Source organism: Bubalus kerabau, chromosome 13, assembly GCF_029407905.1.
Source record: "Bubalus kerabau isolate K-KA32 ecotype Philippines breed swamp buffalo chromosome 13, PCC_UOA_SB_1v2, whole genome shotgun sequence".
Classification (NCBI taxonomy): domain Eukaryota; kingdom Metazoa; phylum Chordata; class Mammalia; order Artiodactyla; family Bovidae; genus Bubalus; species Bubalus kerabau.
In genome coordinates, this window is record NC_073636.1 from 60039488 (window position 1) to 60140521 (window position 101034).

Consider the following 101034-nt stretch of genomic DNA (forward strand, 5'->3'; position numbering starts at 1 on the left):
CTAAAATGTGCCCCCACAAGCGGATGGTTCAACAGACTCAGCAGTAGACAGGCATGAATTGTTGGCATATGACACCACCTGGATGTATCTGAAGGGCTGTAAGGAGTGAAAGAGGCCAACCTCAAGGGTAACACACTGTGTGATTTCATTCGCATAACATTGTCGTAGAGATGGAAACGGATTGGTGGTTGCCAGGGGTCAGGGGAGGTGGGGAAGGCTGTTGACAGTCTCTGCCAGGATAGTGTAGTTGGGGGAGGGTGGGTCCAGGCTTCCACACCAGGGACAGAACAACACAGAACTCTCCCCACACACTGTTGCAACATCTGTCTTCTGGTTCTATGATTGTTCTCAAGTTGCATAAGATGCAACCACTGGGGAATCCAGGTGAGGGGTCTAAGAAGATACTCTGTTACCTTTGCAACTTCCTGTGACTCTACAATTATTTCAAATTAAATGCTAAATAACGTGATTATGGTCAAACAAACATGTCAGGGCAGGGGGAGGTTTGGTCCCTGGGCCAATAGTTTGTAACTTCTAGTTTCAAGGAGCAGGACAGTCCTATTCTTGATCCCCTGCCATTATTCCTTTGGTCCCATTCCCCTAGTTCAGAAGCCAGGGACTAGGTCAGAGGGAGTGTGGACTTGTCCTCCAAGGCATTGGGAACAACAATGGTGTTCAGCAATTGGGAACAGAAAGATTGGGGGTGTGTGTGTGTGTGTGTGTGTGTGTTACTGATTTTCTACTGCTGTGTCATAAACTATCACAAACTTGGTGGCTTCAAGCAACACACATTTATTCTCCTACAGTTTCTGTGGACCGAGAGTCTGTTCTGGTGGGTGGGCTCTTCTGTGAGGGTCTCACACGACAGGGGTCCCCTTTGACACGGGGGGCTCTTCCAGACCATGTCCTTGCAGCTGTGTGACTGAGACTCTGGGCTTCTTTTCTAGCTGTTGACTGGGGACTGTTCTCAGATCCTAGAGGATGCTCTCACATCTCTGCCTCATGACCCACCACCTCTGGCAGTGGTCTTTTCAGGCCGCCAGGAGAGGGTCTTGGCTACGAATTCTGCCAACCCTCCAAGTGAATCTCCTCTGACAGACACAGGAGGTGTAGATGACTACAACCATCTAGTGGCTTCGAGCTGCTGAGTCACTGCAGACTGCAGAAACCCTGGGGTTTCAGGGGACACTCAAACAGCAGAGGTAAGCGGCTTTGTGGGGCTCTCACTTCTTGATCTGTATCTATTACATTTTTGTATGAAAATAATGCATGAAATAGACTGGAGCGAGGAAAACACTATTTTCTAGGCAACACCGGGGTCTGCAAAGCTTTGTGTTAGTCAAGGCAAAGACTCAGGACACTCTTTTATGGAAACTGTTAAATCCACTTGTACAGCAGATTTTGTTCTAATTATATCCCAGATCAACTTCCTATAAGAAATTTTGATGTTTTGCTCTTTCATAGGATTCCCATCATTAGCTGGGACAAAACAATACAAAAATGATACGAAATTACATTTTTGCTTATCAGACAAAGAGGGGATGTTTCTGAAGGTTATTGAATATATCAGATCCCAGTGAACATAATTTCTGTTTGTTAACATATAAATTAGGACTTTCCTGGTGGCTTGGATGGTAAAGAATCTGCCTGCAAAGCAGAAGACCCAGGTTTGATCCCTGGGTCAGGAAGATCGCCTGGTGAAGGGAAAGGCAATCCACTCCAGTATTCTTGCCTGGAGGATTCCATGGACAGAGCAGCCTGGCGGGCTCTAGTCCATGGGGTCACAAAGAGTTGGACACGACTGAGGGAGATTAGCATAAACTAGGATCAACAAAATTTTCCTGTGAAGAGCTAGTTAGTAAATATTTTCAGCTCTGTGGGTCATAATGGTTTCTGTGCAGTAATTCAACTCTACCACAGAGCACAAAAGTCACCAGAGGCAACATGTAAATGATAGTGTGGCTCTGTTTCAATAAAAATTTATCTACAGTCACTGAAATTCGAGTTTCATGTAACTTTCATATCATGAAATATGATTCATCAGTTGATATTTTTTCAACCATTTAAAAATATAAAATCCATTATTGGACTTCCCCGATGGTCCAAGTGGTTAATACTCCACGCTTCTACTGTGGGTGGAATGGGTTCTATCCCTGATCAGGGAACTAAGGCCTTGCCTGCCACATGGCGTGGCCAAAAATATTAAAATTAAAAATTAAAAAACCACTGTTAGTTCCAGGGCTGTTCAAAAACAGGCAGAAGCTGATTTGACCTGTGAGTCGTGATTTGGCAACCTTTCGATTATCTCCATTCTAATCTAAAATATGCCCCATGTTGACATCACAGGTTAAAACCAAAGTCTTTTTTCCTTATCTGCATTTCTTTAGAATGTGCTGGAAAAATAACTTTTGCTTGAAAACACCCAGAAAGAGTACAGGAGGCACCGAGGAGACATCTCAACTCCTTCCAGTTTTTTTTTTTTTTCTTTTTTTAAAATATTCTGAAAGCTGAAATTGAGACAAAAAGCAAAGGGTTCAGGGACCACTTTTCAAAGATAGGGTGACAATGATGAGAGGGGAAGAGGTGGGAGGTCTAACCTGAGGTCTCAGACACTGTGTGGGACTGCTCTTGAAGATGCTGCTCGAACCATGAGGATTAACTCTTTTTAGCCAGATGGAAGGCAATGGAGGTTCAAGCACACTTAAATTAGGTGTGAAGTGGAAATAAGGGAACCTCCAGAGCGGATGTCTCTGCCTAGGCCTGCATCTGCTCGTCCTAAAACTATCAGGGTGGCCTTTATAAGGCTTCATGAGATAATAGAACAGCCCAGAGAAAGTGTAGTTTCCATTAGCCATACAAACATGCCGAAATACATATTTTATTTTTATTATTTGTTTTTTTTGGCACACTGCAAGGCATGTGGGATCTTAGTTCCCCAACCAGGGATCAAAACCTCGTCCCCTGCTATGGAAGCCTGGAGTCTTAAACACTGGGCTGGCTGCCAGAGAAGTTCCCCAAATATCCATACTTTAAACAAGCATTATAAAGAACATTCAGCAGACATAAGAGACGTAGGTTTGATCTCTGTTGGGAAGATCCTCTGGAGGAGGCTTGGCAACCCACTCCAGTATTCTCGTCTGGGAAATCCCAGACAGAGTGGTCCACGGGGTCACAAAGGGCTGGAAATGACTGAAGCGACTTAGCACTCACAAAGAATGCTAACCCTGACTGCTTTGGAAGCTCCTGATTAGCTTGTCTATATCCAAATGACGTTAGAAATGTGGCTTGAGTCTCCATTTTTCTTAATCCACTTAGATACATGTAACTGTCAGTTTTGTGTAGAAAAAGTCAATATGTTAGACCCACAAGATAGAATGAATAAGTTTCTGAAGGTAAGAAAATGAAGTGAGGGACTTCCCTCGTGGTCCAGTGGCTAAGATTACACACTCCCAGTGCAGGGAGCCCAGGTCAGGGAACTGGATCCCACAGGTCGCAACTATGACCAGGAGCAGCTAAATACATAAACATAAAAAAAAAAAAGTGAAGTGAATCCACCATCCTCCGGGCACACACACCTCCTAACTCAATCATTTTATAATTTTAAACCTATAATTAAAGTTGTCCTTTGTAATGTAGTAAATTAGAGAAAAAATGGTTCTGCCCTTTCCAAAAATAGCTACTATAAAGATAAGTTATTACAGAAATAATATTAGCATCTTATCCCCAAATCTCCCAAGCCTTATTCTACAAAGGTCATGGCCCAGTGGCCAAGCTTGTCCCTGTCCTCATGCTTCTCACCACCCTCAGCTCTGGAGGAGGTAAGCAACACAGAAACAGTAACTGCAATGGCTTCTGGCCTCACGTTTTTTTTTTCCAGTTTAAAGAAAAAATGAGAAAGGAAAAAGGTCACAAATTCGAGAACTGCTTTTCTTCACAACAGTTTTATAGTTTGGATACAGTTTGTCAGTACCCAACTTCTCCTCTGCTACTTGGACACACAAACCCACTCAATCGACAGAGTCTTCTTCGCCCCAAATCTCATATATTGTAACTTTATGCTGTGGATCTGCATTCCCTAAGTTCTGAAGCCTGAAGTGACTGCTGGTTGCCATGTTGACTTTCAGATTCCGCACCCTGGACACAAATTCCACAAGGTCCATCTCGAGCTGGGTTAAGGTACTGAATGCAAAGTTTTTGTTGGGTGAAGCGTTTTTCCTTCCTGGAGGGCGAAATGTACAGCCCCGAAGGGTGGGAGGAGTCTGCACCTGTCAAGAAAGTTATTCAGGGTGAATGATACCATTGACATTGCTGGTTTGTGTTGACAGAGTTCTAAGAGAGTTGGGCTCACCTGAGAGAAGTTGGCTCCAGCATTGATCTAGTCAAAGGACTGGCAAATGGCCAAATATGGCCTGCCAGCTGTTTTTGTTAATAAAGTTTTATTGGAACAGCCAGGCTCATTCATTTGCCGATAGTCTATGACTGCTTTCATGCTCAAAGGGCAGAGTTGAGTCCTTGCAACAGAGACTGAATGGGCTACAAAGCTGAAAATATCGACTATGTGGCCTTTTGCAGAAAGGTTTGCCAATCCCCTGCTCCCATCAGTTTGGACACAGTATCCTGGAGCATTGCGTCTGCTGAAGAGGGAACAAGCCACCATATTTCTCTTCCCATCCCCTTCTCAGAGCTCTTCAGCCACTTCATGGACAGGCTGTTACTTCTTTACACCTCTGACCCTTTATGACAGATCTTTTCCTCTACTTGGATTAATGATACCACTTCCATTCAGTTCAGCCTGAATCATTCAGATGTCAGGGAAATGAAAAATCAGGGGCAGTGAATCTGGCTCTGTAAATAATTTTGACCTGAAACATGCCAAGTTCTTGAATCTATCCTCATTTGAAAAAAAAAAACAAAACTGATTTAACAGGATAAACTTTGAGCCAAGATTTTAGTTGCCTAATAAACAAAAGGTGGCCTTCATCTATATGAGTCCCAGCCTCTGTGAGTTCAGGTCTAGTTTTCCCTAAGGATATGTGGGGAAATGAATTAACCAGCACACTCAGGACTGGGAATAGATACTCCATATTCAAATTTGTTATACCTAACAGCCTTGCCTGTAATATGAGAGCATCTGTTTCTCTTGAGTCTGAGTTTTCTGAGATGGAATCAATGTGGATTAACAAAAGGAGCCACCCTTACCTTATTCTTTTCACCATCTCCTCGAAACTTCAGTATCATGTACAGCACAACAATAAAAGTGAGCCAGAGCCACTTGCTCCCAAGCCTGCTTTGGGTATGCTCTGGTAGATTCTGCCGAATTCGAAAGTGCCCTCCGCAAGGCACCTTCCCCTGGGTTTCTTTGGGTTTCTCTCTCAGAGAAGAAAACATAAAGGCATAGCCGCAGGAGAGACACAGAGGCAAGAACAAGCACCATTTCAGAGACTGCATGGTGAGCAGAGATGGCATGGGACGTGGCTGACAGTGGGCTGGTGTGCCCTTGCACCTGGAGACAGGGGACCAGGCAGGGCTGATCTCTGGTGATGTCACAGAGGCCCCCCCAGCCAGAACCTGCTCTGGCCATTGTGATGACTTCAGGGCAGAGGATAAAGAGGCTTGAGGGGGTCGCCTGGGAGTAGGATTTAAAGGGAAATGGCATCATTTCCAGCAAGCAGTCAAAAAAGTGGTGGGGAGTGACAGAATGCCATCTCCTTGCCAGTGTATGCTTTCTAAGCCTGGTGCTCTACTGGGAGGGCGGGTCCATCTCCTATTTTTATTTTTGCATTTGTTGAATCCAGACACTGTGGTGAGCAGAGCAGACTCAAGGCATGTGCCCCCGTGGAGCAGAAAGCCGAATGGGAAAGAAAGATATTAAACCAGAGGCTGCAAACTAGGAGCTCCTGCTGTGTTTTGTGTGGCCTACACTGTTCTGAAAAATTATTGTATTCAGTCGCTAAGTCGTGTCTGACTCTTTGTGACCCCATGGACTGTAGCTTGCCAGGCTCTTACTGCAGTGGGTTGCCATTTCCTCCTCCAGGGGATCTTCCCAACCCAGGGATCAAACCAAGTCTCCTGCATCTCTTGCTTTGGCTCGGGTACTTAAATGGGGGTGGGGGAGCTCCATTTACAAAGGTCAGATTTCTGATTTCCTTGAAAAGTATGGAAGATCTGATAACACAGGGCCCCTCTCTGCTGGAGCCAGGTAGGAAACCGCCCCTCCGGTGGCTATGTTCTACTGTCCCCACCACTTCCTATCACCTAATATCCACACTTGCTGACATCATCTGAGTGTATAACGCCTGGCTTAATTAAGAGTATCATTTATTTCATTAAAATTGTGATAAGGGAATTAGGAAAGACCTCTTTTGATTTTACTATTTATAAATTGAAGACAAATCAACATTTGAGCATTAGTTTTACATGACCAGTTATCAAATGGTCACAGTATGAAGTATGCAGTTGTTCATTAGCAAACTGTTTTGAGTTTTAGACTAATAAGTACTAATAGGGGAGATGAAAACTGAAGAAAAATGCCAATTTGAAGTTTGTGAATAGGCAATGGCACCCCACTCCAGTACTCTTGCCTGGAAAATCCCATGGATGGAGGAGCCTAGTGGGCTGCAGTCCATGGGGTCGCTAAGAGTCAGACACGACTGAGCGACTTCACTTTCACTTTTCACTTTCATGCATTGGAGAAGGAAATGGCAACCCACTCCAGTGTTCTTGCCTGGAGAATCCCAGGGACGGGGGAGCCTGGTGGGCTGCTGTCTATGGGGTTGCTCAGAATTGGACACAACTGAAGCGACTTAGCAGCAGCAGAAGCAGCAACAGCCTTAAAAAAATCTCCATTCTTTTAGGTGATTTTTTTTTCCTGTAAGTTCTCTGGAAAAACAATGGAGATTGGACATCTCGATTTCAAATGTAAATGAAAACTAATTTTTATTTTAATATTTAACTGTTATTGAAAAAAGTGAAAACGTTAGTTTCTCAGTCATGTCTGACTCTTTGTGATCCCATGAGCTGTGGCCCATCAGGCTCCTCTGTCTATGGGATTCTCCAGGCAAGAATCCTGGAGTGGGTAGCCATTCCTTTCTCCAGGGGATCTTCCAGATCCAGGGACTGAACTGTTATTACTGTGAAAAAACAAACTGTGATGAGGGAACTTCCCTGGTGGTCCAGTGGTTAAGACTCCAATGCAGGGGACACAGGTTCGACCCCTGATTGGGGAATGAAGATGCCGCAGGCTGAACAGCATGGCCAAAAAAACTGTTGTAAGAAATGAAAGCTTTAAGAGTGCTAGGGGGTAGCTGGAGGTTAGTTCAGGCAGGCAGGTTTTCCTGAAGAAGACATCCGGGCAGAGTGTGAGGGATGATCAGTTGGCTGGATGAAGTGGGGGAGAGGCTGATATCCAGGCAGGTGTGGGGACGGTGAGGTGACAGGGGTGCCGCGGACAGAAGCCGCTGCCAGGAACACAACCAGGCCCACAGGCCACTGCGTTCAAAACCACCAGCTTCTGAAAGTGACACAAAACAAAAAAAATCCCAATTAGCGGAACACAGGGCTTGCACCTGTTCCGCTGAGTCATCTGATTCACACTTATTCCTCAGAAAGACGACTTCTGCTGCTACAACCCAGGGTCCACGGTGTGTCTGCACTCAGCCTCTGACTGTGTTGAGCCCAGGGAACTTCTGTGAGAGGATGTGAAATCAGAAGGGGAGACAGAGGAGAGTCGGACGTACCACACAGGCTGACGTGGGGATCACACTCCCCCTAGCTTCAGGGGCTGGGGGCTCCCGGGTAGAGAGCTTACAGGAGTGTGAGACCCCAGGGTTGATCAGAAATAGGCATGGTGATCGTAACTAGATGTATCTGCATATAAATGTACATAAACGGTAATTTTCACGTTTCTTCTGGAAAAAGTCTGCAACAAAAATTCACTGATCTTGATATAATCTGATGAAAATGCATCTATATTCACGTATCCTGGGGTCCAACTCCCCAGACTGCTAAGGCAGAGGACAGGGTGTCAGAGCTGCCTGGCTCCGGCTCTCCAGCCCGTTCCCCTCCCCAACCCCAGGCTGCTCCCTCCTGCTTCCAACTTCCTCTCCCAGATCCTCTGTCTGCTTTAAAAAAAATTGTATTTTCCTCAAGTATAGTTGATTTATAGTGTTGTTTCCTCTGCCTGCTTTTTAATGGAACTCCATGCCCTGGATCCCCTATAAAGAACCGTCTCAGTAATATGCCCCTGTCTCCAGAAGGCAGGGCTCACAATCTTGAGGCTCCTGCCTTTAGAACAGAGTTTCATTAATTATTGACTTTAACACACTTTATGCATGAGACATACCAATTTTATGTCCAGTTTTCCTTTTCATAATCTGCTGAGAGAGAACGTGGAATTGACGTGACGTCACAGAATTACTGTCACGAACAATGCAATGGCTCCAAGTTTCTCACTCAAATATTAGTGGAAGAAGGAAAACACAGAGATGAGAGAAAAAGCAGACTTTAGACTTAATTTTTGTACCAAATCATCAGGTGCGCAACTAAATCTCCTTTCTCATTACAGCGATGGAGCAAGGAAACCCCCTAAGTCCCCTGCTCTGGTGCAAAACGCTCCCTCCCACAGCCCCGCAGGCAGAACATACTTGAAACTCAACTCGTCCTTTCTCAAGTTCAGTCTCACTTGGCTTATTTAATTAATTAACCATTGGCAGCAAAACCATGAAAATGTTAGTCAAAATGAGCTGACCACACACCCAGGAGGAACCTGGAGTCTTTAATTATTTTGAGCATAAATATGCAGCCAACATGCTCTTAGGGCCGCGGGAAGGTCCAAGTGCACAGAGGGTGGAGGTGAGTGGGACAGGGTGATGGGCGAGGCCAGCGGGGTCACAGAGTCCCCACTGTGCCTTCCTACTCGAAGGCACCGTGCCTGGCTCCAGCTTTAAGGGGACGAGCAAGTGCACAGGCCCCAGCTGAGGCCACACCGCTGGCCTCAGAAGCAGTAGGATGTGTGGGTGACCCAGTGGGCCGACTCCTCCTTGGAGCGCTTGGCGGAGCTGTGGGTGGTGAAGAGAGACTTGTAAGCTTCTGACTCTTCGCTGTCAGCAATGGACCTCTTAGCGGCTTTTCCAGAAGTGATCCCGTGTGCTGCTGGAAAAACGAGAAGCTTTGAACTCTGAGGCTGGGGCTGCAGACCATTCCAACCATCACATTCTCGAGAGGCCACCAAGCCCAGGAATTTCCCTCCTCCTTTCTGGGGAGGAATGCTGAAATACAGTATCTCAATCACCAAACCCAAAAACCAAACGAAGCTACTATATGTAAATCTGTCATTTAAAATCACCTTAATCACTACTTGCACTGGCCCCAGCTTCAGAGATTGACGTACATGAGACCCTGAGGCCAGGTAGCTGGTATGTGGAGGGGTTTCTGGAACCCGTGAACACTAGATGACTCACTCCTTACCTCATCCATCTGTCCTTCTCTTCTTTGTGAAATAAATACTAGTGTCTCTAAATTCTGGACTAGCCACCAAATGGCTCCTGGTTGGGAGGCCAGAGGAGGGAGGCTGGCTCCAGTGCACAGAGAACCCAGCCTTAAAACGGGGAACGACCGAGTCAGGTCTTTGGTCTCTGCACCCCGTTCGCCTGGCCCTACGAGCAGGCTCCACAGGAAAACTGGACAACGGCATGTGTGAACACCCCCTTCAATCCTGACAGGTCTTCTGCTCCAAGGTGAATCAACCGTTTCTTAGTCACCCCCCAAGAGAGCTCAGGGAACCCCAAGAGAGACACGATCAGGATAAGCTAGAGTCTCCAGAGTCACCCCAACAAACAGTGACATGACCACGCGGGTCTCCAGCTGTCTGAGTGGCCCACAGTCATCTCAACTGGACCCACCTGCACTTTTGGGAGCCGAGTTGGTCTTCTTCTCTCGAGTGTCAAGGCTGGTTTCTTCGGGCTTCCCTGTTTTCATTTTTGATGGTCCTGGGGTTTCTGTGAAAAAACAAAGCAAAACAAAACCAAAGCAGGAACTTCTTTAGGAAAACAGGCCTAGGGTCTTATTTTTGCTAAACAAGGACTTCTTTTTAGCATCTTACCTTCACTGACTTCTGATTTTGAGACAGACTCTGCCGCCTTAGGTTTCTTTGTTTTCTGTAAAAAGAAAGGGAGAGAGGACACGTGCTCCAATTCACTGATTTTTAGCGTCTGTGTGGCCGCCACTGGCCTGGGAGTCCAACTTGAGGCCGACACAGTCACCTAGGGCAGGGCTCCCTCTGAAGGCGCCTCTGACCCTCAACCCTGCACCCTGGTCCTGCCTAGGTGTTTCTGGTTGCACACTTATGCCTCACGCAATACACATCTAGAGGGATCTGCTCAGCTGTACAGTTATATTCCAAAACCACATCCTCAGACAATTTCAATGAGGAGGACAAGTTTCGGTGAGAACAGTCCATTTTAATAGTGACCACCACACACATAAAAGCAGTTAGCTGGATAATAACATAAAATCCAGACAGGATAACTATGGACTGAATCCTAACCTTTTCAGGAAGACCTCTTCAAAGTGGTCAAAATGTTCTGACATTTGTGTATTTAACTGTAAGGACTTGAGGCCTGTACTAAAGAACACTTTAGCCAATTCTCAACTGTGGATTACTTCTGTTAGAATTCTGTTGCTCATAATAAAGTTAAGCTGGTCAGCAAAAAGTTAAGAAATGAAACTTCTAAAAACCACACAGCTGGGCTTCCCTGATGGCTCAGTAGTAAAGAACCCACCTAACAATGCGAGAGACACAAGTTCGATCCCTGAACTGAGAAGATCCCACAAGCCGAGGAGCAACTAAGCCCGTGCTGCTATTCAACTAGTGAAGCTCGCATACCCTAGAGGCCATGCTCTGCAACAAGAGAAGCCACCACAATGAGAAGCCCATGCATCACAACTAGAGAAAGCCCACGCAGCAATGAAGACCCAGTGCAGCCATAAATAAATAAACATTAAGAGAAAAAGAATATTAAAAACCACACAGCTGATTCAATCATAGGATAAACAGGACTCTTGACTGAGGAAATTTACTCTAATCATGACATTTCCTTCAGTATGCAAAAGGTGGCGCTACAGATACACAGCCTAACCCTTTCAGGAGGCTCCCATATCTAGAAAACATCCCACCTCTAGAAAACATCAGAGACCCTGCTCAGGCAGTGGCCTCTTGGTCTTGTAATATATATATATGCCATGTGATTTGTAACATCTGTACAAAACACAATGTCCTGTTCATTTCACACAGGCAAGACATGAATTCAACTCTGAGGGTAACACATCGTGGTTCAAAAATAATACAGAAAACTGACTTCTAAGCCCTCCACTCACAGCTAAAGTTATGATGTTTGAAAAGCACGGGCAATGGGGCATTAGAAAGGAAATGCTATGTCCTATTCCTAGCTGTGGGTATATTTGGGAAATATTTTGGTTTCCCAGCAGCCGTCTCTAAGAGGCATTCCCAGAAGCTCCAGGGAGGACCCTGCGGAGACAGGCAGGTTAGCTCCGCTGGGCTTTCAACAACTTGGCGGAAGCCTGGGACACAGGAGACAACTGAGGTAAGAGGGCTATGACCACACCACCATCTCTACTAAAGCTTCCTTCAAAACACAATCTCCCCTTCCGTGCTTTTTAAAAACTGGACTTCATTGGTAGCAGTAATCAAGGACAAGCAGATCCTTTTTGGTAAATGTCCTCTGTCAAAAACATCTCAAACTTTTTCTTTTTTTGCTCATTTGATAATGAGAGCACAGCTATTTAGAAAACCAACTTAAAATGAACGCATTTATAGATTTAATTGCTCCTAAGCCTAAAGTCACCCCTTTAAAACACAGAGTTGCTCTTTATCCTCATGAATGTTGTAGTAACCCGTACAAGACCACTTCGAGGAACACTTCAATTGGCATTTGATCACATAAGCTGGGCACAATTTCCTGTACTACAGAATAATTCACACAAATTATTTATTTTCTACCTAAGTGAGACAATAAGAGAAGAAAACCCAAATTGTTTAGCTCTTTCTGAGAATTCTGGACACGTAATACCAACACCACATTCTCAAGCATCAGGCTTTTAAAGCCCCATGAACATGAATTACATATTATTTGAGAGTGATACAGTCCTGCACTTTCCTCTATTATGATTTTTAAAAAAGAATAACCCGAAAAATCTTTAATTATGACATCACTGGTAGATGTACTCCAACTGCATAAAAACAGGCAGGCTATTTTTTCTTCCCCACAATTTTATGTCCTCAATTTTCTAGTATTTTAGGCATTCTTTTGCCTTAGTTCTGAAGACATGAAGTTTCTCCCACATTTAAACTAAACCTAACTTTTTTTTTTAAGAATGTAAAAAGACCATAGCTATCACCTTAAGTACTCAAGAAATAACAAAATTCACTGCTGGATACAGAATCGATGGCATATTGAACACATTTCTTAGCTGATCAATTGTTTTGACCCTGGGGCACAAAACAAAGCCTGCACCCCGACACCCCAACCCAGAGCGTTGCCTGCAGTTGATGCTCACTGAGGCGCCACTCAAAACAGGTGGGCGGGAAGAGAGACCAAGCCACGGCTTCCGTGGTGGGAAGGCTATTCTCTGCTCTCCTGCCTGTGCTCTTCCCCTGCGGGTGGGCCAACCACTCCTCCCTCCACACTGAAGAGGAAGCTGAGTGCAGAGCAGACCATGGAGCCCAAGCTCCGAAGAACCTTCTAGAGCCCAGGTTCTTCTAGGTCATAAAAGCCACCTCCATCACTGCAAACCCTGAGGGCGCTGCCAGCAGTGTGGTTGTGAGGTTGCAACAGGCTCCCGAGCAGGGGCCATAGCTAGGCAGGACCTACTTTTGCCCAGACTCAGAGGCTGAGGGCAAAGCCCAGGACGCGGTACCTTCCCCAGCTTGGCTCGCAGCCGCCTCTCCTCCATCCTGCTCTTCAGCACTTCCACGTCTTCCTTGGTGCCATTGAGCACAATGACGTCATCCTCCTGGAAGGCAGCCCCACACTGGAGAGGAGAGAGGAGAGAGGAGACAGGTCCCGTGAGCATGCAGACAGCAGCGACCCCAGGTCCTGGCTCTCAGCCCTGCCACTGGGCCTCCTGTTGTTTTCCCACCTGCACCTTGGCTTGATCAGCTGTGGAGGTCCCGCCTTGCTTGGGGAAGTTTCCGGGCATGGTTAGTCCAACAGGCCTGCCTACAAGACTGGCCTTGGCTGGTGTCTGGGAATGTACATTTCTGGAGGGTTCTTCCCATTTCCAAACTGTGCTGGGCTTCTGCTTACAGTCCCCACCCCTGCCACTGGACCCAACCTCTGGGTGCACAGACCTGAGCACAGGGTGGGCATTTAGGAGATGCCTGTTAAGGACTCACCAGCGGTACTTACTGAGCACCTACTGCTGCCTCATCTCATGATGACAGACTTAATATGAGCCCATGAGGCTCACACACAGCTGAGCCAAGGCTAGAAGGGAAGAGACCAGGGGATCTCACATTCCAGACTGAGGTCTGTGACCTTGACCTCAGAGTAGCACCTCCTGGGGGATCCCTGGGACCCACCTTCAGTTTCCTTTCAGGAGTTCTGGGGTGGGACCTGGGAATTCACATTTCTAATGTGTTCTCAGGTCCTGCAGGTGCTGCCTGTGGGGGAACCAGGCGTTGAGAACCACGGTTCTAGAGTTTAGATAGTTGGTGATTGGGGCAAATGGGCTGAATTCTAGCAGGACGGGGGAGGGACCATTCCAGAGACACAGCTGCGTCTCAGCTCTGTCCTGGGCTGCAGTGGCCACTGTCATCCCCACAGGGACCTGCGTTTTCAGCTGTTCCCCGGGGAGCCCGCGCTGCTGAGGACAGGGTGTGGGCCAGGGGCATGGAGGACCTCTTCCTGTGGGCTCTCCAGAGTCCCTCTGCCTAGACCCTGGCCTCAGTTACTGCCTCTGTTAAAGGGAATAAACTGAACTCCCAGCAAGGGTAACACTGAAGGGACTAGAATGCCGAGTTGGGCACCAAGCACTTGACAATTCTCAGCTACTGTTGCAGCTGTGCATTTTCTTGGAGCAGAGCTTCCGGTATCAGCACAGGTGGAGCTCTAAGACACAGCCCTCTGCACCATGCTCTAACCAGCTTCCCTAGGCAGAAGCACTGCCTACCCTGAGTTCCTCATCCATGGCTTCAACCAACTTCTGACTAAAAATACTGGGAAAAAAATTTTTTTCATAAAGTTCCAGAAAGCAACACTTGAATACTATTTAAATAGTTACCACGCTTCTGTGCAGGGCAGTAACTATTTACACAGACCCGCAACTATTAACATAACATTTACACCGTATTTACAAAGCATTTACATTCTATTAGTAGGAGTGTTAGTTGCTCAGTCGTGCCCTACTCTTTGCGACCCCATGGACTGCAGCCCACCAGGCTGCTCTGTCCATGGGATTTTCCAGGCAAGGATACTGGAGTGGGTTGCCATTTCCTTCTCCAGGGGATATCTTACCCAGGAAGATCATTAGGTGTTATTATTATTCTTAGGTACATTCTATTAGGTATTTTATTAAGTAACCTGAAGATGACTTGGAGAATATGGGAAGATGGATGTTGGTCACATGCAACTACTACACCATGCTATATAAGGGACTTCAGCCTCTTCGGATTCTGGTATTGGGGGCGGGGTGGGGGGGGGAGACTCCTGGACCAACCCCAAGCCCCCAGCCCAATAAGGAGGGCTGACAGTCACATGGCTGTGTTCTCCCTACTGGGAGGTGCGCGCCTGCATGGGGGGAGAAGGCAGAAGAAAGCCTCACAGGATTCCTCTAGACTGCCTGAGTCTCCATCCCTCACCATGAGGGCTACACACCCCTGCTGGATCAGTGGACAAAGCTGGGCCATGAGGACAGCTGTAGGGCACGTCCGGTGGGTCCTACTAGTCCACTCTGCCCGGAACAGTAAGAGACCAACTGTGCCCAGAATCTCTTTGACAGAGAACATTCTCAGCACAAGACTGTTGCAAGTTCTGTTCTCAGAAGCTGCCAAAGCTTTCCCAGCACCTCCCAACTCTCCTCAGCCACTGCCTTAGCTGGGTTATTTACTGTGGTTCTGGGTCCAAAAAGCATAGCTCCAGGTCAAAGCAAGCTCATGTTCGGGTAAGTTTTCTCAACTGAAAAGACATTCCTTTGACCCACCAAGCCCAAGGCTGGTGCCGTAGAGATAGTTCTGTGCCCCTGGAGAACAGTGAGGCTGGCAGGCCAGGGGAAGGGAAGAGCCCCTCTGCAGGGGGAGAGTCCCTCTAACCCAGAAGCCCCGGGTTGTGGGAGATTTGGGCAGAGCCTTCCCCTGGAGGTGTCCTCCTTGGAGAGACAATGGGAGAGAATCTGCAGGAACAGAATCAGGTGGTAGATAAGGCCCAGTGGGGCTTGGGGCCGGGTTCTGGCGTCAGTAACCCTCCTGAGTGCACAACCGTGAGGCAGAGGTGTGGCAGCTGCTCGCCCTGCTCCTTCACAGCCGCGTCGTCCTCCTCTGGGGGCTTTCTGTGCCTCCTTCCACCTTCCGCCATGCCCTGCTGCCCTGGCCTGATCACGTCAGCAGCCTCAGCCTCCTCCCCTGCACATGACTGCTTAGTTGCCTGTCTATAATGGTGGGCTCTGCCCTGCCTGCTGCTGTGGTATGCTGCCCCCAAAGTTGTACTCTTACAACTGATTTAGCTGCTAACACCACCAAGTCAGGAACTGCTCACATTAAAACTCGCGGTAACTTGCTCTCGGTCTCCAAAATTTAAAAGACCCACTAATATCAAACTCACTCTTCCCTCAAGGCCTCAACTGCCTGGACTTGACCTGGCAGCCCTTGGAGAAGGCACCTGGCTCTCCCACCAGCCACAGGCCTGTCACCTGACCTCACTAGGCTTCTGCAGGACTCCAGGGCCCTGGGTGGAGCAAACCATCCCTGGAGGTGAGTGAAACCAGGGCAGGAATCAGGCTTCTGCCATGATGCCAGCCTCAGACTGGGGCTCTTCTCTGTGGACTAAAGGGTAGGAATCACTTTAGAAAGGGGGGGGGGTGGTGGTGGCGCTGCTGTAAAGACCCCAAAGGGACTGATCCTCTCTCTGCCTATAAAATTAACATGCACACAAAGCAGAAAACACCATATTTCCCTGTGAATGCATTTTTCTATGTGTGCCATTACCATGCACTTGAAATCGTATATTCATTTTCAGTTTTGCTTCATCACTTGGACCTTAGATGTCCAAAAAAATGGAGGGGGGGAATAGCTAAATAAATCATAATACATTCCTAAAAAGGAAGCATATATATAGCTATTTTAAAGAGAGTTTTTGACAACATACAAAATGCTTATTATATGTTAAAAGGAAAAGTAGGCTGGAAGTTATATATTCATATGATCTCTGGATGTTAATTTCTTTTTAAATATTGGGAAAAAAAGGCCAGTAGTAAAGTCCTGAAGGAGACAGAATTAAGAGTAATATGCCTCTCTATCTGTATTTTTACATATGAGACAAATGGAGTAGTGGTTTCTCAATTTTTGTTCTTGCAAACAATAACTGTGATGAAGAACTGATTACATGCATCTCTGACCCAGAAATTTCACTTCTGAGACTTGGTTATTCTGTCATAGAACCCTGTCAGTTTCCTGCATTCATGGCTTATAATATTAATAAATGAATGCATGCCTGTATGTGTGTATGACCTTTTAAAACAGGGCTTCCCTCCGTCACACCGTAAGCTCCAAATGAGAAGGTTCTATCTTTCTTGGTTGTAGCCAAGTCTTAAGCCCAGGGTCCTGCACACAGTGGACGCTCAGTAAATAACTGCTGACTACATGAATGAGAACATAACCTAAAGAAACATTTCAAACCAGGATGAAAGGGAGGGAAATTTTAAAGCCAAATAGCTCCCCTAAAAGTCCGCATGAACCTTACACTCCCTAAAACATGTGAGAATGCCCATCACATCACATAAAGGCAGGGGTTAAAAAAAAAAAAAAAAAAACTTACGGTAATCTAAAAAGGAAAAGATTGCTCCTCTTGGGCTTTAAGAAATACAAAAGTACCCCACTGTATTCATAGCACATATAAATTCTGTTATTTATGTTTATGCTGTTTTCTTAGGACTTTCATTTAAAAAATTTTAGCTGAATCAATCTGTAATGGCAACCCACTCCAGTACTCTTGCCTGGAGAATCCCATGGATAGAGGAGCCTGGTAGGCTACAGTCCTTGGGGTCGCAAAGAGTTGAACATGACTGAGAGACTTCATTTTCACTTTCAATCTGTATAAGAAGCTGATACATTAAACCTATCTTTCATCCACTTATTACAACAGCTCCTCCAACATGTTTGATTTTTATTCTGTATTTTCCTCAGAGCTGTGGGGGTGTAAAGTGCATGCAAGCAACTCTCATCATTTTCTCAGCTGTTTTCTTCCACTGTTTTTTTCCCCCAGGTTAAGGATGTGAGATCCAGGTGAAATCCAGCACCAAACCTCTTCCCCCAGGGACGGACCTGCCAGGCCAGTTCAGCAGCACCCACGGGACATTTAAGACAAGCTCTCAGGGTCCTGGGGGGCAGCACTGCAGGAACACTTGACGAGCTGGCAGGGTGGCCTTTCCTTTCTTGGTAAAATTAGTCTCTCAACTCAGGGAATCCGAACACCTCCATACAAACCTACACAGGGTCTCCCCACTGAAAGGCTGCATAGATCTGTTTTTATATAAAAAGCTTGCATGTTACATGCACAGCAATGCTGCAGCCCCTTAAGATCAGACAGAGCAGGTTCTCTATGCCCCATTAAGAAACCTTAAGCAACATCTGTTCTGCAAAAGAGCAACAGGTATCTCGAGTGATCGCAGGTGAAGAAAAGCTGGACTCATCTGACTTAACAAAGAGCTCAAGTGTCTGGACACCCACGAGGGTGAGAGTCTCTGCGGGCTCTGAGTCACGTCTCTTGGCTTCACTATCCCCGGCAGACACACGTAGGGTAAACCTAAAAAGCGGACCAGCAAGCGGAGGACCTTTTAAGCCAGAAAAGGGAAGACTGTTAAGAGGAGAAGTACCCATCAGAGAAGAGTAACAAAAGGGGGGAGCCACTACTCGTGGACAGAGACTCCACCTCCGCCTGGTGCACAGGCTAGCCGGTGGCCACGGGAAGATGGGGCAGGGCCAGGACTCTGCCTGTGTCTCCGAAGTCAGGCCTCTAGAGAGCCATGCTGAGGCACTCGACTGCTCCAATGCTACGTAGGAAGCAATTTTTAAGTGACTTTTATTTACTCCCTGAATGAAAAAGGCTCAATAATCAATTCTGGCCTCCTTCTTTTAAAAACATTTAAGAAATCTGACCCAGGACTGCCAGGATTTCACCCAGCTTTTAAAATGCGAGAAGCACCCCGTGCTGCCCTTCTCCTGGGCCAGGTGTTTGTTTTGTAAAGGGAGCCAGCCCTGAAGAAACACTCAGGTTCTGTTTTTCAACCCATGGGTCAGAATTGACAAGAATAAAATCCTCCAGGGATGAAAGGGTAACAAAACCTGCCAAGAGACTCTGGTTCATGTGACTTCAGCAGGAGCCGCAGCAAGAGAAGCAACTGAAGGAGAAGAAAAGCCAGGCAGGGTGCAGACACGCCAGGACCTCCAACCCATGCGAGGAGCATCTCTCGGTAAGTGCTTCGTGAATGCCACAGGCGGAGCAGGGACTGTTACTACTAATAAAATGAAATTTAAGTTTTTCTGTGTCTCCTCCATACCTTTAAACTAGAACTATTGGAATATCAGTAATATTTTAAAATTCAGAAGTACTGCGCATCTTTTCCTCTCAAAAAACTGCCCTCATTTTTTCATTTAAGCCAAGAAAATTTAAAGTGGAATGTTTTTAAGAATGAGACCAATTTTATTTTCAAATTTTAAATGCTGCCATTTATTGATTCCTCATGTGGGAAATAACTAAGTCAGCCTCAAGGCCATGTCCACACTCTCAGTTCTCAATCTGCACCAATAAGAAGAACGTTGTATTTGCTGTGGTTGTTCTGAGTGGATATCCTGAAATGCAGTTTCCCTCTTCATATCAAAGTGGCTGAAGAAACAAATACTCATTTTAGGAATTAGCATGTTGTGATTAAGACATCTATTTTACTAGATAGCTAGATGGTCTGAGTTCAAAATTAGTCTAATATGTTAAAGCTCAAATAGTTCAAGAAAAAAACCATTAACTTGTAGGATGCTCTGGACATCATTCTGAGCCTAGAGATGACAGAAAAACACACAAAATTTTCATCGCTGCAGCTACAGTGCCTTTTTTAGGACAAACACACAGTAAATGGAGAGAGAGCCGACATTCATGGTCTGAAGGTCTCACTACTCCAGGGGACTGGTGGGAATTAAGCACCCCTATCCGACTTAAGCATCGAGCACCCTCCCAGGCCAGGCTCAGGAGGAAACACTCATCCATCCACTCCCACACCCCTGGGTCCCTGGGCCTTAAGAGACAGGTTCTATCATATACCCCCACCCGCAGTCCAGAAGATAAAGACTACATTGTTTAATCCCTGTTAAATTGACATTAACCAGCTAACATTAATGCTCTAAAACAGAAGTATACTAGGGTATATGGCAAAATACCACAAGTTCATCTTTAAAGATGCCCATGATCTATTTACTAACAGGGATAACCTTTAAATAAGTGTAAGTTTCAGCAAAATAATTAATTTATACAGGATGTTGCCAACCTGCCCTTTAAAGCCTATACAACAACTTAAATCTCATCATAATAAAATTCAAAACGACTGCCCCGAAGTGTTCCAGTGGCAATACCTGGTACCAAACCCACATTACTGGCTTTGTTTTGGGCTGTTTAAGGCTTGTTAGTGGGGTGGGAGAGGAGGACTACAGAAGGACAGAGAAGAAAGGAAAAAAGAAGGAAAATATACTCACTGGCTCTCAGTTAGGATAGTAAGGAATTGTGAAATAACTTCTTGGAAATATTTTATGCTTGGACAAAAAACATAAAAGGTTAAATTATTCCATTCTGAGAACTAGAATTAGAAATCATGTGTGATTGCTAATACCACAAAAAGGAAAAAATCTTAACACCATCCTTAACCATAGCCTTGGTAATTACTTCTATTGAAGGATATTCTACAAAATCTCTTAGATGTCATGTCTTCAGTCAACTGACTGTAAAATCTTCAAAACATTATTCATTGTCTGGAAGCTATTTAATTCTACTGTACACTATATATATTTTATTATTATTATTTTTTGGCCATTCCCCTACCAGGGACAGAACCCATGCCCCACCGACCCCCTGCCCTTCAGTGGAAGCACAGAGTCTAAACCACTGGACCACCAGGAAAGTTCCATTATATATATTTTAATGATGTTTTTGCCATGCTCAGTTGCTAAGTCGTGTCTGACTCTGCGACCACATGGACTGTAGCCTGCCAGGCCCCTCTGTCCATGGGGTTTTCCAGGCAAAAATACTGGAGCAGGTTACCATTTCCCACTCCAGGGGATCTTCCCAATCCAGGGATGGAACTCGAGTCTCCTGTGGCTCCTGCATTGGCAGGTGATGCTTTACCACTGCTCCACCTGTGAAGCCTTATTTTAATGGAAAAAAAAAAAAAAAAAAAAAAGGTCTGAACAAAGAACTATATCTGCTCCTGCTCCATGAAACACAATGATAACTGCCGCTCTTTCTAAAGCCTTTAAAATACACAGTTTAAATAAAACTTTTTGTGGAAGAAAAAAAAGGCTCAAAAATAAAAGACTGTACTTTTTTTTAATGGGATCCCCTCACTTGAAAAATATTGCTTATATTTCTTGGAAATTAGTGATTAAAAATCACGTTTAACAATTATAGTTTCATGATGACTACAAAAGCTGATTGCACATTACAGAAACAAAACAACAAAAAATCACCAAGAAGAGAGGCTGGAAATGCCTGCAAAGCTGAAAACGGTGTTCATTTACGACTTCAAAAGAAAAAATTGCCAGGCCCTAAACAGTTGATCCCTGTAGGAATTTTCACGTTATCCACCTCGTGGAGGTTAAACCAACAGCAACAACTATTTACATTCAACAGCAGTAGGGTCTCCAAAGGCTTCATTCATTTCAAGGCTGTCCTTGAAAGGCTTGTGTTGAAACAATGAAAATAAAGTTGGTGGCCCTTCCCACAACGTGACATTCTAGCACTCCCCAGCTTCTAAATTTCAAAGTGAACCTGAGCTAAAAGGAAGACTGGGCAACTGTGAACCATGCACCACAGAACAAGAGGTGGAAAGGCAGCTGATTAACCCTGACCACGCTCCACTGACCGTCTCTTTATAAGGGAGGGAAGGGACTTAGCCCATGTATTGCCCTGAAGGACAACAGGTTACACATGGGACTCATCTTCATTTAATTATCACAAACCACTGAAAATACCCAATCCTCTGGGCGCTGCATGAGGTGGAGTCTGTCAGTGAAGTGGGGCTAACATTTCTGTGATGAGGCCAGCTGGTTTTACTTTGACCATAAGCTTAAAAACATCAACCAAGACAACAAACTGAAAAATACTCCAAACCCCCTTCCCATGCTAAAACTAAATGCAGGAGAAAATGTAATAAACTATGGTACATGGTTTACATTTAACCAAAATTCTTAACAGAGAAGCATTTCTTTTCATTTCAGAAAGGTATTTCCTTCCAACTGGATTTCTGTTTTCATGATAAAGGTTGTGTCTATTTTAGAGACCAGATACGAAATGTGTTAATGATGACTCTGTACTTTATAAAAAAAAGTCTTTAAAATTATGCCATAATGTTTTCTGTTTGGGACCATCAACAAACCTTTACTGAACCAGAGTAAAATGTAACCTGGTGTATATGGGCAGCAGCTGCTTTTTATTTTTGAAGCATGATGTGTAAAAAGAAAACTGTATACATTTTAAAAATCCACAACCCTCAACCAGCATTTATAGTTTTTCCTTGCTCACAGTTTTAAAAGCACAGAGATAACTCAAAAATGTTGCCTCATCCATACTTTCAAATGGCATTTGCAATAATGATGCAGAAAGGTAAGGGGCTAATGTGAAATTTGAGATTAACACTGGTCAAAAGTAATTGGGTTTTTAAAAACAGGAAGGAGGAATAGGCAATGATGACTTTTTTTTTTTACAGAAACTTAGAAATAAGACTCATAAATAAGGAAAAAAATTACTAACAATAAAGACATTTTCCCTGATCAATTTTCTTCCCTAAATTCCCAAGGATGGTATTTGCATGCTAATAATAATTAATTAAAACACCTATTCATGCATCTCTATAGAGTTGAAGAGAGGCAACTAAATTATTATCAAATAATCTTATTAAAAATATCTTGTTTTTAATCACTGAAGCCTTCTCTAAAAAAATTAAAATACATTTCAGTAAGTCGAATTATGTGATCACAAAATTTCTCTTGATTTGTTGTTCCTTTTATTGAAAAGATATATCCTCATAACATGATACAGAATAACAGCCTAAGAAATTCTGGATAATGCAAACCAGGACAGGATCTATGTCCAAAATAAATATTTGAGATTTTTTTTTTCTGCCAAGATAAAGGCAATAACACATGAAAATATATTCAACATCATCAATCACTGGGGAAATGCATAGTAAAACCACAATGAATTACCATTACCAATTAAAAAAATTCTAAATTGACTACACCCTGTGTTGGTGAGGCTGTGGAGTAAACGGAACGCTCATACTTTGCTGGTGGGGATAGAAAATGGCACACTCACTTTGGAAAACAACCTGGCAATTTCTTAAGAAGTTAAACACCCATATGTGAGCCAGCTAGTTCACTCTTAGGTACTTACCTCAGGGATACAAAAACACAGGTCTACACAAAGACTTACGCACAAATGCTTACAGCGCCTTGTAGTACCCTAAAATGGAAACAACTTCAGTCCTTCAACAGATGAGCAAACAGACTGTGCCACATCCATTTGATGGAATACTGCTCAGCAGTAAAAAGGGAAAATGGTGATAAATGCAATGATGTGGGTCAAATCTTAAAAGCATTATCCTAAGTGAAAAAAAAATCCAGGCAAAAAAATACACACGTATAACTCCATTTATATAAAACTGCAGAATATGCCAACACATCTATAGTGACAAAAGCACATTAAGAGATTATCTAGAGACAAGGATGGAAGGAGGATAGAGTAAAAGCGGCCCAAGAAAACTCTTATGGGGTAAAAGAAATGCTTAACGTGACTGTGGTGTGGGTTTCACAAGCACTTTCACAACACCCTAAATTCTGTCTGTTGTTCCTTTAGGAAGCTGAGAGGAGAACATTTCAAACCATGGTAATAAGAAGGCATCTGGAGCTCAAAGCATGAGCCAGCTGCGAGCCACAAAGCCTGGTCTTCTCGTGTGCACAGCCGTTTGCATCTTCATTTTTATTTATTTAAGGAATCTGACTCCTGAGGAAGCAGAGGAGGAACCCACCCACCCAGCCGTGGTGGAATGCGGCTTCTATCCAGATGAACTGTGCTCGGCTTTGTTTGAAGGGAAAGAGGCGGCTCCCCAGATTGCAAAGTTCTGTAGAAACCCTCATGGATCTGAAATACTTGCTCATTTACACAGACCAGGAAATTGCTCCAGGATTTCCCAGGAGTTGCATTTCATAACCAGACCCCTGTCTGCAGAGGAAGGCAGCTTCTCTTTGGCATATATTGTAACTATTCATAAGGAGCTGGCTATGTTTGTGCAGCTACTCAGGGCTGTTTATGTGCCTCAGAATGTTTACTGTATTCATGTGGATGAAAAGGCCCCAAAGAAGTATAAGACTGCAGTGCAATCCCTGGTTAACTGTTTTGAGAACATTTTTATTTCATCAAAGAGAGAGAAAATGGCTTACACTGGCTTTAGAAGACTACAGGCAGATATTAACTGTATGAGAGATCTAGTGCATTCCAAATTTCAATGGAACTATGTCATTAATCTCTGTGGACAGGACTTTCCAATCAAAACCAACAAAGAAATCATACACTACATCAGAAGCAAATGGAAAGATAAAAACATCACTCCCGGAGTAATCCAGCCACCAAGCATTAAATCTAAGACAAGTCAGAGTCATCTTGAATTCAGCCCTGAAGGAGACATCTACGTGTCTCCAAATGCAGGATTTAAGGTTGAGCCACCCCATAACTTGACCATTTATTTTGGAAGTGCTTACTATGTACTAACGAGGAAGTTTGTGGAGTTTGTGCTGACTGACATCCGCGCAAAAGACATGCTCCAGTGGTCCCAAGACATCCACGGCCCAGAGCGACACTACTGGGTGACTCTGAACCGACTGAAAGGTAAAAACAATCCAGCAGAGGGGTGTCTGTGCAGGCCAGCGGCAACAGCAGACGTGTACCCTTAAAGATTCTATTTCAGCTCTTTGACTTGGCAAACAGCTCTACATATTCTGTAGGACCTCCCACTTGGGTGGTTGTTGGCAGGGGTTGGGGTGCAGGGTGTCTCTGCTTTTAGGGGTCTGGGCTTTGCCAGGCTCACTGCTTTGTTCCCTCTCCAGAAGGAAGTGCCAGCATTCTGCATCTCCCCAAACAGAGCCCTTTGAAAATTCTGAGCACAGATCACTGGAAAGGTCTTCCTTTCTTCATTTACTTATTAGATACTGCTGAATACCTACGCGTACTATACATCATGCTGCTGCTGCTGCTGCTAAGTCGCTTCAGTAGTGTCCGACTCTGCGCAACCCCATAGACGGCAGCCCACCAGGCTCCCCCGTCCCTGGGATTCTCTAGGCAAGAACACTGGAGTGGGTTGCCATTTCCTTCTCCAGTGTATGAAAGTGAAAAGTGAAAGGGAAGTCGCTCAGTTGTATCCGACTCTTCGAGACCCCATGGGCTGCAGCCTACCAGGCTCCTCCATCCATGGGATTTTCCAGGCAAGAGTACTGGAGTGGGGTGCCATCGCCTTCTCCATATATCATGCTAGGGGCTCTTTAAGAATGGAAAATATTAAAACTAGCCATTGTGTGTGGGTAGGTAGGTTTTCTGAGAGGCAGAGGGAAATATGATGCTTTCCTTTAAATGGGGCTTGTTTGCTCTTTACATAAAGTTGACTGGCTCCAATTGGGGACGGGCCTTCAAGCTTGAATAGCTAAGTGAATAGGTCCAGGAAGACAGTGCAAACAATGAGTCCAGAAGAAATGAGTTAGGACCTTTTTAACCACTGAAAATCCTTTCAAATTACCCCAGAGAGCTGTCCTTTGTGCAGACAAGGGCACACATTCTGAGTGAGGTGGGGCTTTCTTTCCACCTGCTCCCTGTGTACCTGCCTGTCTTCTCCCTTAGACGCTCCGGGCTCCACCCCAAACGCTGGCTGGGAAGGAAACATTCGAGCTGTTAAATGGAGAAATAAGGAGGGAACAGTTCACGAAGGCTGTAAAGGTAAAAACAAAACCCAAGGGAGCTCCCTGGTGGCCTAATGGGTTAGGACTCCAGGCTTTCAACTGCTGGGGCCCGGGTTCCATCCCTGGTCTGGAAACAGATCCCGCAAGCCAACCAGCTCAGGAAAACACAAAATAAAAACAAAAACAAAACAAAACACACGCCACAGGATGCCTTCAAATTTTAAAAAAATTGTACAACTGCTGCCTCAGTAACAGTAGGAAAAGGCTAATGGTCATATATGAGATGATCCAATTAGCATGCTGTCAATTTTTTAAAAAACTTCTAACTACTCTCCAGACAGAAAAGTACACAAATTCTAAGAATCTGAGTCAATAAATTTTCACAAAGAGAACACACAACAGGACTGCAACTTCCAAAGTTTTCAGATAAAAATATATCAGCTATCTGGCTTTCCCCCTACTTGCTCCTAGAATTCAAACCCAAACATTTATTTAAAATCAGCTCTCTGCCTCCCTGGGTCTATTAGAACAAAACGACTGAATAACACAAGTCTGTGCTCCTTCGTGGGATCAGCCAGCGATACCCAACACTTCCAACACAGTTCCTGCTGAAAAAAGGTTTCTTTCCTTTGCCCTCAGGAGGCTCTCCGGAACTGTGAATTCTTTTGCCCCTTTGACTGGTGTCCCAGAGGTTTTAGTTACTGGGACAAAACACAGAAGCCAGATAGTGGGTGGAGGAGAGAGCAGTGTCTCTGTTCTGTGAACAGTCTGGAAGAGAATTAGCAGGCTGCAGGGAGGTTCTCAGGCTCATCAGTTTGGGGAGATCACCTCCGGGTTGAAGAGCCAGAACCCGGCTCCTGGGGAGCGATTCAAGCCTACTCTCCTGGGCTGGCTCTCCCTGCCCACCCAGACCTGCGATGTGAAGATGGCAGAGAGGGGCAGACAGTCTCAGGGAGGAAATGATGGGTGACGATTCACAACGTGACACAGACGGGGTCCAGTAGAAAGATGGCAAGTTCTCTGGTGCACACACGGAAGGGAAAACAGAGCATGCATGACCTCTGTGGCCCGCAGCTCGTGGTGGACAGAGAACTCGCGGAGACTGCAGCAAATCCCTGCCTGAGTCAGTTCTTCACATCAGGGGGCCTGAGTGTTGCAGCTCATGACGAGCTAAAATTCTAAAGAATTCACCTACAGCAGCCATTAAAGACTTCACAAATCACTAACCAAACGAATAGAAGCTTCCCTTCCATCACAAGTTCAAAGTTGAAAATAAAAGCCCCTTTCAAAGCACTTGTGGAAATCATGTTTAATCTGAACTTGCAAGAAGCAGAAAGGCTTGAGAGATGACCTTAGAAGTGGCACTTGTCCACGCAGATGTACACTGACAACAAAACAAAGGCAGCTAAGTTTCTGTGTTCTCTTTGCAGGCCACTACGTCCAGGACACCTGTGTGTATGGACCAGGAGACTTGCCATGGATCATTCAATCACCTTCTCTGTTTGCCAACCAATTTGACTCGACCGAGCCTCTTGTGGTCTCCTGCCTGGAGCGGTGGCACAGGCTCAGAGTTCTCAGGCAGGCAGAGGGCCCTGTGGAGGCACACTGGCATTTCCAACGGGAGAGCCATTTTAATACGGAACTGAACCGCTGAGTCGAAAGTTATAGAGACTGCTTGCTTGCTTATTGGTATCATTCTGTTTTCTTGACTTGAAATCAGAGAACATTCAACCAAAAAAGAATGGAAAAATAATTCCTTGACAGAAGTTCGTCATAAAATGAATTTAGAAACTTGCTACTGACAAAGACTCTGCTGTTGGTGATAAGCCACTTTCACAGTTTAGAGAAAGAAATCACAAGAGAAAAAATAATTCAAAGTTCCACTGGTGACTAGATAAGTGACATGGAGGCCTGACTGCCTCACTAAACAGTTAATGGAAATCAAGATTCTCCAAGCACTTAGATCCAGGCTCAAGTTAGAGTAAGAATGTATCTTGTCTTAAAGATACTATTGTGTATGAGATTCTAATAAAGAACAAACTCCCACTGAGCTTCTAGCAGTCCTCCAGTTTGGCTAGAAACAATGTAACTCTGTTCTAGAAATCCTAGAAAAACAAGGAAGAGTCTAATTCCTTTGGGTAAAAGGAAATTATGGAGTTGAAACATAACTTATTACAAAGGCTGCCCCCAAGTTTCTGTGGGCTTGCAGCTGCGATGATGGGATGGTCTGTATCTAAGCTGCCTATACCAGTCACAACCACAGGGAGCGCTGGGCATCTGAAATGTGGTTGGAGTGATTGATCAAGTGAACATTAACTTTAAAAACTTTAATTAATTAAAATTTAAAAAGTCACATGTAGCTGGTGGTTACAGAACAGCACAGGTCAAAGGTGTGGATGGTCTTACTTCTCTCTACTCAAAGATCCAAGTCTTTCAAAAATCCACAAATCTCTGTTGTTTTGTCGAGGACTTTTTATATACTCTTTGAAAAAGAGCCCACGGCATCATACAGGGCTGCTGCTGCTGCTAAGTCGCCTCAGTCGTGTCCGACTCTGTGCGACCCCATAGACGGCAGCCCACCAGGCTTCCCCATCCCTGGGATTCTCTAGGCAAGAATACTGGAGTGGGTTAGAAACATACAACTGTTAAACAGCACAACTTAAAACAACTAAAATAAGGGAAAAGTAGGAACCACAGGACAGGACACTAAAGAAATAAACATATAATTCAAGGATAAAGCATACCCTTTAGTGAACTGACACTTCTCAAACGCAGAAACTAAATGAGATTCCACTTAAGTCAATGCAAATAGCCCTTGAAAAGCATGGAACTACACAGAAGGAAAAGAGTCTCTGAAAGCCGAGTCTGCAAATCAAACTTGAGCTAACCATAGCACATTGAATTTCCATTGAAACAAATATTTCTTCACCAAAGATACGTGATTCCAGGGAAAGTGCACAACAGAAGGTTAAGACCATCAGAGAACGTGAGCGCCCCAGCCAGCCTGCTTACAGGCAGACACGGAGTTGATGGTCATGGTCTGAGTGGTTGTTCAGAAAGCTCAGGTTCACCACAATCTTGTCCCCTACATTTTATAACAACTCTTTGCAAGTAAGTGCAAACCCCAGTACACTTTTTAAATTAAATAAAATAAAAAATAAAAGAAGCTTACATTGTTTCAAGTTACTTACAAGATAAGCTTCCCTTCATTTCAATGTCAATTCATAGAACACAAATTCACACAACTGCCCTCAAAAACCTCAAATCCTGCAACAAACCATTTCTGTAACAGCGAGATAAAAAATAAGAATAATAAGATAAAGATAGGGACTTCCCTGGTGGTCCAGCAGGCTAAGACTCTGCCCTCTCAATGCAGGGGGCCTGGGTTCTATCCCTGGTGAGGGAACTGGATCCTGCATGCTGCATTAAGACCTGGTGCAGCCACATAAATAAATAAAAAACAACTTAAAGGTACAGAGGAATGAAGGGGGCTTCCCTGGTGGCTCAGTTGGTAAAGAATCCCCCTGCAGTGCAGAAGACCTGGGTTCCATTCCTGAGTTGGGAAGATACCCTAGAGAAGGAAACAGCAAGCCACTCCAGTATTCTTGCCTGGGAAATCCCATGGACAGACGATCCTGGAGGGCTACAGTCCTTGAGGTTGCACGAGTTGGACACGACTAAGCAACTAAACCACCACCACAGTGGAATGAAGCAGCGTGAGATTTGGGGAAGCACAAGCTGGGTGTTAGTGGGGCATCAGGGCACCTCCCAGGAGGCCAAGACAAAGCCACAGCCTCCATGGATATGAGAACCAGTGGGAAGCTGCCGCGCTCTCTACCCTGAGCCAGCCTCTAACTGTGTTTATTCGTCATGTAAAAAAACAAAATCAAATCACATGTAAAACAAAGTCTGAACAATATTTCTAAGGATTGTATCTTAAAGGTGAGACAAATAGGGATCTTGAGATAATTTCTCTAAGTTTCTGGGAACAAAATCTGCTTGTGAATATGTAGAGTCTACTGTTCAATTTTCCTATTGTATTTTCCTTACATGTAAAAATTTAAAGCTGCCAGTGCTGTATGCTATATGATTTCCTAAGGCTTACTATTCACCAAGACCATGAAGATGGCAGAAAGGAAACAACTGGAGGAGGCTGGGCCCGAGAAGCAGAATTCACCACTCGCTTTTGAAGTGCCTCCTTCTTTATTTTCTCCCCTTTCCACTCTGCTCACTCCATGATAAAAATAAAACAAAACAAAAAACCAGTGTATAAGTGTAAATTTTTGTTTCACTTCTGACGTTAAAACATCCACACCCTGTGCTCCGTTGTCACAAAGCCTAACTAAATAAAGCCAGGTCAGCAAGCCAAATGCTACTGCCCACACTTGTATTGATTAGTGCTTTCCAACTGTGATGCTGGAGAAGACTCTTGAGAGTCCTTTGGACAGCAAGGAGATCAAACCAGTCAATCCTAAAGGAAATCAACCTGGAATACTCATTGCAAGGACTGATGCTGAAGATGAAGATCCAATACTTTGGCCACCTGATGCAAAGAGCCGACTCACTGGACAAGACCTTGATGTTGGGAAAGACTGAGGGCAGGAGAAGAGGTTAACAGAGGATGAGATGGTTAGATGGCATCATCGACTCAATGGATATGAGTTTGAGCAAACTCTGGGAGATAGTGAAGGACAGGGAAGCCTGGTGTGCTGCACTCCATGAGGTGGCAAAGAGTCAGACATGACTGAGCGAAGGAACACCATCACCACCACCTTTAACATCCAGGTCAGCTTCTCAAGCTTACCTGTGCATACAAATACCCTGGGAGGCTCTTGTTAAAATGAAGTTTTCAATTCCGCTGGTCTGAGGAGGGGCCTGGGAGTCTGTGTTTCTTAAAAAACAAAAGCAAAACCCTCCCAGGTGATGCCAGTATTCGTGGGACCATGGCTCATGTTTTGAGTAACAAGCACACCATTTATTTTGCAACCCGTGGTTACTCCAATGTGTTTCTTATTACAAGCAGGGACGAACACAGTGGGGAATACTATTAGTTTTGTGGCTAGTGCTTTGTTTACCATGAAAACAGAAAAACCTAGCAACTACATCTCTTTGGTCTCTGTTTCCTGAAGTCAAGCGCACAGTGTGTATTTTAGAACACAGAACCAGGGCAACTTCAAACCCTGGAGTCTCTTCTGGTGAACCAAAAAGCCCAATGTCCATGGAATTACAGAGGGAAAAGTGGAGAAAGTGCACACCCTCAGCATCACTCCTGATACTGTTCTTTTTTTAAAACATAACATTCCATCGTGTTTGTTTACATGTTTATTCCTTCCTGTTTCCAAGAAAGGTGTTCTTGTGCAGAGGAAACACAGCTCTAACCACTGGACTGCCAGAGAAGTCCCTGACACCGTTTTAATGACAATGGTTCCTCTAAATTTCAGACGTTATCTAAAACATGAAAAATACTTGCTTTAGATTTCCACACTGTGGCCTTATCTCCCTTCATTCACATTTTCACAACGCACCACAGCTCCTTAAACTGCACCATCATTCCTCCTTTGGGTACTTGGGCAGAAATGGTTGGTGTTCACCTCTTCTTCTGGGGTGTCCAGCTAGAACGCAATCCCTAGGCTCCTGCAGGTAGGTGTGGTCACGTGACCAAGTTCTGGCCAATGGCATGTGAGCAGAAGCAGTAAGTACTATACCCACGTCTGCCCCATAAAATACAAGGCTCTCAGTGTTGGCTGCGTGAGTGACTGAATGAATGACGCCCACCAAGGGCACCACAGACTGTCCCAGGCTCTAATTTTCTAAACCATATAGTGTTATCAGTTGAATTATGCTCCCCCACCTCCCCAAAAATGTTGAGGTCCTAACCCCCAGGATGTTACAATGTCACCTTCTGAGATGCCGTTGGTTAAGATGCAGTCACTGCATGGGCTGGTATTATTATAAAAAGGGGGGAATTGAGACACAACGACACGCTCCACAGAGGGAAGACTGTGCGAACAGACACAGGGAGAGGCAGCTATGGACAGGCCAGGGAGAGAGGTCTGGAACAGATCTTCCCCTTGCTGCCCTCGGGAAGAACCAGCCCGGCCAACACTGTGACTGCAGACTTCAAGCCTCCAGAAGGGTAAGAAACTAAATGTCTGTTAGGTCATCCAGTCTGCAGCGCCTGGTTACGGAAGCCCTAGCGAACTAATACGCAGAGTACTCAACCTACCTCTGTGTGCAAAGGCGATTTTTAAGGAGATGACCTAAGTGAAAAGAGTAAAATATTACTCTTCTGGTGACAGACTGATTTTTAAGGGAAGCTGGTCCCTAAGGTTGGTTCCTGGGTTATATAGCCAGGGTCCCGTCTTGACTGTGGGCAGTCTTGGCTACCCTGCGGCCCCTGTTAGGTGGTAGGAGGAGCCAGCACTCCGGTTCTCACCTGGTCTTGGCTGCTGCTTGTGCAATCCTGACGAGGTCACTTCCCCTTTCCCCCTGCTTCCTTCCCTTCCCTTGAAGAGCTGGATGGTGACTTTCAGAAGGTGACTAGCACTTTGTTCCGAGACACCAACAGAATGACTTTACAGTTCCCGAGTGGCACTGCCTTTCCATGAAATCACATCAATTTTTCTGCAGAGCTGTTCTGCAGAGCACACTCCTGTTCGCACACTCCTGTTCTGCTGCAGGCCTGTCACAACGGCTACCACCAAGGACATCCAGGGTCAGCCAGAGAAGAAGACAACTGCACACCGATCTAAGAGATGGCCACCCACTGTGGGTCAGGGGAGAAAGCCTGACTCCTTTAGATCACTGAGCCTCCCAGCAGAAATCAAAAACAAATAAAGAAAAGAAGTACGTGAGGGCTCCACACCAATCCTGAAATCCTGACGTAGGGCCTGAGGTCAGGAGTGGGGACGTAAAAACCACTGCCGTGACTCTACAGCACGGCCTGGGCTGGGAACCACTAGTTCAGGGCATCTGACTGCTTTAAGATTTCAGCTTAATTTCCCACCTTCTCATATTTACATTCTTTCAAGCAAGCTTCCAGAATGCACCTGTGGATGTGTCTGACACAGACAACGCCTCACACACTACTTGTTAAAACACACACACACTTGAACAGAGAGGTTCCTGTCCTGCTCCTGGGAACCCCAGGCCAGCTGAGTTCCCTCTCCTTCACGACGCTTTTCTCACAGGCTCCTTTTTCTTACTTGCTCTTGTTTAGTCTTTTCTCTCTGTCCATCTTGCACAGACCTACACACTGTTGCCCCCAGGGGTCTCTGCTGCTGCAAAGGCATCTACAGCCCCCGATGACAGCACTGCCCTCCCGCCTCCACCCCGGGCAGCTGCTCCTCAGCCTGGCGCTCCTAGTTTCCAGCAGGCAGCCTGACTCACACCCCTGGCGTCTCCCTGCTCCCGAGCGGCCCGGGCAGTGATGGCACCTCGAGCCCCCACCTTCTCAGGCTGCCTGGGCACTTCCTCTCCTGAATGCAGCTGCAGCTCTTCCTCTCCCACCTATTGCCACCCCCACAGCGCGCCCACCATCACTAATAGCATCTCTCAAACTGCAGGCCTTCCCCTGCCTAATGTACTGTCAGCATCTTAATATTTTTATTTAAATCTACCCATCGTTTTTACTTAAATTTACTTGAAACATTAACTTGATCTTGCTAAGTATAAAAACAGTGTGTGTGTGCACATGCTAAGTCATGTTTGTCTCTTTGCAACCCATGGACTGCAGCCAACTGGGTTCCTCTGACCATGGGATTTAGGAAGCATAGAAATGCAGAGAACAAATCTCTGGAGGCTCTGTCTGCCTAAGCTCTGAGCATAAGGCCCATTCTCCTGGGAGCTCAGTGAGTGTTGGAGATGCATTAAAACCATCGCAGGACCAAATGGAGACTCCCTGCAGGGCAGGCACATGACAGAAGGCGCGGCAAACGGGAGCTGCTGTCCTGCCACGCAATGTCTCGTGAGGATGTCTGGGGTCCTTCCTGTGGTCCCCGCACCAGCACTCCTACGCTGACAGTGATGTCCCAATCTCTGGGAAAGCCTGACTGATGAGAACACGCTCTGCCTCCAAGGCCTACAACAAATGCCTCCTCCTTCATAAAGCCATTTCTCACCAGCATGGCCAGAAAGTTCTCTGGCCCCTCAACTCCAATAACGTCCTTACATCCACTTGGCAACTGGCCTCAAGAGACAAAAAAGGGAATGGCAACCCACTCCAGTGTTCTTGCCTGGAGAATCCCCATGGACAGAGGAGCCTGGCAGGGAGTCCACAGGGCTGCAAAGAGTTGGACACAACTTACTCACTAAACAACAACAACTCAAGAAACAAAGTAGAACACGATTTTTCATATAACTTGATTCCTGCAGGACTGCAGTCTCCTTAAGTGCAGGGACCGAGTCATCCACATCCCACTTTCCCTGGGAACCCCTGTAACATCATCTTTAATACCAGAGACATAATCAATACTGGACGATAAATGACACGGATTGATTCCTAAATGCATTCTTTAAATTTCTCTTTTTTTGGTAAAAGCTTAATGAGACAGATTCCAAATTTTGTGATGGGCTCGATCCATAATCACCCAAAAGTGGAAACAACTAGATGCTCCCCGACTTCTTCACCACCCATCACCTTCTGTCTGCCTTTGAGCCTCAAATTAATGAAATCACATTTCAGTGAGTCCTCCTCTGCATCTGGCTTCTTTGCAGAGAAGTCATTCTGAAACTAAAGTCATCCAGCTTAGCTGGAAGCTGCCCCCAGCTTCCCACTGCTCTGAGGATAAAATCCACAAGCCCCCGTGTGGCCACCCGGGCCTACGGAAGGTGACCCCTGCCTAGCCCTCCAGCTCACCCACTTCTCCTCTCCTGTCCCCACCCTCCACCACACTTTCTGTTCCTTCAACTAGCAAAACCCTCTGCCACTTCTGAGTTTAGGCGCAAATGTTCTTCAGCGAGCTCCTTCCTGCCCTCAGGTCTTAACTCAAATCTGCAGAGGCACCCCATTCCACAGTTGCCAGGATGAGGCTGGCCCATGACAGCTGTTTTATGAGAGCTGCTGAATCAAAGAATAACTCACAACAGGGAGAAACCATCCTGGGAAGCCTAAGGAAACCCAAGCAGAGCTAATGTGGGTGAAAATGCAGTCAGTTGTTGGCATCCATGACATTAAAATAAATGCCAGGTTCTCCAAGGACAGGCGGAACACCAAGACACAGAGGTCCCAGGCTGTGCAGCAACCCTGGAGAGCCAAGTCCTCTGTAACCTCTCATGTGAGCTGAGCAGGCACTCTTACATCATGTGTGTGCTCATGGATGTGCGCGTCTACTGAGGACGTCCAACATGCCTGGGCAGAACAAGGCGAGGGTGAAGAGACAGTCAAGCCCTGCTCCCACTTTCAAACATGTCCCAGCGGAGCACAGGGGATGGTGAGGGCAGTGGAGACACACTGTGAGCCTGCAGCGACAGACGCACACCATTACATCCTTGTCCCAGCTCAAGAATGCTCGCTGCCAAGCATGGACCCTAACATGAAGCGGCCTCAGGGGATGGTGAGGGATCATAACAGGTTCATTAACTGGAATGAATACACCACTGGCGCGGATGTGGACACAGGGGGAGGCCGTGCACACATGGGGGTAGAGGGTCTGTGAGAAAGCCTTTACTTTCCTCTTAATTCTGCTATGCATGTCTAACTGCTCTAAAAATAAAGTCCTATTTATAAAAATAAAAAAGAAAATGAGAAAGAAGAAACTCTCATAGTCCAGTGGGAAAAGTACCACACAACCAGCAAGTACATTCTGATGAGATCTGTGGGATAACCAGGTGCCCAGGGAATGCGGAAGGAGGCTGGGTTCACACAGGAAGCAACGGCTCTGAACTAAGGTTCTGGAAGCAGGCCTCCACCCACTAGAGGGAATAAAGGCACCAGAGAGGACAGGTGGGCAGGGACCAGAGGTGGTCTGAGTCTCTACCTTAAAGGAGGGGATAGAAGATGGAATCAAAGCAAGGATGGGGATGGAAGGGTTTTATGCACAGAAGCAACTGATGAGATCCCTGTCTCAGAAAGAATTGGAAGATGCTGAAATAACACACGGAGGGAAGGAGCCCAAACCATCTGATGTCTTCAGCTACTGAGAAGGAACAAATGATGTCAACAACTCACCGTGTGACAAACTTCTGCTTTGATCTCTTTTAGGGCTCGCTCAGAAAACACGCAACCACAGCACCGGAGGAAGCAAAACCTGGAGAGAGAATCCAACATGGAGAATGACTTAAATAACAACTTAAAAATTATTACCCACATTGTTGATTAATATTTATTCTGTTTTCACAAAGGCCAAGAACCACAAAGAGAAAAATGGTTATATCTGATTCCCTTAAGAAAAAAAAATCAGTGTGTCCTAAATAAATAAATAAGTACAGATCCACACATGAGGTATCCCCCACTTTTTGAAAGTTTGCTTTAGGAAACTTCATTCTTTACGAAAGACCTACACTTTCATTTTTTCAAAAGACCTACATGAGCACCTATTTTTACTAATGGAAAGAAATTCAAAGTGAATTTTTCCTTCTATGAAACAAGGCAAAAAAGCAGAAAATAGCGTTCAGTGTTTGTTTTGCAGAGAGCTGTTATATAGGTAGCTTGCACTCCAAACTCCTTCCAGCTAACCACATTCACCATCTCAGCATCAAGCTGCCACAGCTCTGAATTATGTCTGTGAGCATCAGGCCTTCATCCTTATTTAACTTGTGCATGTGTAAGCAAGGTGTGTCCTAAGGTAACTGCTTCTTCATTTTATAAGAAAAATTCTTATAAAAATTCGTATAAATTGAGGGAAAGCTCTACTTGTCAGATAGAGGAAGTAAAGTGAAGTGAAGTGAAGTTGCTCAGTTGTGTCTGACTCTGTGCGACCCCATGGACTGTAGCCTATCAGGCTCCTCCATCCATGGGATTTTCCAGGCAAGAGTGTTGGAGTGGATTGCCATTTCCTTCTCCAGGGGATCTTCCCGATCCAGGAATCGAACCGGGGTCTCCTGCATTGCAGGCAGGCGCTTTACCGTCTGAGCCACCACAGAGGAGAAACCCGTATATTGAAATTAAAACCACAAACAGAGGCAACAGTTCCACTCCCACCTCCTTGCAATAATCCTTTGGGAAAAAACACTAACGATAAAAATAAATAAATGAATTTTTTAAAAACTCCACAAAAGTCAAAAGACAGAATAGGAACTCAGGGAGAAAATATTTTAAATATATATGAGACTCAGAGTTTTTTTTTTTTTGGCCACTACATGCAGCATGTGGGATCTCAGTTTCCCAACCAGAAATTGAACCCACGTTCCCTGTATTGGAAGCACACAGTCATAACCACTGGACCAGCAGGGAAGTCCCAAGATCCAGAGTTTATGAATATTCAAAATGGTCTTTAAAAGCAATAGTAAACAATACAGAAAAATGGGCAAAGGGCCTTAACATGTGGTTGACAAGAGAAACATAAACGGTCAGAACACATAAAAGATGCTTAACCCCCATCTGTGAAAAGAAGAGAAGCGAAAGGCAAAGGAGAAAAAGAAAGATATAAGCATCTGAATGCAGAGTTCCAAAGAATAGAAAGGAGAGATAAGAAAGCCTTCCTCAGTGATCAATGCAAAGAACTAGACGAAAACAAAAGAATGGGAAAGACTAGAGATCTCTTCAAGAATATTAGAGATACCAAGGGAACATTTCATGCAAAGATGGGCTCGATAAAGGACAAAACGGTATGGACCTAACAGGAACAGAAGATATTAAGAAGAGGTGGCAAGAATATACAGAAGAACTGTACAAAAAAGATCTTCACGACCAAGATAATCACGATGCTGTGATCATTCACCTAGAGCCAGACATCCTGGAATGCAAAATCAGGTGGGCCTTAGAAAGCATCACTACGAACAAAGCTAGTAGAGGTGAGGGAATTCCAGTTCAGCTATTTCAAATCCTGAAAGACGATGCTGTGAAAGTGCTGCACTCAATATGCCAGCAAATTTGGAAAACTCAGCAGTGGCCACAGGACTGGAAAAGGTCAGTTTTCATTCCAATCCCAAAGAAAGGCAGTGCCAAAGAATGCTCAAACTACCGCACAATTGCACTCATCTCACATGGTAGTAAAGTAATGCTCAAAATTCTCCAAGCCAGACTTCAGCAACATGTGAACTGTGAACTTTCAGACGTTCAAGCTGGTTTTAGAAAAGGCAGGGGAACAAGAGATCAAATTGCCAACATCCACTGGATCATGGAAAAAGCAACAGAGTTCCAGAAAAACATCTATTTCCGCTTTATTGACTACGCCAAAGCCTTTGACTGTGTGGATCACAATAAAGTGTGGAAAATTCTGGAAGAGATGGGAATACCAGACCACCTGACCTGCCTCTTGAGAAACCTATATGCAGGTCAGGTAGCAACAGTCAGAACTAGACATGGACCAACAGACTGGTTCCAAATAGGAAAAGGAGTACGTCAAGCCTGTATATTGTCACCCTGCTTATTTAACTTATATGCAGAGTACATCATGAGAAACGCTGGGCTGGAAGAAGCATAAGCTGGAATCAAGATTGCCGGGAGAAATATCAATAACCTCAGATATGCAGTTGACACCACCCTTACGGCAGAAAGTGAAGAACTAAAAAGCCTGTTGATGAAAGTGAAGGAGGAGAGTGAAAAAGTTGGCTTAAAGCTCAACATTAAATAAAATTAAAAAAAACAAAAAAAAAAAAAAAAGAGAACTTACTGAACACAAGAAATTGATTAAGTAACAAGTGAAATTTTAAAACACTCAATGAGTGAAGAAAACGAAGATCATGGCATCTGGTCCCATCACTTCATGACAAATAGATGGGGAAACAGTGGAAACAGTGTCAGACTTTCTTTTGGGGGGCTCCAAAATCACTGCAGATGGTGGTTGCAGCCATGAAATTAAACGACACTTACTCCTTGGAAGCAAAGTTATGACCAACCTAGATAGCATATTGAAAAGCAGAGACATTACTTTGCCAACAAAGATCCGTCTAGTCAAGGCCATGGTTTTTCCAGTGGTCACGTATGGATGTGAGAGTTGGACTGTGAAGAAAGCTGAGTGCCGAAGAATTGATGCTTTTGAACTGTGGTGTTAGAGAAGACTCTTGAGAGTCCCCTGGACTAGAAGGAGATCCAACCAGTCCATTCTGAAGGAGATCAGTCCTGGGTGTTCATTGGAAGGACTGATGCTAAGGCTGAAACTCCAATACTTAGGCCACCTGATGTGAAGAGCTGACTCATTGGAAAAGACTCTGATGCTGGGAGGGATTGGGGGCAGGAGGAGAAGGGGACGACAGAGGATGAGATGGCTGGATGGCATCATTGACTCGATGGACATCGAGTTCAGTTTGAGTGAACTCCAGGAGTTGGTGATGGACAGGGAGGCCTGGTGTGCTGCGATTCATGGGGTCGAAGAGAGTTGGACATGACTGAGCGACTGAACTGAACTGAACTGAACCCCCATCTATTAATTACACAAATGCATTTCAAACAAAGACACATACTGTTTTACCAATCAGGCAGTAATGAAAGAGTCTGAAGGTGACCAGCTGGAAACTGTCTGGGCAAACAGGCACATTTGTGGGTGGGTGGGTGCGACACACTACAGGATTTCAGGAGGACAACTGGCAGCACTGGGTAATGCATCACTCTTCTGACTTTCTCCTACAGAAACATTCCCTATGGAAACAAGTGTTCAGTTCAGTCACTCAGTTGTGTCTGACTCTCTGTGATCCCATAGACTGCAGCACGTCAGGCTTCCCTGTCCATCATCAACTCCCAAAGCTTACTCAAACTCATATCCATCGAGTCAGTGATGCCATCCACCCATCTCATCCTCTATCATCCCCTTCTCCTCCCACCTTCAATCTTTCTCAGCATCAGGGTCTTTTCCAATGCATCAGTTCTTTGCATCAAGTGGTCAAAGTATTGGAGTTTCAACAGCAGCAGTCCTTCCAATGAATATTCAGGACTCACCTCCTTTAGAATGGACTCGTTGGATCTCCTTGCAGTCCAAGGGACTCTCAAGAGTCTTCTCCAACACCACAGTTCAAAACCATCAATTCTTCAGTGCTTGGCATTCTTTAGAGTCCAACTCTCACATCCATACATAACTACTGGAAAAACCATAGCTTTGGCTAGATGGATTTTTGTTGGTAAAGTAATGTCTCTGCTTTTTAATATGCTGTCTAGGTTGTTCATAACTTTTCTTCCAAAGAGCAAGTGTCTTGTTTAAGTTCATGGCTGCAATCACCATCTGCAGTGATTTTGGAGCCCAAGAAAAGAAAGTCTGTCACTGTTTCCACTGTTTCCCCATCTATTTCCCATGAAGTGATGGGACCAGATGCCATGATCTTAGTTTTCTAAATGTTGAGTTTTAAGCCAATTTTTTCACTCTCCTCTTTTACTTTCATCAAGAGGCTCTTTAGTTCTTCACTTTCTGCCATAAGAGTGGTGTCATCTGCATATCTGAGATTACTGATATTTCTCCTGGCAATCTTGATTCCAGCTTGTGCTTCCTCCAGCCCAATGTTTCTCATGATGTACTCTGCATATAAGCTAAACAAGTAGAGTAACAATATACAGCCTTGACGTACTCCTTTTCCTATTTGGAACCAGTCTGTTGTTGTTCCATGTCCAGTTCTAACTGTTGCTTCCTGACCTACATATAGATTTCTCAAGAGGCAGGTTAGGTGGTCTGGTATTTCCATCTATTTATTAATTTTCCACAGTTTGTTGTGATCCACACAGTCAAAGGCTTTGGCGTAGTCAATAAAACAGAAGTAGATGTTTTTCTGGAACTCTCTTGCTTTTTCGATGATCCAGTGGATGCTGGCAATTTGATCTCTGGTTCCTCTGCCTTTTCTAAAACCAGCTTGAACATCTGGAAGTTCATGTTTCATGTACTGTTGAAGCGTGGCTTGGAGAATTTTGAGCATTACTTTGCTAGTGTGTGAGATGAGTGAAATTGTGCAGTAGTTTGAACATTCTTTGCCATTGCCTTTCTTTGGGACTAGAATGAAAACTGACCTTTTCCAGTCCTGTGGCCACTGCTGAGTTTTCCAAATTTGCTGGCATATTGAGTGCAGCACTTTCACACCATCATCTTATAGGATTTGAAATAGCTCAACTGGAATTCCATCACCTCCACTAGCTTTGTTCATAGTGATGCTTCCCAAGGCCCATCTGACTTTGCATTCCAGGATGTCTGGCTCTAGATGAGTGATCACACCATCATTATTATCTGGGTCATGAAGATCTTTCTTGTGTAGTTCTTCTATGTATTCTTGCCATCTCTTCTTAATATCTTCTGCTTCTGTCCGGTCCACACCATTTCTGTCCTTTATTGTGCCCATCTTTGCATGAAATGTTCCCTTGGTATCTCTAATTTTCTTGAAAAGACCTCTAGTCTTTCCCATTCTATTGTTTTCCTCTGTTTCTTTGCATTGAACACTGAGGAAGGCTTTCTTGTTTCTCCTTGCTTGTCTTCAGAACTCTGCATTCAAATGGGTCTATCTTTCCTTTTCTCCTTTGCCTTTCGCTTCTCTTCTTTTCACAGCTATTTTAAGGCCTCCTTAGACAACCATTTTGCATTTCTTTATCTTGGGGATGATCTCGATCACTGCCTCCTGTAGAACGTCACAAACATCCGTCCATAGGTCTTCAGGCACTCTGTCTATCAGATCTAATCCCTTGAATCTATTTCTCACTTCCACTGTAAAATCGTAAGGGATTTGATTCAGTCATACCTAATTCAGTCATACCTGAATGGTCTAGTGGTTTTCACTACTTTCTTCAATTTAAGTCTGAATTTGGCAGTAAGGAGTTGATGATCTGAGCCACAGTCAGCTCTTGGTTTTGTTTTTGCTGACGGTATAGAGCTTCTCTATCTTTGGCTGCAAAGAATATAATCAATCTGATTTCGGAATTGACCATCTGGTGATGCCCATGTCTACAGTCTTCTCTTGTGTTGTTGGAAGAGGGTCTTTGCTATGACCAGTGCATTCTCTTGGCAAAACTCTTGGTTAGCCTTTGACCTGCTTTGTTTTGTATATTAAATACACAAACTAACCCCAAAATCAATTTTCTAGTGTGGAGGTCCTACAAATAGCACCAGGGCAAAGCCAAAACAGGCAAAGCTCAATGAACTGAGAAGAGAAAAAGGAGAAGAGATTAACTAACAAGTGAAAAGAAAATCTAGGGGAAACCACAATCGGAGCAACGTACTGCAGGTAACCCCTGCTCAAGACCCCGGAGCTGAGACTGTTTCTGACAAGTTCCTCTTTTGGGGTGAACCATGGTTTCCTTAAAAAGAAGTGGGAAGTCAGATATAAAAGGTTACATAGTGTGTCATTCTATGGGGGCTGGGGAGGAACGGGGAGGGACTGCTTAATGGGTAGGGGGTTTCTGAACTAGATGGAGGTGGCAGCTGCACAGCACTCTGACTGGATCAATACTAAACGCCACCGAAACATACACCTTAAAATGATCAATTTGACGTTATGAACTTCACCTCAAAATACTGTGTATGTACACAACACACACACAGAACAAGGTTAGTGACAAGTCTCATTCCTCAAAATATCTCTCGTGAACTTTAGCCTTTCATTTTATTTACTTTTCTTTTTTTCAGCTTTATTTAGGTATAATTGACAAACAGGAATTGTATATATTTGTGTACAACTTGATGATCTGCTATATGTATAAACTGTTAAGATAATCCTTGCAGTCAAGCTTGTTAATATACCCATCACCTCACAGTTCAGTTCAGTTCAGTCGTTCAGTGATGTCCGACTCTTTGCAACTCCATGAACTGCAGCATGCCAGGCCTCCCTGTCCATCACCAACTCCCAGAGTCCACCCAAACCCATGTCCATAGAATCCGTGATGCCATCCAACCATTTCATCCTCTGTCGTCCCCTTCTCCTCCTGCCCTCAATCTTTCCCAGCATCAGGGTCTTTTCAAATGAGTCAGCTCTTCGCATCAGGTGGCCAAAGTATTGGAGTTTCAGCTTCAACATCAGTCCTTCTAATGAACACCCAGGACTGATCTCCTTTAGGATTGACTGGTTGGATCTCCTTGCAGTCCAAGGGACTCTCAGAGTCTTCTCCAACACCACAATTCAAAAGCATCAATTCTTCAGCACTCAGCTTTCTTCACAGTCCAACTCTCACATCCATACATGACCACTGGAAAAACCATAGCCTTGACTAGACGGACCTTTGTTGGCAAAATAGTATCTCTGCTTTTCAATATGCTATCTAGGTTCGTCATAACTTTCCTTCCAAGGAGCGTCATTTAATTTCATGGCTGCAATCACCATCTGCAGTGATTTTGGAGCCCAGAAAAATAAAGTCAGCCACTGTTTCCCCATCTATTTCCCATGAAGTGATGGGATCAGATGCCATGATCTTCGTTTTCTGAATGTTGAGCTTTAAGACAACTTTTTCTCTCCTCTTTCACTTTCATCAAGAGGCTCTTTAGTTCTTCTTCACTTTCAGCCATAAGGGTGGTGTCATCTGCATACCTGAGGTTATTGGTATTTCTCCTGGCAATCCTGATTCCAGCTTGTGCTTCCTCCAGCCCAGTGTTTCTTATGATGTACTCTGCATATAAGTTAAATAAGCAGGGTGACAATATACAGCCTTGACGTACTCACAGGGTCACCACTAAACGTAAACTTTAAGAGAGGTCTAAATGATTTCCATTCAGACTATCTGAAGAATATAATCTTTAAAAGTAGAAGATCCTTGGGACTTAAGTTTTCCTTCTCCACAAACCCATGAAGCCTTAGGTTATTTCATTTCAGAGCTGGGTGGTCAGTTCCTCTGGTGTAGTTTTCCACATACAATGTACATAAGTCTCTTAGATGGCCATGTACAGATGTGCCAGAACACTCCAGATTAGGTGGAGCACTTCCCTAACCAAAAGACACCTTAGAGAAACCAGTGTGATTATGAAGTTACAGCATAGTTCCTAACAGCCCTGGGATTACTTACCCAGAGTCCACATCACCTGTCTACATCGACTACCTACCTATGTCGGCCGTTCATTTCCAAGCCCACGACAGGGCAGATGAAACGTGCCCGCTGGAGGTCATCATGCTTGTCACCTTTAGTGTTTCCTTTATCGCCTTCCCAGGCGGGGTTGTCAGAGAGCCTCAGTTCTGTCACATTCTGTGAAAAAACATCAACAATTCCTTTGACAAATGGATCATCCTTAGCCTTAATTATTGTTCTAGTCTCTTCCTGGGAGAAGGCAATGGCACCCCACTCTAGTACTCTTGCTTAGAAAATCCCATGGATGGAGGAGCCTGTTAGGCTGCAATCCATGGGGTCGCTAAGAGTCGGACACGACTGAGCGACTTCACTTTCACTTTTCACTTTCCTGCACTGAAGAAGGAAATGGCAACCCACTCCAGTGTTCTTGCCTGGAGAATCCCAGGGACGGGGGAGCCTGGTGGGCTGCTGTCTAGGGGGTCGCACAGAGTCGGACACGACTGAAGTGACTTAGCATAGCATAGCATAGCATAGCATAGTCTCTTCCCATCCAAACCTCTTTTTCTACTTTCCTTTTGCATCAATTAACACAGAAATGAAATTAAGCCATAAGTTGTGATAGAAAACATTTTTTAAATGTACTGTCTAGCAGATTATTAATTTCTATTTTACAAGCGTTTTGCTAAATAAGGCAAAGGAACTTTGGACATGAAAATTTATCCCACTAAGAGAAGAAGGGTTCGTATTAGTATTCTCTGGAAAGGAACACCTTCTTTCCTGGCTAATGAAGCCTCAGTCATGCTGTTCATATTATTGGCCTGCCATGTTAATTTAATAGCTGAAGAGACAGTAAATCTGTGAGGCCATGGTCTACTGAGTCCAAGGCAGGCTATCAGCTGGGGATTACTGTCATACTCCAAGACCCAGTTATTTGGGTTTTCAAAATTCAATTTTACAAGGAGTGACTTAACAGCCTCACTTTAGCATCTGAAGCATTTCTTCATAATTAACCGCACCAATTTGATTTCAACACTCCAGGGAGCAGCTGAGCATGTCCGAAGGAAAGCCACTACACAGTCAACTTCTTGCTTGAGAGCTGGTGTGTGCTCATTAGGTGCTTTGCTCAGAGTATTTGTGGACTATTAATTACAGTAATAATAACTTTTGCATTGTTTTATTTGAATCCTTCTGTCTTTATAGAGTTATGAATTCTTAGAAAAAAATATTTTGCATTAAAATTAAAAGTTCAACCACATACATTATATATTGTAAGTATAGACTTGTATAGGTTAATTTCAGTGGTCATCACATTTTTGAGATAAGGTAATTCTGCTACTGTGGGTTTTTGAGAAATGAATTTTCTTCTCAAGGAAATGAGGACAAAAATCAACATGGATATCTCCACAGCATGACCATCAGCCACAATTCAGAATTATTAATTTGTCTGAAATGAACTATTTCAAATCCCTGTATCCTTTAATTACCCACCCCAAACTCAAACAAAACACCTACTGTAGTAATAGGCTAAAAACTTAAAAAAGAAAGAGGAGGAGGAAAAAAAGGAAAAACCTCAAAGCCTCAGCTTGGGAGTCAGGGGCTCTGGCTCTGATTTAAGCAATCCTCTGACAAGCCATGAGGCCTCACCATGTCACACACAGTGAGATGAAGTGTCTGACAAGCTTTGCAGTTCTCAGATTCTTCACTACTTTTTTGATTTTTCTCCCACTGACCAGATTTTGTCTTCTCAACAAAGTTCCTTTACTAAAAAACTTGTTTTTCCACTTTTGTGATAGAAATGTGTCAATCACAACATCTAATCAGCAGGAGATAAACACAATGACTGAAAAGTGATCTATCTATAAAAATCTCTAATTGTATAAAAGTGTCTTCTAAATAAAAAAATTCAAGTAGCTGAGTTTTAACTTCAAAAATTATGCCTCTTAACATTTATACAGCACACTGAGAATTTTTGAAGCTCTTTCACAGACATTAAGTCACCAGAGATTTATAATCCAATAAGTACAGGTGTGGGGACTTCTGGCTTGAACTTTACGTGACCTGTCCTAAATCACACCTTTATTAGATGGCTTGATGGGACTGGAATTCCAATTTCCAAGTCCAGTGTAAAACATACATGAATTCTATACAATAAACCTTAATCACTGAGACCCCCAGAGCACTTCAGAATCACCTGTCTTACCTTAATGCTTTTAATGTGAGAGGCTGCCTTCCCAAGAGCCTTTTCGGAAGATTTGTCCAATAAAAATTCAATGACTGCATCTTTGTTGTAAAGTCTGCAACAATAAAGATCAGTCAAGACATTCTGGCAACAATCAACCTTCATCCAAGGGAAGAAGACTAAACTGAGTACAGTCCAAGGTCACTTACATCTGATAACAGAAATGTCCTTGCACTCCTAAAAATGTAAAGTTAATCCTGTCTTAACCATTTCCAAAGCATACAAAGAAAGAAACCAGTTTAAATCAAGGGCTATGCAGACTGGCAGTCAGAGGACTGAATGTGACCCAAACCAAGATTTTTTTAAATTGGGAAATTTAACATAAAACATTTTCAGGCCTCCCTGGTGGTTCAGTGGTAAAGAATCTGACTGCAGTGCAGAAGACACAGGTTCAATCCCCAATCCAGGAAGATCCCACCTGCCGAGGGACAACTAAGCCAGAGTGCCACATCTATTGAGCCTGTGCTCTGGGTCCTGGGAACCGCAACTACTGAGCCCTGTGCCGCAATCACTGAAGCCTAAGCACCCTAGAGCCTTGTGCCACAAGAGGAGCCACCACGATGAGAAGCCTGTGCCCTGGAACTAGAGAGTAGCCCCCTGTCGCTGGAACCAGAGAAAAGCCTGCTAAGCAACAAAGATCCAACATAGCCATAAGTAAATAAATAAAATTATTTAAAAAAAAAACAAGTACACATTTTCAACTTTCCCTGGGGGGGGAAAAGAAATCAGATGTTTTGGAATCAGTCTACCTTCTTGAAATGTAACAAGCTGGAATTCAATAGCAGCTGCCTTTTATTTTATTATTTTTTTGCTATGCAGCCTGTGGGATCTTAGTTCCCCAACCAGGAACTGAACGTGGGCGCTCAGCAGTGAGAACAAGTCTTAACCACTGGAACACCAGGGAACATGAACTCTCCGGTTCACCCAGTCCTTACCATGCCCTACTGATCCCACATGGATCCTTCATGAGTTTAGGTTTGTAACTTAGCTCCCTCCTATCAGCCCCTGAGTTTCCAACCCATGGATTAAACAAAGCAAACTGAATAGAAAAGTGCGGAAGTATGCTCTGAGACAGGGAATGACAACCCAGGCTTCACAAATTTGCTTGAGATGATTCATCGTCTGATGAATCAAAAACTGAATTTACATGTTAAAATTCTTTTTAACACCATGTAATAAAAACTCGTCTCCATTAAGTGAAGGAACTATACCTGCCAAGTTCACAGGCAACTATTGGTCGTCTTAATATTTCCTGACTTAGAGTACAGTAGTTCCACTGGGCCACTAATTCAGCATCCTTGTCGACCTGAGAAGATAAAAAAAGAATCCTTTCAGTTAATTTTCTCCTCTGAAAGACACACACTCCACAGAATTCTACATATAAAGGCTTATTCAGTTAATACCATGCTGTGATCATTTTTGTTTTTTAAATCAAATTACTGAAACATGAAGCTGGGATTTAAAAAGTCACAAGTAATCAATAGTATGTCAAATAAAGGCCTCTCTATGATGTGTACAAAGAAACAGTTTACATCAAGTCACTAAATTGCTTACATCAATTACATATAAATATTAGTATTTATATCCTAATAGTAAACTAGGAAGCTCAAACAGAAAAAACAAGCAGTACAGGTTGATTTCTAACAGTGGGAACAGCTCCAAAGTTGTAGCAGAATTTAAGGGCAAAGAATTGAGAAGACAGGCATTAAAAACAAAAACAAACAAACAAAAAAAGTTCAGCACGAAGACTGTATAACTCCTTACAAAAATCACCCCTGTAACAAAAACGTTTTTTGCAGAGTACTTACTACAAGGCGTATCAAGTCATTATCCACACTGTAAAGATTCAGATCTGAGACCCTCCAAAGCCCTCAAATGATATTTCCACCTATTTAATATCCCATGTCCCACTCTCTACTGTTCCTAAAATGTCAAACCTGAATAATTTAACAAGATGGCACACTTGGGGGAAAGAAAGGAAGAAAAAATAAAGAATTTAAATTCCCTCAAATTTAATTTTTGCAGGAATTATTTAAGGGTTTACTGTGTGCCAGGTACTGTGCTAGACAGTTTCTATGACTTAGTCTTTTCAGTCCAGCTGCTCAGTCATCTTTTCAGTCCAGCTGCTCAGTCATCTTTTCAGTCCAGCTGCTCAGTCATCTTTTCAGTTCAGTTGCTCAGTTGTGTCTGAGTCTTTGCAACCCCATGGGTTGCAGCATGTCAGGCTTTCCTATTCATCAACTCCGGAGCTTGCTCAAACTTATGTCCATCGAGTTGGTGATGCCATCCAACCATCTCATCCTCTGTCGTCCCCTTCTCCTCCTGCCTTCAATCCTTCCCAGCATCAGGGTCTTTTCCAATGAGTCAGTTCTTTGCATCAGGTGGCCAAAGTGTTGGAGCCTCAGCTTCAGCATCTTTTAGCCCTCATATAAACTTATGAGTTTGGATTCTTATCTTTGTAGTTGAGGAAACTGAGGTACCAAGAAGTTAAATTGCGTGTCAAGGTCACACACTCAAGCAGAGGAGTGAAGATAAAAAGTCAGGCAGGCGGGCTCTAAAGACCATGCTTTTAATCGCTACTCTCTATTACATTTCTATTATTTTGTATAACTTTTATATTATTTATTTTTATTAACGTATAGTTTATTTACAATACTGTGTTAGTTTCAGGTGTATAGCGTAGTTATTTGAGGTTTTTGCAGATTATGTTCAATTACAGGCTGTTACAAGATATTAAATTTAATTCTTTGTGCTATACAGTAAATCCTTGTTGCTTATCTATTTTATGTATTTGTTGTTCAGTCGCTCAGTCACATTCTACTCTTTGTGACCCCATGAATCACAGCACGCCAGGCCTCCCTGTCCATCACCATCCCCCGGAGTTCACTCAAACTCATGTCCATCGAGTCGGTGATGCCATCCAGCCATCTCATCTTCTGTCGTCCCCTTCTCCTCCTGCCTCCAAATCCTCCCAGCATCAGAGTCTTTTCCAATGAGTCAACTCTTTGCATGGGGTGGCCAAAGTACTGGAGTTTCAGCTTCAGCATCATTCCTTCCAAAGAAATCCCAGGGCTGATCTCCTCTAGAATGGACTGGTTGGATCTCCTTGCAGTCCAAGGGATTCTCAAGAGTCTTCTCCAACACCACACTTCAAAACCATCAATTCTTCGGCGCTCAGCCTTCTTCACAGTCCAACTCTCGCATCCATATATGACTACTGGAAAAACCATAGCCTTGACTAGATGCACCTTTGTTGGCAAAGTAATGTCTCTGCTTTTCAATATGTTATCTAGGTTTGTCATAACTTTTCTTCCAAGGCATAAGCGTCTTTTAATTTCATGGCTTCAGTCACCATCTGCAGTGATTTTGCAGCCCACAAAAATAAAGTCTGACACTGTTTCCCCATCTATTTCCCACAAAGTGATGGTACCAGATGCCATGATCTTCGTTTTCTGAATGTTGAGCTTTAAGCCAACTTTTTCACTCTCCTCTTTCACTTTCATCAAGAGGCTTTTTAGTTCCTCTTCACTTTCTGCCATAAGGGTGGTGTCATCTGCATATCTGAGGTTATTAATAGTAGTTAGTATCTGTTAATCCAGATAAATGTGTCCTTCCCCTCTATAGTTTAAAACAAAACCAAACACACAAACAACAAAAACCCCACCACACTACTGCAGATGTTGTCCTATTTGGTCCCAAGATCCAACAGCCACATTTCGGCATCTTAAATAGCTCTTATCATCAGCCACACTGTAGAAGAGCCCCGAGAGAGACTTGTCACCAGTGAAGCTGATGTACTATACTTTTTGTAGATTTAAAAAGCTACATTAGGCAAGTTTAGGATCTACCTTCTAGATCTCCCACCTGCTTCACACCACAGTCCTTCACTGCTTCAAAAAAACCACCTGGGAGAGTTGGGGACAGGGAAGAAATTACTCCTTTCCAATTTAAAATTTGGTCCACACAAGGTCTTAAACCTGAGGAATGTCTTGGGCCAAATCAAACATACTATATGTGATCAACAAATGTTATTATATACCTATCTGAAATGCAAGCTCTACAAGGGCTGGACTCTGTTCACTGCTATAACCCCAGGGCCTAGAATGGTGTATATCGTAAGCACTTAATATGTATCTGTTGAGTGAATAAGGATAATAAAAATCCACCCTGCCTGGGTACTCTAGTTGTTTCAGATCACCCTTTCTTCTTTTCTTTCCCCTTCTGACATCTATTCTTAGCCAAGCCTGTCAATAAGCTACTCTTCAGTTCTGGGCTCAAGGTAACAAAACCGAGCTCAATACTATTTGGGTAAAAGCTTGCTCACACAAGTGGTAGCTACCCAGCATTAATCTCTGCACATGAAGCTGTGATCAGAAGGGCACACACCATCACCCTGGGTGTTCACTCACTCTCAAATTCCATATACATTTGTTGGGAGTTGACTGTGTGGCAGACACATCACAGGGGTCACAAAAGTGACACATACATGGCCCCTGTTCACATAAGAAATAGACAAAGAATAAATAGATAGTGATAAGCATGATAAAGTAAAGCAGCAGAAGAGGATAGTGATCAGAAGAGAGATGTATTTTGGCTACAGTGGGCTGAGATGACATTTCAGTAAAGAATTAACTGATGTATTAAAAAAAACACCAAATGATATGATTGTCTCAGTGAAGAACATATCAGGTTGAGGAAATTATACTCCAGGTTGAGGAACAAGGCCTATGAGCTGGAACAGAATAAAAGAACTGGAGAAGGGCAGAAGATGAGGTAAACAGATCACATCCTGTCTGATTACACAGGGTCTTGTGGGACTTTTTTTCTGAATATAATGGGAATGACTGGAGGGGTTTAAATACCATAGTGATACATGGAATTTACTTAAAAAAAAGACTTCTCTGGCTACTGACTGGAGACTCATATGGACCACCCAGTGTGGCAGTCACTTGTATTAATATTAGGTACTTTAAACACCTTCTATTATTAAAAAGTAATCACTGGTGCTAAATCTGAAATCCTGAATAACTGGATGGGAATCCTGGCTTCATTACCTAATAGTTGTGTGATCTTGCTCATGTTACTGACTCAATTTCCCTGTTAGTAGCCTACGACTTAGTGACTGAACAACAACAAAAGCAGGTAAATTATAATACGTAATTTGCTCAATCATTGGTGAGAATTATGGATTATTCAATCACGCATTTATCTACGGTATTTATAGTGCTAGTTGAGGAGGGGGAAAAGGTGTGGCCTCAGCCCCCAGGAGCTTACCACCCTCTGAAAGTTAAAGTCGCTCAGTCCTGTCCCACTCTTTGCAACCCCATGGACTATACAGTCCATGGAATTCTCCAGGTCAGAACACTGGGAAATGTTCAGTAGCTGTTCCCTCCTCCAGGAGATATTCAACCCAGGGATCAAACCCAGGTCTCCTGCATTGAAGGCGGATTCTTTACCAGCTGAGCCACAAGGGAAGCCCGAGAATACGGAGTGGGTAGCCTATTTCTTACCCACTCCAGTGTTCTTGCCTGGAGAATCCCATGAACGGGGGAGCCTGGTGGGCTGCCGTCTATGGGGTCGCACAGAGTTGGACACGACTGAAGCGACTTAGCAGCAACAGCAGCCTATTTCTTCTCCAGCGGATCTTCCCGACCCAAGAATCGAACCGCGGTCTCCTGCATTGCAGGCGGATTCTTTACCAACTGAGAAGCCCAACTACCTTCTAAGACCAACAGTAATCAACTTGAACGCAGTGTACACGGTGGTTACTTTTTAAGTGGAGGCCCTGACCTCCTGAGAAAACGAAGTTAGTGTGTACAGAACTCAATAAACAGCGACTATTTGTAGCATTGTTACTAGCCGCAGACAAACTTCAAATCCTGGTTCTGCCACTTACTAGCTTTGCAACTTTCTCCTCCTGAGCCTCAATTTTCAAGTCTCAAAAGTGAGGCTTCTGAAAGTATATACCCGTAAGGCTGTTTTGAAAATTACCTGAGACACCCTATATCATGCATACTGTCGGATGAATGGTAACAGCCCGCAGTCAATGAACGTCCCTTATTAACACTGTGATTAATTTTGAGTTCTCTGAAAGGGAATAAATAAGCACGGTTGTATGCGGAAACCCGCTAGCTCCTCCTCCCACCTCCCTTCGTTTCCTGGGAGCGTTCGCAGGCCGCACCACCCCCAGGCCCCACTGGGCCCATATAACTCACCTTCTCAACCTTCTTCGGCCCCTTCACCAGTTCATGCCTCTTAGGGATTGTTCCTCCGTCGCAACCCATCGCAAGCCGACAGAGTCCAGAGCAAGCAGCAACTTCCGGAGTCCCTGGCGACTGCAGGACTCACTTCCGGCGCGCTGCAATGACGCAACACGCCAGTTTCCACGCGGAAGGGCGGGGCGGGGCGGGGCGGGGCTTGTGCCCAGTCTTGGTTGCTATAGAGAGCGTCGCTAGGGGCTGGGCGTGGCCCCGCAGCGGGGGCAGCTGCAAAGCGAAGGCTGGGTCTTGGTGCAAGCAGTGCGCGGAGCGTACTCCCACTCTCTGTCTGCAGCCAGTCCCTTCATCTTTCCGGTGGACATGGGATTCCTGCTGCATCCACCTACCTAATCGTTCTTCCACCCTTCGGGGGCGGGGTTCAGGGGGCGGCGCGGGTGGGGACGACTCAGGAGCAGCAGCCGTGTTTTGGGGCCCCATCCCACCCCAGCCTTTCTGACTGTGGGCAAACATCCCTAGACTGGGACCGCGTGGAGGAAAAGACTAAATTTTATTAGTGCAATTAGCGATGAATAGGGATGGATCCATTTCACTTAACGTTTATGTGTCTAAAAGAGAACGTATCTTTTTATTGGGCGTCAGTTATGATCGAAGCATTCACAACAAAGAAGTGATGTTAACTGAGATTGTTCGGGAATTAACTTATATGCAGAGTACATCATGAGAAACGCTGGACTGGAAGAAACACAAGCTGGAATCAAGATTTCAGGGAGAAATATCAATAACCTCAGATATGCAGATGACAGCACCCTTCTGGCAGAAAGTGAAGAGGAACTAAAAAGCCTCATGATGAAAGTGAAAGTGGAGAACGAAAAAGTTGGCTTAAAGCTCAACATTCAGAAAACGAAGATCATGGCATCTGGTCCCATCACTTCATGGGAAATAGATGAGGAAACAGTGGAAACAGTGTCAGACTTTATTTTTGTGGGCTCCAAAATCACTGCAGATGGTGACTGCAGCCATGAAATTAAAAGACGGTTACTCCTTGGGAGGAAAGTTATGACCAACCTAGATAGCATATTGAAAAGCAGAGACATTACTTTGCCAACAAAGGTTCGTCTAGTCAAGGCTATGGTTTTTCCTGTGGTCATGTATGGATGTGAGAGTTGGACTGTGAAGAAGGCAGAGAGCCGAAGAATTGATGGTTTTGAACTGTGGTGTTGGAGAAGACTCTTGAGAATCCCTTGGACTGCAAGGAGATCCAACCAGTCCATTCTGAAGGAGATCAGCCCTGGAATTTCTTTGGAAGGAATGATGCTAAAGCTGAAACTCCAGTACTTTGGCCACCTCATGCGAAGAGTTGACTCATTGGAAAAGACTCTGATGCTGGGAGGGATTGGGGGCAGGAGGAGAAAGGGACGACAGAGGATGAGATGGCTGGATGGCATCACTGACTCAATGGACGTGAGTCTGGGTGTTACCACCTTGATCAAAATGAAACAAAAAGACTAAAAATACTCCCCACTTGGGAAGAGAAAATACAGTGTATGTGGATTGGAAAGCTTCAAGGGCTAGATGATTTAGTTATCTGATACTGCAGTTAATTAGAATTAAAATAAATCCTTTAATCAGTTGGTCTCTGATTGGCACCTGATTTATTTTTATTAACATCTCAAGAACTGTAAACTCCCTAGGGACTTTGTTTTACACCCTCTTGCATTCTCAGTGCTTGCAAGAGTCTTTGCTGCTGCTAAGTCGCTTCAGTTGTGTCCGACTCTGTGCGACCCCATAGACGGCAGCCCACCAGGCTCCCCCATCCCTGGGATTCTCCAGGCAAGAACACTGGAGTGGGTTGCCATTTCCTTCTCCAGTGCATGAAAGTGAAAAGTCAAAGTGAAGTCGCTCAGTCATGCCCGACTCTTAGCGACCCCATGGACTACAGCCTACCAGGCTCCTGCGTCCATGGGATTTTCCAGGCAAGAGTACTGGAGTGGGGTGCCATTGCCTTCTCCGAATAGGTTGAGAGCAAGAGTCTTTAGTCCTCCATAAACCAAAAAAGTACAGATTCATTCCGAGAGGGTTGACCAGCAGACCCTAAAAAAGTTTCATTCAACTAGAATCTCATTTCTAGGGTAGGGAAACAGAAGGCTGGAAAGATCAAAAGCACTGGTCCAAGGTTAAACAGCTAGTGAGAGCTGGGGATGGGTTCTAAGATTGGTTTTCTCTTAAAGCAATGGACAGAAAAACAGAGAATAGCAAAAATAAAGAATTTTTAGACAGACTTTCAAACCAGTGTTCTTTTCGGACAGGTACAACTACCCCTCACCAAATTCATTTAGGGTGGAATAAACAAAAATAGCTGCTCTTTATCAAACTGTAATTCTATGCTGGGAGAGTTGGAAGCATGCTTGCCTTCTGTCCTCTCAACCTTAGTATGGGGTATAGTGCCTTCTGTTATCCAAGTGACAACCCTGAGGCTCAGATGTGCCAGATGTCTTGGGTCCCTGGCACACATCAGGGAAGTAGAAGGGAAAGGAGGTGAGGGAGGGGCTTTCCCAAATGAGGCCCATCTAACCAAAGATGCCAGGATCCTTCACCTCCTCCCCAGAAAGCTACTGATGACATGCAGTGGTAATGACTATGCAGGCGTTAAAGTTCAGGCAGCTGCATGCTTTTTCTCTTCCCCCTTGGTTTCCTCTTTTAGAATATTGGTTTCTTAGCTACTCTATGTTGCAGACTATACACAGCTAAAATGTACAGGTTTATTTTTTATCATCAGTAGCAACTAGTTTGTGTTGAGAGCTGTCAGGTATTGTATTCTGCCATTATTTCATTAGAGTATTTCATTTCCAGCCACACTGGGAAGTAGGTCTATTATCTGCTGCTTCTTCCCACTGTCTTTGTTGAATGAGCCGGTAAAGGATATTCTTATGAGGATCCTTGGTGACAAGTTTGATCCCTGGATCAAGCTGTGAACTTGAAGGGCAGGAGAGGAGTAGAATCATGATAGAGAAAACCATTACCTTCTACCAAAATCAGTACTCCTTAGAGACGTCCCTGGTGCTCCAGTGGTTAAGACTCTACTTTTCCAATGCAGAGAGCATGGTTCCATTCCTGATCAGAAAACTAAGATCTCACATGCTGTTCAGCCAATTAAAAAAAATCAGTATTCCTTAACCTTTCTGGGGTCATTGGACCTGTTGGAGAATTTGGTGAAAGCTTTGGACTTATTCCCCAGAAAAATTATCCATAAGCACTCAGGATGCTACAATTTGTTTGTTATTTTAGCTGCTAAGTCATCTCTGACTCTTTGTGACTCATTAACTGTAGCTGCCAGGCTCCTCTGTCAATGGCATTTCCCAGGCAAAAATACTAGAGTGGGTAGCCATTTCCTTCTCCAGGGGATCTTCCTGACCCAGGGTTTGAACCCTTGTCTCCTTCATTGGCAGGTGGATTCTTTACCACTGAGCCACCTGGGAAGCCCAGCTGTACTTTATACATATATGCATTTTATTCATGGCTTCCTGAAGCCCAGGCTAAGAACCACTACTTTAAGTGCTTCTACTGCCTGTTAAAATAGTTCCCAAATACTTCCGGACTTCTAAACCATTGAGGGTTTTATTTCCTGTTAGCTCTGCCCATATGCTCTTCCAAAGCTGCAGTTTTCAATTCTGTCTGGAAAAAGCTGATATGCAGAATAACTCATTCTAAGAGTCAGCATGAAAAAACAAAAACGCAAAACTACGTGTTAGGATTCTTCAAGATTCTCACAGCCTGGGGACTTCCCTAGTGGTCCAGTGATTAAGACTCTGTGCTTCCAATGCAGGTGGCGTGGGTTCAGCCCCTGGTGGGTAATTAAGATCCCACTTGCCTCTTGGCATAGCCAAAAAATAAAAAAGAATTTCACGGCCTCATTTAAGGTTACACTGGGAGGGTGTCCCAAAGACAGTTAAAATAAAGTAGAAAATGGAAGTGATTGCGGCGGTAATTCAAGACAAAAGTTACTTTTCGTTGCTGTTTTAGTGAAATATTAAAACTATTCCAGGACTCTACAGGGCCTTACATGAACTGGGCTCCTAACTACGCCTCCCAGCTCATGTCATTCATTTTTCTTTCCTACACTGGCATCTCCTCCACTTGATAGAACTCTCCAGGTATAAGTTTACTCTCCAGGTATACGTTTACTCCGGAGAAGGCAATGGCACCCCACTCCAGTACTCTTGCCTGGAAAATCCCATGGGCGGAGGAGCCTGGTAGGCTGTAGTCCATGGGGTTGCTAAGAGTCGGACACGACTGAGCGACTTCACTTTCACTTTTCACTTTCATGCATTGGAGAAGGAAATGGCAACCCACTCCAGTGTTCTTGCCTAGAGAATCCCAGGGACGGAGGAGCCTGGTGGGCTTCCGTCTATGGGGTCGCAGAGTCGGACATGACTGAAGCGACTTAGCAGCAGCAGCAGCATACATTTACTCTCCAGGTGTACATCAATTCTCCAGGTGTATGTTTGCTCTCCAGGTGTACATCTACTCTGCACACTCCCCTTGCTGTTCCCTTTGCAGAACACTCTTCCCCTGCATTTGCCAAGCTGACTCTCTTCAGTGATGCATCATCACTTGGCTCCTGGTCCCTTCTTCAGAGCAATCTTTCCAGACCTCTTCATTTGAAAAGGCACATCTTGGTACTTCTCTGATGGGCCAGTAGTTGAGGCTCTGTGTTCCCAATGCAGGGGGCATGGGTTTGCTCACTGGTCAGGGAAGTAAGATTCCCCCATGCTGCAGGGTGCATTAAAAACAAAACAAACAAACAAAAAACTCAGGCTTCCGTGATGGTCCAGTGGTTAAGAATCTGCCTTGCAATGCAAGGGACACCAGTTAGAGCCCTGGTTCAGGAAGATCCCACATAGCACAGAGCAGTTAAGCCCACGTACCACAACTACTGAACCCACCTGTGCCCTAGAGCCCATGCTGCGCTACAAGAGAAGCCAGCACACTGAGAAGCCCACCTACTGTGATGAAGGGTAGCCCCTGCTTGCAGCAACTAGAGAAAGCCTGAGTGCAGCAGTGAACACCCACCACAGCCAAAAAAATAAATAAATCTTTTTTAAAAATGCACATCTCCCCCATCACCCTATCCACTACCCTGATTTAATTTCTTCCTTCCATTTACCATCACTGATAACCTGTTATAAATGTAACTTTTGATGTCTTGTTCACCATGGAGTTTTTGCATTAATTTAGATTTTTAAAATGTTGTATCAAAATATAATTTATCTTTATTACCAAGTGCTGGGTGTGCCCGCCTGCATTTTGCATCCAAAGAGAGCGCCTCACTGGCCTTCACCCTCACTTTGGCCCTGGTATTCCATCTCCCTGAGCTGAGAAGAAAGCTGCATGATGAGACCCTTTGTTTTGTCTACTGCAGCACGTCTAGTGATCAGAAGAGGCCTGGGCAGATAGGAGATGCTCAATAAATGATTGTTAAATGAATGAAGGAAAGGAAAAGGACATTAGCAAATAACCTACAAATATGGGCAACTTGCAAAGGGGAAGCTTCGGGAGACCTGGGGTGCGTACTTGGGGAGAACATAACATTTTTAAAAGATGCTTTGTTAAGAAAAATAGTTGCCACCCACCTGGGTTCTTGGCTCCCCCAGTGCCTATCACATTGAAAGATCTCTAAAGGAGGCTTCTCACCACTTCTATCTTCCTGAGGAAATTTAACTTAATTGAGGTCAGGGTGCTACCACCACCACCACCACCATACACCCACCATTTCCTCTTCCTACCTTGAGAGGAAACAGTACAGAATTCTGGACATTGAAGAAACAGACTTAGCAAAAAGCTGCTGAAACCTGAAAAATGTGATTTTATCCTACTTTACAACTTTTTCAGAAGTAATTATCCTATTAAATCAATCAGTGGAAACTCATCCCATAACTGCTCTCTTTCAAAAAAAAGGAAGGAAACTCATTTAGCTAGGAGCAGCAGTTTTCAATATTTTGAACCTAGTGGTTCTGGTTTTATACTTTGTTGCCAAAGGTCCCTGGTTTAAACTGATCTCAAAAAAAGAAATATATATAGATAGATATAGCTCCAGATGTCTGTCTCTTTGTGGTGTCTCTGTCTCTCTTTTTGGCTCTATCTCTCAGTCATTCTATCTCTCTACATACATAGGTACATACATACATAGAATTCTGAAACCATGTGGGACCTGTTCATTACCTCCTGGAGACTAGGTCACTTTAAAGGACTAAATGAGTTAAAGCATCTAGAGCATTAGAACAGTATCTGAAATGTAGTAATCACTTAATAGATGCATCCCGTTGCTATCACTAGTGTGTAACACATCACTTTGCCTCCTGGAGCAAACACTGACTGCTGTCTCCCTGGAGCAGCCCTTCCTCTCTACAGTGCCATTTCTCACTTTGCTAGGGGTTCCGGCTGGGACACAGCACTCCAGGGGTCTCTCGTGTTTCTGCATGTCTTCTGAACAGGGGCATTGGCTTGATATTTTGTTCCAGACTGTCTTGTCAAGGATGTATGTAGCAACCCCCCTTGGAAGACAGAGACAACATCTCCCTCCTGAGAAGAAGGGCAGGATTGTTTGCTGTCCAGTGTCATAAAGATAAAGTCTCCCTCTGAGGCAAAGCTTGGTCAGGTTTACACAGAGACTGCTATAAAAGATTGGGAGCTTCCTAGGTTCAGGGGTTTTTTATGGCTTTGATGCAAACCCTTTGTGTGCACAGCATCACATACACACACCTTTGCATTGCCCCTGGGACTTGAGGGGTATGGGGAAATGATGTAAAAATGAAGCATTAGCAGACTTCCCTGGTGGTAGAGTGGCTAAGGATCGTCTTGCCGATGCAGGGGAGGTGGGTTCTGTCTCTGGTCTGGAAAGATCCCATGTGCCACGGAGCAATTGAGCCTGTGCGCCGCAACCAAGAGCCCTGGAGTCACAGCTACTGAGCCTGCACGCTCTAGGGCCTGAGAGCCACAACTAATGAGCCCCTGTGCCACAACTACTGAAGCCCATGAGCACTAGAGCCTGTGCTCTGCAACAAGAGAAGCCACTGCAATAGAAGCCCGTGCACCGCAACAAAAGTAGCCCATGCTCACTGCAACTAGAGGACGCCCACGAGCAGCAATGAAGACTCAGCACAGCCAAAACTAAGAATAAATAAATAATTGTTTTTATTTTAAAAATGAATCAGTAACCGCTTGTGAGGCTATAAGAGGAGCCATTTGACTCTGTGCAGGAGAGTTGACATAGTAACAGGTCTGACTAATATCCTTAGAAAGGCCTGCTGGCAAGATTGGCTTTGGCGGTTGTATAGGAACTTGGTTTCAGGGAGAGTTTCCACCATCCCTGAGTTGATAAGAATGGAGCAGGGCCTAAACTGTTTGTACAAACAATGTGATTCATACAGGACACCTGCTTCCCTTAAAAGAGTCTGAGACTTTGGTCCACGCCACACAGAGGCTCACACATGATCAACGCTAGTGAAAACCCTGGAGGCCAGGATGTCATGAGTTTCTCTGGCCAGCAACACTCCCTGTATATTGTCATGGCTCCCAGCTGGGGGAGTTAAGGGGGTCCTAGGTAACCCCCGGGAGGGGACTCTTGGCAGCCTGAGCCTGCCCTGGTGCTTCATTCCCACGTGACCTTTCCCTTTGCAGATTTTGCTCTGTCTCCTTTCATTGTGATAGATCGGAGGGGTGAGACACTATACGTGGGATCCTGTGAAGCTTCCTACCGAATCGGGGGGCCTCAGGGCGGTCTTGGGTACCCCCGACATGGTCTCTGACCCCAGAATCTCATGTCTTCTCTCAGCATCCATGAGATTATGGCAGGCTGACTTGTTACTTTGAAGTAAGGGAAGAAGTAATTTCACAGTTCTTGCTAGAGCCATCTCCTCTGTCTAGGAACTCATGGCTGTGTGTGTGTGTGTGTGTGTGTGTGTGTATGTGTCTGTGTCTGTGTGTAGGGGTAAATCCCAGGTCTAGGACACTTTGGGTATTATACACCAATCTTACCATGGAGTTGTTAGGGGCAGACATCTGATCTAAACTAGTCCAAGCAGAAAACAAGACTCTTTCTTCCCCTCTGGCCACAGACCAATAAAGACCATAACTCATGGCAGACACCTTGAAACCATGAGAGTTAACACAGAGAAAGTAGGACTCAGAAATTGGGCCTTGATGATTCTGCTGGGGGTACCCAAAGCAGCTGTTTTTGAAGCCAGCTTGCCCCTGGATTATGTTAAGATACTTGAGTCAATAAATTCCTTTTATTGCTTAAGAGAGATGGTATCAGAAGGAGTCCTAACTGACACAGATCACGGCTGCTCCCAGAAAATGTCTCCATTCTAGTGCAGAGAACCAAGCCTCACCAGGACAGGATCCTTCTTTAGGGACCCTGAGAGTAACTTGATGTATACAATCAGTCTTTTGGTAGTCAACAATTTAAAAGTGCAGAGTAGCAGATAGAAACTGCAGCTGGTACCATTTCAGGTAATTTCCAGCCTAGAGATGGCTCATGGCAGAGGGGCACATAGAAGACATGAACCTCCCCTTGAAGTGATGATGTAACCATAGAAACGTGAACTAAAGCCCCAGCTGCAAGGACAGGAAGAGGAGGTGTTTGACTTGGCGTGGGGGAGTGGGGGGGAATTCTGGGCCACTCTCAGATCTGTGACCAGTGATAGGGCTGCTGTTTATACCACACTTCCTGGCTCTACTTTTCCCGAGCTAGCGTTGCATGTGCAAACTTGGCCTCTACTTCCTCTCCTTGCACACTTTGGGGAGAAGCATTTGCGTGACACAAATAAACATTTTGCTTTGGTACCAGAACCCAGGTGACACAGATCAAACATCTTTCCAAAGAAAAGATTGGTGCAAAGGATGTTTCAATTCATGACTGTATTGACATAATATTATAAATGGTAACACATTTGAGACTATTGAGGTATAAACCTTTTCTGATTGAACATACCAAATGTTCAATCCATGTGTTGAATTTATCAACACAGAATCTATAATGTACAAAATAAATAGGGAACCCAATAGAACATGTTATATTGCAAATTTACCACTACTTATAACATGCTTGTTTAACTCTGTTCAGATAAAACAGCAAATATATATATATACATATTTGGTATAAGTCACAGATACAGAATTTGTACTAGTCTCACAGAATTAATTCTATCCAAACTGAAAATTATACTACATTTTCTAGTAGATGCAACAGAAATTAATCACTTGAAAATAATCTCTGCCCCTATCCTCATATTCTATTTTCTCCCTGTTGTTTAGTCGCTCAGTCATGTCTAACTCTCTTGCCAACCCATGGACTGTAGTCTGCCAAACTCCTCTGTCCATGGGATTTCCCAGGAAAGAATACTGGAGTGAGTTACCATTTCCTTCTCCAGGGGATCTTCCCAATTCAGGGATCGAACCACGTCTCCTGCATTGGCAGGTGAGTTCTTTACCACTGAGCCCCAAAGGAAGCCCAAAAGTAGGCTTCTCCCTAGCACCTAATATATTGTGTATGTATTTCTTTATCATTTGTCTGTCTCCCCACTAGATTATAAACGCCCTGAGGGCAAAGCCTTGGTCTGATTCTGTGCTACATGCCCAGCACCTAGAATTTAACATACAATAGGTACCCAATAAATAAGTACTGAATGAATGAATGAACTTAAAACAGGCACACATTGAGCTAATATAAAAAACTGGATTCCACAACCTCATTTCATACACTGGCCCTACACCATAGGTCCTTTCTTCACACCTAACTCCTCCCTGACTCTGGGATAAGCCAATATCCTGGACTTTCCCAGACCCTCGGTAACACTGGGTTTGGGCACCATGACGACTGCCATCCATTGCACACCCCCAGGTTGGTTTTTCCCAGAGGACAGACTTGCACAGGTTGTGGGTGTGCAACTGAAGTGAAGAGTTTAACAGGGAGAACGAGGCTTATTCCAACGTCCCCCTGAACTGCTGCGCGTGCTGCTCCAGCTTCTTGGCTTCGGCCCGGAGGTGCTGCAGGGCGGCGGGGCTGGGGTGCTGGAGCACGGCGTGCTTGGTGGCCAGCGCTAGGTCCTTGAGCAGGCTGCAGAGGCAGCTGCTGCCCCGCAGGATCTCATTGCGCACGTCCCGCTCCTGGGTCTCCCGGCACAGCCTGTCCACCAGCTTCTGCCCGACCGTGATGACCAGCTTGCTCTGTGTGATGAAGGTCTCGGGGGGTTGGCTGTTCTGGAGGCTACTGTTCAGCACGCTGATGGCTTTGAAGAGCGCCCCAAAATAGAGGCGGCAATGTTCAGAAAGGCGGGTTTTCTTCTCGGGATTCTGCTGACTCAAAGGCCTGGGGACCAGGGAGCTAGGATTCTAGAGAAGGGGAAGAAGAGGACAGATTAGAGAGAGACACGAGCAACAGGCTGTGGTTGTCTCTCTTCTGTTTTTGCTTAATTTGCAGAATTTTTATAAGAAAAAGTATAGTTTTGTTTGGGAAGCCCCACGTGCAGGTGCAACATGCTGCCTAACAAATAAATGTTAATTCAAAGCATGTTGTGCTGTTTAGTTGCTAAATCCTGTCCAACTCTTTTGTGACCCAATGGACTGTAGCCTGCCAGGCTCCTCTGTCCATGGGATTCTCCAAGCAAGAATACTGGAGTGGGTTGCCATTTCCTCCTCCAGGAAATCTTCCCAACCCAGGGATCAAATCCTGGGTCCTTGCCATCTCCTACATTGACAGGAAGGTTCTTTACTGCTGAGCCACCAGGGAAACCCTTTTTAAAGCTTCCTTATAAATATAATCTTATATATTGTGTTATATATAATTATTCATATTAGATATACATAAAATTATATTCAATCCTCTTAATAAACCATTAGAAACCCATTCTAAGAAACTTACTGACAATGACTAAATTTATACCTTTTTTTTTAAAGTTTTTTCTTTTTATGTTGATCCTTTTTTAACCTTTTTATTGAATTTGTTACAATATTCCTTCTGCTTTACATTTTTTTTTTTTTTTTTTTTTTTACTTTGAGGCGTGTGGGAACTTAGCTCCCAACCCACACCCCTTGCACTGGAAGGCAAAGCCTTAACCAGTGGACCACAGTGAAGTCCCCTAAATTTATAAATTTAAAAAAATGCAGGAAAGTTGATGGTGAGATTTTAAAATTTACTGAAAGAACGGATTTTAAAGCATTTTTTAAAAAATCCTTCCTAATTCCAGTATAAGAGGTAAACTTGAATTCCCCCAAATTTCCAGAAGAAATCAAAATATACTGACCTATTTGCTTTAAGATTAAAATATTTATCTTACTTGCTAGTTAAAGTGTCATTTAGAATTTTACTTTCATGAATTTTATTTTCTGCAATGTGGTGCCAAAGCCTATTCACTAGTGAAAGATTCTCAGCGTCAAATTTAGTGTCAGCCACCCCAGGTAACAATCAAAATCCCCTTTGTTAGGTGATAGGTGAGGAGACTGAGTATCCCAGAAGAGCAGAGGTCACCTAGGGTCACCCAATTAGCAAAATAAAGATTGGAGGGCTGGACTTCCCTGGCAGTCCAGTGGTTAAGACTCCCCTTCCCAATGGAGGGACCCAGGCTTCAATCCCTGGTCAGGGAGTTAGATCCCACATGCCACACCTAAGACCTGGTGCAGCCAAATGCATAAATAAATATTGAAGAAAAGTTCTGGAGCTCCAACCCAAGTCAGCAAGTCTGAAATTCTCCTTCTTTGTTACACTGCACCCTTTTATCAATCTAAGATCTCAAAACTCACAGCTCAGAAGCACTCAGACTGCATTATGGTCTGACTGTGTCTCCCTAAAATTTGTATCATGAAACTCTAATCCCTCAAGGTAAAGGTATTAGGAGATGGAGCCTTTGGGAGGTGGTGACTAGAATTAAGGCTTCCCCGGTGGTTCACGGCCCCCAGGGTGGGGGATTAGTGCTCTTATAAGGGTCATGTGAGAGCTTGCTTCCCACCTGTGTCCTCTGCCAGGTCCGAAGCCTGGGAGGGATCTCTCACCAGAACCTGATCATGCTGGCATCCTGATCTTAGACTCCTAGTCTCCAGGACAGGGAGACATAAATTTCTCTTGTTTGCAAGCCACCCAGACTACAGTACTTTGTTGTAGCAGCATAAACAAGGACAAGTGATGAAGAAAAGATTGGAGTGTTAGCTGTGGTAGACTCTTGGAGGGGCAGGAAGCATGAGAAGAACACATCAGAGGCTAGAAATGAGAAGCAACCATCTGGGGAATAGGAATGTTGGCATCTTAGCTTGAGAGTATTACCTGTAGGGAAACAATGTACTGCCTTTGATCCTGGGGTGTTGGAAATCTCTGGAGGTATTTTTGGTTGTCACACTGATGAGGGAGCACCACAGGATACCGGCAGTCAGGGGGCTAGGGATGCTCAATGTTTCATCCCACATGATGGAGAATTGTCCGCCCAATGGTCAGTGGTCCCTCTACCCACACTAAGAAGCAGTCAGTCTAAAGCAGGATATTTCCAAGTGTGGTCCTTGGACCACGGCACCAGTAGCACCTGAGAACTTATTAGAAAAGAAAATTCTCAGGCCCTACCCTAGATTTACTGCATCCTGAACACTGGGGTGGGACCCAATTCTCTGGGTTTTAACAAGCCCTATAGGAAACTGTGACACACTCTCAAATTTGAGAACTGCTAGTCCAAGACAGACTTCACGTTGAATAAAATAGCGTGACTTTTAGCAATGTGACAGGCCACTAAGTTTGGGGTTTGGAGTTTGCAGAACTAAGCATCAGGAGGCCTGAGTTATTATCCTAGCTGGCCTCTGAAAAGGCAGCGATCTTATCCATATCATTGAATAACTCTGACCCTTCTTGCCTACCCTGATCCCCCAGCCAGAAAGTTGAGTGGGTTCACTGGTTCCCAGGCTCCAGTTATGCAAAGAAAACCTTCACACGCTATGAAGTTTCTACCTTCCTCTTGACTTCAGTTGGCTTCATCTTTGTCTTTAAATGATCCAGTTTTTACTTAAGTTAAAACTGTTTAAATTGGTAAATGGAAAACTAGTATCATATGCCAGCAATAGGAGGTAACCAATTAAAATTAAGCACAATGATAACATCTTTGATTTCAAAAAAAAAGAACATCATATGTCAAAGACGTGCTGAAGGTACACAAGCCTCAAACCAAAATGGTTTTTCTGTTGTAATCAGAAACATTAAAAGAGAATGTCAGACTGATAAACGGATAGAGGGTAGATCAAATGAAGACACAGTGAGAAGATGATCACGTACAAGCCAGGGAAAGAGATGCCGCAGAAGAAATGAACCTTGATTTTGGATTTCTAGCCTCCAGAATTGTGAGAAAATAAATTTCTATTGTTTAAGCCAAAGGTGGGGGTGGGGGAAAAAAAAAAGAATGTTAGGCCGTGTGACTTAATGGCAGGTCATTGATAAACTTGCAGAGGACCTAGAATTATTTCACTAATGGTCAAAGGACCGTGTTCCACGCTTGGGGGCTCATTGGGCTAGTTCATCTCCAGGGTTCCTTCTATTGTAAATAAGGAAGAACTATGACAAAACCAAGTCTCCTCCCATGTGGGTCAGGGCTGTGATGTTGAATTATTCACAGCAGGAGATGTCTCTGGGGATAAAGCGTTTCAGTCAATCAGAAGGGTTGGAGAGTCAGTCAGCATCATCACTTACCTGTGTTTCCAAGTCGCTGTTTTCATCCGACCTTTGTTCCAAGATGGGCTTTTCTCTCTCTTCCAGGCGAGGCAACTTCTGAAACATAAAATCCCTTCGAATTACCAACCAGAACAGTCTTTACCTACTGTATAGCTATTTAATCCACTTTAAAACTTGAGCATCCCTCTATATGCTTTTGTTGAGGTTCTGCCTATGATACCTTTTGCCAACAAAGGAGATTTTAGCAGGTGAAGAGCTGAATTTTGCCTATCAACACAACCTAATAGAAGGACACAGAGTTTAACCGGAAATGAAAAATATCTAAATGTCCAGCTTCTCTGGAGTGTGTTAAAGCTCTTGCACCACCAGGCATGTCAGCAGAAAACCCCAAGACTGGGGCCGAAAGCACCAAGTTATCCTGTGACACAGCCCCTGTTATGTGCTGCATCTCCTGCAACTTGCAATTCTTGAACTAAAGGTGTCTTACTATAGTGCTTCATCTCATGGAGGAAAGTATTTCTAAGAGTAACCAGAGTCTTGAGGCTGCTAGGACCATGGACGATTTGGAAGAGTATTTATACTTCCTCTTATGTTCCTAAGAAGAACACTGACAATGACTCAGTTTATAACTTTCCAAAGTGCAAGGAAACTTGATGGTGAGATAAAAATTTTGCTCAAAAAACAGGTTTCAAAAGGTTTTCAGAATCCTTTCTTATCCTAGCTTCAGAGGTAAGCCCCAAACCCTAAAATGTCCAGAAGACATCCTGTTTGTCTTAATATTAATCTTTCTTCTTAGTAAGATTTCATACAGAATTTTACCTTCATGAATTTTATTTTCTGGAAAATGGAACTCATGCCTCCCCAAAGATGAAATAGTAGATTCTCAGCATCTAACTTATGGGTGACCACTCCAGATAAAAATGGAAAGCCCCTTTATATTTTATTAATACCACGTGGAACTCTGAACTCACCTGTTCACAAACATTTGTCCTATTCTTCTCTAATAGTTCAGGAGAGTGTTTGCTTTCTTTTTGCTTATGAAAAGGAGTGTTCCTTTGATAGGATTCAATCTCCCTTTGGGGAAGCTGGATGGATTTGGCAAGCTTAAACTCTGCACTTGGGGTCAATTGCACGGGATCTTCCTTTTCACAGTTCGGCTTGAAAAGGAGCCTCCCATTGGCAATGATGATGGAGGCGAACCTCTTGACGTCTTCCGGAACCATCCGTGCCACCTGGACAAATCTCTCCAGGTCATCCGGGCTGTTCTGAATTTTGTCAGTCACAAGGACTTCCAGGGACCAATTGCAGCTCTCCAGACTTTCCTTTGTTTCAAGCAGGATTTGGTAGGAGTTGGAGATTGTCTGTAGCTGATCCCTAATTCTGGCCTGAAGGTTACTGTTGGTGAGGTTGCAGGTGGTCCCACAGACTCCTCGGGCAAAATCCAGGAATTCTCTCAAGGATTCCTCTGTGCGGTCAGCGGCCCTGCGGATTGCATCAATGTTGGCCTCCAGAGAGTCCCTGAACCTCCACTTTCTACTGACAAAGAGCATCAGGCCCCCGACAGAGTTGGCCACCTTGTGCTGCAGAACTGTGACCGTCTCTCTGGCCAAGTCCAGGTCCAAGGGGAGCTCTCTGGCTGACTCCTCTGAGAAGGAGCTGGACGAAGAGTCAGTGGATGTGGAGGAGCAGGAGGAAAGAATGCTGGCTCTACCGTCAGAGCTGGACACAGACGAGCTGTCTAGTTCAGGGGACAGCGATGCTGCCTGGCTAGGAAACCACGGGGAGTTCTGGTCCAAGGAATTCTCTGAAGGCACATTGGCTTTCTCCAGCTCTTTCCCAGCCTGGGGGTCCCTCGGCCTTGCTTTAGGGATGTCGTAAATGTTCGGCTTGGTGTTCTGCTGCTCCACTCGGGGGATCAGAAAACTTGAAGGAACCTTGTAGCTGACAGCTTCATCCAAAGGGAATGCAGCCGTGGCTAGTGGAAAGCTATAAGAAGGAATTTCTGGAAGGCTGAGTTTTTTCTGCATGGGCATGTTTTTCTGCGGGTGTGGACTGAGAGTCCCTGCTCTGCGGCTCGGAGGGCTGTGGAAGCTGGACATACACCTGGGGAGGACATGGTGCCCCGATTTTTCCACAGAGCTATTTGGAGATGCATTTCTTACATCAGCCTTTTCCAGAGACGCTGGCGTGTCATAAATCCATTCCGATTTCTGAGGGCTTGGCAGTGTGTTGCAGCCACCCCTCCTTAAGGCGATGCTTGGTGTCGGGGGAATATTCTGCCTCTGTGAAGAACCACACAACGTCACCTGTTATTTAGTTTAAGGAAAAGACAGTGTGAGTGACTCAGGGGATGCATGTGTATTACACTGAGGAGCCACCAAGCGCTGGGCACTGTGCATCTTAAAAGCCTGATGGTCACTCCTCTGCTCAAGTTTCTGCAGTGGCTTCCCATTTCCGCCACCACTCAAGCCCTTCACAGTCTGGCTCCAGACTGCTTTTGAGTCTCCTTGCTCTCTGCCTCTGCCACCACACCTGGCACTCCCCTCCTTCAAGGTCCAGCGACTCAGGCTGCTTACCTTTCTCTGAACCCAAAATGCTCTCCTGCACGGCTATATTCAATTCTGTCCAAGCTGGTTCCTCTGTTCTCAGTGTCCACTCAACCCCTTGCTTTCCATCTAACAAACTCCTGTGCATCCCTCATGACACTGCTGAGAAGCCACCTTGGGCATGAGTGCATGCGTGCTGAGTCACTTCAGTCATGTCCCACTCTCTGCAACCCCATGGACTGTAGACCGCCAGGCTCCTCTGTCCATAGGACTCTCCAGGCAAGAATACTGGAGTGGGTTGCCATGCCCTCCTCCAGGGGACCTTCCTGACCCAGGGAGAGAATGTCTCCCTCATCGGCAGGTAAGTTCTCTATCACTAGCGCCACCTGGAAAGCCCACCTTGGGCATAGGTGTATTTATTGTATGCATGTGACAGAATCCATTGATAAGCATGGATTACAGGTTTCAAGTTAAGTCATCTCCCCTCCATACAAATAAAAACCGACCTCAACACAGCATGTCTCCAAGGTAGATTGCAAGAAGCATTTATCTCAAGTCTCCTGAGCTCTTGCTCTGTGCATACTGTATTAGGTCCTTTGCAGGGATTATGTCAATTCTTACAGTAAGTTTGTAAAGAGAAACGGAGGCGTACGGAAGTCAAAGGGTTTATCTAGACCACATGACTTGTCTGGTTCCTGAACACTGTCGCAGTTACAAGTTTTGCCTCCAGTGAAGTAAATTCTGCTATGAGGGATTTGAGTTCCTAATTTTGACCAAGCAAACAACATTTCCCAGAGGCAGTTCAGGTTTGCACAGTCTCAGATCTCAGTGCCGATCATACTTACGTTTGTTTGGCTGGCCGGGGGACCCAGTGCTGCCTTTTGGGGGCTGGGGGGGATATCATATAGCTGCTGCATGCCTGGCTCCTGGGAAGAGACCACGAAGAAGGTCAACTTGGAATTTTCCTTCCTGGTGACTGCACATCACAAACCGTCTCAACGCTGGTGTTTTGTTGTTTTTTTTTCCCAAGTGAAAACACAAATCACTGAAGACTTTGGGACTTTCAGTCATGATGGTTTTATGGTACAAGTGTGTGCTGTTCTGAGTATATTTTCAACAATGGGCTCTGTGTTTTATAAAAAAAGGCACCTTCTCAATCAAAGGTGGGGACAAACTATAGAGAGAATTAGCTGCAGTTGTCTGAGTTAAAAACAGCAGTTCATTTCCTTCTGTAAGTTCACCTTAAGACTGAATTAAAGAAGACTAAATATAAGATTGGAATTTACTATGTCTTTTTTCTTTCTTGTTTTCCCAGTGGAAATTTTCCTGTGCTTATAACTCATGTATTAATCCTGCAAATATTTACTAAGTGCCCACTAATGACTAGCCACTGAACTAAGTGACATATATACACCCAGTAATGAGCAAATACCTCTAGAGATAATAGACATTTGTGGGGGAGGTGCAACAATTAGGAAATATATATATTAGGATGTGAAAAATAGGTTCCATATTCCAAGGTAAGGTGAGAGCACCAGAACAGGTTTTTCAAAGAAAGAGAAAAGAAGCTGAAATTTGGAGAGGGTTTTTGTTTTGGGCTTTTTTTTTTTTTTTTTAGCCACACATCATGACTTGTGGGATCTTATTTCCCTGACCAGGGATTGAACCCAGGCCCTCGTCAGTGAGAGTCCTAATCACTGAAGAGAGTCAGGCCATGAGTCTCCTCCAAGTCTCCTCCTTTCACTTTATAGGCAGGGGGAAGTTTGGTACAGCCTGCTCAGAACATTAAATTCCTGCACGGAGACTTCTTACTACCTGGGAGCGACCAGGAAGTCGCCAAACCAGCCTGAATTTAGAACCAACTGGGAGCTTTAAAATTCCTACTTTCATGGGCCCACCCCAGATCTCAAACCTCAGAGTCTGGGCGTGGTTCCAGGAAGCAGGCGTGGCTGAAGCATCCAGGCCATTCCCCTGTGTGTGGTGGGCAGGGGAGAGCATGGCCATGGGGCAGTTCTGATGGGCTAAGAAGTGAGTGAAGTTGTTTTCTGATTATAGGAAGTATGTCTTACAAAACTGATGTACCAGTTACATTCAAATAAGGTAAAAAAAAAAAACAACAAAAAACCTCTGAAATTTCCTCCCCGAGAGATAATCAGTGTTAAGATAACCAACAATAATGTTAAGACTATGATGTATATCCTTCGTGTTACTGTTACTTTTTAAAAAGTACAGATATGTGTATACAGGTGTGTGTATATATTGTGTTAGTCACTCAATCGTGTCCGACTCTTTGTGACCCTATGGACTGTAGCTGACCAGGATTCTCTGTCCATGGGATTCACCAGGCTAGAAAACTGGAGTGGGTTGCCAATCTTTTTTCCAGTGTGTATATATGCATGGATATAAAGCATTACAAATGCGAAGTAAAAAATTTTTAAATATTCAGAATTCAAATAGTAGTAATATTCTTCTGAGCATGTCTGGGTTCCCTGGGCACAAAGCTGGTTTCTGAGTGGTGATGGGTTCCTTGGAGTCAGAACTGAAGCTCCAAAGATCTCTCAATGGTAAAACAGAAATGCAAGGTCAGCGTGACGCTGAGAGCCAACAATTTAGATGGAGAAACCTGGGCAGAGCAGGGCCACAGATGAGGCTCACCTTCAGAGTTGGTGGGCACCGGCTCTGGGCAGGCACGTCATACACCTGGCAACCCAGGGCTGGTAATGAGGTCCGAGCATGTCTAGGAATCATGAAGATAGCCTTGGGGAGAAAAGAAGAACAGAGGAAAAAAAATGTTACCACCGCATCCATGGATCACGAAACAGCAAAGGCACCACTATCATGCTGGGACATTCTCTGGGCACCTCTTGTTGGAGACCCTTTGCTCTGAGACTGGAGACAGCAGGACGCTGGTGGGGAGGTCTGTGATGGAGGGCAATCTTCCTCACCATGTGGATCAGCCTCATCTGGGAAGTGGGTTGGAAATGCAGATTCCTGGGCCCCGCGTGCATTGCACAGAATCTCTGAGTCTTGACGGAGAGCCTAGGAAACTGCATTATTGTCAGGGCCCCCAGGTGATTCTGATGTTCTCAGAATTTTATTTATGGAGCTGACTTTGCGGGTCACACTTGCCCAAGAGACAACCTACAGCCTATGATGGGACTTTACTTGGTTTGGAATTGTAGGTGGAAAGAAGCCAGTTCAGAAATGCCCATTGTTTCTTGGAAAACGTAGATGGGAACTAAGGAACATTTTTTTGAGAAACATGGTTTTGAAAGGTTTAGGGGACAGAAGGAAACTCTAGTTCAAGAACTAGACGGTCTATAAGCAATTTAAACCTAAAAGCAGATTTCATCAGGAAATCTGATCTTTTTACTTGAAATACAAAAGATTACCCTTTCTGAATTTAAACCAAAATCAAATACTTTCTTCGTATGGTCATTTTTTTTTTTTTAAAGAGAGGCCAGTGTATTATAATAAGGAAGTTGGAATAAAAAGTAAAACAAAGCTCAAGATCGTGGTTACCCTGGGGGGAAGTGGCTGGGATAGGTGGGAGGGGGCTTCTGGCTTGCTGGTTTCATTGTGTTTCTGGATTCGGATACTAGTGACTGAACTGTGTACTCTGAGGATCTAGAGGTTAAACTTCAATAAAACATTAATAGATAGTATCAGCCACAGAGCCAGGCGAACTAGATCAAGAGCATGCCAAGGGCTCTGTTTTAGGTGTTGGCAGGCCAGGGGTGTGGACAGACACAGACACAACAAGGAAATTTTAGTCTCTGGTGTTCATCAGGATATGACCTTGGATGGGCCTTTCACCTCCCAGGGAATCAATTTCCTCATTTGTAAAATGAAGAGTTTTGTTCTCATCTAAAGAGGTCTCTTTTTCTCTCAGATCAACAGAGGTCTCTTCCAGCTAGAAAGATGTAGAGTCCCTGATGAGGACAACTTGAGACAAGGGACATATTTTCACCTTCTTGGTTTTTAATTTTTGGCTAACATAAATCTAGAGATGCTCAACCTGAGTATAAAGGGAATTTTTGACATGGGTCCCCCGGGCTGTGTGCCAAGCCTGTGAACTGCCCATTGGAAAACAGCTCAAAGCTAGTGGCTGGGCTTGCTTAGTTTTACCAATGTCTGCTTCTGCTCAGAATGTTATTTTTTTCAGCCGTCTCAGACTCAAAGCTCACCACTGGATTACCCAAGTAGGGAGAAGATGCCTGTCTTCTGTGGATCAGAAGATTCTTAAGTTATTATAATCTTGCATCCTTCTAGTTCCTTCCTTCTTGTAGTAGAGGAAGAATCAAGATTACTCAGAATCACCAAAAACTACAGTTTGAGGTGAACTCAGAAATGATAAGATGGTTGGATGGCATCACTGACTCAATGGACATGAGTTTTAGCAAGCTCCAGGAGTTGGTGATGGACAGGGAAGCCTGGCGTACTGCAGTCCATGGGGTTGCAAAGAGTCAGACATGACTGCGTAACTGGACTGAACTGAACCCTCTCTTGATACAGACCAAGAAAGAGAAGTCTAGAGGGGTGCTGTGATGTCTCCAGTCACCCAGCATGGCAGTGGCTGCTGCAGAAACCAAGTGAACCCAGATTCCTGATTTCTAAGCTGCAGATGACATTGCTTGCTTTAAAAGACCCTCAAGCACAGAGAAGGCGATGAAAAAGGGAATGGGGAGAGAGCCAAAACATAGATAGGGCAGTGATGGAGGGAACTTAGGCAGGAATAAAAGGCAGGAAAGTTCCCCAAGTGTTTTACTGGGGCCACCTCAAGACCTGCTTGAGTGGTGAGGAGTCCCCGGCTTCTGAAATCCCCTTCAGTGGCTGTGGTTTCTGCCGTGGCCACAGCCTGCACCAGTGAGGTCTCCACGCTTCATGTCAAGGACAAATCTTACGCTAGTGCCCTGACCCTTTTCTGAGTTAGGATGGTCAACTCCTCTCTCTTTTTATACCAACATCAGTCTAGAAGTTGACAGTGAGCCCATTATGTTGGATCTGGTCATTTCATTCATTCCACAAATGTCTATGGAGCATCTCTCAGGAGCCTGGCATGGTCCTGGGGGTTCAGAATCCCCAGCAAACTGCAGACTTTGCACCTGATGTGCTTTTAGGGGGTGGGGAAAATGACCTTAGATTTAAAAAAAAAATTTAATTGGAGTATAATTGCTTAACAATGTTGTATTCACTTCTGCTGTACAACAACATGAATCAGCTATCTATATACATGTATCCGCTACCTCTTGAGCCTCCCTCTCACCCCATCCCCATCCCAGCCCTCTAGGTCATCACAGAGCACTGAGCTGAGCTCCCTGTGCTATACAGCAGCTTCCTACTAGCTGTTTGTTTTACACATGGTAGTGTATACACCAGAGAAGGCAATGGCACCCCACTCCAGTGTTCTTGCCTGGAGAATCCCAGGGACGGGGGAGCCTGGTGGGCTGCCATCTATGGGGTTGCACAGAGTCAGACACGACTGAAGTGACTTAGCAGCAGCAGCAGCAGTGTATACACATAAATGCTACTCTCTCAGTTCGTCCCATTTGGCCTTTGATTTTGTTTTTTTCTTTCCTTTGAAAGTGAAAGTTGCTCAGTCGTGTCCAACTCTTTGTGACCCCATGGACTATACAGTCCATGGAATTCTCCAGGCCAGAATATTGGAGTGGGTAGCCTTTCCCTTCTCCAGGGGATCTTCCCAACCCAGGGATTGAACCCAGGTCTCCCACTTTGCAGGCAGATTCTTTACCAGCCGAGCCACAAGGGAAGCCCAAGAATATTGGAGTGGGTAGCCTTGCCCTTCTCTAGCAGATCTGCCCAACCCAGGAATTGAACCGGGGTCTCCTGCATTGCAGGTGGATTTTTTTACCAACTGAGCTATCAGGGAGCAACTCAATTAACTTCAGCCCAGACCACTCACTCTCAGAGGAGCCAGCACCCAGGCCCCACTCTGGGTCAGCTGCTCGGATGACAGCTGAGCGTGCCAGGCCTAGATTTGGGCCAGTTGTTCCAGAAAAGGGACTTCAGGTCCACCTCGCGGATGGCTGCAGGACAATCAGCCACCTCTTTCTGGTGTTTGTAGTTGGTGCCTAGAGGGGCAGCTGTTCTGTGTAACACGGGTCGTGTGCCTGGCAGCCCAGGTAGGCAGGCAATCTGAAGGATTCGGAATCTCTTAGGGACTTCCCTGATGGTCCAGGGGTTAAGACTTTACCTTCCAGTGCAGGGTGAGCAGGTTCCATCCCTGGTCAGGGAGCTAAGATCCCACGTGCCCCCCCCCAAAACCCCCCAAAACATAAAATAGAAGCAATATTGTAACAAATTCAATAAAGACTTTAAATAAGTCTCTTAAGGAATCAAAGAAGAAGCTGGTGTGGAGGAGGCCTGCAGGGTAAGTGGGACATTCCTGGGAGGAGGGGCAGCATCTACATGGGAGGAGTGACCTTTCCTGGCCTAGGGCCTCATCAGGACCTCTGTGCAGAGCTGAGGCCAGGTGGGATGTGTCATCGAGCTGAAAGCAAAGTGTGTGATGGCAGGAAATGCTTGCAGTGACTGAAGATCATGCAAGACTGTGCTGCATTCTTAACACCTCATGAAGGCCAGGGCTTGGAGGGAAACAGTGCATTACTTTTGTTTTTTCTTTTAAATTCCTGCTTCTTTCTTCTTCTTTTTTTTAATGTGGACTATTTTTAAAGTCTTTATTGAATTTGATACAATATCACTTCTATTTTACGTTTTGGGTTTTTAGCCCCAAGGCATGTAGGATCTTAGCTCCCCAACCAGGGATTGAACCTGCACTCTCTGCATTGGGAGGTGAAATCTTAACCACTTGACCACCAGGGAAGTCCCTTCCTCTCCTACTTTAAAAAAATGTTTCATTCTACATTTATGAAGTGCTTCTCTTCCTCGGCTTTAAAAAAATGTTACTTTTTTAAAAATTACAGATGTAATACATGTTCTATATAACACACAAATCAACCTCTTAGTCTCTTTGTTCATCAAATATTTATCAAGTGCCCACCCCAGGCTAGGCACATCCAAGGTGCAGGGGACACAGAAGCGAATAAAGTATAGATCCCTGTTTAATGACTTCTTCCACTTTCTGCTTAACTAGTTCCACTTCCTAAGGGTGACCATTGCTAGTGTGTGTTCTTTTCAATGCACACATATACACACATACTTTTTAAAGTTTTTTTTGTTTGTTTGTTAGGTTTTTATTTAAATGGCTCTTTCTCCCTCCCTTATAAATCGTTACAGAACTAATTTCATTTCCCCCCCCACAACTGCAGTACACACACACACACACACACACACTGGCTCGTCCTAGGGTACTGCCAAAACTTATGTAACCAATCCTCCATGAATATTCCTTTAGGCAACTGGAATTTTTCCCTATAACAAATAATACTGTAATGGCTATGACTTCCTCATTCAGATATACTTCTGCCTTCTTGTATATTTTTGCAACAATTCTGGAAATCCTTTCTAGGTTGAAAGGAACACATATTTTAAATCTGATGAATGATTTCTTGCCTTTGACCCATGGAAATTCAACCCCTCCATTTAACTAATGTTTCTTCCTAGTGTAAAAAGAGACCACTGTGAATGTTATCATTCTTTCAGACTCAGCTCAACTAAGCATTCAGTTTCCTGCCAAGTGTGGGTGTCATGGCAAGCCAGGAACCACCAGGGTACCCAGAGTGTTAACGACAACCCAATCACCCCAACTGTCTCGTTCCCATCCTGTACATTTGCTGTCCTGATGGACACCCACAATTAAGGGTATTTAGGCCCTGGGTGCTGCCTACCTTTTGACCTATTTCTTCTGTCTGGAAATGTACTTACTTGTTTTGGAAAGCTTAGGTTCTTTTCACAGACGATTCTGGCACAGGCAGGTGGGTCAGGGACTTCGTAGACTTGGACTGTGGGAGGTGGGGGCCCCTCCACCCAACTCTTCATCTGCTCGTACACAGGAGATGAGGGGTTGAGCAGGGTGGGCACCTCGTAGGTCTCCTGGGAGATGGCGGGAGCATTGTCTAGGCCTTTCAGGAAAGGGGGACGAGGCCTGTCTGTGGAGGCCTCCGCTAGGATTTGGAGGCGGTTGGCAGGGGCCAGGCCTTGCCTCCCGTGGAGCAGACACTTCCACCAGCCTTCACTTTCTGGCACGTTTTGTTCCAGAATGGTCAGGATGTCTCCTCTGCAGAAAGCCAGCTCATCAGCGGAGTCGGGGTGGTTGTCATAAAGTGCCTTGGCCAAGAGGGTCTGGAGATGGGAGAGAAAGAATTCACAGTCATTGTTATTCCCAAGGGCCAAGACTGCCACACCACTAGCTTAGAACACAGTCACAGCTGCTCCTTTATCTCATTTCCTCCCCTCCCCACCACCCAGAGACTCTTGTCCCTGCTGTTGGCCTGATTTATTTCTAGCCATACTTGGGGAGGTGAGGAGAGTCTCAGGTGAAATGTCAGAACTTCCAGGTAGTCTTCCCTGTCACTGACTCAATGGACATGAGTTTGAGCAAGATCCAGAAGATGATACTGCAGTCCATGGGTCACAAAGACTTGGACACCACTGAGTGACTGAACAAATGACCCACCCGAGTTATATGGTAGACGGCAGCCTAGCACAGAACTAGGTTGAAATCCTGGCTCTCCTTCCTAGCTCTGTGCCCTTAAGTAAATTAGCCACTATCTTTGGGCCTCAGTTTCCTTGTCTGTAAAATGGGAATAATAGCACTATCTACCTGATGTAGGTGTGCTCAGTCACTCAGTCATGTCTGACTCTTTCCGACCCTTTGGACTGTAGCCTTCCAGGCTCCTCTGACCATGGGATTCTCCAGGCAAGAATATTGGAGTGGGTTGCCATTTCTTCCTCCGGGGGATCTTCCTGACCCTGGGACTGAACCCACGTCTCTTGAATCTCCTGCACTGCAGGCAGATTCTTTACCACTAGCACCACTTCTGCCTCACAAAGTTATTAATTAAATGGGTTGATATGTATAGAAAGCTCACTGAACAGCGCCTGGCACTTTGTAAGTGCTCAGTAAAGCTTGGCTGCAAACTGTCAAAACGATTATATTGCTCTTTGCCTGGTTGTTGCTTTTCTCCTGGCTGGCCTTGGAAGCTCCATGACTTTTGGGATCACATCTTGCTCGATTTGCTGTTCTCTCGCAGCATTGAGCATGGACCCAGGCTCAGAGCAGAGGCTCTATTAATGATCATTTATTCACGTGCAGTGAAACAAAGACACAGAGGGTGAGTGACTAGTCTACACAGCCGGAATCAAAATATAAACAATCTTCTAATTCTCAGACCCACGCTCTTTCTGTAAGCTACATGGTTCTCAAAAAATCCCAAACAACAACAAAAAAACCCCACCTGTTATAATGACAGCAATGGTATTGTACTGCCTACAAATACCTAGCTCCTCAAATGCCCCTTGACCTGATTTTAACCTTTTTCTGGTTCCCTCATCAATTAATCAGTTTAATAAAATCCTTGATGTGAGTTCATTTCATATTTGCATGAGAGTTATGATTTTACCTTTTTGAAAATGAGACTTTGTTCACACTGGGGAAAAAACAGAAAGCAAAACACAGTCTCCAATCTATCATCACAATTCCCATGAAATACATCTAACGCAGTCTGAGAAGAAAAAACCCATCATCTGAAACATGCTTGCATTTGTCTGGAAATAAGATAGTGTGTGTGTTTAGGCAGAGCAGTTGCTTCAACATGGCAGTTGCTTCCAAGTGCCCAGATTGGCAGCAGCTTAGCTGGTGGACTTGCCTGTTGCAAAAAGGTATACTTGTCTAGAGAATAATTGCCTTGTGTGATCACCTGCTTGATCGGGCACCCACAACTGTCCAAAATGGACATCGACAGTCTTGCTATGGAGACATGGTTTACTTTCCATGGACAGAAAAATCTGCAATCTTCAGAGCAGCAGTCCACACCCTAAAGGGCATATAGTCACAGCAAAGGAAAACCCTAACTATGTTGCTAGAACAGGATTCCCCTCAAAATAGTATTTTGTTACAACTGGTTCAGAGACACCTCCTGCAGTCAATTAATGTCTCAAAGCTTTGATAACAAAGACTATCAATATTTATGTTATAAAAAATTAAATACATGTAAGAAATCTTGGAGAATTCCTCTCCCAGAAAAGGGAGCTAACAGTAGACTATACTGAATGGGGAATTATTTTGTGTTGGGGACACTGAAGCTATGATATCAGTTAATTCTCAGGTGCCTCAGAGGCAGGTTTTCTTCTTCCCATTTTACAGATGAGGAAACAGGGTCAGAGAGATCAGATGACTTGTCTGAGGTCCCATGGACTCAACGTTTTCTCCTCATATCCATTATTGCACCCTTCTCCTTCCAATTCATTCTCTAGACACCAATCAGAATGACATTTTATATGACATTTCTCCTTCTCTGCCTGGTTTACTTCAATTAGTATGATAATATCTATGTATGATAATCCATGTTGCTGCAAATGATGGTATTTCACTCTTTTAATGGCTGAGTAATATTCCATGCTACGTATGCACCACATCTTCTTTATCCATTCCTCTGTCAATGGACATTTAGGTTGCGTCCATGTCTTGGCTATTGTGAATAATGGTGCAATGAACACTGAGGTGCATGTGTCCTTTTGAATTACGGTTTTCTCCAGATATATGCCAGGCGTGGGATTGCAAGGTCATATGGTAGCTCTATTATCAGTTTTTTAAGGAAGCGCCACAGTGTTCTCCTTTGGCTGTACTAATTTATTAATATATTCCCACCAACAGTGTAGGAGGCTTCCCTTTTTCTCCACACCCTTGCCAGCCTTTATTGTTTTGTAGAGTTTTTAATGATGGCCAATCTGACTGGTGCGACGTGATACCTCATTGTAGTTTTGATTTGTATAGAATGATATTTTTTACACATAAATCAGACTGTTGGTCTGTTGTTTAAAAATGTCCAATTGCTTAGAACTACCTTTAGAACAAAACCTAAACTCTCTGCCTGATTGCCCGGCTTGAGTGACTTCCTCCTGTTAATTTTAGTGCTTCTCTTCTGTTAATTTTCCTCCAGCTGCCTCGTTTTCTTTCTCTGACGCACTGATTACTTCCACCTCAGGACCTTTGCCCTTGTGAGTCCTCCTGCCTTGAACACTCTTCAGCCATATATTTGCACAACTGACTCCTCATCCTTCAGATCTCAGCTCAAGTCACTTCCTGTAGAGGCTGTCCCTGACCACACGGGAAGGCTGGGCTCCTCCTCCATGTGCATGCATGGGACTTGGAGACGAGAGCCCTCTGGGCATGTTAAGAAAGAACCCAGTTGGGACCAAGCCAGACTTTTATGGACAGGACGGCAGTGTGGGGAGAATGAGAAATAGCAGCCTTGGGTTTCCCTGGTGGCTGAGGAGTGAGGAATCCGCGTGCCAGTGCAGGAGACATGGCTTCCACCCCTTGTCCGGGAAGATCCCACATGCAACTGAGCCCATGCACTGCAACTCCTGAGCCTGTGCTCTGGAGCCTGGGAGCCGCAACTACTGAAGCCCACATGCCCTAGAGCCTGTGCTCTGCAACAAGAGAAGCCACTGCAATGAGAAGCCCGCGAACTGCGACTAAAGAGTAGCCCCTGCTTGCCTCAACTAGAGAAAAGCAACGAAGACCCAGCACAGCCAAAAATAAAAATTAATTAATTAATCTAATTAAACAAAAAAAGAAATAGCAGCCTCAGCAAACAGGTATCGAGCTCTTATGTCTCTGATATTGCACTGAACGCTTTGCAGACAACAGACCGAAGGGACTGATGGGCTACTACAACAGAGTTCTGATTACAATCATGATCACCACTGAGGCCACCCCCAAGTTATTCTTTGTGTGTGAATGCTCAGTAGTGTCCTACTCTTCAAGACCCCATGGACTGTAGCCTGCCTGGCTCCTTTGTCCCTGGGATTTCCCAGGCAAAAATACTGGAGTGGGTTGCCATTTCCTCCTCCAGTGGATCTTCCCAACTCAGGGATTGTACCTGTGTCTCCTGCATCTCCTGCATTGCAGGAGGATTCTTTACCCCCAGAGCCACTGGGAAAGCCCAAAAGACCTACAGCACCCGGTATGCCCGTGGTCTCTCATGCAAGTACTAACCAGGCCCAACTCTGCTTAGCTTCCAAGATCAGGTGAGATCAGGGGCTTTCAGGGTAGTATTAATTTGGGAACATTTGTGTAGACAAGAGATGAAGGAAGGCATATATTTATATTTTTATTCCCTTTGGGCACAAAGACAGTTAGATCTTAGGTACAACAGAAGAAACCTTCCTTGCCAATTTCCAAAAAGGACCTTTCCCCCAAATGACCATCTTCATACAACAGTTGGGAGAAGGGAAAGGAGACTAGGGAAACAGAGGCAAAGAATAAGAGTTTCTCTCTCTGGGGAGACATTCACATGGCCAGATGCAAAGTGCTAATCCATACTGAACTGGCAATGAGCCATGGGAGTAATTAGCTAGCTTCATTTACTCATACATCAAGTTTGAGCATCAATTATATGCCTGGCGCTCGGGGGAGATAAAGTGGTGCAGAAAACAGTTCCTGATCTTATGTTGGTGTATATCCTAGCAGAGGAGACACACAACAGAAATAAACATAGGGTTTCTACTTAAGTGCAGCCAAGAAAAATACAGAAAGTTATGAGGAATTCTGAGTACAGTTGGGAAGTGGGGATGGATAAGGGCTTAGAGAACATTTTCCTGAGAACTGGCCATGGAAGTTGCAATCTGGGAGTGAGTAGAAATTAGTCGGATTGAGAAAGGGGGAGAAATCATCCAGGCAGAGGAAGAGAAATGGGTGAGGGAGGGAGTGAGTTTGTGCGTTTGTGTGAATTGTATGGTGAGTCAGGGAAACTGAAAGATGTCCAGGTTGTCTTGTTGTTGCTAGTGAGTCGCTAAGTTGTGTTCGATGCTTTTGCGACCCCATGGACTGTAGCCCAACAGGCTCCTCTGTCCATAGGATTTCCCAGGCAAGAATACTGGAGCAGGTTGCCATTTCCTTCTCCAAGGGGATCTCGCCAACCCAGGGATCAAACCTGTGCCTCCTGTGATGGCAGGTAGGTTCTTTACTGCTAAGCTATCATGGAAGCCCTGACCAGGTTGTCTGGAAAGAAGTAAACAAAAACCTAGAGCTTCCTTCCATATTGGCTGACGTTTCTCTCTAATTTCTGGATGGGAAGGGGATTAGATGGAGCTGGTGTGAAGCCAAAGAAGCTCATCAAAGCCAGTGGTGGTCCAGTCCAGGTGGGAGAGGCCTGAGGCTCAGAGGAGGGTGGTGGTTGGCTGTAGGAGCACAGTTGGGAGGAGCTGCTAAGGGATTGTGTGTAATCCTGAGGTGAGTCTTGAAAGAAGGGCAGGGTTATAACTACTGAGAAGGAAAGAGAGTTGCACTGTGGATCAGGGGAAGTAAGAGGCAGAGAGAGAGATTTGTTCCCATACTTTGTCTTCTGCAGTGATGTAAAAGCTGGCAGAAGCACTACAGTTCTAAGCAGAGGCCGGTTAGAGGAGCCTGTAGAAATGCACCTGCTGAAGCTACCGACTTTTATTTCTGCATCATTCCCACTGCCAGGGTGGTCAGCTCCTCTTTAGACCAGGAGGGTGGGCTCCTCGGCGACTGCCCCACACTGGCTCTCCGAGAGCCCAGCTTGCCTTCCTGCTTGCCTTTCCACTTTTCTTCAGTTCACTTGAAAGAGCAAAGTGGCAGAAACTCAGAATGTTCTAGCTGGGTCTCATCTATTCTTTTTGCCACATTTCAGAGCTTTATGTTGCCTGTGTCTAGGAGAGGTTAAGGTCACAAGGTGGCAGGAAGAAAGTAGGGATCCAAATGTGAGTCTCTCTGACTCTGAAGCCTGCTATGGCCAATTCACTGCACAGCCTCCCAAAGTCCAAGTCAATTCCTACTCTAATCTGCTAAAGTCTCTGTGCATGTGTGTGCTTAGTCTCTCAGTTATGTTCTACTCTTGGCAGCCTCATGGACTTTGCAGCCCACCAGGCTTCTCTTCCCATGGAAGTTTCCAGGTAAAAATATTGGAGTGGGTTTCCATTTCCTACTCCAGGGGATCTTCCCAACCCAGGGATCAAACCTGGGTCTCTTGCATCTCCTGCATTGGCAGGCAGATTCTTTACCACTGAGCCACCTGGGAAGCCATAGGCAGGAGAGGCAAACTCAAATGATCATAAGAACCAGGGAAGAAGTATGTGTATGTCAGGGAGGAAGGCCAGGTGTCAGACATTTGAGAGTGGTGGGGACTTTGGCATGGTCAGACAGATTTCAAAAGATAACTATTAATACTTGGGTCAAATGAAGTACTCTACTGCTGAGTCCAGCCCAGTGCTGGGGTCTTAGAGACCTCACCCTGGTTTCCTTTGCAAACTGGGCATTAAAACTAGGGTCGCAGGAGCATTTATGTCCAGTGCAGGACTCCTCTAATGGACCTTCTGTTCTGAAGCCTCCCACCCATCCCATTATGTTATCCATGACTATGTGCAAATTGCTCATGGTCTGAGGCTCTCTCTGTCCTCCCCTGATGGTTCCCCTCTCTCCCTCCACAAGGGTCTGATCAGCAGCATCACAGCCCAATCCTGCTCCCTCCTCGCTTTATCCTTCACAAGTCTCCCTCCACTCCCAGACTCTTGTACACCTGAAATTACAGAGTTAGTGGCAGGGGATAGGAGAGTAAGGATCCTGGGATGTTTCCATTAAGGTAGCTAGAAAAGGATTTTTTCCTTGGGAAGGTAATTATACCATGAGGGCATCAGCACACAGCAGGAAGTAGTAAATAAACAAATGACACAAACAAGGAGAAATATAGATCATAAATGTGCAAGGAACTCTGAGTAGCAAGTGGTTGCTGGGTCCCTGCTCTGTACAATGTCATGGAACCCCATTAACAAGATGAGTGTTTTTCGTCTACTAAAATCCTTCTTTGAAAAGTGTCCATGTTTAGCATGTTGGCTTCCTTCTCACAGATTCCATGACTTACTTCCAAGAATTCTTAGTTAGTTTTAGGGGAAGGTGATGGAATGGTTCATACTTCCCTTCTGAGGGCCATGAGAGAGAACAGTTATACAGAAGTCACAATTTTTAAAACCACATATACTGTAAATATTTCAAATCCTGTGGTGTATGGGAAATGTGAACCCCTGAGGTTCATGAAGGTTTTCCTGGATGTAGGAATTTCTTTGAGATCCATGCAGTATTCTCTCATCCATTTTTATGAGGCTGCTGAGTCCAGACTCAGAACATCAGGAGTAAATGCAGAATGGAGAAAGCTCTTTGATCATCTTTAAAGACAAAGGTCTCCCCTTCAATGTACTTGGAAGTATTTCAAATCATGTAAATACATAGACAGGCTTAGAATGATCAAAGCAGAGAGAATGGTGCTATCTTTTGGCTTGTGACTGTTTATTTTCCATCAAATTTTAAAGCATAATTTTTTTTAAAGGAGAGAGAGAAATAAAAGTTTCCAAAAGCATAATAAAAATCCCCTTACCACCTCCATTTTTCCTTTCCCACCCACATTCTCCAAAAAGGGAAGAAAGAGAGAGGAAGAAGGACAACCCTGAGGAAGAAGCACAGTATCCACATGACATCTTTTCATGGGAGATGCTGATGAGTGACAACATTCTGCAAGGTAACCTTAGAAGAGATGAGGGAGGGGCAGACAGGCTTTCAAGGAGTCACTGCAAAGACTCTCTGGGGAGGCTCCCCACTTTGCAAAGTCCATATAACAATGCAGACTTCATACACACTCTGTGTCAGCTAATATTGAGTTCCTGTAATTAATCAAAGAGAAAAAAAATTCTCTCTAATCTTCCGGAGGTATATTGAGTCATGTTCATGCTGTTGTTTACTAATTTAGCCAATACCTCATTAATAAGGATTGCTCATAGCTTTTCAACTCAGTTCCAGGCACTGGGATAAGTAATTAGTATTGATTATCTCACTTGGTAGTCACAATTCTATAAAGCAGGGACTGTTACTAATGTCCCATTTAAGAGATGTGAAAGTTAAGGCACAGAAAGGGTGAGTGAGTAGCCTAAAGCTGCTCAGAGAGGCAAGGAATAGAACCAAGATTGGCACACAGGCAAATCTGACCCTGGAGTTTTTCCTTTTAGCCTACAAGTCATAGTGGTTACTGTCTATCACACTGTCCATCACACGATGTCATGTGCATTTCTCTGGATGAGGAAATGACCAAGGGTGCCTCAGGAGAGAGGGATGGCAATCTGATAAAAAACATTTTAACACAGTTGGATAAGTTGCATGGTTAGAGCATCAGAATTAGATACTGCATTAAGAATTCAGACAATGGCTTCAATGTAATTACTGACAAATAATGACACATTTGTATAATGGAATACTATACAGTCATTAAAAAGGATGAGGTAGAGTTTATATGAGCTGAAGTGGAACAGTCTCAAAAACAGAGTATTATTATTTGACTGTCATGCAGCTTGTGGGATCTTAGCTCCCTGACCAAGGGTTGAACTTGGACCTGGGCAGCAAAAGTTCAGAGTCCTAACCACTTAACCACCAGAAAATCCCTGAATGCTAATATTTTTAAATGCAAGATGAGAAACTGCAGATGGTAGGCTTCTATGAGGACAGCATCTTTCTGGAAGAAGACCTAAGTCATTGGGGCTCCCCCTCTGGCTTGGGGAACTGGAGACCAGGAAACCCTAGAGATCTGGGATTAAAGGAAAACATGCTTTCAGTCCATGTTTACTGGAACAGTTTCAGTTTTTTAAATCACATGTGCATGTTTTGATTTTTCAATTCAAGAATCTAGTGTAAAGAGGGTTCTGTTCTGTTGGACGAAAATGGCTTCTGTGTTGGTAAACTTGTGCTTCTGCTTGTCATGATCCCTGTTCTACTTCCAGATTTGCTAGATGGGAACCTTGACCAAGCCAGTCTTCACCTCAGCCAAAAGCATTTTGTCACGTAAAAGCATCTCACACCTGGGGAGACGCTTCATGAACTTCCAGGATAACTCACACCATCGATGGCACTCTCATTGTCCATCCATTCAGAGGACCATTTACAGCATGAAAGATGCTGAGAAGTGTTTGGACCATTGTCGAGAACTGGCTGATTTTGTCAGTGTTTTTTTTCTCCCCAGCTCCTTGAGAGTAGGACTACAGCGTGAAGATCCCCAGAGAAGGCAACAAAGACCTACCGCTTAGATGTAACAGGGTCAGGGACTTCCCTGCTGGTCCACTGGTTAAGAATCTGCCTTCCAATGCAGGAGATATGGGTTTGATCCCTGGTTGGGGAGTAAGATCCCACATGTCACTGGGCAACTAAGCCGGTGTGCCAGAGCTAGAGAGGACTCTGTGTGCCACAATGAAAACTCTTGCATGCTGCAACTGAGACCCGATGCGGCCAAAAAAATCAATAAATAATATTAAAAATAAATGCAACAGGGTCTAACTGCAGGTGTGTTAAGAATCACAGAAGTTGGGACGTCCTGGTGGTCCACTGGTAAAGAATCCACCTGCCAATGCAGGGAACACAGGTTCCAACCTTGGTCCAGGAAGATTCCACATGCTACGGGGCAACTAGATCTGTAGGCCACAACTACTGAAGCCTGCGTGCCCTAGAGCCTATGCTCTGCAATAAGAGAAGCCACTGCAATGAGAAACCCGCACACTGCAACTAGAAAGTATCTGTGCTCGCCACAACTAGAGAAAGCCCGCGGGCAGCAGTGAAGACCCAGCACAGCCATAAATAAACAAAATTTGGAAAAAAAAATCACAGAAGTTTGGTTTGGAAGAAGCTTGAAGGGTTTTTCTGGGCTGGCCCAGGCAAGTGAGAGAGGCATGGAATGAGTCTCCAGGAAAACGGGGGAGGCAGGCTGCCTTTGTCCCCATCACACCCCTTCCCCTGTGGTCAGCTGCAGAATGACATGTCCTGGGCACAAACACCTGGACCAGAAGGGAGGCCTCCTTTGAGGGGACTGTTCCCAAGACCAGAAATGAAGGATGAGCAGCCGCAGGACACTGCAGCTGTGCACTGCATGCGTCTAACACCCGGGAAAGTGTTGGTTTAACCATTTGTTACTTTCCCTGTGCATGGAGTTGTATTATGAGGCCATCGGGCCTCCTCTTCTTTCTCTTCTTTAAGTTATCTTAACCTTTCTTTCCTTTCATGAATTTCAGCAGCTCTCTATAGCCACAATTACATTGAAAAGTAAAATTCCACAAGTTACAGGGAACCGAGAGTCACTTAACATAGCAAGATGGTACATTTCGCAACCAGAACTTGCCTGGAGATTGGCAACTCTATTAAATTATTTCCTTTGAATGTGTCATGCCTAAACATGGGTGCTGCAGAACTTGAGACACCGTGGCTACAATGATCTGCATTTCAATTTCAGAAATTTTTAGATTTTTTTTTAATGAAGTGAGAGCTAAGTAATTTCTTGCATTATCCCCACAGTATAAAGAAGAGTAGTTTCTCTTGGAGTTTTTTTTTTTTTTTTTAACTTTGCAAAGTAGTTAAATGAGAGATGCTGAGGGAAAACTGCTGTCTTTTTTGTGCTTAATATTAATTTGCTTGGATGGGCTAGGAAAATAACTGGCTTCCACTCCACTTTGAGGAAAAAGTGAAAAGTTCTGGATGGAAAGGCTCCAGAATGCAGAGAACATCTGAAGTTATTTAACTGAGATATTGAAATACACTTTTCCAGATTAAGAGAAACAGGACTTTCCTGGTGGCTCGGTGGTAAAGAATCCACCTGCCAATGCATGGGACACGGGTTTGATCCTTGGTCTAGGAAGATCCTACATGTCAGAGAGCAACTAAGCCTGTGAGCCACAACTACTGAGCCCATGCTCTAGGGCCCGAGAACCGCAACTACAGAAGCCCACTTGCCCTAGAGCCCATGCTCTGCAACAAGAGAAGGTATCGCAATGAGAAACCCGTGAACCACAACAAAGAATAACCCCCACTCGCCTCAACTAGAGAAAGCCTGAGAGCAGCAATGAAGACCAGTACAACCAAATAAAGAAAGAAAGAGCATGATAAGAATGCATCAAAAATATTAAAAGAAAAAAATAGAAACAAATAAAAGAAAGTTTCCGTGTTTTCTCAACATCTCTAAAAATGATCCTGACTATATGAACAGGCACAAACCTTAACTGATTTCTCCATCATAATGTTGAATTCTGATCTTTTCAGCTTTGAATTCTTCCTGATGGTTCAGATGTAAAAGTCTCTCACACGGGGACTTCTGTAGCCGCAGAAGGCATTGTCGACTAATAAGAGTTTGAGGAAGAGACAGTGGCCAGAAAAAAATTCCAAAGCCACTGAGTGGAAATCAGGCATTTTCTTCCCTGATGCCTGAATAGTGTGGTTATCCAATAGATTTGGGTCTTCACCAGACCCAGATGTTTGAATATACTTCCCCTATTCATGGGAACTTTGCTAAAATATGCTTTCCCTGCTTCACTGATTTGACACTTATTAAGCACCAACTGTATGTCTGATGTGTATTAGGGGGAGCAAGGTGAACAAGTTTCCTTAGTCTAAGCTCAGGGTTGAAATGATGCAACAATGAAGATCTCCCAGGTCTTCTAAGTAATTGATCTTTTTGGATGTGGCCCAAGACAGGTTGGTGTTGTACCAAACTGTTTTTGTAGCCTGTAGTGCCCTAGAGACACAGCATATTTGTTCATCCATTCCCCAAAGCCCCTCCCCACCTCGAAGTTCATTCCTTGCTAGACAAGTCCCTGAATTTTTGTTTAAGATACTTGGTTTGGGGACAAGAGTTGTTGAGAGCAAAGGTGGGCCAAGGTAAGTGGTTGGGATTCAGCCTTCTCTTGTGAGAAACTTGTGGAGGGAGGAGGGCAAGTAGCTGAGAATTTCCTGGATCTCAGGACAGGACCCTCATCTGAAAGTGTAGGATTCCCATCCAGCTCCAACCCACCCCCCACTGCATTTTGCACAGTTTCTTCTCTTATTCTTATCTCCTATTTTGTAAAAGTCATCAGAGGAATTAAAGAAAGTTACAGGTGGGATCTTTTCCTATCTCATCTTTTCCTTCCTTTTTTCTTGCTTTGAAAGGTAAAGGGAAGGAATGGCATGAAGACCAAAGAAGGTGTTTCATGGCCTTTGAGCAGTCTGAAGCAATTACACCACCCCTATTAGGGGAAAGCTTTGTCTAAGACTGTGCTTCTTAAACTTTGTGTTCTATTATCTGCATAGGAAAGGAAAAAAGGAAAGTGAAGTCACTCAGTTGTGTCCGACTCTTTGCAACTCCATGGACTGTAGCCTACCGGGCTCCTCCATCCATGGGATTTTCCAGGCAGGGGTACTGGAGTGGAAATTTTCTTCTCCAGGGGAATCTTCCCGACCCAGGGATCGAACCCAGGTCTCCCACATTACAGGCAGACACTTTACCATCTGAGCCACCAGGAAGGGTGACTATTAACTGCATGCTTCCTGTCATACCTGTTTGTATACTTTCTAACTTAAAGAACAATATTAAATTAAGCCAATTAAAAAAAAAACACTCTCCAAAAGCAATATGACCTATGAAATTAAAAATTTGATAAGCCAGCTTTAGTTTTTTCCCAATGCACATTAGAATACATAGCTAACATTAACAAATGTCCCATCTATGAACCACACCTAAAATAATCTGGTGTGACCGAGGTCAAAGTCCCTGTAGGGTGTGGTTTTTCCATTTGACTGATCAGGAAGAATTCAAAACTGGTCCAAGCTATTTAATAGATTGCAGAGAAATAAGTGAAGGTTCATACTTGTTCATGGAATTCTCCATTGCCTAGGGTCATATTTAGCGTTGTTAGGAAAACAACAAGCTACCTGTTAAGTTCTTCTCCCATTCTGTTAGCAGGAATTTTTTTCCAGGTTACCAGGTTTATTCATTTTGTTGTTAGTAATGAGTCACAGACAAACCAATTGCTAGCCTTACAGGAGACACCACGAGGAAGGTTATAGACAATGTGCTCTGCAACTGTCCCTGTTGATTTCTTGATCCCTTCATTTTGGTGTTTCCCAAAGTATAGAAGCCACTTGATGTTTTCGCTGTTAGCAATTGACTCTCATGCTCTTTCAACCTGTGAGTTTAAATTCTGCACCCAAGTGAACATTCTTTTTTAAAATATTTATTTATTTATCTGGCTACAGCAGGTCTTAGTTGTGGTGTGCAGAGTCTAGTTCCCTGACCAAGGATCGAACCAGGGTCTGCTGCCCTGGGAGCTTGGAGTCTTAGCCACTGGATCACCAAGCACTTTTCAGCTTTTGTTAACCAGATGTCAAATATCTCCAAGAGAGAAGCATCCTACTGCTTTCTTACCCCAGGTGTCCCCAACTCCAACCCCCAGATGATAGGCTGCTGTAATAAATGTGTGAGAAACAAAACTGCTGTTGCTTTTGTGAAGCAAAGTTTAGTTCCCTGACCAGGAATCAAACCCATCACCCCTGCCCTGGCAGCCCAGAGTCTTAACACTGGACCACTGGAGAAATCTTGAGAAGCAATGGTTTAAAGAAAAAGAACAACCGGTTCACTAATTTATAAACTCATGGCAAACCACTCTGAATGGGCAGATGGGTCGCCTGGACTTGCCCAGGATTAACACTTCCTTGAGGTGCCTTAAGAATTGGCAAAGCCTCCCTGGGAGGAGCCGCCCTCTCTGGCGCTGGCGTACATGCTGCACTCTAGGTCCTAACTCTGTCCTGGCCGTGAGCACACGAGAGCCCTCTCCCATTCTGCTAAACACATGGCTCATGAGCACTGCATTTGGAAATGGTTCCTAACAGATGACTTCCCCTTTTTGCAACTCATGTTGAAGTCTTCGAGTATCACTTGTAGGGGCATTTTTTTGTTGTTGTTACTAGCCTCCCACCTTCCTCCTTTGAAGTTATTTCCCCTCTTGTCATTTCCTCTCTGAGTCATCACGGTTCCAAGATGACCACACATGTTTCTACAGCCGCTTCCCCATTCCATTATCATGCAGGCCACTTTCCTTTGAAAAGTCTCCTAATGGACGTTTTTAAGTTTAGGGGTAAGCTCGATGGTGTTCTGTTTTGCTTCCTCCCCCGCTCAATTGCCACCCCCTCTCCCCCCAGCAAAGTGAGCTCTTTAGTAAATACCCTGTTAAGGGAATTAAAGGTTATCAAACAGGGGAAAGAATAATATTCTGTACTAGATTGTTAATGCTAATGATGATTTATTAAGTATTGATAAAGGGGACTAAACCTTTTTTCTCTGTGGCATTTAGAGCAGCATCTGGCTTAATATTTGTGGAATGAAGGAAAGGATTTTCAACAGAAAATGGAAATAAAGTTGGCGAAAATTAACATCAGTTTCTTGAGACTTTCCTGGCGGTCCAGTGGTTAAGATTCTGAGCTTCCACTACAGGGGAGCAAGGGTTCAATCCCTATTCTGGGTACTTATCTCTCAGGCCACTCAGTGTGGCCAAAAAAAAAAAAAAAAAAATCAGGGTGGGGTGGGAAGGAGGTTCAAGAGGAAGGGGATATATGGGATATATGTCTACTTAAGGCTGATTCACATTGTTCTATGGTAAAGCAATTATCCTCCAATTAAAAAATTAAAAAAAAATCAGTTCCTTAAAAAGAAAACTATTTAACACGCAGTTCACTAAAAGCTATTTATGCCTTTATTTACTCTTCATTCTGTTCACATCTCCTGACACTTTTGAACACCAAATGTCTTATTTTTTCAAAAGGCAGAGCGAATGATGCTTTTCCATGTGCACTGAGAACAGCAGGGTACCATCCGAGATGAAAAAGGAAGCCCTGCTCTGTCTCCTGACTCACCTCCTGCTTCTGCTGTCTCCTACTGACTGTCCATGGGCACCCAGAAGCTTGAGTGATCTTTTAAAAGGTAAGACAGCCCGTGTCACCTCCTGCTTTAAACAGGCCACTGGTTTCCGCTGCAGTCCAAGTTCTTAGTCCAAGTTCTTACAGTGTCGACTAGACCCAGTGTGCACAGGACACTGCTGAGCCCTCAAATGTTGCTGCTGACACTTTCTCCCCTTGTGACTCTTCTCTAACATCACTGGCCTTTTCACTGACACTCTGCTCTGCTCAGTTCATTCCTGCCCTTGCATTTGCTGTTCCCTCTGCCTGGAATACTTTCCCCATCATCCTGGTTTCCAGAGAGGCCCTTTCTGTCTACCACCTCTGTCAGGTCACCCTGTTTTGTTTTCTTTAGGGCAGTTAGCAGCATCTGAAATCATTGAATCCCTTTACTGACTTACCGACCTTCTGACCCCAAGGAACGTTGGCTCTTTGTTGATCACCCTGATCCCCAGAGCTTGATAACTATGTGTTGGGTGAAAGGATGACAGTGAACCATGAGCTATGTTTTCCACTGGGTTCTGTGTCAGCCTGTCCTGCCTTGGGAGGCAGGTGAAGGGGTCAAGCTGCTGGATAAAGTCAGAGGGAGGCCACCAGTGCTTACGGCTATGACTTTGGTTGCAAAGGCTCAGAGATAAGGCAACATCTGATCACGGGAGAAGGAGCAGGTGATTCTCAAGTGTCTATGTTGAGAGGTGGGTCAGGTTGGGGCCAGGGAGGGGTTAGGAGAGCTGAGAGTCAGGGATGACCTCTGTTCCCAGACATCTGATAAGCAGGAAGTACCGTTCCTGTCCTCAAGGCTGTGTTGCAAGGGCTCTGCACGCCTGTTAACCTCCCATTCATTCACACACATATACACCTAGGTGTTTCTTGAATACCTACTGTGTGTAGGCACTAAAGATGCAGCACTGAGGGTTTCCCTGGTGGCTCAGTGGTAAAGAATCCACCTGCCAACGCAGGAAACACAGGTTCCGCCCCTGATCCGGAAGATCCCACATGCCGTGGACAACGTAGCCTGTGCGCCACAACTATTGAGCCTAGAGCCTGGGAGCCATAACTACTGCAGCCCGCGCACCTAGAGCCCACGCTCTGCAAGAAGAGAAGGCGCCATAATGAGAAACCTGCACTCCATAACTAGAGAGTACCCCCGCCACTCTCTGCAACTAGAGAAAGTCCTTGTGCAGCCAAGAAGATCCAGCACAGCTATAAATAAATACATAAAGTTGCAGCGCCGAATGAGAAAGCCCAGATCTATCCTTAATGGAGTTGACTTTCCAGAGCAGGAAACAATCAATCTCCCATCTTAATAAGAGAGGCTGAGATGGATGGTGAGATGATGCAGTGGGTGTCTAAAGGGAGGCGGTTTAGATAGGGTGGTGCAGAGAGGCCTTTGGCTGGCGAGATGCTTGAGAGGAGTACCCAGTGGTCCAGCCACAGGAAGAGAGAAGCGTGCCAGGCCAGGAATGGCAGGGGAGAAGGGGAAGGAATTTGTTCAGGGAAGAATTCAGCTCCAGTGGGGGAGCTGGTGGGAGTGGATCATTATACTTAAGAGCTTCTAAAGGTATAAGGAGAGCCTGAAATTGTTCCCCACTCACAAACAAAGCCTCAGTGAGCATTCTTGCCCAGAAGCACCAGAGCAGGAGAGTCTCAGCGACCAGTGGACACTCTGACGCCACCCTAGTCTATCAGGGTCTAAACCAACCCTGGGAATGTTGGTGGTTTTTTTAAAAAAACAATTCAAAGTCTTCACTATAGACCCTGCTTGACTGAATCTGGAACCATTTCACTCAGAGGTGCAATGAAGCAGGACCATTTGCTTTTCAATTGAAGCTGAAATCTGAAATGCTGAGAACATTTCAGGACATTTAAAAGTTCTTAAAACATAAATATGATTTCAGTCAGTTCTCTGGACCATCCACCTTTCAGTAACACAATGAAGACACTTGTCTGAAAATTCCCTTCAGAAAACCAAGTGAGCAAACAGCCTATAGCTCTACTCATAAGAGAGAACGTCTAGACTGTAGAGAAAATACTACAGAAAGTAGGTTTTCAAATAGTCGAGATTCTCAGAAAGTGATGGAAAATAACCACCATGCTTATTTGACCCAGGATTCCTCTTTCGATTTCTGGACATTCACTCCAGGGAGACAAAGATGCTATTTTCAGTATCACTTCTAAGTGTGTGGACGTGTGCACGCATGTGCGCGCGCACACACACACACACACACTCAGAAGTAAACACAATTTGCATTACATTTAATAAAACCACTTATTCATCTTGTCTTTTAGACCTGATGTTCTAGCTTTTCTTGAATGAGTTGAACATGGAGCCAGTCAGCTACAGTCCACTGAGAGGCTGGATTTACCAACTTGGCAACGCATCATGGTCTCTATTTTTGTTGCAGTCACACTGTTTGAGGTCAGTGTTTCCTAGCTCTAATTTTATCACGTTTATTTTTCAGTTTTTCTCTTCATTTAATAAGACAGTTTGGGGAAACTTAATAAAATCAGACAATTACACAGAGTCTGCTGTGCACACAGGTGAAATTCTAGTGATGAGGAAGTCCAGGTTGGCTGTTAAGCAGCAACACTGGGGGACAGCCTGGGAGGGCTCTGCTCACCTCCCGACGTGCACAGGCAGACATCAGGACACGGGAGGTGTTGGGGTGAAACACTCGGGTGACCCGAGTGAAAAGCAGGGTTGCTTTAAAGTCAGATGCCCCGATGCGGGGGACCCCTCCCATGGCATGACCCCTTCAAGTACTGTGTTACCATCGAATCAGAAGCACCTAAACAACAATGTAGGCATTAAAAATACTGAGGTAGATCAACACTGCTAAAACAGACAGCATTCTAATACATAATTTTCACTGTAAAAGACAAGAAGCCCCACAGATATTCAGTTACTGCTCCCGCTCTTGTAAAGCCATTTTAAAAAGTATATTATTTTCTTTGTGTACTGGTGGTTTTATAGGAATGCTGGGGAAGCCGTGAGGTGAGGCTGCCTTAGGACTGGGAGTGGAAGACTTGGGTTCTTGCCCTGGGACTGCCCTTACTGGGTGGGGGCATTTGAACAAGTTCACATGTCATTCATCTAAGACTTGGGTCGGCAATCTAGGGCCTTTGGACCAAATCCGCATGACCGGTCCACGAGTTAAGAATGATTTCATATTTTTAAAGGGTTGTAAAAACAAACAAGAATATGCACTGGAGATCAGAGGTGGCCCACAGAGCATAAAACACTATCTGGCTCTTTATGAAAAGAGTGTGGACCTCTTGCCTAAGGATCAGGATATAGTGAGGTGGTTAAGAGCTGGGGCTTGGGTCAGTCTGCCTGGTTGGTACCTGGCATTCTACTAACTAGCAAATGACCTTGTCAAGTCGTTTCAAGGTCATCTGTCCTCATCTGGTCTACTTTCCTCATCTGTAAAATGAGGATAAGAGTAACACACCTACCTCATGGAGATGTCGAGCGGATGTAATAAGAAAAAGCAAGCAGAAAACTCAGCACCAGGCCTGGCAGATGGACAGTCAGTAAGGGTCAGCTGTTACTATCTGTATAATATCGATAATAGAATTTTATGGGGCTGCTGAGACTATCAAATATATGTTACATGCATATATATATATATATGTTAATCACATGCTGCAAAGTGCTGTAGAAACTGGGCAGATTCAGGGGCCCATAAATAAAAATAAGTCTAAATCATAAAAAAAATCTGGATAGTCATAGAAAATGTCAATGTTATGAAAGAAATAAAAAGTAGTGGATTGTTCTAGATTAAGGTTGACAGAGACCTAACAAACAAAATGTGTGATCCTGGAATGAGTTTGGAGTTAGAAAAACAAACACACACACACACACACAAAGACATCGTAATAGCCAAAAAAGCTAGAAAGGATATTTTTGGATTTCTGGAAAATGTGAATGTAGCCTGTGTCTAAATATATATAGGTTTATATATATATATAAATATATATAAATAGATCACAAATGTGATAAAGTGCCTGGAATCAGTGAATCTAGGTAAAGGATAATGTACACGTTTACTGCATTTTTTTTTCTGTTTTCCCAGTGCTTTAAATTTTTTTCAAAGAAAATAGTTCAGTACAAAATTCTAGGATAGCTAATATACATTAGAGAGGCTGTCGTGGGTTGTTCAGCTGTAACTTTCACTAATGACACCTATGATTATTATTGTAATAATAAATATCACATATTTAATCATATAAGCAAGCTTCCCATTTCATAATTGCTTCATTTCTTTTTCCTGTTCTACTTAGAATTTTTAAAAAGATGTAGCAAAATAACCCTGACCTTCACTTTCCTTGTGTCTGAGCAGTTTTTTTGTTTTCTTTTTTAAGCAGTTATTTCAACTTTCTAAATAGCAAAACCTTTTTGATCCCTGCCACAGACTTGAGCTCGGCTCAGGAATAATCAGTACAGAAGGTATCATGAAAACAGCATAGGAAAGCCTGCTGAGGGCTCAGGGCCAGAGCAGAGACCTGTGTCTCGTTCAGAAATGTGTTAGAAGGTGAATGGGGACAAAGAGATGGGTTGTGTTATCAATCATGTACACTGAGTTTTGCTAGAAAATAATTTGCATCCATCTCTGAGTCAGACTGGTAAGGAGCTTTACAGCACATATATTTTCTGCACTTAAACTCCCATGAAACTTTCCCCTCTAGAGCTTACATGTTACTGTTTCATTTTTGACTTCATCAGAAACTCAGCACTGAAATCAGCCGCTGTCCTTAACCCAGACTGCTCTATCTTCTGCCCCTGCAGACCGCCCGGCCACTCACCTTGGGCGCTCCGTCCAGGATGCCTGCTCCTTTCATGTTGCTCATGTGAACCAGCTCCTCTGAGCCCGGCGGCTAATATCTCTGACTTCAGAAGCGGTTACGCAATGTCACTGCATGCCTCTGGCTGGTTCTCAGAAACTGAATTCTATGGAGCTATCTGACAGCACAGGAAATTGTCAGAATGGTTCTCCCAGAAGGCAGACTTTCTGGAAAGGAGGAGAAGAAAAGAAGTGAAGGAGGGAAGATAAGAAATCAAGGCCACCCTCACTCCTCAATGCCTAACGTCTATGAGTAGAGACTGTCACACATTTGCTCTGAGAAACCGCAAAAGGGGAAAAAAATAGTCTTCTCCTTTATAGGGTGAAGTTCCTACTTTGAAAAGCTGAGTGTATGAACGCATGGCAGTCTCATTCCCTGAGCGCTGTGGAACAACTCCCACTGGACAGACAAACTTATTTCTCTGATTAGAGGCCGCCAGGACAAATTTCTGATAGCAGTCAGTGTTTCTTCCTTCTTGCCCCTTAAAACTTGCCCTGCAACAGCCAGAGAAAACGAGTCCGGGGATGGGGGGGGCGGTATCCAGGAGACCTCCTCCCACATCTTTCTGGGTCAGGCACACACTTCCCCCTGCTCCAACCCCCATTGCCCACCCCCTGGTCTTTGGGTGCTGTCTCTGCAGCAGGGCTATGCCGAGCACTTGTCAATACAAGTATATTATCTCTCAAATCTCACCCACCCACCATCTGAACTTGAAGTCACAATGCTAGTTCATCATGCAATTCAGGACAACTTGCTAAATTGCTCCACTTTTGTTGTGAGCATGTGTGTTTCGTTGCTCAGTCATGTCCAATTCTTTGCAACTCTTTGAGCTGTAGCCCACCAGGCTCCTCTGTTTATGGGATGTCCCAGGCAAGAATACTGGAGAGGGTTGCCATTTCCTTCTCCAGGGGATCTTCCCCATCCAAGAATCGAACCTGAGTTTCCTATGGCTCCTGCATTGCAGGCAGATTCTTTCCACTTTCCTTAAATTCAGACTAAATATCCAGAGAGGACCTACAGGGACGCAAATGGCTTGCTAGGCTTGTTGGCATTTTTATTTCACGTAAACAAACTGGTGTCCATCCTTCCAGCCGGGCTCAGGTTCCGTCTCCAATGAGCTCTCTCTCTCTTCCCATCCCGTGATTACAGCACTTACTGTCTTGTCTGCTGGTTGTCCTGTCTGAGCACCAGAAAGGATTTATGGGTGGAAAGAGCTCACTGATTTCCAGTGGGAGACAATCTATATTCTAAATTGCTACCTTTGTTGGAACTTCCCTGGCCAAGTGGTTGACATGTTATAGATGAGAGCAAATAAGAGGGAAGGAACAAAGATCACACAGAACTGTCACAAAATGACTGAGCAACAAGCTCAAGGTGGAGCTCCATAGAGAGGAGGGCAGAGACAGGAGAAGAGGGAATAATCTAGGAAAGGCTTCACATGGAAGGCAAGGTATGAGAAGCAGGGGCAGGTCAGTGTAGAGCCTGGACTAACAGATGTACCTGTTTATCTTTTACAGGCACTTATCCTGTTTATCCTGTTTGTCTTTACATATGAGACAAATCGTTAAAATGGTACTACTGCAGGTGATATTTGTAAGGCAAAGGCCACTAAAAAAATAGCAGATGATTTTAAATATGAATCTGGACATTTCTCTCAGGTGTACCCGTTTGCTCCTGCTTTCTTCTGGCTTTACCAGCTCCTCTGTGTTGGTGACCTCAGGTCATGGAGCACCTTATAAGGAAGAGGCAAGCGCTGTCCAGCTAAGGCTGAGGTTCGTGTTTTCAGAGAGGGAATCTAAGGAACCAAACTCTGATGCCTCTTATGTACAGAAATGGAATGATGTTATGATTGCATTTTTAAAAGCCCTTATCTCTCAGAGATGAAACATTTACAGACAAAATTTGAAAATTCAAAATAATTCAAGGGGAAAGTGGATAGAGGTAATTAGAACAATACTGGCCATGAGCTGAAAATTGGGGAGTCTGAGTCATGGATCCGTGTGGATTCATTGTACTGTACTGCTGATATTGAATTTTAAAAAGTAACAGCTTTATTAGCACATAATTCACATAGACCCCTCGGAGAAGGGAATGACAACCCACTCTAGTATTCTTGCCTGAAGTCCATGGATGGAGGAGCCTAATGGGCTACAGTCTATGAAATCGCAAGGGGTCGGACTTGACTGACGCGACTAACACTTTCACTACTTGACTCTAACATACCACAGAAGTACGATTCAGTGTTTTTTTAGTATATTTAGAGTTGTGCAACCATCACCACTATTTAATTTCGGAACTTCTTCATCACCCCAATGAGAAAGACGATACCTATCAGCAGTCACTCCTTTTTCCTCCTCTTCACACTTGGAACCACTGTTTTCTATTGTATTGAAAAAAAGTAGAAAGGCTGGACAAACTTGCTCAAGTGATGAACAGATACAGACTCTGAACCCAAGTCTCCTGGAAAAGACAACAGATAGATTTCACGCCAATTCAAGTTTGGATGGTTCCCATCACCTTGGCGAATTCCAGTCAGCAATTCTTCCCAGTACTGAAGGGATGACGCTGAAGGTCCCTATGCAAATGATAATGATGTCATTTGCATGTCTTTTTCAAGGAAGAACAGTCTGAACCAAAAAACAAAACTAATAGGATTTGACCCTAAATTAAATACTCACCCCTGCATAGATATTCAGTGTGGTATTGAATGAGGGGCTTGATTTCTCAGACTCCTGTTTGATCAGCTAGAATTTTTCTGAATGGAAAGCTGTAGACATTTTGCTGCGGTCCATTCATATTTACATTTTAACTCAACATTGCGAGAGTTGATTATTCTAGGAAATTGGGTTGTTTTCGCAATATCCCACAGACCGAAGGTTGAAACAGCTAGAATTAAGAGAACCAAGTGAGAAAGCTTCTAATAAGATAATCTCCCCTTCTCTTAAGTAATGTGCTGCTAAGAACAGTATTTTTTGTTTATTTTTATTATTTATTTGGATGTGCCGGGTCTTAGTTGAGGCACACAGGACCTTCGATCTTCATTGCGGCATGCCAGATCTTTAGCTGTGGCATGTGGGATCTAGTTTCCTGACCAGGGATCAAACCCAGGCCTCCTGCAGTGACAGTGTGAAGTCTTGGTTACTGCACCACCAGCAAAGTTCCCGAGAACAGAATTTTGAGTTGAGTTTCTTTTCAGAACTTAGGGAGTCTGATCATTTTCATAACTCCTAACAAATGTGCAGGAAGGCATACTGTTTTGTGTACTGAGCTCTTTTTCATATGCTTTTTTATACTGTTTTCGTGTGGACTTTCAGCCACTCAGCTGTATGAGTGTCAGTTCAATACCTGACATTAAAGTCCAGCCGAACACCAGACTCAGAATGTCTAGAGCATTAAAGTCCTGGCAGGACATTTCAGACTGTGCTGCTTTATTTTTTTAGAAGTCTTTATTGGTTTTGTTACAATATTGTTTCTGTTTTATGGTTTGGTTCTTTGGCCAGGAGGCATGTGGGATCCTAGCTTGTTGACCAGGGATTGAACCCGAACCCCCTGCATTGGGAGTCAAAGTCTTAACCACTGGACTGCCAGGGAATCCCCTGTGCTGCTTTAAAATCACCTGATTATCGGGCAGATTGTAACCTCAAGAAGGTAACTCAAAAGAGCTCCTTTGGTCAAAGTAGGATTTCATAAATTGCCAACAAATTCATCTAAAAACCCTAGTATAGGGATAATACGGGGAAGACTGAAATACTGAGGTATTATAATTAACGATAGCTCAGCTTACTAGCCTGAATTTTGATCCCAAGTTTGAGAGGAAAAAGGAATCAGAGCAAGACTTGAAAAAAAGGACACTGTAGAGGAAATGCTACAGGTGGAGAAAGGTCTGTAAAGCTGGAGGGCAAGGCTGAATGCAGAAAATGATGCCACGAGCCAGTAGTCATTATGGGGATACAACCAGGAAGGGAAGAGACAATTGGCCAGAAAATGACTGGGAAAGAGTCTTCATAGATGATAACACCTACTAAAGGGAAAAGGAAGACAAAGGCACAGGGCAAAGACAAGAGGTACTGCTGCTGCTGCTGCTAAGTCGCTTCAGTCGTGTCCGACTGTGTGTGACCCCATAGACGGCAGCCCACCAGGCTCCCCCGTCCCTGGGATTCTCCAGGCAAGAACACTGGAGTGGGTTGCCATTTCCTTCTCCAATGCATGAAAGGAAAAGTGAAAGTGAAGTCACTCAGTCATGTCTGACTCTTAGCGACCCCATGGACTGCAGCCCACCAGGCCCCTCCGTCCATGGGATTTTCCAGGCGAGAGTACTGGAGTGGGGTGCCACTGCCCTCTCCAGACAAGAGGTATGAAAGCTACGAAAATGCTGAAAGTTTTTCTCGTTATTTTGTTGTTGTTGTTCAAATCTACTTGGTTACTTTTAAAGTCTCTTGATCCTTGACCCCATTTTATTGTTTTAGTTTTTCAGACGTATTATACACAATGCTTACCTATCATGCACCTGCTAATTCCACTGTCTGACTCGTTTCTGCTGATTCTCATCACCATGGCTGCTTCTTACACTTGAGAACACGTGATTATCTTTTTTAAAAGATTCATTTACTTACGTTTTTGGTTGCACTGGGTTTTCATCGCTGCGCATGGGCTTGCTCTAGTTGCGAGCAGGAGCCGCTCTCCAGTTGCAGTGTGGGGTCTTCTCGTCGCAGTGGTTTCTCTTGTTGTGTTACGCGGGCTCTAGGCACTTGGGCTTCAGTAGTTGTGGCACATGGGCTTAGTTGCCCCGCAGCACATGGGATCTCCCTGGACCAGGGATCAAACCCAAGTCTCCTGCATTGGCAGGTGGATTCCTTACCACTGAGACACCAGGGAAGCCCCTGAAAACGATTCTTAAGAGTTTCTCTGGGAGAAGTTATTGAGGCCTGGGGCTAAGATGTGCTCTTCTGAAGAGCAGCAGTCCCCAACCTTTTTGGCATCAGGGATGGGTTTCATGGAAGACAATTTTTCTGTGAACTGGGGTGGGGGTGGGGGGGTGGTTTCAGGATGATTCAAGTGCATTACATTTATTGTACACTTTATTATTATTATTACATCAGCTCCACC

The 101034-nt window shown here is 44.5% G+C and overlaps 4 protein-coding genes and 1 long non-coding RNA gene across 6 annotated transcripts; 1 reads left to right on the top strand and 4 right to left on the bottom strand.

The window, feature by feature from the left end:
* Positions 1–3953: 3953 nt before the first annotated feature.
* FAM209A (family with sequence similarity 209 member A) lies at positions 3954–8595 on the bottom strand. Its single transcript, XM_055544646.1, has 2 exons — positions 5200–8595; positions 3954–4265 (listed from the first exon to the last, which is right to left on the bottom strand). The coding sequence occupies exons 1-2, from the start codon at positions 5464–5466 to the stop codon at positions 4008–4010; spliced, it is 525 nt and encodes a 174-aa protein (XP_055400621.1). The 5' UTR covers positions 5467–8595; the 3' UTR covers positions 3954–4007.
* A 147-nt stretch (positions 8596–8742) lies between these two features.
* On the bottom strand, positions 8743–52102 carry RTF2 (replication termination factor 2). 2 transcript variants are annotated; one of them, XM_055544644.1, is made up of 9 exons: positions 51945–52102; positions 46941–47035; positions 45691–45784; positions 43528–43667; positions 35601–35679; positions 12934–13047; positions 10100–10154; positions 9900–9995; positions 8743–9147 (listed from the first exon to the last, which is right to left on the bottom strand). In XM_055544644.1, exons 1-9 carry the CDS (start codon positions 52011–52013, stop codon positions 8993–8995), a joined length of 897 nt encoding a protein of 298 aa, XP_055400619.1. In that variant the 5' UTR covers positions 52014–52102; the 3' UTR covers positions 8743–8992. The 2 variants fall into 2 exon arrangements, with proteins under 2 accessions (XP_055400619.1, XP_055400617.1); XM_055544642.1 differs by having other exon boundaries at positions 8743–9150.
* LOC129625798 (uncharacterized) lies at positions 18928–21145 on the bottom strand. The gene is made up of 4 exons (XR_008701614.1): positions 21111–21145; positions 20532–20635; positions 19970–20026; positions 18928–19112 (listed from the first exon to the last, which is right to left on the bottom strand). It is a non-coding gene; the product is annotated as an uncharacterized LOC129625798 (long non-coding RNA).
* Positions 22478–27225, top strand: LOC129625796 (beta-1,3-galactosyl-O-glycosyl-glycoprotein beta-1,6-N-acetylglucosaminyltransferase 7). Its single transcript, XM_055544645.1, has 4 exons — positions 22478–22872; positions 23343–24371; positions 25374–25469; positions 26863–27225. Exons 2-4 carry the CDS (start codon positions 23402–23404, stop codon positions 27084–27086), a joined length of 1290 nt encoding a protein of 429 aa, XP_055400620.1. The 5' UTR covers positions 22478–22872; positions 23343–23401; the 3' UTR covers positions 27087–27225.
* An 8238-nt stretch (positions 52103–60340) lies between the features above and the next one.
* Positions 60341–96043, bottom strand: CASS4 (Cas scaffold protein family member 4). Its single transcript, XM_055543191.1, has 6 exons — positions 95890–96043; positions 76038–76454; positions 70848–70949; positions 69038–69118; positions 66618–67928; positions 60341–62339 (listed from the first exon to the last, which is right to left on the bottom strand). Exons 1-6 carry the CDS (start codon positions 95932–95934, stop codon positions 61929–61931), a joined length of 2367 nt encoding a protein of 788 aa, XP_055399166.1. The 5' UTR covers positions 95935–96043; the 3' UTR covers positions 60341–61928.
* Positions 96044–101034: the final 4991 nt, after the last annotated feature.

Bases quoted from the DNA above. Each gene is read 5' to 3' on its own strand.
- LOC129625796 (XM_055544645.1), top strand. From the start codon at position 23,402: ATGAGCCAGCTGCGAGCCACAAAGCCTGGTCTTCTCGTGTGCACAGCC. The intron at 24,372-25,373 runs GTAAAAACAATC...CTTCTCCCTTAG, and splicing joins GACTCTGAACCGACTGAAAG to ACGCTCCGGGCTCCACCCCA. The intron at 25,470-26,862 runs GTAAAAACAAAA...TTCTCTTTGCAG, and splicing joins AGTTCACGAAGGCTGTAAAG to GCCACTACGTCCAGGACACC.
- CASS4 (XM_055543191.1), bottom strand. From the start codon at position 95,934: ATGAGCAACATGAAAGGAGCAGGCATCCTGGACGGAGCGCCCAAG. The intron at 67,929-69,037 runs GTAAGTATGATC...GGTTCTTCACAG, and splicing joins CCCCGGCCAGCCAAACAAAC to AGGCAGAATATTCCCCCGAC. The intron at 62,340-66,617 runs GTGAGTTCAGAG...CCCCTTCTCTAG, and splicing joins GGACAAATGTTTGTGAACAG to AATCCTAGCTCCCTGGTCCC.
- RTF2 (XM_055544642.1), bottom strand. From the start codon at position 52,013: ATGGGTTGCGACGGAGGAACAATCCCTAAGAGGCATGAACTGGTGAAG. The intron at 9,996-10,099 runs GTAAGATGCTAA...GTTTTTTCACAG, and splicing joins AAAATCAGAAGTCAGTGAAG to AAACCCCAGGACCATCAAAA. The intron at 9,151-9,899 runs GTGGGTCCAGTT...TCGTTTTTCCAG, and splicing joins CTCGGCTCCCAAAAGTGCAG to CAGCACACGGGATCACTTCT.
- FAM209A (XM_055544646.1), bottom strand. From the start codon at position 5,466: ATGCCATCTCTGCTCACCATGCAGTCTCTGAAATGGTGCTTGTTCTTG. The intron at 4,266-5,199 runs GTAAGGGTGGCT...CTTTCTTGACAG, and splicing joins GAGATGGTGAAAAGAATAAG to GTGCAGACTCCTCCCACCCT.